The sequence below is a fragment of the Vipera berus genome (genome assembly GCF_964194415.1).
Source record: "Vipera berus genome assembly, chromosome: 5".
NCBI classification, from domain to species: Eukaryota; Metazoa; Chordata; class Lepidosauria; order Squamata; family Viperidae; genus Vipera; species Vipera berus.
Window position 1 is genome coordinate 1,694,605 of NC_138207.1, and position 142,239 is coordinate 1,836,843.

General features: G+C 47.9%; 2 protein-coding genes across 6 annotated transcripts in view; one reads left to right on the forward strand and one right to left on the reverse strand.

The window, feature by feature from the left end:
* Positions 1 to 24,623: 24,623 nt before the first annotated feature.
* P3H2 (prolyl 3-hydroxylase 2) lies at positions 24,624 to 91,171 on the forward strand (the record flags this gene model as incomplete). Its single annotated transcript, XM_081329451.1, has 15 exons — positions 24,624 to 25,019; positions 66,374 to 66,520; positions 67,963 to 68,152; positions 70,850 to 70,981; positions 74,184 to 74,326; positions 75,299 to 75,388; positions 76,444 to 76,484; positions 78,637 to 78,731; positions 80,682 to 80,809; positions 81,350 to 81,445; positions 83,571 to 83,721; positions 84,844 to 84,961; positions 87,051 to 87,126; positions 88,431 to 88,571; positions 90,268 to 91,171. 15 exons carry the CDS (start codon positions 24,624 to 24,626, stop codon positions 90,358 to 90,360), a joined length of 2,037 nt encoding a protein of 678 aa, XP_081185577.1. The 3' UTR covers positions 90,361 to 91,171.
* A 36,561-nt stretch (positions 91,172 to 127,732) lies between these two features.
* The window catches only part of TP63 (tumor protein p63), a gene marked incomplete at its 3' end in the record, with an annotated part of 142,229 nt that continues 127,722 nt past the window's right edge, over positions 127,733 to 142,239 (reverse strand). For 3 of the 5 annotated variants that reach the window (XM_081329459.1, XM_081329461.1, XM_081329456.1), the window contains 4 exons: positions 134,696 to 134,853; positions 133,097 to 133,241; positions 130,656 to 130,749; positions 127,733 to 128,140 (listed from right to left, as the gene is read on the reverse strand). In XM_081329459.1, coding sequence (XP_081185585.1) covers positions 127,844 to 128,140; positions 130,656 to 130,749; positions 133,097 to 133,241; positions 134,696 to 134,853 — 694 coding nt within the window. Of the gene's footprint in view, positions 128,141 to 130,655; positions 130,750 to 133,092; positions 133,242 to 134,695; positions 134,854 to 142,239 lie in introns of those variants that run through there. The other 2 variants (XM_081329457.1, XM_081329458.1) reach the window with 1 other exon arrangement.

Consider the following 142,239-nt stretch of genomic DNA (forward strand, 5'->3'; position numbering starts at 1 on the left):
TTGAAGTCCACAAGTCATAAAAAGGCCAAGTTTGAAGACCCCTGGTCTAAAGCCTAACTACAGAACGAGAGAATTGGCAAACTCTCCATGAGCCCACCCAAAGCCTGGGACCTTTATGGATATTTAGAATAGAATAGAGCTGGAAGGGATCTCGGAGTTCATCTAGTCCAACCCCCTGCTCATGCAGGAGATCCTATGCCATTTCAGACAAGGGGCTCTCCAGTCTGTTCTTGAGAACCCCCAGGGAGGGAGGGAGGGAGGGAGGGAGGGAGGGAGGGAGGGAGGAAGGAAGGAAGGAAGGAAGGAAGGAAGGAAGGAAGGAAGGAAGGAAGGAAGGAAGGAAGGAAGGAAGGAAGGAAGGATAACAGATAAAAATAATAGAATTAACCATTATACCGACTGTGCTTTTCAATATTTTCTCTGTCAGCTACAAATGCAATAGGAAATAATAAGGAACAGTCATAATAAGACAAATAGAATACAGTACACAATGAATGATATGTATTGTTTGGTAATAATAATCAGTGTTGCCAGGTAATAATATGTCCTGTGCATCATCAAGATTACTAAATTACAGTTTTCCTGTTTTGACTGTAGGTTACGGATAAGACCATCAGCCTGGTGTTCAAAGCATGTGCGTTTCTTGCCAGACTTTCATTAAAAGGTGAAGATATGTGGGTTTCAACTCCCAGAATTCCCCAGCCCACCGTGAATTCTGGGAGTTGAAGTCCACACAGCTTCAAGTTGTCAAGGCTGAGCTGGCTGGGGAATCCTGGGAGTTGAAGTTCATACATCTTAGCATTGACAAAGATTGAGCCCAAGGAATTCTGGGAGCTGAAGTTCATGCATCTCTAAGTTACCAAGGTTGATTTAGCTATGGAATCCTGGGAGTTGAAGTCCATAACAGTGCCAAAATTGACTAGCTATGGAATTCTGGGAGTCGAAGTCCATACATCTTTCAGTTGCCACACGTGAGCTGGCTGGGGGATCCTGGGAGTTTAAGTCCATATACCTTAACATTGCCAAGCTGGAGCTACCTGAGGAATTCTGGGAGTCCACACCTCTTCCAATGGCCAACGTGGAGACATGGGTGCATCATGGGTCCCACCCACCCAGGGAAGTCCAGAACCCATCTGCAGGCTGACCTCTGACTTCCACTGGGAGCATCACTGCCCACAATCAGAAGTCCCCAAATGCTTTTCCAAGTTAGGGCCAGAGATCCGGAACAGACGCGAATCCGGAGTTTTTCCAGAAAATCTGCTTCCCGCTTCACCAAAGGCCTTGGAGCCCAGAGGGCAAGTGAAGGAGAGTTGGTTAGGGGGGGGGGCGTTGGGGAAATTTGTGTGGTGTGTAACTCCGGCTGTTGGCTCGGCAAACGGGAGCAGGCAGGGCAGGGAACCCAAAAAGAAATGTGGGTCACCCCCAAACGTGCAACTTCTCCCAGGAAATTTAGCAGCGTGACACACAGCCGGATCTTTCAGCAATAATTTCAACTGGGGATTTCCTGAACACCGTTCTGGGGAACATGTGCAAGTGTGTGCATGTGGTTCTACGCTCTCTCGGCCCACACACACAAGCACACACACTTTGTGGAATCTGCGTCTCCTGGTTGGCTCGGCAAGCAGGGAGGCTTCAGTCCTTGGTTTTCAGGTGCGCCAGCTTGCAAAAGGCAGAAGAGGCCTCCCACATGCGCACGCACACACACACACACACACACACACACACAGAGAGAGAGAGAGAGAGAGAGAGAGAGAGAGAGAGGCAGCAGGTGGAAATATAAGGACGGGGGAGGCAGGGGGGGGTCATCAAAAGGGGCTTGACTGGGGATTTAAAGACCCACAATCTAAGCTCTTGTAAAAAGCCAAGCTGGCCGAGTGGACGTTTGCTGGGGTTCAAAGCCAGGGCTGGCAATATTAAGTGAGGTGAGAGTTTCAAATTCTATTCTATTCTATTCTTTTTTTCCTTTTTTTTTTGGTCATCAAGTTTTTGACACCTTGCTAGGCGACTGGTGGTACTCAGATGTTGCCATATCCTAAAAGTGGTACAATGGGTGAAAAAGATGAAAAGCCCTGGACTAGATGATCTCCAAGGGTCCCTTGTTATTCCATGATTCCGTAAGGTTCTCCTGCTTGAGCAGGGGGCTGGACTAGAAGACCTCCAAGGTCCCTTCCAGCTCTATTCTATTCTATTCTATTCTATTCTATTCTATTCTATTCTATTCTATTCTATTCTATTCTATTCTATTCTATTCTATTTTTGTTCTATTTTTATTCATTTTCTATTCTGTTCTATTCTGTTCTATTCTATTCTATATATTCAATATTCTATTCTATTCTATATTTATTCTATTCTATATTTATTCTATTCTATTCTATTCTATTCTATTCTATTCTATTCTATTCTATTCTATTCTATTCTATTCTATTCTATTCTATTCTCTATTCTATTCTATTCTCTATTCTATTCTATTCTATTCCATTCCATTCCATTCCATTCCATTCTCTATTCTATTCTATTCTATTCTATTCTATTCTATTCTATTCTATTCTATTCTATTCGTATTCGTATTCGTATTCTATTCTATTCTATTCTATTCTATTCTATTCTATTCTATTCTATTCTATTCTATTCTATTCTATTCTATTCTATATCCTACTGGTTATTCTCTTCTCTTCTCTTCTCTTCTCTTCTCTTCTCTTCTCTTCTCTTCTCTTCTCTTCTCTTCTCTTCTCTTCTCTTCTCTTCTCTTCTCTTCTCTTCTCTTCTCTTCTCTTCTCTTCCCTTCCCTTCCCTTCCCTTCCCTTCTCTCCTCTATTCCATTCCATTCTATCCTATCCCATCCCATCCCATTCCCAGCGTCCCCCTTCAGAGAGGGAATCCATCCTCCATTTCGGGTCAGTCCTCCTAAACAGGAAGAGAAAAGAGCTGGTGTCGGTCTTGGCTTCCTGCACGTTGCTGATCTGAAGTCCCCTCAGCTGCTCCTATCCCAGGACCCCCAGGAAGAAAAACGTAGCAGGTGATGATTACCTAAAATGGGGGGTTATGATTTGCAAGAGAGAGAGAGAGAGAGAGAGAGAGAGAGAGAGAGAGAGAGAGAGAGAGAGAGAGAGAGAGAGAGAGAGAGAGAGAGAGAGAGAGAGAGAGAGAGAGAGAGAGAGAGAGAGAGAGAGAGAGAGAGGAGAAGACATTCTTGGACCTCAAGTCTCCACTTCGTTGAAGGAACAGATTTGTGAAGTTAGAGAAAAGAGAGACGACCACAGCAGGGATGGAAAGGTGAGAAAGGGGGGGGGCAACACATCTCATTTTTCTTAAGGGGGGGCGTAGATCTTCAGGTTAAAGAAGTCAAGGTAGAAAACCGGATTGGGCTTCCACTACAACATCGTGGCTTCCTTCTTGAACTTTTGCTCCACACACAATAGCAGGTTTCCCAGCCGTGGCCTTTACGAGGTGAGGACTTCCACTCCCAGAATTCCCAAAACAGAATTTCTGCCAAGAATTCTGGGAGTGAAAATCCACCCTTCTCAAAGCAGGCTGGCTGGGGGATTCTGGGAGTGGAAGTCCACCCCTCTTAAAGCATGGAGGCTGGGGGATTCTGGGAGTGAAAATCCACCCCTCTCAAAGCAGGCTGGCTGGGGGATTCTGGGAGTGGAAGTCCACCCCTCTTAAAGCATGGAGGCTGGGGGATTCTGGGAGTGAAAATCCACCCCTCTCAAAGCTGGCTGGCTGGGGGATTCTGGGAGTGGAAGTCCACCCAACTTAAAGCATGCTGGCTGAGGGATTCTGGGAGTGGAAAGCTATGCGGAGTTGGGTAACCCTGCCTTACAGACACACACACACACACACACACACCTGATTCTTGGACATCCTATCTTGGATGGGTACAAAGGACCCTCGAATCCCACCCCCCTTTCCCCCTGCTGGAAACTGGGTGCCAGAATGGGACATTCTGCAGCAGCGCCTGAAAAGGTACCGCCTGGCAGGGGTTGATTGTGAGAGCATCTGGAGGGGACGCCTGCTTCCTCCATCGCTTCCACCTCGGCCAGGCTCTGCCCTGCTCTTCATTAAATTCCTCCTGCTCTGGGATCCACCCTCCGGGCCACAATTCAGGAAACATTAATAAACAGGATTATTATTTTTCCCCTTTTATAAAAGTAATTATCTCTGCAGCCGGCAGGGACTCAAATTGTAATACTGTGGGGTTAGGAAACTTCCCACGGTGAAAAGTGTGTCCTCTGTATTTCAGATAAAGGGTATGTAAAAGAGTTTGTGTGTGTGTGTGTGTGTGTTTGTGTGTGGGCCCAAAGACCGGGGTGTCGAATCTATCCTTACTACTTAAAATATTTCCAGTCACCTTTTTAATTAAGAGCAGGAGCCTTCCAAGAAAGCGGGGTGTGCCGGTGGGTGGGTGGGGGGGAACCTTGCATATACATAAAAAGGATGTCACAATTACTGCAAAATTTAATTTGCCTCTGCAAATCAATTTCTTTTGCAACGGGGCGGAGCGTGAAGACTCATTGGGGGGAAAGCCCGTGTGTTTTGCATCTTCATTTGCATAGATTTGCATGGCGTAGTCATTAGGGCACTGAAAACTCACTCCCTTCCCACCCGGGGCTGAAAGTCTGTGGATTTCGCAGCTGGTTTTCATCCTGCAGACAGAAGGGGAGGCGAGCACTTAAGTGAACATCTGTGTACAGATGTCAGGAGTCACCCTGAAAACTGCGTTAGACAGTTCGGTGCACAAGAATGGAACGAAGGGTGTGTGTGTGTGTGTTTGTGTGTGTGTGTGCGTGCGCAATTTGACTCCATTTGTACAGTGCTTCCCCGAAAATAAGACCGGGTGTCTCATATAAATTTTGCTCCAAAAAATCCATTAAGACTTATTTTCCAGTTAGGTCTTATTTTGGGAAAACAAGGTAATTGTTTTTCAGTGGTCAAGCAGAGTTGGAAGGGACGTTGGAGGTCTTCTAGTCTAACCCCCTGCCCAAGCAGGGGACCTTAGGCCATCCCAGGCAAATGGCTGTCCAGTTTCTTCTTAAAAGCCTCCAGTGTTGGAACACCCACAACTTCTGGTGGCAAGCTGTTCCAGTGGTTAATTGTCCTCACTGTTAGGAAATTCCTCCTTATTCTTAGGTTGGTTCGCTCCTCGACTGGACATTCAGATGAGAACAAAGACAATGTGTGTAGTTGTCCCAAAGATGCTTTTTTTTCAAAAGGCAACTGGACTTTGTTTTTTCTTGAAGACATTTCGCTTCTCATCCAAGAAGCTTCTTCAGTTCTGACGGAATGGTGGAGTGTGGAAGGATTTATACTCCTTGCAGTATAAATCCTTCCATCCTCCCCCATTCCGTCAGAACTGAAGAAGCTTCTTGGATGAGAAGAGTCTTCAAGGAAAAAACAACGGAAGTGTTGGAGAAGACTGCCAAGAATATGGTGGCCAATCAGGAAAACCCAACAAGACATCATTGCGCCAGCTGTTCAAAGACTCAAGAACAGATGTAGGTTCACAGAATATACTCAAGGGCGAGAAAGCTTCCTGACAGGGAGAACAATCAACCAGTGGAACAGAAGTTGCCTTCAGAAGTTGTGGGTGCTCCAACACTGGAGGTTTTCAAGAAGAGATTGGACAGCCATTTCTCTGAAATGATACAGGTTCTCCTGCTTGAGCAAGGGGTTGGACTGGATGACCTCCATGGTAGACAAGACTATAGATAGACAGATGACAGAAAGAGAGAGAGAGAGATACAGAGTAAGAAAGAGATGATACATGATTGATTAGATAGATAGATAGATAGATAGATAGATAGATAGATAGATAGATAGATAGATAGATAGATAGATAGATAGATAGATAGATAGATAGGTAGGTAGGTAGGTAGGTAGGTAGGTAGGTAGGTAGGTAGGTAGGTAGGTAGGTAGATAGATAGATAGATAGATAGATAGATAGATAGATAGATAGATAGATAGATAGATAGATAGATAGATAGATAGATATACACATACACATACACACATACACATACACATACACACACACACACACAAACATATATATATATATATATATATAATATACTGATAGATAGATGTAGCTATAAATAGATGAAAAGCTATGCTCTTACTGCCCTCTGCTGGCTAAGGGAGCATTTGGCAAGCAGCCTTAGAATCAGCTGGAAGGGACCATGGAGGTAGAATAGAATAGGATACAATAGAAGCTGGAAGGGACCATGGAGGTCTTCTAGTCCAGCCCCCTGCTCAAGCAGGAGACCCTATACTAATTTCAGACAACTAGCTGTCCAGTCTCTTCTTAAAAACCTCCAGGGGTGGAGCACCCACAACCTCTGAAGGCAACTTCTGTTCCACTGGTTAATTGTCCTCACTGTCAGGAAGTTTCTCCTTAGTTCCAGGTTGCTTCTCTCCTTGAATAGTTTCCATCCATTCTTTCTTCTTCTGCCTTCAGGCGCTTTGGAGAATAGCTTGACTGCCTCTTCTTTGGGGCAGCCCCTGAGATACTGGAAGGCTGCTATCATGTCCCCTCCTGGTGCTTCTTTTCTCTAGACTGGCCATACCCAATTCCTGCAACCGTTCTTGATAGGTTTTCATCTCCAGGCCTTGGATCATCTTAGTTGCTCTTCCCTGCACTTTTTCGAAAATCTCAACATCTTTTTTGTAACGTGGTGACCAAAACTGGATGCCGGATTCCAGGTGTGGCTTTACTAGGGCATTATAAAGCGGTACTAATACTTCACCTGATTTTGATTCTATACCTCTGCTTATGCAACCCAGGATAATAACAGAATATTATTAGGAAGGGACCTTGGAGGTCTTCTAGTCGAACCCCCTGCTCAGGCAGGAGACTCTATGCCGCTCTGGACAAACAGCTGTCCAGCTTCTTCTTAAAGACCTCCAGTGATGGATCAGCCATAACTTCAGGGTTAGGGTTAGGGTTAGGGAGATGTTTCAACAGGGCCTTTGCACAATCAGTTGGAACGATACCGTGGCTGCATCTGCATGATTCACTTAATGACTGCATGAATCGCTACATAACTGCAGGATTCGCTTAATGACTGCCTGATTCCTTAATGACTGCCTGATTCACTTAATGACTGCCTGATTTGCTTCATGACTGCCTGTTTCACTTAATGCCTGCATGATTAACTTAATGACTACACGATTCCTTAATGACTCTATAATTTGCTTAATGACTGCAAGATTTGCTTAATCTGCAAGATTTGCTTAATGACTGCATGATTCACTTAATGACTGCATGATTCCTTAATGACTATAATTCACTTAATGACTGCACGATTCTCTTAATGACTGCATGATTTGCTTAATCACTGCATGATTTGCTTAATGACTGCAGGATTCGCTTAATGACTGCAGGATTCGCTTAATGACTGCATGTCATTAAGCGAATCGTGCACTCATTAAGAGAATCATGCAGTCATTAAGCGAATCATGCAGTTAAGTAAATCATGCAATTATTAAACAAATCATGCCGTCATTAAGTGAATCTGGCTTTCCTTGTCGGAGGCCAGCGGGAAGCTCACATATGGCGATCATGTGATCCTAGGATGCTGCCACCATCCTAAATGCACGCCGGATGTCAATCACTGAAGTTTTCACCATGTGGCCCTGGGGATGCTGCAACCACCCGCGGTCCCTCGTTTTTTCAGTGCAGTGGTAACTTCAAATGGACACTAAACAAGTGGTGGTAAGTCAAGGATTAGTTTGCAAGTATTTCTCCCATTCGGCCGGCAAGCCACACCCAGATGCCTTTTGGGGGGGCATGTGGGGTCCCGTTGGGGGCCCCTGGGCTTTTCCTGGCTCTTTCCCGTCCCCTCTGCAGAGGAGCACCGGGCACAATCCGCTCTTTCCCAAAAGGCTGCAGCTGCAACACTACAAAGAATGTCCACCAGGTGTCAGCAGAGCCCCAGGATGAAAGCCGGAACTCTGCCTCTGTTTTATCTATCTCTGATCAAGCTGAGATCAAGATGGTCCTCGGCTTACAACTATGTGTTCAGTGACTGTTCGAAGTTACAACGGCACGGAAAAAAAGGGACTTAGGACCTTTTTTTCACTTATGACGGTTGTAGCACACACACAAACACACACACACACACTGTCAGGCGATCAAAATTAGGACGGTTGGCAACCGACTCATCTTTATGACGGTTGCCATGTCCCCGGGGGGAGGGGTCCTGTAATCGCCATGTGCCACCTTCCCAGCCGGCTTCTGAGAAACAAAGTCAATAGGGGAACATGGATTCACTTAACAACCACATGATCTACTTAACGACCAGGAGTGACCAGTGTTGCAACTGCAGCGAAAAGGGGGTTAAAATCAGGCCTTCTACTTCAATGTATCATACAGGTCATACTCAACTCACAATCGGGACCAGGTTTTCCGTTGCTAAGCAAGACGGTTGTTAAGTGAGTTTTTCCCCATTTTACAACCTTTCCTACCACAGCCGTTAAGTAAATCCAGCTTCCCCCCCCCGTTGACTTTGCTCATCAGAAGGTTGCAAAAGGGGATTGCGTGACCCCCCCCCCCCGCCCGGAGACGCTGCGACCGTCGTAACTATGAGTCGGTTGCCGAGGGGAGGCTGCGATGGTTGTGTGAGAAACGGCCCTTTTTTCAGCGCCCTTGTAACTTCGGTCACTCAGTGAACTGTTGTAAGTTGAGGACCACCTGTAAATAAGAATAACAGAATCAAATTGCTGGGTGGGACTTGGGAGGTCTTCTAGACCAACCCCCTTGCTCAGAAGAACAGCATAACTTTTTTTTCAATGCCGTTGCAACTTTGAACGCTCACTAAAAATGAACTGTTTTAAGTCAAGGACAACTGTACTACTATTATGGACACACACACACATACACACAAATCCAGTTTTTCTGTTCAGAATATTAGTTGAGATTTTAAAACGAGGCCACACGCTGCCCCCTTTTACAACGGGGGTGGGAGTCAGAAAGAATCCAGTAAGGTCAAAAAATTCCTCATCACCCCCCCCTACCTCCCCTCCCCCCCCAATTTCCAAGAGGGAGCACTTCCTGGCATCCTCCCCATCGCCCCCTCCCCCCCCTCAATGACTCCAGGGTGGGGGGAAGGGTTGGCTGCAGCAACTCCTGTCTCCCCCCACCCACCCCCCTCCTGGCCCAGGCGCAGCCCTGTAAGCTGATCCCCTCCTGCTCTCAGGGGTCACTGCAGAGCTTGACCTTTGGAGGGGAGGGGGCTTCCTGAACCTGAAAGGCATCTGCAGGCAGGAAAGGGGGAGGGAGCAATGGAGACCTCGGGAAATCCCATGAGGGGGGGGCTGCTGCGGTCACACCTGGGATGCGGAGGGAGGAGGGAAGTTTTGAGGAAGGGCAGAAGACGTGCTGAGGAGTGGGCAGGCACGATTCTTCTCCCCTCCCCCCCCCAAAGAAGGAAGGAAGGAGAGACAGAGGGAAGGGAAGGGAAGGAAAGGAAGAGGAAGAGGAGAAGGGGAATGGAAGAGGAAAGGAAATGGAGAGGGAGAATGGAAGAGGAAAGGAAAGGAAAAGGAAATGGAGAGGGAGAATGGAAGAGGAAAGGAAAGGAAAAGGAAATGGAGAGGGAGAATGGAAGAGGAAAGGAAAGGAAAAGGAAATGGAGAGGGAGAATGGAAGAGGAAAGGAAAGGAAAAGGAAATGGAGAGGGAGAATGGAAGAGGAAAGGAAAGGAAAAGGAAATGGAGAGGGAGAATGGAAGAGGAAAGGAAAGGAAAAGGAAATGGAGAGGGAGAATGGAAGAGGAAAGGAAAGGAAAAGGAAATGGAGAGGGAGAATGGAAGAGGAAAGGAAAGGAAAAGGAAATGGAGAGGGAGAATGGAAGAGGAAAGGAAAGGAAAAGGAAATGGAGAGGGAGAATGGAAGAGGAAAGGAAAGGAAAGGAAATGGAGAGGGAGAATGGAAGAGGAAAGGAAAGGAAAAGGAAATGGAGAGGGAGAATGGAAGAGGAAAGGAAAGGAAAAGGAAATGGAGAGGGAGAAGGGAAGAGGAAAGGAAAGGAAATGGAGAGGGAGAATGGAAGAGGAAAGGAAAGGAGAAAGGAAGGAGAAAGGGGAAGGGGGGGGAATGTCTCTGGAGATCCTCAGCCACCCAGGTCACGGTTGTCCCAAAGATGCTTTTTTTTTTTTCCCCACGAGGCAACTGGACTTTCTCGGTTTTTTTTCCTTTGAAGACGTTTCGCTTCTCACCCAAGAAGCTTCCTCAGCTCTGGTGGGATAGTCACCATCCACTCAGAACTGAAGAAGCTTCTTGGGTGAGAAGCGAAACGTCTTCAAAGGAGAAAAAAACGAGAAAGTCCAGTGGCCTCTTCCATCCGTTTATTTACTTTATTTTCATTTATTCATCAAATTTGGAGTCTCTCGGAACCATCTTGGGCAGCATAAAAATGAATAATAATAATAATAATAATAATAATAATAATGATGATGATGATGATGATGATGATGATGATGATGATGATGATGAAGAAGAAGAAGAAGAAGAAGAAGAAGAAGAAGAAGAAGAAGAAGAAGAAGAAGAAGAAGAAGAAGAAGAAGAAGAAGAAGAAGAAGAAGAAGAAGAAGAAGAAGTTGGAAGGTACCTTGGAGGTCATCTAGTCCAACCCCCTGCTCAGGCAGGAGACCCTATACCATTTCAGACAAATGGCTGTCCAGTCTCTTCTTAAAAACTTCCAGTGTTGGAGCATCCACAGCTTCTGGAGGCAGGTTGTTCCACTGGTTAATTGTTCTCACTGTTAGGAAATTCCTCCTTAGTTCCAGGTTGCTTCTCTCCTTGGTGAGTTTGCTTCTTGTCCTGTCTTAAACAAACGAATAATCTCCCTCGCAGAGCTACATCTACAAAACCAGATAACAAGCCATTCTACCTTAGGAAAAGACGGCTGTTAAAACCTGGATAGCCTATAATTCAAGTTTAAAAAGGCAGGCCGGGGGAAGGGACCCCCCCTCGCAGGATCAGCCAAGGGGGGGGAGGTCTTCAACCTCTCAAGGAGACCACCCAGCGGAGGGTCCCTGCAAGACGATGTATGGACTTGGGAGGAAAGATCTTCTCTTCTGGCGGGCAAAATCCTGAACATGTGGTCTGGGTGTGAAGCCCAGGGGAGGGGGCAGTGGGGGGGGGGTCTTTTGGGGTATTTTAAGACCCACCAGATTGAAAGCCTTCTTATCTTGCAGGGTCAGGAGTGGTTTAGGGGCTGGCTTGCCTTCGCCTTAGATGCAGGCCTTTCAAAAGCTTCTGTAGGTTTTTCCCACCGGCCCCCCGAGGACCCCCCCACCCACAATTCATTCCCCAAACAACCCCACCCCTCCCATTGGAGGCAGCCAGGCGTGGTGGGATTTTGGACTTTGTGGGGGGGGGGCTGAGAAAGAAGCAGAGGAGGCCCCTGCTAAATTCAAAGCCTGGCTAGCAAAAAAAAGAGTTGACATTCAACATTAACGCTTCGGCTAATCTGTAAAACTTAAAATGGAATTTTTTTTTCCATCCTGGTTTTCGCCGCCGAGATACCCCCAAATCGTCCTGGCTCTCTCTAACATTTGCAGCCGGCCCATTTTCCTCCCCAGTGGGGCAAGACAAGGAAATCTGTGTGGCCAGAGTCAAAGCAGCATGGAGCTATCCAAACATCACACACACACACACACGCACACACACACACACACACACACCCCGAATTGGTGGTCTTGCATATAATTTTTACAGCGAAAAATATTTAAAAGGCGTCAGGGATGATGTGGGCACTGAAGAATGTTTGAAGGCAGGTAAATGGGAGCAGCTTCAAATACTTGATTTGTGTGTGTGTGTGTGTGTGTGTGTGTGTGTGTGTGTGTGTGTGGTGTCCCCAGCCCAGAGACACCAGACCAAAGAAAGCGAGGTGCTGCAAGAGGAGAGAGGTTAGGGGACTTTCCTGATTCTGTGGGGTCCTTGGTGCTCTCCGAGTTTGGTTTTGTGCCTCCAGATGTTTCCTTACCCAACTAGGTAACGTCACCAGTGGGAGGAGGAGGAAGAGGAGGAGGAGGAAGAGGAGGAGGAGGAGGAGGAAGAGGGAGGAGGAGGAGGTAAGGACTGTGGGATCCTTGGTGCTCTCTGAGCTGGGTGGTTTTCTTGCAGACCTTTCATTACCCAACTAGGTAATGTCATCAGTGGGAAGAGGAGGAGGAGGAGGAGGAGAGTGGGGTCCTTGGCACTATTAGCTGGATTGTTTCCTTGCAGACGTTTCATGATCCAACTAGGGAACATCATCAGTAGTAGAAGGGAGTGGGGTTGCAGAGAGGAGGAGGAGGAGGAGGAGGAGGAGGAGGACTGTGGGATCCTTGGTGCTCTCTGAGTTGGGTGGTTTCCTTGCAGACATTTCATGACCCCACTAGGTAACGTCACCAGTACTAAATGTCTACGGAGATTCTCAGTCATGCAGGTCACGGTTGTGCTTTTTCAAAAGGCAACTGGACTTTGTTTGTTTTTTCCTTGAAGATGTTTCGCTTCTCATCCTTCAGTTCTGAAAGCCTTAAACGGACAGAAGAGAATGAAACAGCCCAGAGAGCTGGAAGGGACCTTGAAGGTCTTCTAGTCCAACCCCCTGCTCAAGGCCAGAGACCCCATACCATTCCAGACAGACAGTTGCCCAGTCTCTTCTTACAGACCTCCAGCGATGGAGCACACCCACAAGCTCTGGTGGCAAGCAGTTCCGCTGGTTAATTGTTCTCCCTGTTCAGAAATTCCTCCTTAGTTCCAGGTTGCTTCTCTCCTTGATGAGTTTCCATCCGTTGCTTCTTGTCCTGCCTTCGGGCGCTTTGGAGAATAATTGACACCACTACCCCTCTTCTTTGTGGCAGTCCCTCAGAACAACAGAATGACAAGAGTTGGAAGGGACCTTGGAGGTCCTCTAGTCCAACCCCTTGCTCAGGCAGAAAACCCTAGACCATTTCCGACAAATGGCTGTCCAGTCTCTTCTTAAAAACTCCCAGTGTTGTTGCACCCACAACTTCTGGAGGCGAGGAGTTCCACTGGTTAATTGTCCTCACTGTCAGGAAGTTTCTCCTTAATTCTAGGTTGCTTCTCTCCTTGATGAGTTTCCATCCGTTGCTTCTTGTCCGGCCTTCAGATGTTCCTCTTCCTGAAGCCTCTGAAGTCTTCTTGGTCACCCACAGCTGCCTCTTCGCTCACTTTGCAACCCACGGTGGAGGGCAGGGACACAGTCAAAAATAAAGTAAAATTCAGCCCTTGTTAGCAAATGACAACGCTTTTCCCTTCCAGACTGTTGCTCAGTGGCGGAATCGCCACTTGCAGATTGCTCATTCCTTGCGCACTCGTGTCTACTTACTCTCCCTCCTCCCCGCCCCCCCAACCAGCAGAAGCACACACACAAAAAATCCAGCTTTTGTGACACACCCCAGCAGTGATGGATCCGCACAGCTGCAAAGCTGTTTGCGGTGACTGACAATCGATGCCTCCTGAAGGCCCGCTGTCAGGGGTCTTCCAACTTGCCCCCTTTAAGACTGGTGGACTACAACTCCCAGAATTCCTCAGCCAGCCCTGCTGTTTGCGATATTGCCAAGCTCAGCAACCACACTCTAATGCTGAACAGCTGGGCACAAAAGCGCCCTTGTGTAAAGTTGGGTGTGTTTTTTTTACACACCCCCCCCCCCGCTTTCCCAAACTGAAGAGAGAAGGGGGGGGGGAAGGCATTCCAGACAGAGATGGTCCTTTTTTTCCCTATTTCGATACCAGAGATGACCGCCGAACGTTCATCCGTGGGACAGTTTCATCACTTCATCACTTTGGGGGGGGGGAGATAAGGAGGTGGGGTTCAGTTTTATTTTTCGGAGGGAGGTGGGGGGGGAATGAAAATGGCAGGATGAGGAGGGAGCCCAACACATTTGGGGTGGGGGTGGGGGAGGGAAGAAAGAAGATTTCGCCTAGGCTTCAGGAATCTTACTTACTCTTCTCCAGAACTTGCAAGCCGCAGGTTCCCCGGGCACATTTCAAAGAAAATGAGGCAAATTCTTGGAGAAGGTCAGGAGCTGTCTAGCCAGGAGGGTCATTTGGGGGGGGGGGGGTTGTCAATGAGAAAGGTGAGGGAGGGAGGGAAAGGAGAGGGGAAGGGAAGGGGGTGAAGAAAGGAAGGGAGGGAGGAAAAGGGAGGGAGGAAGAGAGGGAGGGAGGAGGGAAAAGAAAAGGGAAAAGGAAGAATGTGAGAGGGAGGGAAGGAGGGAGGAAGGAAAAAGAAGAGGGGAAGGGAAGGGAAAGGGAGGGAGGTTAAGAAAAAGGGGAGAAAAAAAGGAGGAAGGGAGGAGAGAAGGAGGATGGAAAAAGAAAAAGGGAGAATGTGAAAGGGAGGGAGGGAAGCCCATGTGAACTTCTTGGCTGCCTCTTGCAGGGCGCAGAAGGTGGGCCTGCTTTGACCCTCTCCAGGACCCTCTCAAACTCACACACACACACACACACACACACACACACACACACACACACACACACACACCTCATTTCCCTAGAGGATCCCTTGGCCTGGATCCCTCCTGGGAAATCCAAGCCTTGCCTGATCTGAAAGTGATGTCAGAAGAGGCTGCTAGTGTCGGGGCCCCCTTCCCTGCTACCACTGCTTAGAATGGGGGGGGGGGGTAAAGGGTCTCCAAGCTGGGGCACTTTAAGGCTGGTGGACTTCAACCCCCTCTCAATTCTGGGAGTTGAAATTGTTGAAGGAAACGTTTTCATCGTGGTCCAGTCCAAGCCGGGAAGAAACAACATGGAGACCGCTTTAAAAAGAAGGTTGCAGTTTATTGGAGAGGAGAGCCGGACAGGAAGATGGCTCTGGGGAAAAACTGACCACATGTAGTAGGGAGTGGTGGGTTTTTATCCCTCCTTGGGCTTTTGTTTGGAGTTGTTTCTGTGGCACGAACTTTGACCTGAGTCTGAGTATGGTATTCTGGTATTCTGATGGCAGTGGATTAATCCTATTATGTCCCAAAGGTCATATCCTGCTGCCCTGGGGCTGGGGCTGATGACGGTTGGATTGTTGGTGTTGATTCTCGGGATCTTTCTTCCTAATCCCAGTTTCCTGACTCCAGTCTTTCTGACAAGATTATCACATCTGCATTTCTGCAGACTTGTGTGTGCGTGGGGGGGGGGTTGGTTTCTGCTTTTAAAATCCTTTAGGGAAATATAATATTCTGCCTTTTAAATATTTCCAAAAATATTTCTTTCACTGGGTGGGGGTGTGTGTGACTTCCCACAAAGTCCACCAGTCTTAAAGCTGGACTCTCGCCAACTCAAAGAAACTCTTTGGATTCCCAACTGGGAGTATTTTTGCCACGGGGTAACCTGAGGACAAACCCCAGATGCCCAAAATGGCTTCCTTTCCCGCCCGAAAAGGTGTGTTTTGGGGGGGGAACGGAATTCAGCCCCCTCCCTTTGAGCTGCTCCAACGAAACCACAAATTCCTGGGGTTTTTTCCACGCACCAAATGACGGATAAAAGAGCCCTTTTCAGTCAAGAGCAGAACAGCTGGATTTGGAAGCGGGCGCAGCCTCTCCTTCCCAGAAAATGGAACGCGGGAAGTCCTCACCTTACGACCGCAGCCCAGCCCAAAATTTCCGCTGCTAAGTGAGACATTTGCTAAGCGAGTTTTGTCCCATTTGACGACCTTCCTGGCCACGGTTGTTCGGCGAATCGCTGCAGTTGTTAAGCGAGTCACAAGGCCGTTAAGTGAATCTGGCTTCCCCCGTTGACTGGGCTTGTCAGAAGGTTGCAAAAGGGGAATCACCTGACCCCAGGGAGACTGCGGCCGTCATAGGTACGAGTCAGCTGCCAAGCGTTTGAATTTTGATCACGTGACAAGGGGGAGGCTGCAACGGTCGTAAGTGTGAAAAACGGTTCTAAGTGACTTTTTTTCCAGTGACATTGTAAGTTTGAATGGTCAGAGAAGAGAAGAGAAGAGAAATACAAAATAGAATGGAATATAGAATATAGAATAGAATAGAATAGAATAGAATAGAATAGAATAGAATAGAATAGAATAGAATAGAATAGAATAGAATAGAATAGAATAGAATAGATAAGAATTAGGAATAGAATAGAATAGAATAGAATAGAATAGAATAGAATAGAATAGAATAGAATAGAATAGAATAGAATAGAATAGAATAGAATAGAATAGAATAGAATAGAATAGAATAGAATAGAATTAGGAATAGAATAGATAAGAATTAGGAATAGAATAGAATAGAATAGAATAGAATAGAATAGAATAGAATAGAATAGAATAGAATAGAATAGAATAGAATAGAATAGAATAGAATAGAATAGAATAGAATAGAATAGAATTAGGAATAGAATAGATAAGAATTAGGAATAGAATAGAATAGAATAGAATAGAATAGAATAGAATAGAATAGAATAGAATAGAATAGAATAGAATAGAATAGAATAGAATAGAATAGAATAGAATAGAATAGAATAGAATTAGGAATAGAATAGAATAGATAAGAATTAGGAATAGAATAGAATAGAATAGAATAGAATAGAATAGAATAGAATAGAATAGAATAGAATAGAATAGAATAGAATAGAATAGAATAGAATAGAATAGAATAGAATAGAATAGAATAGAATAGAATAGAACGAGACGAGATGGGATGGGACGGGATGGGATGGGAAATAGAATAGAATAGAATAGAATAGAATAGAATAGAATAGAATAGAATAGAATAGAATAGAATGGAATGGAATGGAATGGAATGGAATGGAATGGAATGGAATGGAATGGAATGGAATGGAATCGGATAGGATAGGATAGGATAGGATAGGATAGGATAGGATAGGATAGGATAGGATAGGATAGGATAGGATAGGATAGAACAGAGAATAGAATAGAATAGAATAGAATAGTTGGAAGAGACCTTGGAGGTCATCTAGTCCAACCCCCTGCTCAGGCAGGAAACTCTACACCATTTCAGACAATTGGCTGCCCAATCTCTTCTTAAAAACCTCCAGTGGTTGGAGCACCCATAACCTCTGGTGGCAAGCTGTTCCACTGGTTGACTCTTCCCCCTGTCAGGAAGTTTCTCTCTTTTTAGCTCTCTTATAAGTCGGGGACTCGCTCTAACAGCCCCTGGTTAAAAAAGGAAGGTGTGGATTCCGTACAAGCCATGAAACCTGCCCTCCACTTGAGCACATCCAACGCCGGGGACCTCACCCCAATTCCCCCTCGACTTACGACTGCTCATTTAAAGAGGTTACAATGCCACGGGGGGGGGGGGGGGAAAGGTGACTGGCAAAGGCTCTTACAACCTCCCCAGAGTCTCCGTGGTTGTCCAATCAAAATTTCTGCATTTGGCAACCGGCTTCTATTTAAGACGGTTGCAGCACCGGGGAGTCACGTGGCCAATTAAGCAAAATCAATGGCGGAAGCCTGGTTCACATGACGACTGCGGCGATCCGCTTAACGGCGACAGCAAAAACCGGTTGTCAAATCCGGCAGCACTCCCCTCAGCCATTGGGCCACTTAGCAACAGACATTTCGATCCCAATTGTGATCATAAATTGTGGAGTCCCTGTGTACACCTTTGAGTTCTTGGTCTCGCTGATCAATTTGCTCTTGTTCGGGGGATATTATCACTATTATTATTATTATTATTATTATTATTATTATTATTATTATTATTATTATTATATAAATCTTTTATTCATAAAACATGAAACTCAGTCAACTGAACACTCAAATTGCCTGGCACTCATGATTGACACGAGTTGCTGCCAGCATCCTAGGTATCAACCAGGTATCTCCTTAAAATGTAAGATGCTCCAAGTAGCGCAGTTTTTTGCAGCTTTGGTGGAGTTATTGCAGGAAGCTGCAGTTTCTTGAGGTATTTTGCCAAGTTTTTGGACATGGCTCCCAGTGCCCCGATGACAATGAGTATCACTGTTACGCATTTCATCCATAATCGCGCAGTTTCGATGGCCAGGTTTCGGTATTTCACTTAAAACTCTCTTGCTTAGCAGCAGAAAGGTTGGGCTCCATTGGTGTCGTAAACCGAGGACTGCCTGTAGGGGTCTTGCTCTCCTGAAGCTCCCTTTTCTGAAGGAGAAGTAACCTGTCTGGGACTTTGATTAAGTTTCATTAGGAAGAACTAGAATTTCCCGGGGCTGGAATGTGGAGAAGGTAAACGGGCCACTGTCTTCCAGAGATGACTCTGGAAACGTGGGTTGTGTTCCCCAGTTTTCCGCGGCAGATTTATGCACTGCTCAGAGTGCATAAATGAATTGGGTGGCTTCATAAATGTGGCAGGTAGACCCTGAACTTCACGTGAAATGATGGTATCGCTCTATACTGCACTGGTGGTGGTGGGGGGGCACGCTTGGACTTTTGCCTCCAGTTCTGGTCAGCACGATACAAAAAAGATGCGGAGACTCTGGAAAGAGTGCAGAGAAGAGCAACAAAGAGGATCAGGGGGGCTGGAGGCTCAAACAAACGGAGAACCGTTGTAGGAATTGGGTCTGTCTAGTTTAACGAAGAGAAGGACCAAGGGGTGACATGATAGCAGTCTTCCAATATCTCACGGGCTGCCCCAAAGAAGAAGGGGTGGATGCTGCAATGGTTGTAAGTGTGAAAAACGGTGAGTAGAGTAGAGTAGAGTAGAGTAGAGTAGAGTAGAGTAGAGTAGAGTAGAACAGAATAGAATATAGAATAAAAATAGAATAAAAATAGAAAAGAATAGATTAATAACAGAATTGAATAGAATAATAACAATAGAATAGAATAGAATAGAATAGAATAGAATAGAATAGAATAGAATAGAATAGAATAGAATAGAATAGAATAGAATAGAATAGAATAGAGAATTATGGGAATAGAATAGAATAGAGTAGAATAGAATAGAATAGAATAGAATAGAATAGAATAGAATAGAATAGAATAGAATAGAATAGAATAGAATAGAATAGAATAGAATAGAGCAGAGCAGAGCAGAGCAGAGCAGAGCAGAGCAGAGCAGAATAGAATAGAATAGAATAGAATAGAGCTGGAAGGGACCTCGGAGGTCTTCTAGTCCATCCCCCTGCAGGAGACCCCGTACCATAACAGACAAGTGGCTGCCCAGCCTCTTCTTGAAAGCCTCCAGTGATGGAGCACCCACGATTTCTGGTGGCAAGCTGTTCCACTGGTTAATTGTCCTCACTGTCAGGAAGTTTCTTCTTAATTCCAGGTTGCTTCTCTCCTTGGTGAGTTTCCGACCGTTGTAAGTCATACTGTAAGTCACTTCTTTTCAGTGCCGTTATAACTCCGAACGGTCGCTAAATGAACTGCTGTAAGTTTTGCTCTGCCTGTCCTGAAATCCAGTCCCCCAACTTAGTTTTTATCAGGACGGCTTCTTGTTCAAAGCTTTTCTAAATACTGTTGGGGCTGGCCGGTCCATCAGGTTTGATCAAAGCAGCCTGGGGGAGAATTAGGCTTCTGCGGAAGCTTGTGTGTAAAGTCATTTGCCCTTTGCAGCTGGCTTGGGTCAGCTCCGGCCTTCTCCTGGTCGTTTGAACAGGGAGCTGCCCTAGCAAAACTCCAGGCGCATCGTTGCCTTTGAGAGCAAACAAGGGCAGGTTGCAGCCTTTGCAGTTCAGGTAGCACGAATGGCTGTGGGCGCCTGGATTCTCTGTGCGCCCACTCTTGAACACGGCTCTCAGGTCTCGTCTGCCGTGGAGTTTTCCCCTGAAGTAGGGAAAGTGGTGGAGGGATTACTCCTTCCTTCCTTCCTTCCTTCCTTCCTTCCTTCCTTCCTTCCTTCCTTCCTTCCTTCCTTCCTTCCTTCCTTCCTTCCTTCTCATTCCCATATCATTCCTCCCTCCCTCCCTCCCCTCTCGTCTATCTTCCTTCCTCTTCTTTCCTTCCTTCGTTCCCTCCCTCCCTCCCTTCTTCTCATCCCATATCATTCCTTCCTCCTCTCTCTTCTATCTTCCTTCCTTTCTCTTCTTTCCTTGCTTCTTTCCTCCCTCCCTCTCTCCCTTTTACTTCTCTTCCTCTTTCCCCTTCCTCCCACCCTCCTTCTCTCCCTTCCTTCCTTCCTTCCTTCCTTCCTTGGCATTCCAATATCATTCCTTCCTCGCTCCCTCCCCTCTCTTCTATCTTCCTTCCTTCCTTCTTTCCTTCCTTCCTCCTCCCTCTCTCCCTTTTACTTTCCCTCCTCTTTCTCCTTCCTTCCTTCCACCCTCCTTCTCTCCTCTCTCCTTCCTTCCTTCCTTCCTTGGCATTCCAATATCATTCCTTCCTCCCTCCCTCCCCTCTCTTCTATCTTCCTTTCTTCTTTCCTTCTTTCCTTCCTTCCTCCCTCCCTCTCTCCCTTTTACTTTCCTTCCTCTTTCTCCTTCCTTCCTTCCACCCTCCTTCTCTCCTCTCTCCTTCCTTCCTTCCCACCCTCCTCCTCCTTCTCCTTTCCTTCTTTCCAAGGGCGGCCTCACCAAAGCCTTGCAAAGTGGGACAGAGCACTTCCCGTGACCTCGATGCTCTCCCTCTCTTGATGCAGCCTCCGACTGTCCAGCTTGGGGGGTGGGCTTGGAGGGGGCTCCAAAAAGCCAATGTTTCTAGCAGATGTTTCTCCAAACCAGCCCAAGTGGGAGGAGGTGGATCCTTCTCCTCTGCAACCTCCTCCGGTCCTGCCTTTCCAAGAGCTTGGAGCACGTTTTGCTTCTGGCATCGGCCTCTCCTGAGCAGAACCCAGGGTCTTCCACACCTCCCCCTCCCCAAAAACACAAATCATAAAAGTCTTGGACGGGAAAAAAGGGAGGCCTCTGAGAGACATCTGACTCCAGGCCTGCTCAGCCAGCCGCAGACACACTGACACTCACGTTGGACTTCTCCCTTTCAACCTCTGCGGAGTCCCAACTGCCAAGGAATGACCTAGAACGGGATCCAGCTGGCATTTTCCTGTCTTTTACAAACGTTTTTTTTCCTCTCTATTTTTCCAACTTGGAGGAATTAACCAAGAGGATCGTTCTGGCTTCTTTCTCTCCCTTCCTCGCCTCTCCCCTTTAAAAAGCGAGCCATGTCTGCTAGTAATTATTATTAATAATAATAATAATGATAATAATAAAGTTGGAAGGGATCTTGGAGGTCATCTAGTCCAACCCCCTGCTCAGGAAGGAAACCCTATACCGTTTCAGACATTATTGAGGATACCTATACAAGCAGCCCTTGACTTCGTTTAGTGACCGCTCACAAGTCACAACGGCGCTGAAAAGAGTGAATTGCGACCGTTCTTCACACTTAACGACCGTCACAGCATCCCCCGTGATCCCGTGATGCCAATTTGGACGCTTGGCAACTGACTCGTATTTATGACGGTCGCACAGTGTCCCGGGTGGGAGGTTCATGTGATCCCCTTTTGCAACCTTCAGACAAGCAAAGTCAGTGGGAAAGCCGGATTCACTTAGCGACCATGTGACTGAGTTAACCACTGCAGTGATGCACTTAACAACTGTAGCAAGGAAGGTTGTAAAATGGGGCAGAACTCACTTCACAGCTGTCTTGTTTAGCAATAGAAATGTTGGGCTCAGCTGTGGTCATGGGGACTGCCTGCAACTAACCCTTAAACCAGGGGTCTTCAAATTTGGCCCTTCTATGACTTGTGGACTTCAAGTCCCAGAATTCCTCAGCCAGGCACGTCAGCTGAGGAATTCTGGGAGTTGAAGTCCGCAAGTCATGAAGGGGCCATAGTTCCCCCACGTTGGCTGAGGAATTCTGGGAGTTGAAGTCTGCGAGTCATGAAGGGGCCATAGTTCCCCCACGCTGGCTGAGGAATTCTGGGAGTTGAAGTCCGCAAGTCATGAAGGGGCCATAGTTCCCCCACCCTGGCTGAGGAATTCTGGGAGTTGAAGTCCGCAAGTCATGAAGGGGCCATAGTTCCCTCACGTTGGCTGAGGAATTCTGGGAGTTGAAGTCTGCAAGTCATGAAGGGGCCATAGTTTCCCCACGCTGGCTGAGGAATTCTGGGAGTTGAAGTCTGCAAGTCATGAAGGGGCCATAGTTCCCCCACGCTGGCTGAGGAATTCTGGAAGTCTGCAAGTCATGAAGGGGCCATATTTCCCCCACGCTGGCTGAGGAATTCTGGGAGTTGAAGTCCACAAGTCATGAAGGGGCCATAGTTCCCCCACCCTGGCTGAGGAATTCTGGGAGTTGAAGTCCACGAGTCATGAAGGGGCCATAGTTCCCCCACGCTGGCTGAGGAATTCTGGGAGTTGAAGTCCGCGAGTCATGAAGGGGCCATAGTTCCCCCACGCTGGCTGAGGAATTCTGGGAGTTGAAGTCCGCGAGTCATGAAGGGGCCATAGTTCCCCCACGCTGGCTGAGGAATTCTGGGAGTTGAAGTTCGCAAGTCATGAAGGGGCCATAGTTCCCCCACCCTGGCTGAGGAATTCTGGGAGTTGAAGTCCGCAAGTCATGAAGGGGCCATAGTTCCCCCACGCTGGCTCAGGAATTCTGGGAGTTGAAGTCCACAAGTCATGAAGGGGCCATAGTTCCCCCACGCTGGCTCAGGAATTCTGGGAGTTGAAGTCCACAAGTCATGAAGGGGCCATAGTTCCCCCACGCTGGCTCAGGAATTCTGGGAGTTGAAGTCCGCGAGTCATGAAGGGGCCATAGTTCCCCCACGCTGGCTGAGGAATTCTGGGAGTTGAAGTCCCCAAGTCATAAAAGGGCCAAGCTTGAAGACCCCTGCCTTAAAACTAGCCAGGCTTCAGCTGTTGTATAAATGCAGCCTTCAGGTTGGTAATTAACTTGATTCGGAGGTTGTGTAAACACAGCTGGAGCGAACACTTCTGGAGATAGATGATGACAGAGATCTCCTCTCCTTAATGTTTCTTTCAATAACAGACTGATTTAAAACACAGAGAGTTCTCAACCACAAATTTCAGTTGCTAAACCAGACATTTGTCAAGGGAGCTTTGCCCCATTTACCGACCTTTCTTGTCAATCAAGCATACAGAACAGAGCTGGAAGGGACCTTCGGAGGTCCTCTAGTCGAACCCCCTGCTCAAGGAGGAGACCCTGGACCATTCTGCCTGTCTGTCTATCCCTCCGTCCGTCCGTCAGTCCGTCCGTCCGTCTGTCAATCAAGCAAGCAAGCATACAGAATAGAGCTGGAAGGGACCTTTGGAGGTCCTCTAGTCGAACCCCCTGCTCAAGGAGGAGACCCTGGACCATTCTGTCTGTCTGTCTATCCCTCCGTCCATCTGTCAGTCCCTGTTCTGTACCAGCCTGCTACCGGCCCTGCAGAAAAGGCAGGGACAACCCCTTTACAAACGGCAAGAGGCTGGAATACGCCTGCCAAATTTATAGCTACAAAAACAAACAAGACACAAACCAAGAAACAGGAGCTTTAAGAAACACGAACTATCCGAGCTTTAAGAAACACGAACTATCCAAGCAGTTGCCTTCAGCAAACCAGCCCTCCCCACACATTCCCCTTATATAGAGTTCAGGGCGTGGCTTCTCTCTGCCTCCTTCCGAGGTGCCCCATTGCCTTCCTCTGTTTACTCCTACTTGACTGCCTCCTGCGTCGGGCATCCTTGAACAGGGCCAGCTGTGGGTCATCTTCATCTACACTGTCAGGCTCACACAGCTGGGTCTGCGTCGTGACCAAGTGGGAGGGGCCTGGCTGAGGGCTCTCATCAGCAAGGTCTTCAACACCCCCCTCCTCCTCTGAGTCGTCCAACCCAACTGCCGAACCCACAGGCTGACCCTGAATCACAACAGTCCGTCCGTCCGTCCGTCTGTCAATCAATCAATCAAGCATACAGAACAGAGCTGGAAGGGACCTTTGGAGGTCCTCTAGTCTAACCCCCTGCTCAAGGAAGAGACCCTGGACCATTCTGTCTGTCTGTCTATCCCTCCGTCCATCTGTCAGTCCGTCCGTCCGTCCGTCCGTCTGTCAATCAATCAATCAATCAAGCATACAGAACAGAGCTGGAAGGGACCTTCGGAGGTCCTCTAGTCTAACCCTCTGCTCAAGGAGGAGACCCTGGACCATTCTGCCTGTCTGTCTATCCCTCCGTCCGTCAGTCTGTCCGTCCGTCCGTCTGTCAATCAATCAATCAAGCATACAGAACAGAGCTGGAAGGGACCTTCGGAGGTCCTCTAGTCGAACCCCCTGCTCAAGGAAGAGCCCCGCCCGGACCATTGGAGGCGAGCGGCTACCCAGCCTCTTCTTCCAACCCTCCAGGTCTCCGCGCGGGGATCCTTCCCTTCTTCGCCATCCAGCGCCCGAGAGCGCTTCTCTTCCCCGCCGGGCTCCGGGAGCGATTCCGCCCGCCGGCCGCCAAGCGCCATCCGGGGCGCGGGGTCCGCGATCCCTGCCGATCCCTGGGGATCCTTCCCGAGCGGGGCTCCGGGCTGAAGGGGCGGGCAAGGGGGAGGAGAGAAGCGACGCCCGGATCGCGCCATCCTCGGCCGGCCGCTAGTCCTCCGGCAGAGCCGAGCCGACCGGGCGAAGGAGCGGAGCGGCGGCGCTTCTTCTTCTTCCTCCGCTCCCCGGCCGCGGGCAGGCGGAGCGCCCGGGCAGCGGTGGCCAGAGCCGCCGGGGAAGCGCGCCCGGCTCGCCCCGCTCCCGCCCGGCACCTGCCCGGGATGGCGGCGGGGCTGCGGCTGCTGCTGCTGCTGCTGCTGCTGGCGGCGGGGCCCGAGGCGGCGGGCTTCGAGGCGCTCTACGCGGCCGGGCTGGCGGCGCACGGGCGCGGGGACTTCGCGGGCGCGGCGCGCGGGCTGGAGCGGGCGCTGAGCGCGGAGCGGCGGCTGCGGGAGCGGCGGGCGGGCTGCGGGCTGCGCTGCCGCCGCCAAGAGCCGCTGGAGCCCGGCGGCCGCGACCCGCTGCCCTCCGCCGGCGCCCTCCTCCGCCGCGCCCGCTGCCTCCGCGCCTGCCTCGGCCCCGACGCCGCCGCCGCCGCCGCCGCCGCCGGCCAGGAGGTGCGCGCCGACTTCCAGCGCCGCCTGCCCTACAGCTACCTGCAGCGCGCCTACGTCCAGGTGAGCCTCCGGGGCCGTTCAATGGCCCTGTCCCTTCGGTCCTTCCCGGGGGCGTTTCTTTAGCAGGCGGCTTTGGGGCCTCGGGGCACCTTTCTTTCTTTCTTTCGTTTCTTTAGCTTGAGCGGCGTGGGGGGGGGGCGGGGGTGGACTAGAAGATCTCCAAGGTCCCTTTCAATTCTTGTTCTGTTATTCTGAGCAGGGGGCTGGACTAGAAGACCTCTAAGGTCCCTTCCAACTCTTATTCTGAGCAAGGGGCTGGACTAGAAGACCTCTAAGGTCCCTTCCAACTCTTATTCTGAGCAAGGGGCTGGACTAGAAGACCTCTAAGGTCCCTTCCAACTCTGTTATTCTGAGCAAGGGGCTGGACTAGAAGACCTCCAAGGTCCCTTCCAACTCTTATTCTGAGCAAGGGGCTGGACTAGAAGACCTCCAAGGTCCCTTTCAATTCTTATTCTGTTATTCTGAGCAAGGGGCTGGACTAGAAGACCTCTAAGGTCCCTTCCAACTCTTATTCTGAGCAAGGGGCTGGACTAGAAGACCTCTAAGGTCCCTTCCAACTCTTATTCTGAGCAAGGGGCTGGACTAGAAGACCTCTAAGGTCCCTTCCAACTCTGTTATTCTGAGCAAGGGGCTGGACTAGAAGACCTCCAAGGTCCCTTTCAATTCTTATTCTGTTATTCTGAGCAAGGGGCTGGACTAGAAGACCTCTAAGGTCCCTTCCAACTCTTATTCTGAGCAGGGGGCTGGACTAGAAGACCTCTAAGGTCCCTTCCAACTCTTATTCTGAGCAAGGGGCTGGACTAGAAGACCTCTAAGGTCCCTTCCAACTCTGTTATTCTGAGCAAGGGGCTGGACTAGAAGACCTCTAAGGTCCCTTCCAACTCTTATTCTGAGCAAGGGGCTGGACTAGAAGACCTCTAAGGTCCCTTCCAACTCTGTTATTCTGAGCAAGGGGCTGGACTAGAAGACCTCCAAGGTCCTTTTCAATTCTTATTCTGTTATTCTGAGCAAGGGGCTGGACTAGAAGACCTCTAAGGTCCCTTCCAACTCTGTTATTCTGAGCAAGGGGCTGGACTAGAAGACCTCCAAGGTCCTTTTCAATTCTTATTCTGTTATTCTGAGCAAGGGGCTGGACTAGAAGACCTCTAAGGTCCCTTCCAACTCTTATTCTGAGCAAGGGGCTGGACTAGAAGACCTCTAAGGTCCCTTCCAACTCTTATTCTGAGCAAGGGGCTGGACTAGAAGACCTCTAAGGTCCCTTCCAACTCTGTTATTCTGAGCAAGGGGCTGGACTAGAAGACCTCCAAGGTCCTTTTCAATTCTTATTCTGTTATTCTGGGCAGGGGGCTCGTCTAGAAGACCTCTAAGGTCCCTTCCAACTCTTGTATTCTATTATTCTCAGCAAGGGGTTGGACTAGTAACAACCCTGTTACTAACTTAACAATTCTGGTGATTCACTTAACAACGGTGGCAAGAAAGGCCGTAAAACGGGGGGGGGGGAAAACTCGCCGAGGACTGCCTGTATTAATTTATTAATAACTTAAGGTCGTTATTATTATTTTTTATTTAGCCCATTTAGTCACTTATTTATCCATAATATTTGTTTATTTGTTGTTTAGGATATTTGTTTGCTTGTTTGGCGGATTTATTTAGCAAGTTCGCTTGCTTACTGACGTAGCCCATGTATTCATCTGCTATTTAGCACGTTTAATCATTTAGCGCCATTCGTTTGCTTAACAAATTTTATCCCTTTAGCAAATGCATTTGGCAAACTTCCTTATTTGTTTATCTAGCACATTGGTTTGTTTGTTTATGTAACTAATTTTTATGCCAGCCTCCCTGCTGTCCCAAAGAGGCAGCAGAGGTGCGTGTGTGTGTGGGGGGGGGGGCTTGTGAAGGAAGGGTCACAGGAATGCAGTGTGGGGGGGTGAGCTCAGCCAAGGTAGCCCATCCAGGGAGAAATCCCACCCACCCCAGGTCCCTTTGGGGATGGTCTAGCGATGGGGGAGACTGGATGGGGGGAAGATGTTATTTCCCTTGTTTCCCCATTTCCCCCCCCCCCCGGGCTCCTTTCAGTTGCTATGCGAGGGTCGCCTGGCCCCAGAGCTGTCTCCCTTCATTTTGACCCCAGGTGCCCCCAGGTTTTTGTCCAGCTGCCCTCTTCCTGGTTGGTGGGGCTCTTCGCTTCACCCGATCCTCTCCCCACCATTGGTGACATTTTGAGGCTGATTTCTTTAGTTGTTTCTTAGGTTTTTATCCCTTCACTTTATAAATAAGGCAGTACACATACTTAATACGTTCTTCCTGCGTGCATTTCCCCCACAACAACAACCCTGTGAGGTGGGTTGGGCTGACAGGGCAGGACTGGCCCAAAGTGCCTCAGCCAATTTCCGTGCCTAAGGTAGGACTAGAACTCACCGACACCTGGTGATAGGTCCAAAGTCACCCAGCTGGCTTTCATGGCTAAGGTGGGACTAGAACTCACCGTCTCCTAGTTTCAAGGCTGGCACCTTAATCACTACACCGAAATGGACTCTCTATTTTCTGTGTCTATGTTCCTTTGCACCTTCTCTGGTTGTTTCCTAGGCCTCCTTCAGCCCCACTGAGAAGCAGCCCTAGACACACCTTTGCGTAGAAAGAGAAAGAGAAAAGAAAGAATAGTTAAAATAAAGGAACAAAATATGTAAAGAAGTGACTTCCCACTTTATCAGTTGTAAACACTTTAGTAACTTTTCATCTTCTCTTAATAGCAATGACAACAGCACTCCACTCCACTCCATTTCATTCTATTCTATTCTATTCTTATTCTATTCCCATAATTCTCTATTCTATTCTATTCTATTCTATTCTATTCTATTCTATTCTATTCTATTCTATTCTATTCTATTCTATTCTATTCTATTCATTTTCTATTCTATTCTATTCTATTTTATTCATTTTCTGTTCTATTCTATTCTATTCTATTCTATTCTATTCTATTCTATTCTATTCTATTCTATTCTATTCTATTCTATTCTTTGTGAGAAGCAACTGTGTGGAGCACTTGATGGCAATCTCAAGTTTCCTCTTTGTCCAGAGAGGAATTACCAAAAAATTACCATTTTGTTCACCAGCTTTTCATATTGCTGAGGTTGTTTGATTTCCACTTTTCAAGGAGGTGTCTTTCAGCCTGCCATTTCTTCCCAGGAGTCTGTAGTTCCTAATTCTGCGTCTTGTCAATCAGAAGGTCGGCAGTTTGGCGGGTCGAATCCTGAGTGCCGTGTAACAGAGTAAGCGCCTGTTACTCGTCCCAGCTTCTGCCCACCTAGCAGTTCGAAAGCACGTCAAAATGCAAGTAGAAAAATAGGGACCACTCCGGTGGGAAGGTAACAGCGTTCCGTGCGCCTTTGGCGTCTAGTCATGCCGGCCACGTGACCACGGAGACGTCCTCGGACAAGCGCTGGCTCTTTGGCTTTGAAACGGAGATGAGCACCGGCCCCTAGAGTCGGAAACGACTGGCACGCATGTGCGGGGGAACCTTTACCTTTACCTTTATCGATGTATGTGCACAATTGAGCCCAAACTATATGTTGCAGTTGTTAAGTAGGTTTTGCCCCATTTTTACATCCCTTCTTGCCCCAGTTCTTAAGCGAATCACTACAGTTGTTAAGCTAGTAGGGAGGTTGTGAAATCAATTTGTCTCCCCTTATTGGCTTTGCTTGTCAGAAAATCGCAAAAGCGGAATCACGTGACCCCGGGACCCTGCAACTGTCATAAATATGAGTCAGTTGCCAAGCCTCTGAATTCGGATCCTGAGATCACAAGGATGCTGCAGCATTCGTAAGAGTGAAAAATGGTCTTCAATCACCTTTTAATAATAATAAAGTTGGAAGGGGCCTTGGAGCTCATCTAGTCCAACTTTGGAGGTCATCTAGTCGTAACTTTGAAGGGCCACCAAATGAATGGATGTAAGTCAAGGTCTATCTGTAATCAAATTAACCAAGGTTAGCTGTAGAGAAGGGGTCTTCAAACTTGGGCACTTGAAGACTTGTGGACTTCAACGCTGGGCTGGCTGAGGAATTCTGGGAGTTGAAGTTCACAAGTCTTCAAGTGGCCAAGTTTGAAGACCCCTGCTGTAGAGAGACAGGGGATGGGAATGCAACCCCTGCAGATACACAGAAGGTGATGTAAATCTTGTCTGGTTGGGGACTGGGTGAGTGGGACCCTAACTGAGTTCCTTAGACCTCTGGTGGGTGAGTGGGGGGGGGCGCTGTTTTCCCACCTTGCAAGGTTGTCTTTTAAGCGCGACGGGGCTAATGCATGTTTTCTTAGAGTTTGCTGGAGGTGCAGAAAATATATCGCGTCTGCGATTGCAAAAACAGCTCTTTTCGTGATGTCATCCTGGGTGTCTTTCCAAGCCAACGCCAACCGTTTGGCCCCCCAGGTGGAATTTCTTCTTTTAATACCGTCGCGCGCGTGTCAGATGAAAACACTGTTTCCCATGTAGACGGTTGTTTTCCCGAAAGGCAGCGATTCCAACTTAATGAGGTCTGGAAAACCTTCCCAGCCAGCCAAATTCCTTCACGCAGCCTTTTATTTTAATAGCTGTTGCTTTTGGGGTGGGCAAATTGGTCACATTGCATTTTGATGCGGTCCTGGTTTTGATTTGATTTTGTCTTTCCTCTTTTCAGCCCTGTCTTTCTTTCTTTCTTTCTTTCTTTCTTTCTTTCTTTCTTTCTTTCTTTCTTTCTTTCTTTCTTTCTTTCTTTCTTTCTTTCCTCTTCTCTTGCCTTATTAATTCCTCAATCTCCTGTCAATATTCGTCCTAGAGCTGAGCAGGGCTTGAATGCGAAGACTGCGTCTGCTGGGCTCTTGCAGTCCTGATAGAACAGAATAGTTGTAATTCAGGGTTGAACTGTGGGGTCCCTGGTGCATCTGTGAGCTGAGCGGTTTCCCTCCAGACGTTTCATGATCCAGATAGGGAGCATCTTCAGGGCTAGAAGAGAGGGGGATTTGTGGAGAGGAGGAGGAGGAGGGCTGATGCTTTCTGAACTTGGTTGTTTCCTTGCAGACATTTTGTGATTCAACTAGTAACATGACTGCACTGATGATGTTACCTAGTTTGGTAATGAAACGTCTGCAAGAAATGAGGCATCCTTGCAAGAAAACCACCAAGCTCAGAGAGCACCAAGGATCACATAGTTCCCTTGCTCCTCCTCCTCCTCCTCCTCCTCCTCCTCCTCCTCCTCCTTCATGCAAACACCTCTCCCTTGTAGCACTGATGATGTTGCCTAGTTGGGTTATGAAACGTTTGCAAGAAAACCACCCAGCTCAGAGAGCACCAAGGACCCCACAGTCCTTCCTTCCTTCCTTCCTTCCTTCCTTCCTTCCTTCCTTCCTTCCTTCCTTCCTTCCTTCCTTCCTTCCTTCCTTCATTCATTTATTTATTTATTTATTTATTTTTTCTTTCTTTCTTTCTCTCCTCCTCTTCCTCCTCCTCTCCTCAAGCCCCCCTCCCTTCTAGCACTGATGATTTTACCTAGTTGGGTCATGAAAAGTCTGCAAGAAAATGGTCAAGCTCAGAGAACACCAAGGACCCCACAATTCTTCTGCACCTCTTCCTCCTCCTCCTCCTCCTCCTCCTCCTCCCCCCTTCTAACACTGATGATGTTCCCTAGCTGGGTCACGAAAAGTCTGCATGAAAACCACCCAGCTCAGAGAGCACCAAGGACCCCACAGTTTTGCCGTCCTCACCCAACCGAAGTGCAGAGTCCGTTTAGGTGCTTCTAGTCACTTCCTGGAAGACAGGAAGTGGCTTTGCGTTCACTTCCTGTGGCCCAGTGGGCATTGCCCCTTCTGCCCACTCCAATGAGTGGGAGAATGCATCAAAGTACGGGGACACAGCAAAAATAGGGTGCCTTTGCAAATTAAAGGTCTGGGCAGAACAGTGCAAGGACATGGGTTCTGATCGGGACCAGAATTTGCTCCCGGCACCCTGTGCTCCAGGTGTGAAACTGGGTGGATCCCTCGGTATGTTCCAGAAAAGCAAAAGAGACTTCCTCTGGCACGTCAGATTCCCCCCCCCCAAGGTCTGATTAGGCAACAGGGATGGGGGACAACCCCCCCCTTCCCGCCAGGCGTTCGGTAGGCATTCGGCCAAGGACAGACAACAACTCTGGATTTGTCGTGGGAAAGTTGAAAGTTCTCTCCACAGCTGTCCTATTGGAGTTTCCTTGACTCAGTTCCTCCAGGCCTGGCCAGGAAGTTCCTCTTGATCCAAGCACTTCCCGACATTTTATAGAGAAAATGTTGAGACTTTGGGAAAAGTGCGAAGAAGAGCAACTGAGATGATTAAAGGCCTGGAGACAAGAATGGTTGCAGGATTGGTGTAGGGCTAGTCTGGAGAAAAGAAGGACCAGGGCTGACATGATGGCAGTCTTCCAGTATCTGAGGGGCGGCCACAAAGAAGAGGGGGGGGGGTTTCCAGCTGTTCTATTCCTTATTCTATTCTATTCTATTCTATTCTATTCTATTCTATTCTGTTCTGTTCTGTTCTGTTCTGTTCTGTTCTGTTCTATTCTATTCTATTTTTATTCTATTCTATTCTATTCTATTCATTTTCTATCCTATTCTATTCAATTTTTATTCATATTCTATTCTATTCTATTCTATTCTATTCTATTCTATTCTATTCTATTCTATTCTATTCTATTCTATTCTATTCTATTCTATTCTATTCTATTCCCATAATTCTCTATTCTATTCTATTCTATTCTGTTCTGTTCTGTTCTGTTCTGTTCTGTTCTGTTCTATTCTATTCTATTCTATTCTATTCTATTTTTATTCTATTCTATTCTATTCTATTCATTTTCTATCCTATTCTATTCAATTTTTATTCATATTCTATTCTATTCTATTCTATTCTATTCTATTCTATTCTATTCTATTCTATTCTATTCTATTCTATTCTATTCTATTCCCATAATTCTCTATTCTATTCTATTCTATTCTATTCTATTCTATTCTATTCTATTCTATTCTATTCTATTCTATTCTATTCTATTCTATTCTATTCTATTCTATTCTATTCTATTCTATTCTATTCTATTCATTTTCTATTCATTTTCTATCCTATTCTATTCTATTTTTATTCATATTCTATTCTATTCTATTCTATTCTATTCTATTCTATTCTATTCTATTCTATTCTATTCTATTCCCATAATTCTCTATTCTATTCTATTCTATTCTATTCTATTCTATTCTATTCTATTCTATTCTATTCTATTCTATTCTATTCTATTCTATTCTATTCTATTCTATTCTATTCTATTCTATTCTATTCCCATAATTCTCTATTCTATTCTATTCTATTCTATTCTATTCTATTCTATTCTATTCTATTCTATTCTATTCTATTCTATTCTATTCTATTCTATTCTATTCTATTCTATTCTAATCTAATCTAATCTAATCTAATCTATTCATTTTCTGTTCTATTCTGTTCTATTCTTGCAACAGCAGCAAAATTCAGTGAAATTTGCAAGTGGTCTACTAGATGGGACATTCATAACTGCAAAGTCTCCTTGCATTTCGTGAAAATTCAGCACTGGGCTTCCTTGAGGCTTTTTAAAATTACAGGTTAACATGAGTCCCCCCCCCCTTGGGTTCCTGACCTGTTCTTCCCCATTGAAGGCTGTGCTTTGACAGCTACGGAAAACAAGCAATTGTCTGTCTCTTACAGAATTTTTGTAATTCACTGGCAATTGTTCTTCAGTAATTATACTCAGGCTGTAGAAGAATGAAAGGGAGAGAATTTCTGGCTGTTCCCCAGCTTAGCCCAGGAGTTCTCAGCCTGGGATAATAAATAGCAGCGTGTTCTGGAAAGTTAAAATTAAATACGGGACAGAAATAAAACCAGGAGAATGTCACACCCTCGCTGGAGGCATCTGCTCAATTGCTATGTCAAAAATTCGGGGACCGAGCGTCCAAGTTTCTTCTTTCCAGCCCCAAATTGCCTCTAAAGTGAAATAAAGGGTCCTTTGCAAATAACCATATGTGAACTTTGCTTTCCAAATGCCCAGACATCTGGATTCCTAAAAGGCTGGGCTGGTCCAAGGGATTTTGGAAAATTCCTGCTCCCGTCTCTGCTTCTTTCCCTTCCATGGGAAAGTAAATGGGAGCCACTGCAAATTAGCCATAATGGCGCGCGCACACACACACACACACACCAATTACGGTGCCTGGGGCAGCTGTCTGGAGTGAATGGAACCCGGAGCCTTTGCGAGTGTTTCATTTATTAAACCCAGCATTCTTTCTTTCTCTTTCTCTCTCTTTTTTGGCAGTCCTGCTGAGAGATGGGTGTTGAGTGGACAGAGAAGTAAGTCTCTGCCTCCTTTTTAGGACCTGAGTCTGTTTTTCATCTCCCTGCCAAGTTAATAAGAGGGGGTGGTGGGTGGGATGGATGGATGGATGGATGGACAGATAGACAGAAGGGATGGATACGATGGAGAGAAAGAGTGGATGGATGGATGGATGGATGGATAGATAGATGGATGGATGTAGAGTCAGATAAATTGACCTATTGAGATGATAGATAGATAGATAGATGAAAGAAAGAGAAAGAAAGAAAGAAAGAGAGAGAGAGAGAGAGAGAGAGAGAAAGAAAGAAAGAAAAAGAAAGATGGACAGACAGAAAAAGAAAGATGGACAGACAGAAACAATGGATAGATATGATTGAGAGAGTGGATAGATGGATGGATGGATGGATGGATGGATAGATAGATGGGCAGCATAGAAATTAGGTAGATAGATGCTTGAAAGAAAGAAAAAGAAAGAAGGAAAAGAAGAAAGAAAGAAAGAAAGAAAGAAAGAAAGAAAGAAAGAAAGAAAGAAAGAAAAAGAAAGAAAGACGGACAGAAACAATGGATAGATATGATGGAGAGGATGGATGGATAGATGGGCAGCATATAAATTAGATAGATAGATGGTAGAAAGGAAGAGAGAGAGAGAAGGAAGGAAGGAAGGAAGGAAGGAAGGATGGAAGGAAGGAAGGAAGGAAGGAAGGAAGGAAGGAAGGAAGGACAGGCAGAAATAATGGATGGATATGATGGAGAGAGAGAGAGGGAGAGTCCGTGTGGAAGCGAAGCTCCGGCCTGAGGCCAAATGAAAGAGGCAAGAAGGGAAAGAGGCCTGCATCTGCCAATACATCTGCCAATCCTCACTTTACGATCCTTCACTTAGTGACGGCTCGAAGTCACAATGGCACTGGAAAAAAGTGACTTATGATCGTTTTCCACACTTAGGACCACCGTAGCTTCCCTGAGGTCATGTGATCAAAATTCGGACGCTGGGCAACTGGCTCGTATTTACGACGGTCGCTGTGTCCCCGGGGGGGGAGGTCATGTGATCCCCTTTTTGCGACCCTCTGATGAGCAAAGTCAATGGGAGGGAGCCAGATTCACTTAACGACCGTGTAACTCACTTAACACCTGCAGCAATTCATTTAACAACTGTGGCAAGAAAGGTCGTAATATGGGTCAAAGCTCACTTAACGACCATCTCACTTATCAACTCAAATTTTGGGCTCAGTTGTGGTTGTTAAGACAAGGATTGCCTCCATATTGTGGTAATGTGTTGATTGGCAAACTAGTGTCTATTGTTAGGTGTAATACAGGTAGTCCTTGAGTTACGACTATGACGGTCATAAAATGGGTCGGTCATGTGACAGGGCCTGATCCTTACAACATTTTTTGTGGTGGTTGTTAAGGGCACTTCATTAAAGCGGTTGTAAAACAAACCGCTTGCGGTCGTGGTTGTTAATTAAAACCAACTTGTTTTATGACCGCCACTTTCGTTTTATGCCCTTAAAAATCCAAAGTAAGTTCTGGGTTTTTTGGCAAAATCGTATTAAAACGAGGTCATGTGACTCTGCAAATAGCCACCAAGGCAGCCATGTTGGTCGAAGCACGGTCACGTGATCACCAGGGGGAGGAGCAACCATCAGAGCTTGGGATCCAGGTCCTAAGCTTGAACGGTCACTGAATTATTATTATTATTATTAATTTTATTTGTATACCGCCCTTCTCCCGAAGGACTCAGGGCGGTGAACAGGGCAGTACTTGTTAAAAGACAAAATACAAAATACAAAAATACAAAAATTAAAAGAGAATTAAACAGAATGCCCACAATTCTTACAATTAGTTAAAACACATTAAAATAGGTTAAAACACATTAATAAAACCCAACCCCATCCCATCAGGCCAGGCCAGCTTGTTCGAATGATGTGTCATAAGTCGAGGACCACCTGTACATCACCTTGTTTTCTCTTTTCCGTTTTAGTTTGGAGTCGTTTCTGATTTTTCTTCTGTTTTTGGTGGAGTTTCCATTATTATTATTATTTTCCTTTTAAGTTTAAAGATGGTTTTGCTAACGGCCTCCGTAAAAAGGCAAAACGGCAACAAGCCTCTTTTGCACAGTAGGAAAAAAAGACTCAAGAAATCTGATAATTATACATTGCCTTGGATACTCGGCTGTTGTTGACATTCTTTCCTCCCGACTTTTGGGTTTTGCTTTAATTTTTTTTTGGTTTTGTTTAAACAAGGCATGGTTATCAGACGTTGCTGGCTTCTATATGTTCGAGATTCAGGCGCCTTCCCAGAGGAGAGCCTGGGTGATAAGATTTATATATTTTTCTTTTTGGATAGGAGATGAAAAGGCCAAGGAAAGTTTCAGCTCCTTCATTCTGCTTTGTGTCAATAAAAGGGCAAAACTCCCGTTTCAAGTGGCTTGGCCTCGGTTCAGACGAAAGCTAGCTTCCCAGTTGCCAAACAGAAGTTAAAAAGGCTTCACCGACCTTGGAAGCACCTCGGCCCTGAGTTTCGTTCTAAGTCAGGAGTGCCCGACCTTGGCCACTTTAAGACCCGCGGCCTTCAGCTCCCAGAATTCCCCAGCCAGCTTCATTAAATTACATTTATATGCTGCTCATCCATCCATCTATCCATCTATCTCTATCTATCCATCCATCCATCATTTCTCTCCCCATCGTATCCATTCATCGTTTCCGTCTGTCTGTCTGTCTGTCTGTCTGTCTGTCTGTCTGTCTGTCTGTCTCTCTCTCTCTCTCTCTCTCTCTCTCTATCTATCTATCTATCTATCTATCTAATCTATCTATTTATCCATCCATCCATCCATCCATCCATTTCTCTCCCCATCGTATCCATCCATTGTTTCCGTCTGTCTGTCTATCTGTCTTATCTATTTTTCGTCTGTCTGTCTGTCTATCTATCTATTTCTGTCTATTTATCCATCATTCATCTATCGTCTGTCATCTATCTCTGTCTATTTATCTTTCATCTATCATCTCTCTATCTATCTATCCATCTATCTATCATGTATATATTTGTATCTATCCCCTGTCATCTTTATCCATCCATCCATCCATCCCACATTTACTCCAATGTGAATCTTTCCTACAATTATATTGTTAATCTCTTTGCCTCCTGTTTGATTTTGTTTGCTGGTCACCGGACAATCTTTGTGTCAAAAGGCCTGGCGTAAAAACCAGGAAAGTGCTGATCCTGCCCACTTCCGGCCAGGGAGAGGCTGGGAATAAGAGATCTGCAGACTGGATTTCTTTGCAATTGGCAAACGAACGCTGGGTCTCCAGGGACAATCTTTTCCTACAAGCTTTGATTCCTCTGCAAAACATAACCTTGGAAAAATGACTTGTCCCAGAGAGTGAATTGATATGTGGACTTGTTTTCAAAACTCTGGACCCCTGCTATTTTAATCAAGGCACTTTGTTTTCCACGGCTGTTTCCAAAACTCTTCTGTCTTGGGTGAGTTTCAAAAACGCTGTGCAAAGGTCTTTGAAGGCTTCTGGCTTTTGAAAAAGCTGACACAAAAACTGCATCCCAGAGATGATTTCAGCTGGCTCCTGGTTCATAAGTGCAGAGGTTTATTCCCAGGCTACTCCAGAGGTGCTTAAGTTACATCAGTGTTTCTAAAGCTTGGCCACTTGAAGGCATGTGGACTCCAATTCCCAGAATTCCTTTTGACGTGTATCCCCATTGTGGTCTGCTTAGTCTCTTGTAATCCCTTCCTCTGCAATCTCTCCGCTCTGGGGGGGGGGGCGGGGTTAGGGAGAAACAGGCTTGGTTGGCTGGGGAATTCTGGGAGTTGAAGCCTGTCTCCCTTCCTTCCTTCCTTCCTTCCTTCCTTCCTTCCTTCCTTCCTTCCTTCCTTCCTTCCTTCCTTCCTTCCTTCCTTCCTTCCTTCTTACCTCCCTCACTCCCTTTCTTTCTTCTTCCTTCTTCCTTCTTTCCCTCCCTCTCCTTCCTTTTTCTTTCCTTCTTTCCTTCTTTCCTTCCCTCCCTCCCTCCCTCCTTCTTGTATCTTTTCTTCCTTTCCCTTCATTTTTATTCCCATCTCTCTCCCTCCTTCTCCTTCCTTCCTTCCTTCCTTCCTTCCTTCCTTCCTCCCTTCCTCCCTTCCCTCCCTCCCTCCTTGTATCTTTTCTTCCTTTCCCTTCATTTTTATTCCCATCTCTCTCCCTCCTTCTCCTTCCTTCCTTCCTTCCTTCCTTCCTTCCTTCCTTCCTTCCTACCTACCTTCCTTCCTCCCTCCCTTCCTTTCCTCCCTCCCTCCTTGTATCTTTTCTTCCTTTCCCTTCATTTTCATTCCCATCTCCCTCCCTCCTTCCTTCTCCTTCCTTCCTTTTTTCTTTCTTTCTTTTTTTCTTTCTTTTTCTTTCTTCCTTTCTTCCTTCCTCTCTTCAGGCAGGACCGTAACAGAACTTGACTGCTGCTGTCAGGAACAGATCGCTGGGGGTGCATAATGCAAGGGCAGCGGGGGCGGGGGCGGGCTTTTGCAAGGGATGTGCAAAGCCTGAAATAAAAATAAAACAAAGCATTAGCCACGACTGTTTCCGACTTAGAAAGAGAATCCAGATTCTGGCAGACACTGAAGGGGGGGGAGGAAGTGGCCTTGGCAGAGGAAGCGTGTGGGGAAGTGCTGAACGGTTGCGGTTTGGGCTTTCTAGAGACACGGGGAGCCGGCCAAGCCAGTGTGTCCCCTGCATCTTAGAGCAGGGTTTTTCAGCTTGGACAACTTGGAGATGGATGGACTTCCCATCTCCCAGAATTCCCCTGCGTGCATTAAAATCAAAGATCTAGGTTTCTCCCGTCCCCAGAAAGTTGCAGCTCAATTTTTTGGGACTTTTCCTGACTTACAACTGAGAAGGAGAGCCAGCCTGGTGGGATTCAACCAACCCCATAGGCAGGGAATAAGCATCCCTCTGCAAAGGAACTCGGCATGGATTAAGGGGTTACTCTGGAATCCAGCCCACCTAGGAGAAGATAACTAGGGACCTTCTTTCTACCTGGTTCTGTTCACCTACTCCAAACCCCATCACTGGCTCATCTCCTCGGTTGGCTGAGTGTACTGACGCTTCTGTGCTCTCTGAAATGGGTGGTTTGCCTGCAGATGTTTCACGACCCAATTGAGTATTGTCATCAGTGTGATGGAGGGTGGGGTTCCCTGGCAGGCAAAACTGCTGTTAAGCTGTTTGTGAACACAGCAGCTCAGAAAGAGACAAGTCCTTTAAAAAGGTATAATAGGGTTTGAAATGGTACAGGGTTTCCTGCCTGAGCAGGGGGTTGGACTAGATGACCTCCAAGGTCCCTTCCAACTCTGCTATTCTGTTCTGTTCTGTTCTGTTCTGTTCCGTGTGTTGTGTGTGACCATCTTTTGGCATCTGAGGGTGTTGCCCTTGCCACTCTGAGTAGGGAGCAGCAGCCCAGCTGGATGCAAGCAATCACCTCTGGATTTTGATTGTGCAAAATTTCCCACACCGTGTTGTTGTTGGATTTGTGAGGAAAAATCCTGTCTGGATTTGCATCAACACAAGACAGGACTTCCACTGAAAAACTCCTGCCAGAAAACCCTGGCCATGCTTTCCTTCCCTTTTCCCCTAACCTCCCCCCCTGCCCCCCCTGCAAGGTTTGCTAAAACCTTCCTCCAGGCCCCTTTGTCCTCCAGATGTGTTGGCTTGGCTGTTTCCCCCAATTCCAGCCAGTTGTAGCTGTGAGTCGGGATGCCAAAACCTGTCCAACTAGTTAAATGGGTGTGGGCGTATCTGTGTAATGGTATGTGCGGATGGCCTTGGGAGGTGGGGAGGAAGAGGTGCTGCCTAGAAAACAGTCAGATACGGGACAGCTTAGCCCTCAGCTGCACAACGGGCAGAGAAAAGAGGATCAGAAGGGACCTTCCTTAGTTTCTTGGGCTGTAGGAGACAGCGGGAGATTCGTACTTTCAACCCTACAAGATTCTATTAATGTAGCTTTAGGGAACAAGGGACGCGGTGGCTCAGTGGGTTAGGATGCTGAGCTTGTCAATCAGAAGGTCGGCAGTTTGGCGGGTCGAATCCCGAGTGCCGCATAACAGAGTGAGCGCCTGTTACTCGTCCCAGCTTCTGCCAACCTAGCAGTTCGAAAGCAAGTAGAAAAATAGGGACCACTCCGGTGGGAAGGTAACAGCGTTCCGTGCGCCTTTGGCATCTAGTCGTGCCGGCCACATGACCACGGAGACATCCTCGGACAAGCGCTGGCTCTTCGGCTTTGAAACGCAGATGAGCAACGGCCCCTAGATTTGGAAATGACTAGCACGCATGTGCGGGGGAACCTTTACCTTTAGGGAACAGTCAGATAAGGGACAGCTTAGCCCAAGCTTGGCAACTTTAAGACTTCAACTCCCAGAATTCCTCAGCCAGCAAAGCCCACGGCCGCAACGGTCATAAGTGGAAAAAACAGCCCTAAGTATTTTTTTCCAGTGGCGTCGTAACTTTGAACAGTCACTAAATGAACGGTTGCAAGTCAAGCCGTCAAGGTTGTGACTAACGAACCCAACCGAGTATAAGCACCGACGAGACGATCCAATCCCTTTATGCAAAATTTTATGGAGTACACCCATTTTGGCACGACTGAAAGCAAAACCAGCTCTGGTTATCTCCCGCGAGAACCACTATAATTAAAAGATACGATTCTCTCTTCCCCAGTTAGTGCGTGTCCAACCAAGCGTTAAAAGTTTGTTATGAGAAAGTGTCTCTGTGGGTTGGTAAACATCTGCCGAAACGTCCTTGGTCCCCACAGTTGGATTTCTTGTTGTCTGGAGTCTGCATTGCACTTTTTCCTTCTTTTTTTTTTGCAAGCTAAGAAGCAGTAAGGGTGGCAACATTGTGTGTGCACTTGAGACTTGACACAAAGGCTGCCAGTGCAAACGGGCCTGGACATGGTGTTCCAGCCTAGGCTACTGCTGTGGAGTGGCTGGGGGTCCTCCATCCAAGATCTAACCAGGTTTGGCTTTGCTTAGCTTCCAAGGTGCTCAGAAGAGAGTCTTATAAAGGTTTGAAGATCCTCCTTGGAGTTCAGAGGACACCCCCCAAATGGATTCCTTTTCAGATTGAGTTCACTTCAACATGGATGAGTGGTCAATGCCATACATGTGGGCGACTTTAATATGGGTGGACTTCACTTCCCAGAATTCCCCAGCCAGCCACAAGCATTGCCAATAGGACCAGCCATGGCTGACAGTGAATTCTGGCAGTTGAAGTCCATGCATTTTAAAGCAGGCTGGCTGGGGAATTCTGGGAGTTGACGTCCACCCCTCTTAAAGCATGGCTGGCTGGGGAATTCTGGGAGTGGAAGTCCACCCCTCTTAAAGCAGGCTGGATGGGGAATTCTGGGAGTGGAAGTCCACCCATCTCAAAGCCAGCTGGATGGGGAATTCTGGGAGTTGAAGTCCACTCCTCTTAAAGCAGGCTGGATGGGGAATTCTGGGAGTGGAAGTCCACCCATCTCAAAGCCAGCTGGTTGGGGAATTCTGGGAGTTGAAGTCCACCCCTCTTAAAGCAGGCTGGATGGGGAATTCTGGGAGTGGAAGTCCACCCATCTCAAAGCCAGCTGGTTGGGGAATTCTGGGAGTTGAAGTCCACCCCTCTTAAAGCAGGCTGGATGGAGAATTCCTGGGAGTGGAAGTCCACCCCTCTTAAAGCAGGCTGGATGGGGAATTCTGGGAGTCCACGCATTTTAAAGTATGCTGGCTGGGGAATTCTGGGAGGGGAAGTCCACCCATCTCAAAGTTGCCCAGGTTGAGAAGCACCGTCATAGAAGCCTCCGAACGTAGTTGTGGAGTTTGTGTTCCCCTGGCTGTGTTTGTTATCCGACTGAACCAGCTCCTCTCCAATTGCTCCCCGCCACCGAGTCCTCCCCAGCAAATGTTTTGCATTCCTTCCACTTTAGAGCAGGGAGGGATTCCTTGCTGCTGGGTCTTCGTTGGTCACTCACCCGGGAAAGATGGCTTGAGATCAGCAGAGGTTTCCCCCCCCAAAAAAAAAGGTCTGCCTGCCCACCCTGATGGGGTCCACACAGAGGCATTAGGAGGAATCTGAGGTTAACAGAGAAATTTGGCCGCTGGAGGAATCCCAGTTCCGTTTTGACTAAACATTTCAAAAATACGATCAGCTGAAAAGGGAAAGTTGGTTTTTTCTTAACTCGGGGTGGACCAAAGAAGGAAAGGGTTGCTTGGGGGAGTGGGGGGGGGCTGTGAAAAGCCAGGGGATTGCTGGCAACAACAATGAACTATTCATATCCTGCTGCAATCTCGGTGTTAAAATGTGGGATCCTTGATGGTTTTTCTGAGCTGGGTGGTTTTCTTGCTGACTTTTCATTATCAAAGTAGGGAACATCATCAGTGTGAGAAGTGAGTGGGATTTGAGGAGAGGAGGAGGAGGACTGTGGGGTCCTTGGTTCTCTCTGAGCTGGGTGATCTTCTTGCAGACGTTTCATGACCCAACTAGGCAACATCATCAGTGCTAGAAGGGAGGAGGAGGAGGAGGAGGAAGAAGAAGAAGAAGAAGAAGAAGAAGAAGAAGAAGAAGAAGAAGAAGAAGAAGAAGAAGAAGAAGAAGAAGAAGAAGAAGAAGAAGAGGAAGATGATGATGATGATGATGATGATGAGGAGGAGGAGGAGGAGGAGGAGGAGGAGGAGGAGGAGGACTGTGGGGCCCTTGGTGCTCTCTGATCTGGGTGATCTTGCAGACATTTCATGACCCAAATTGGTAACTTCATCAGTGATAGAAGGGAGGAGGAGGAGGAGGAGGAGGAGGAGGAGGAGGAAGAAGAAGAAGAAGAAGAAGAAGAAGAAGAAGAAGAAGAAGAAGAAGAAGAAGAAGAAGAAGAAGAAGAGGAGGAGGAGGAGGAGGAGGAGGAGGAGGAGGAGGAGGAGGAGGAGGAGGAAGAAGAAGAGGAGGAGGAGGAGGAGGAGGTGGAGGAGGAGGAGGAGGAGAACTGAGGGGTCCTTGACGCTCTCTGATCTTGGTGGTTTTCTTGTGGACATTTCATGACCCAACTAGGGAACATCATCAGTGCTAGAAGGGAGGAGGAGGAGGAGGAGAAGGAAGAAGAAGAAGAAGAAGAAGAAGAAGAAGAAGAAGAAGAAGAAGAAGAAGAAGAAGAAGAAGAAGAAGAAGAAGAAGAAGAAGAAGAGGAAGATGAGGAGGAGGAGGAGGAGGAGGAGGAGGACTGTGGGGCCCTTGGTGCTCTCTGATCTGGGTGATCTTGCAGACATTTCATGACCCAAATTGGTAACTTCATCAGTGATAGAAGGGAGGAGGAGGAGGAGGAGGAGGAAGAAGAAGAAGAAGAGGAGGAGGAGGAGGAGAAGGAGGAGGAGGAGGAGGAGGAGGAGGAGGAGGAGGAGGAGGAGGAGAACTGAGGGGTCCTTGACGCTCTCTGATCTTGGTGGTTTTCTTGTGGACATTTCATGACCCAACTAGGGAACATCATCAGTGCTAGAAGGGAGAGGAGGAGGAGGAAGAAGAAAAAGAAGAAGAGGGAGGAGGAGGAGGAGGAGGAGGAGGAGGAGGAGGAGGAGGAGGAGGAGGAGGACTGTGGGGTTCTTGGTGCTCTCTGAGCTTGGTTGTTTTCTTGCAGACATTTTATGACCCAACTAGCTAATGTCATGAGTGCTCGTGGTGCTAAAAATGTCTCCTGCTGGAGGTTTGTCTCTGCGGCTGACCTCAAAACGACGCTGTGCGTGTGTTTCACAACCTGCATTGTGTCCTTCAAGAATGGAACAGGGCAGGTGACGTCATTGAGTTCAGGGCCCCCTTTTAGAAAATGTAAAGCACGACAGTGAAAAAAAACTCATTCCTTCAGCACACTGTTTTCACTCCCCGAGTGTTAATGCAATCCAGATGCACCTTTAAAAAAGGGGGTGGGTGGGGGAGGGGAGGCAGAACTGAGACCCAGTTGTCAAAGTTGTCAAAATTGCTGAGCTCTTGTTTTTTGCCTTCCGTCCTGGCCGCTTGCACGATTGATGGAGCATCTTAACAAACTGCATGGCTGTCAGGTCTGGTGGTAGCAGAGCCTCAGACGGAAGGTCCACACCGAGAGTGGTGAGGACAGTTGTGAAGATTATGGGAAGCTTATTACAGAATCATTATTCAGGAGACTGTTCACAAGTGCCTTATATGTGCTCAGAGCTCGGAGCATCATTAGACACACACACACACACACACACACACACACCACTTCACGGTCTGTTTCTGTGGCTCCCCTCTGGGAGGAGGGTTTGAAGCGTGGCTCGCAGGACTACTAGTGCACGTGATGTTCAGGGGGATGGAAGGCCCGCTTGGCCACCACTGTGTCTCCGTTGAGTAAACCAAGCTGGGACGATTTCCTTGGGAAAAGCCAAGAGAATATGAGTTGGGAATGACTCTGTCATCCCGCGGCAGATGTTGGGAAATCCCGAGTGAAGGTTAAACTGACGTTTTTGTTGAGTTGCGTCCTAGGCTTGGGTCTCATCCAGTTCGCAGCCTGCTGTTCATCTCTTTCGTGCCGCTTGGACAAAGTCATGAGATCATAGATTGCTAGGGCCGGAAGGGACCTTGGAGGTCTTCTAGTCCAACCTTGCTCAAGCAGGAGATCCTGTACCTTTTCAGACAAATGGTTTCCCGATCTCTTCTTGAAAACTTCCGGTCATGGAGAACCTACAACTTCTGGAGGCAACTTCTGTTCCACAGGTTAATTGTCCTCACTGTCAGGAAATTCCTCCTTAGTTCCAGGTTGCTTCTCTCCTTGATTAGTTTCCATCCATGGCTTCTTGTCCTGCCTTCAGGCGCTTTGGAGAATAGCTTGACTGCCTCTTCTTTGGGGCAGCCCCTGAGATATTGGAAGGCTGCTATCATCTACCCCCTCATCCTTCTCTTCATTAAACTAGACATACCCAATTCCAGCAGCCGTTCCTTATATGTTTTAGTCTCCAGTCTCCTAATCATCTTTGCTGCTATTCTCTGCACTCTTTCCAGAGTCTCAGCATCTTTTTTACATCGTGGTGACCAAAACTGGACGCCGTATTCCAAGTGTGGCCTTACCAAGGCCTTGTAAAGTGGTAGTAACACTTCACGTGATCTTGATTCTATCCCTCTGTTAATGCAGCCTAGAACTGGGTTGGCTTTTGTGGCAGCTGCAGCACACGGCTGGCTCCTATTGAAGGGATCATCCACTGGGACTCCGAGATCCCTCTCACAGTCGCTACTATTCTATATCTGGGCATTTAGTTTTTCTTGCTTAAGTATAAAACTTTACTTTTCTCACCACTAAACTGTATTTTGTTGGATAGGGCCCAGTACTCAAATCTCTCCTGCTCCCTCTGTATTAAATCAAATCAGCTCTTGGTGACTCACACCTCATAAAGCTGTAAGAAACAGCCTGAAAAAACTTCTTCTTTTTTTTTTCTTGCTGAGAGTGGGGATGATTAGTTAATCCCCATTAAATCCAGTTCCAAGATTTGGGATAAAACGAATCAGGAGGAACCTGATAGCGACGGTCTTCAATTTTATCCCAAGATTCGTGATGCTGATATTTTTTGCCGCCGTAAACCGACATTGCTCCCCTTCTGCAGTGGAAGACAAGGACAAATGTCTCGATAATCCCAGGTTGATTGCAAATTGTAGTTCATGTAGCGGCAAATATGGCATTCATCCCAGATCTCCCCCACCCCCCAAGCTTGGAACTTACGTGAGTTGAGCCTCTCTTTTTTTGCAAACATTTCCTTTTCTTGCTGCATGAATCCTGGCCAAGCTCCCACAGTCGATTAATAAGCAAGCCCCATTGACTCAAGATCATTGATCGGCTTGAGAATTTGGAAGTGGAAACGGCTCTTCCTCCCGTCCCCCTCCCCTCAACCCTTCCCCATCATTCCTCTCCTGAGCTTATAATTCACGTTTGCACGCCATGTTTTCCTAAGTCGATGTGGAAGAGCTTTCCGAACCAATCAGGTTGCCGGCTGGGATAAGAAACAGCACCTGGAGCTTGCAGAATTCTTTCCACATTTTTGTTACCTAAATGGTGCCATGGGGAGGCCTGGTGGAAATCAGAATTGAAGGGGGAGGGAATGTGCGCAAGGAGGTCCTTTGGGGAAAATGGAGCAGGCCAGCAGCAAGCCAGGCTGTTTTTCATCTGTGGGGTCCTTGGTGCTCTCTGAGCTTGGCTGTTTCCTGACCCAACTAGATGATCTCACCAGGGCTGGAAGGGAGGGGAGTGGGGGGGGAGGAGGAGGAGGACTGTGCGGTCCTTGTGCTATCTGAGCTTGATGGTTTTCTTGCAGATGTTTCATGACCCAACTAGTGAACATCATCATTGCCAAAAGGGAGGGAAGTCTGCAGGGAGGAGGAGGAGGAGGAGGAGGAGAAGGGGAGGAGGAGGAGGAGGAGGAGGAGGAGGAGGAGGAGGAGGAGGAGGAGGAGGAGAAAAGGACTGTGGGGTCCTTGGTGCTCTCTGAGCTGGGTGGGTTTCTTGTAGATGTTTCATGACCCAACTAGGGAACATCATCATTGCCAAAAGGGAGGGAAGTTTGCAAGGAGGAGGGGGAGGAGGAGGAGGAGGAGGAGGAGGAATAGGAGGAGGAGGAGGAGGAGGAGGGAAGAAGAAGAAGAAGAAGAAGAAGAAGAAGAAGAAGAAGAAGAAGAAGAAGAAGAAGAAGAAGAAGAAGAAGAAGAAGAAGAAGAAGAAGAAGAAGAAGAAGAAGAAGAAGAAGAAGAAGAAGACTGTGGGGTCCTTGGTGCTCTCTCACCTGGGTGGGTTTCTTGTAGATGTTTCATGACCCAACTAGGGAACATCATCAGTGATAGAAGGGAGAGGAGTTTGCAGAGAGCAAGAAGAGGAGGAGGAGGAGTGCAAAAAAACAAAGGTTCAATCAATCAGTTCCAACTTCTCACAAAGTTGGAATTGATTGATTGAACTTTTTAGTCCCACCCAGTATGCCGTTACCACCAAAGCCACGCCCACCCAACGGGCCACGCCCACCCGGCACCCGACGATACATAAGTGGGTTTTGGGTTGCAGTTTGGGCACTCGATCTCTAAAAGGTTCGCCATCACTGGCATAGGGTCTCCTGCTTGAGCAGGGGGTTGGACTAGAAGACCTCTAGGGTCCCGTCCAGCTCTATTCCGATTGCTCGATCTTCCCTGGAAAACCTTCAGCGACGGCGTAAGATCAGTAGGATCCCTTTGCAAGATCCCTTCCTGGTTATGACATTTCCCCCATCAGAAATAGCCATCCTCCTTTGCCTGATTCCGCTTTGAGTGGGGGGGGGGGGCAGCCTCAGCAGTGAGGTTTCAGCCCTGGGGCGTTTGGCCCTGAACAAGCCTGTTTATACGTTTAATTGCTTTGTTAGAGAAGAATCTATCTGGGGCTTTCAGCCAATGCACGAGGTTGACACAGAGCAGATGTCCAGAGACTTTTTTTTTGCACAGAATTCATTACCGTGTTTGCATTGCTTAATTAAAGGACGTTTCGGGCCAATTCCCTTCCTTCCCTTGACCCCCAGCATTGCTCCGGATGGGGGAGCTGAGATGGAAAAAAACGGTTTGCTTTGAATTTCTCTGGAGAAATTGGGAATTCCTTACGTTGGAGGAGAATCCTGTCCCGCCTGCAGTGTGAGATAGCTGCATCACAAAAAGACCGTTGTATTCCGCAGGGTTGGTCCCTGGAAAATTTGTGTCAGGAAAACTACTCGAAAGAAGCCAGACGTCCAGACCTCCTTGGAACAAAATTGCAATGGATTCTATTTTGGAAGGGGGAATTGCATTGACCTAAACCAGGGGTAGGCAACCTTGGTTGGCTCTTTTATGACTCGTGGACTTCAACTCTCAGAATTCCTCATCCAGCCATGCCTGGGTTGTTGTTTTTTCCCCTCCTACTAAAGCGGAGAGATTGCAGAGGAAGGGATTACAAGAGAGTAAACTAATGCTTGCTGGAGAATTCTGGGAGTTGAAGTCCACGAGTCATAAAAGAGCCAAGGTTGCCTACCTCTGGCCTAAATCAAGGCTGGTGAGTTCAGTCCTTCCAATACTGACATTGCATTCAATCAGATGGTTGCAATAAAGGTATTTATGAACTGGCAAATCCTCCAAGAATAGGGGTAGTCCTTGACTTATGACTGCAATTGAGCACAACATTTCCATCGGTAAAGCAAGCCAGTTGATAAAACAGAACTTTGCGCCGTTTTGCGACTTTTCTTGCCCTGGTTAAGTGAACGGCTGCAATGTGTTGTTAAGTTAGTAACACAATTGTTAAGTGAGTTTTGCCCCATTTTTAGGACCTTTCTTGCCACAGTCATTAAATCAGGGGGCCTTCAAACTTGGCCCTTTGATGACTTGTGGACTTCAACTCCCAGAATTCCTCAGCCAGCCACGCCTGGGTTGTTGTTGTTTTTTTTCCTCCTACTAAAGTGGAGAGATTGCAGAGGAAGGGATTAAAAGAGAGTAAACTAATGCTTGCTGGAGCAGTCTGGGAGTTGAAGTCCACAAGTCATCAAAGGGCCAAGTTTGGAGACCCCTGGGTTAAATGAGTCACAGCAATCGTGAGTGAGTCACACGGTTGTAAAATGGATCTGGCTTCCCCATTGGCTTTGCTTGCCAGAAGGTCGCAAAAGCGGTTCATGTGAATCTGAAACACGGCAACCGTCCTGACTACATGCCAGTTGCCAAGCGTTTTAATTTGGATCATGTGACCACGGGGACGCTGAGTCACTTTTTTTTTTTAAAATCCCATTTATATCCCACCCTTCTCCGAAGACTCAGGGCGGCTTACAATCTAAAGCACAAATCAAATGTGCTTAGCAATAGCCTTCATTCTATGTATATGCCTGCTTATTAGGGCTTTCACACACACCCCAAGCGGCATTTTTACAAAGTCAGCTTAATTGCCCCCCAACAATCTGGGTCCTCATTTTACCTACCTCGGAAGGATGGAAGGCTGAGACAACCATGAGCCTGGTGGGACGCGAACCTGCACTAACTGCAGGCAGCTGGTGTTACTTAAGGAGGTGCCGTTGTAAATCTGAACAGTCACTAAATGGATTGAGGACTTGTATCCACTAAATATGAAGAGGGGGGTAATACCTGTAAGAAATGTATCTCTATTCTTCTCAGAATAGAATAGAGCTGGAAGGGACCTTCTAGTCCAGCCCCCTGCTCAAGCAGGAGAACCTATACCATCTCAGACAAATGACTGTCCAGTCTCTTCTTAAAAACCTCCAGGGATGCAGCACCCACGATTTCTGGTGGCAAGGAGTTCCACTGGTCGATTGTCCTCACTATCAGGAAGTTTCTCTTTAATTCCAGGTTGCTTCTTTCTTTGATCAGTTTCCATCTATTTTTTTCTTGTCCTGCTCTCTGGTGCTTTGGAGAATAATTTGACCCCCTCTTCTTTGGGGCAGCCCCTCAGATACTGGAATAACTGCTGTTGTGTCACCCCTATTTCTCTTCTTCTTTAGATTAGCCCAACCCAAGTCCCGCAGCCGTTCTTTGTATGTTTTGGTCTCCAGGCCTTGGATCATCTTAGTTGCTCTTCTCTGAATTTCTTCCAAACTCTCAACATCTTTTTTGTGATATGGTGACCAAAATGGGCTGCAGTATTCCAGCTGTGCTCTCACTGGGGTTTTATAAAGCGGTAATAATTACTTCGCGTGATCTTGATTCTCTGCCTTTGTTTATACAACCCAGGATTGTATTAGCTTTTTTTTTGGTTGCTACTGCACACTGCTGGCTCCCGGTCAAGTGATCCTCCACCATGTACAACAAACTTGGTGATGTTAAGAACAGCGGAAATAAATCCAAGATTTGCTAACACACAAATGAGAATTTTTTAAAAAAAAATTCAGATGACTGGGACAGCCTGGAAATTAATTTAGTGTAGAACAAAAAAAATGGGGGAAAAAATAATTTGCTTGCCTTATCTTCCCCACTTCTTAAGATGAATTAATTAATGGTGAAAAGTGCATGGATCCATTGAATGAAAAAAACCAAAGGATGGGGAAAATGTAGTAAAAAATGCTTTAACCCAGTGTTCCTCAACCAGGGCAGCTTGAAGATGCATGGACTTCGACTTCCACAGCTGGGGTGGGCAATTCTGGGAGTGGATGTCCACCCATCTTCAATCTGCCCTGGTTGAGGAACACTGCTTTAACCGCTGCTGTTCGGCCGATCTGTTATTACTGAAATAAAATGCAGTAAAACACAGGGATTTGCTTCCCAGGTGTGCAGGTTGAGGATGAATGAAACCCACAACTTTTAAAAGCTATTTGTTTGCGAGACTTCCTATCCATTCCTGTAACTCTAGTCATCTTGGGGATTTTTCTGGCTTATCCTTCCAGCGTTGTGAGAGCCTTCAACGGTGTCAGGGGGTTAACTGGGAACACTAAAATAATTTTTTTTTTTAAAAAAAAAAAGTGGTTTCAGAGTTTTATGTGTTCCGTAAGAGGCTCACACCTCATCAATCTTCGGAGGAATTTGGGAAGTGCTGTTTCTGTTTCTGTCAAGCTGCCTCTTGACTCTGTGTATGTCAAGACAAGTCCAGAAATTTGTTCCACAGGAAGGTTGGGAGAGAATCCAGGCATGTCAACAGCCTCTCTCTCCCCTTTGACCTTTCCGGTCACTGCCATCCCGCTGCAGCTATAAGACACTTCTGCTTCCTTTAAATTCCCCCCCTCTCTTCTTTTTCTGTCTTTCTTTTATCTCATAGTGCCTTGCAGATTCTGGACTATGCACCAAGTGGGATCTTCCATCTGTAGTAGTCCTATTTCCTAATTATCTATCTGTCTGTCTGTCTATTATATTTGTATTTCTATCATCTATTTATATCTATATATATCAGTATATTATCTATCTATCTATCTATCTATCTATCTATTTATCTTATCAGTATATTATATATCTGTATCTCTATCATCTATTTATATCTATCTATCTATCTATCTATCTATCTATCTATCTATCTATCTATCTATATATCTATCTATCTATCTATCTATCACAAAATAGCTGAGTTGGACCTTGGAGGTCTTCTAGTCCAACCCCCTGCTCAGGCAGGAAACCCTATTCCTCCTTCCTTCCTTCCTTCCTTCCTTCCTTCCTTCCTTCCTTCCTTCCTTCCTTCCTTCCTTCCTTCCTTCCTTCCTTCCTTCCATCATCTATCTATCTATCTATCTATCTATCTATCTATCTATCTATCTATCTATCTATCTACCTACCTATCTACCTATCTATCTATCCGTCATGAATCTAGCATAAAAAACTAGCTATGGTGAGGAAATGGGCTTATGAAAATCCATGCCAATGTGTCCCACGTTTTGGGCAAACTTTAAAAGCTCTCCACTGAGTTTAGAAAAAAAAGGTTGGGGAGAACGAAAAGCGGAAATAGGATCAAACTCAACATATTTACACATCTTTGATAAAAAAAACTACCAAGCAGAGCAATGTTTCTCAAGCTTGGCTGAAAAGCACTGGCTGGGGAATTCTGGGAGTTGAAGACCCAGGCAAGACCAGCCTAGAACGCAGCCCCTGAATTGGGGGGGGGGCGTGGGGGGCGCAAAGAAAAAACAGAAAAGAAGATTTTCTTTTTCTACAAACTTCCAAAGGCGGATGGACAGAGCCCCCCTTCTATTGGCACCAAACTCCAAGCCCCATGGTTCCCAGCCCGTGCTGCCCTTCGGGGTCCCACCCAGCCTTGCCAGTCCAGCCTGGCGAAAGAGCTGGACTGGCCCAAACCGGTCCAACCGATCGGAGGAAGGCAAGGCAAGAAGGCTCTGGGCAGGAGCAGATCCCGGAGACGGAGTGTGGAGCCCAGGCAGAAAATGCCTCTTCCTTGGAGGGACCAGACGGAAGCCAGGCTGGACCGCAGGGGGGGCGGGGGGGGGCTGTGTGTGTGTGTGTGTGTGTGTGTGTGTGTGTGTGTGTGTAGGAGGTCTGTGGCTATTTTTGGAAGCATCAGCTCATTCAGGACCCCAAGTCTCCTCCTCCTCCTCCTGCCTCTTGCCAGCTGGCAGGATTTAGGGATGATGTGACTTGAAATTCCCCTTTGACCTCTTTGCAGAATGGAAACTCGAACCCAGGGGAGGGGGAAGAGGGAAGGGGGAAGGGTAGACCCTCTCCTCTCTCTTCTCTTTTTCCTTCCTTCCTTCCTTCCTTCCTTCCTTCCTTCCTTCCTTCCTTCCTTCCTTCCTTCCTTCCTTTCCTCTTCTTCTCTCTTCTTCTCTCTTCTCTTTTTCCTTCCTTCCTTCCCTCTTCTTCTCTCTTCTTTCTTCTCTCTTTCCTTCCTTCCTTCTCTTGTTTTTCCTTCCTTCCTTTTCTATCTTCTTCTCTCTCCTCTTTTCCTTTTTTCCTTCCTCCCTTCTTTCTCTCTTCTTGTCTCTTCTCTTCTCTTTTTCCTTCCTTCCTTCTCTTTTCTCTTGTCTTTTTCCTTCCTCCCTTCCTTCTCTCTCTTCTTCTCTCTTCTCTTTTTCCTTCTTTCCCTTCCCTTTTCTTCTCTCCTCTTTTTCCTTCCTTCCTTCTCTCTTCTTGTTCCTTCCTTCCTTCCTTTCTCTTTCTTTTCTTTCTTTCTTTCTTTCTTTCTTTCTTTCTTTCTTTCTTTCTTTCTTTCTTTCTTTCTTTCTCTCTCTCTCTCTCTCTCTCTCTTTTTCTTTCTTTCTGCTTTAGCTCATCATTTCATAACCATGGCAGCCTGACGGAAGCGCGGACTGTAAGATCCTTTCCACCTGGGGAACCCTGGGACTTGAAGCACCCCTATCCTAAAGCTGTGGGCTTTCAGAGACAGACCCGCTGGCCACGCAACCAGGGGTCCAAAAAGTTGGAGAAATTCCCTGCAGATCCAACGTGGGAATTTCCACCTCCAGGTGTGGGGCCGGGAGCAGCGTTGGGGCTTCCCCCCAGGCCCTGAGATTTCCCTCCCTCCCCCCCCCCAGTTTTTCCCTAATTGAAGCCTTCCTTCTTCCCAGATCCAGCATTACCACTTTGGCAGCTGGGGACGTGAGTCACGGCTGGCTCCCTTGCGGGCTGCTCGCCGCCCACCCATTGCGGCTCCCCAGAGGGGGCGGAACAGGGGAGCCTTTCAAGGACGCACACACGGGCCCGTGTAGGCCGAGGGCTCCCTCCGCCCTGGGCAAAGAGGAGGAAGTCTCCCAAACCTGGCACGGGGCATTGCGGGGGGTGGGGGGTCCAGAGTGTGGAGAGAGGCAAAAGCCCTCTCAGCGTATCCAGGCACTCAGTGAAGCAGTGGGCATTGTGGTGCAGTACGTAGAAGCGCAGGGGGTGGAAGGGACCTTGGAGGTCTTCTAGTCCAACCCCTCAAGGCGACTGAGGTTAGAACAATTAACCAGCAGAACAACCTGCCTCCAGAAATTGTGAAGGCTCCAAAACTGGAAGTTTTTTTAAGAAGAGATTGGACAACCACTTGTCTGAAATGGGATAGGGTTTCCTGCCTGAGCAGGGGGCTGGACTAGATGACCTCCAGGGTCCCTTCCAACTTTATTCTATTCTATTCTATACTATTCTATTCTATTCTTTGTAATTCTGTTATTTTTCTATCCTCTCCTCTCCTATTCTATATGTTTGTTGTTCTGTTCTGTTCTACTCCACTCCACTCCACTCCACTCCACTCCACTCCACTCCATTCCATTCCATTCCATTCTATTCTATTCTATTCTATTCTATTCTATTCTATTCTATTCTATTCTATTCTATTCTATTCTATTCTATTCTATTCTATTCTATTCTATTCTATTCTATTCTATTCTATTCTATTCTATTCTTTGTAATTCTATTATTTTTCTATCCTATCCTATCCTATCCTATATTTCTGTTGTTCTGTTCTGTTCTACTCCACTCCACTCCACTCCACTCCACTCCACTCCACTCCACTCCATTCCATTCCATTCCATTCCATTCCATTCCATTCCATTCCATTCTATTCTATTCTATTCTATTCTATTCTATTCTATTCTATTCTATTCTATTCTATTCTATTCTATTCTATTCTATTCTATTCTATTCTATTCTATTCTATTCTTTGTAATTCTATTATTTTTCTATCCTATCCTATCCTATCCTATATTTCTGTTGTTCTGTTCTGTTCTACTCCACTCCACTCCACTCCACTCCACTCCACTCCACTCCATTCCATTCCATTCCATTCCATTCCATTCCATTCCATTCCATTCCATTCCATTCCATTCCATTCTATTCTATTCTATTCTATTCTATTCTATTCTATTCTATTCTATTCTATTCTATTCTATTCTATTCTATTCTTTGTAATTCTATTATTTTTCTATCCTATCCTATCCTATCCTATATTTCTGTTGTTCTGTTCTGTTCTACTCCACTCCACTCCACTCCACTCCACTCCACTCCACTCCACTCCATTCCATTCCATTCCATTCCATTCCATTCCATTCCATTCTATTCTATTCTATTCTATTCTATTCTATTCTATTCTATTCTATTCTATTCTATTCTATTCTATTCTATTCTATTCTATTCTATTCCAAAGCTGGCGTGGGGCATTTGGGCGTCCAGCGTGTGGAGAGGCGGGCTGGAGAGAATCAAAAAGCCCAGTCCTGCTTGGGACATGTATCCATCAACTCAGTGGGACACTGGGCATTGTGGTGCAGTACATAGAATAGGGGTGGGAGGGACCTCAGAGGTCGTCTATTCCAACCTCTTGAGTCATTGCACCCTCTGGCTGAGCCAGGAGGGTCTCCAAAGGCCGTGGATTTACAGCCATGAGCTGACCAGCTCCGCTTCTCCAGGATGTCTGTGGAGGTTCTCCGTCATCCTGGTCAGGGTTGTCCCAAAGGTGCTTTTTTCCAGGAGGCAACTGGACTTCCCTTTGTTTTTCCTTTGAAGACGTTTTGCTTCTCCTCCAAGAAGCTTCTTCAGCTCTGACTGGAGGGTGGGGAATGGGAGGATTTATACTCCTTGCAGAAGGCTGGTCATTTGCCTTCTTTTAGAGAGTCGTTGAGGCCGCTTGGAGGTTTTATCTGTGTCCTCAAATGGGAGCCTTACTGGCTGCAGGACATTTTCTCAGCCCCCACGGCCTGCGAGGCCGTCTCCAACCGTGAAGGGACCCAGGGCAGAAAAACATTCGGCACCCACACCCATTTGCCCCGCTCAGGTGACCCCGGAGGACACAGGTAAAACCTCCAGGTGGCCTCAAGGACCCTCTAAAAGAAGGCCAACGACCACGCAAGCCCCAGGTTCAAGCCTCAGGGGCTTGAATTCAGATTCCCGCCCTGAGTAAGGGGTTGGACTGGATGACCACAAGGTGCACCCCGTGTTAAGATCCTAGGTGAGTGGCTGTTAAAGATAATTTGGGGATTAAAACTCCGGGTAGAGCCTCAGATGTTCCATCCAGGCGACCGACAAGCTTGTTTGTTCCCCTTCTTGAGCCTGCCAGGCATTATTGAGAACACGGTGATTGATGGAATAGGGTTTCCTGCCTGAGCAGGGGGTTGGACTAGATGACCTCCAAGGTCCCTTCCAAATTATTTAATATTAGTGCTGTTGTTGTTGTTATCTTTCTTTATCTTTATCTTTATTAGACTTATATACCGCCCTTCTCCCGTAGGACTCAGGGCGGTTCACAAGGTTGTTAAAATAACAATACAACAATTACAAAAATTAAGAACAGTTAATATGATTACATTTAGACCTTGAATAAATATAAAACCCCAATTAAAATCCAATTAAAACCCCAATTAATACTCTCAGTCCAGTTATATAATTAATGTCTTTTTTTTCTTCTCCTGATCCCCAAAAGAACAGCATGACACTATACCTTTAGGATTGGTGTGTGTATGTGTTCAATTACTGGCTCAATTCTCTCTCTCTCTCTCTCTCTCTCTCTCTCTCACACACACACACACACACACACACACACACACACACAGAGACACAGATACACACAAACTTCTTTATTTCCCTGGGAAAGGATTAACGGCTTTTTGTTCTCAGAAACTGGAGTGGGGCATGGTTCGTATTAATCTCTGCAAAGAGCACAACATGTTGTTCAAATGCTCGGCAGCGGCTGCAGAATTAAGTCATGGATTAATTAAAGTGACCGCAAAAGGCTTGGTCAGCGACTCGTCCTTCGCCTGGGGTCACGGGAGGACTCAGGAGGCAGCCATTCCTGCACCATAAGCGTGGGAAACGGGGACCTTGCAGATTTTAAGTTCAGTTAATAACAGTAAAACCCAAGTGGAACCAGTGGAACAACCTGCCTCCAGAAGCGGTGAATGCTCCAACACCGGAGGCTTTTAAGAAGAGACTGGGCAGCCATTTGTCTGAAATGGTCTAGGGTTTCCTGCCTGAGCAAGGGGTTGGACTAGATGACCTCCAAGATCCCTTCCAACTTTTTTTTTGTTGTTGTTGTAGTTGTTATTATTTGCAACTCGACTTACCACCATCCATTTAATGACAGTTCAGAATTACAACAGCACTGAAAAAAGTGATTTATGACCGTTTTTCACAGTTAACGGCCGTTGCAGCATCTCTGTGGCCACATGATTAAAATTCAGATGCTTGGCAGCTGACTCGTACTTATGACGGTTGCAGCGTCTGCCGGGGGGGTCACGTGATCCCCTTTTGCGACCTCCTGACAAGCAAAGTCAACAGGGAAGCCGGATTCGCTGAAGGAGCACGTTCCTAACTTATCAAACGTAGTGATTTGCTTAACAGCGGTGACATGGAAGGTCATAAAACGCGACAAAACTCACTTTACAACTGTCTCTGCTTAGCCACAGAAATTTGGGGCTCGATCGTGGTTGTAAATCAAGGACTATCGGTATTCCTTGTTCACCATCCAGGAACTGAATTCTGCAATAATGGAATTTCTGCACCGTATTCAAGGGCACCTCCAGGGATAGCCAAGGTAGCAGTCAAGCACGAGGGCATGAAGATCCTCTGGCAAATTTTCTCCATCCAGCCTTTGCAGTTTCTGAAATTAGAATTCAAATTAGGCTAGTGTTCCTCAATCTTGGCAACTTGAAGATGGATGGACTTCAACTACCAGAATTCCCCATGCTGGCTGGGGACTTCTGGGAGTGGAAGTCCACCATCTTGTAATCGGTAAGGTTGGCTGGCTGAGGACGTCTGGGAGTGGAAGTCCACTGTCTTGTAGTTGGTAAGATTGGCTGGCTGGGGACTTCTGGGACTGGAGGTCCACCATCTTGTAGTCGGTAAGATTGGCTGGCTGAGGAATTCTGGGAGTCGAAGTCAACCATCTTGTAGTCGGTAAGATTGGCTGGGGTCACATGACTGCCATTTGCGATCTTCCCAGCTTACTCCCAAAAGCAAAGCCAGATTTACTTAATGACTGCCTGATTCATTTAACAACTGCAGTGATTCCCTTAACCAATGCAAAAAAGTTAAAACTTGGTGTCTTGCTTAGCAATGAAAATTCTGGTCGAGGATTAACTGTATGGTGATTGTGGTACAGAATAAATGTTCAAAAAATCAAATCTCAGAAGCCAATCTGAAAGGTTGGCTGCATTCACACGACATGATTAACCTGGGTACCGAATTAACCCATTTTCTAGCTTGCAACAATACCTGAAAACATAAACTAACACCTCCCCCCCTCAAAAAAAAAAAATAAAGGCCTGGTTTGCACACTAAAACCAAATTGAGTAATAGTAGTAACTGTGAGAGAGATCTCGGAGTCCTAGTGGACGATCCCTTAAATAGGAGCCAGCCGTGTGCTGCAGCTGCCAAAAAAGCCAACACAGCGCTAGGCTGCATCAACAGAGGGAGAGAATCAAGATCAAGTGAAGTACTAATACCACTTTACAAGGCCTTGGTAAGGCCACACCTGGAATACAGCATCCAGTTTTCGTCACCACAGTGTAAAAAAGATGTTGAGACTGTAGAAAGAGTACAGAGAAGCGCAACAAAGATGATTGGGGGACTGGAGGTTGAAACATATAGGGAACGGTTGCTGGAATTGGGTATGTGTAGTTTAACGAAGAGAAGGACAAGGGGGGACAGGATAGCAGCCTTCCAGTATCTCAGGGGCTGCCCCAAAGAAGAGGCAGTCAAGCTATTCTCCAAAACGCCTGAAGGCAGGAGAAGAAGCAACGGATGGAAACCAGTCAAGGTGAGAAGCAGCCTAGAACTAAGGAGAAACTTCCTGACAGTTAAAACAATTAACCAGTGGAACAACCTGCCTCCAGAAGCTGTGAATGCTCCGACACTGGAAATTTTTAAGAAGAGACTGGCCAGCCATTTGTCTGAAATGGTATAGGGTTTCCTGCCTGAGCAGGGGGTTGGACTAGATGACCTCCAAGGTCCCTTCCAACAACAACTACTACTACTACTACTACTTCTTCTTCTTCTCCTTCTTCTCCTCCTCCTCCTCCTCCTCCTCCTCCTCCTCCTCCTCATTATTATTATTATTATTATTATTATTATTATTATTATTATTATTATTATTATTACTGTTATTATTCTTATTATTAAATAACCACGCAAACGTGGGAATAAAGCCCCTTAGGTTTGATCTCAAGAGGGTTGGTGAGGCTAGTATCCTAAAGGGAGACCCTGAAAAATGAGGATTTTATGGAGGATCCAAATTTTGCAAAAGAAACCAGCATTCCTTGAAGTTGGAGCCCGTCCTTGTCTGGCACATGAAAAGCCTCTCGACATATTGACAAAAACAAGTCTATCTCCAATCTCGTTCCTGGCATTCGGCTGGCGTTTTGCAGGGACTCTCCTAGAATGCAGCTCTACCTCTTTGCCTGGGAATGTCTGGGGATTTGCAGGCCAGGTCTGCAGAACAGAATAACAGAGTTGCAAGGGACCTCAGAGGTCTTCTAGTCCAACCCCCTGCTCAAGCAAGAAACCCACCTAGACCATTCTGGACCAAAGGTTATCCAATCTCCTCTTCAAAACCTCCAGTGTCGGAGCATTCACAACTTCTGGAGGCTTCACTGATTAATTGTCCTCACCGTTAGGAAATTCCTCCTTAATTCCAGAGTGCTTCTCTCCTGGATTAGCTTCCATCCGTGGCTTCTTGTCCTGCCCTCTGGTGCTTTGGAGAATAGCTTGACTGCCTCTTCTTTGGGGCAGCCCCTCAAATATTGGAAGACCGCTATCGTGTCACCCTCTAGTTCTTTTCCTAAAGAAGAAGGGGGGAAAAAAAGACTACAGGGAAATGTAGGTTATCCAGGGCATCCTTCAGAATCTGGACTGGTTCACCAGGACCAATTAAACGGTAGCATTCTCCTTGGGGAATTTTTTTTTTTTTTAAAAAAATCTTTTCTGAAAATAGCTTTTTTTCCTAGACTGTTTCTAATTTTTTTTTTCCTCTGATCCGGAAGCCCAGAAATTACTGCAGCTTATTATTCCCCTCTATAACATGAGGAAAAGTCTCAAGATTCTGCAGCGTTTTAATCAGCAACATGAAACAAGGGAGCCCTGTGCCGTGGACCCAAGTCGTCTGCAGAAAACAGGAAACAAAAGTTGTTTTGTGTAATTGTTTCCCCATGGCTGCCTGGCTAATGAAAGAAAGCTGGGTCTGGCTTGGCCTGGAGATACGGTCCCCGCATCACGGGCATTTTATTCTTCCTCATCACCACAACCGTTGCTGATCAAGACATTTGTTAAGTTTTGTCCCATTTTACCAACTGTCTTGCCACAGCTGTTAAGTCAGGGGGGGTCTTCAAACTTGGCCCTTTTATGACTTGTGGACTTCAACTCCCAGAATTCCTCTGCCAGGCATGCTGGCTGAGGACTTCTGGGAGTTGAAGTCCGCAAGTCATGAAGGGGCCATAGTTCCCCCGCGCTGGCTGAGGAATTCTGGGAGTTGAAGTCTACAAGTCATGAAGGGGCCATAGTTCCCCCACGCTGGCTGAGGAATTCTGGGAGTTGAAGTCTGCCAGTCATGAAGGGGCCATAGTTCCCCCACGCTGGCTGAGGAATTCTGGGAGTTGAAGTCCGCAAGTCATAATAGGGCCAAGTTTGAAGACCCCTGTGTGAAGTGAATCACTGCAGTTGGATAAGTTAGTAATCCAGTTGTTAAGCCTTCCCTCGTTGGCTTTACTCATCCGAAGGTCGCAAAAGGGGATCACGTGACCCTGAGACATTGCAACTGACATAAGTACATGCCAGTTGCCAAGTGTCTGGACTTTGATCACGTGACCATGGGGATGCTGCAACGGTTGTAAGTGTGAAAACAGGTCATAAATCACTTTTCCGGTGCCATTGTAACTTTGAATGGTCACTAAGTGGATGGATGGGAAACTGAGGATTGACTGTATTTGGAATCTCTCTTACATCCCAGAACATACAGGTGAGGACATCATCATCATCATCACAAAATAATAATAATAATAATAATAATAATAATAATAATAATAATAATAATAATAATAATGATGATGATGATGATGATGATGATAATAATAATAATAATAATAATAATAATAATAATAATAATAATAATAATAATAGTGAGGAAATAACAACAACAACAATAAAGTTGGAAGGGACCTTGGAGGTCATCTAATCCAACCCCCTGCTCAGGCAGAACCCTATACCATTTCAGGCAAGTGGCTGTCCAGTCTCTCCTTAAAAACCTCCAGTGTTGGAGCATTCACCACCTCTGGAGGCAGGTTGTTCCACTGGTTAATTGTTCTAACTGTCAGGAAGTTTCTCCTTAGTTCCAGGTTGCTTCTCTCCTTGATGAGTTTCCATCCGTTGCTTCTTCTTCAGCCTTCAGGCGCTTTGGAGAATAGCTTGACTGCCTCTTCTTTGGGGCAGCCCCTGAGATATTGGAGGACTGCTATCATGTCCCCCCTCGTCCTTCTCTTCGTTAAACTAGACATACCCAATTCCAGCAACCGTTCCCAATATGTTTTAGCCTCCAGTCCCCTGATCATCTTTGTTGCTCTTATTGGAGATAGAATAGAATAGAGCCGGAAGGGACCTTGGGGGTCTTCTAGCCCAGCCCCCCGCTCAAGCAGGAGGACCTACACCATCTCAGACAAGTGACTGTCCAGCCTCTTCTTAAAAACCTCCAGGGATGCAGCACCCACAATTTCTGGTGGCAAGCTGTTCCACTGGTTGATTATCCTCACTGCCAGGACGTTTCTCCTAAATTCTAGGTTGATGTGTAGTTCTCAACGTTACCCATAATGCTGTGTAGTATTTGCACATTTTTTATATTCTATGCAGCCACCCCACCTTACAAAAGCATGCATACCTTATGCGCCGTTGAAACTAATATTTCATATCTATGCATCTCGTGTTACGAAAGTAAATTAACCTTTTGTCATTTTGCTCTCCAGTAGAGTGGGGAAGGAAAGGAAGTATACAAAATAATCTTTGCAGTCCAAACATCCAAACAATCCCTCAGGCTAGAAAAGCTTTCCAAAATATAACACCAGACCTACGTTCTATATACAAAAGGTCCTCAACTTACAACGGTTCAATGATCGTTCCAAGTTACAGCGGCATTGAAAAAAGTGACTTACGGACGTTTTTCACACTTACGACCGTTGCAGCATTCCTCAGGGTCATGGGATCAAAATTCAGAGGTTTGGTAACTGTCTCACATTTATGACAGCCGCAGTGTCCCGTGATCCCCTTTTGTGACCTTCTGATAAGCAGACTCAATGGGGGAAGCCATGTCCACTCAACAACCATGTAGCTAACTGAACAACTGCAGTGATTCGCTTAACAGCGGTTCTCAAATGGGGCAAAAGCCATTGAACAACTGACTTGCTTAGCCACGGAAAGTTGGATCTCAGTTGCAGTCGTACGTTGAGGACTTGCTGTACGTACACCCCACAGCACGGCTACACATGTTTTTTTGCATTTTGCTTGAGTCTAGGCTTGTAACACACACAGCTTTAGAGGGGGCCTAAGCCGTAAAGCAGGGGTCTTCAAACTTGGCCCTTTGATGACTTGTGGACTTCAACTCCCAGAATTCCTCAGCCAGCCATGCCTGGGTTGTTGTTGTTTTTCCTCTTACTAAAGCAGAGAGATTGCAGAGGAAGGGATTACAAGAGACTAAACTAATGCTTGCTGGAGAATTCTGATGTAATGACGGACATTGTCATGACCAGTGTGAGGAGCACAATGTTTGGGTTGAGTGTGAGCATGTAGCAAGACAGAAGCGTAGAAGGAATGTGTGTTTGAATGGGGCAACCTTCAAGTCTCCGTTCTCAGGGGCTTCGTCAAATCTGCTATGGGGACGTGGGTGGACATGTTCCTTTTACATTAAGCCACAACTCTTCTTTGAAGAGAGCAACTGTGGAACTGTAGGGAAATAACTTGAGCTTAACTTCATATTTGCGTCATCTATTACGTATGCATAAGTGTGACTCCTCCTTTCCTGAAATGTATCAATATGAGTGCATCACTTCGTCCCCTCCCCTTCCTCTTCCCCTTCCTCCTCCTCCTCCTCCTCCTCCTCCTCCTCTCCCTTCTAGCACTGATGATGTTACCTAGTTTGGTCATGAAATGTCTGCAAGAAAACCCCCAAGCTCAGAGAGCACCAAGGACCCCACAGTCCTCTTCCTCCTCTTCCTCCTCCTCCTCCCCCTCCTCCTCCTCCTCCTTTCTAGCACTGATGATGTTACCTAGTTTGGTCATGAAACGTCTGCAAGAAAACCACCCAGCTCAGAGGGTACCCAGTTCCCCAACATTCAACCCTGGGCTACAATGACTGTTTACAGCAGAGAGCCCTGATTATAGGTTTTGGAGTCTTGCATTTAATACCACGCTGGGGGTGGGAGATTGAACAGGGAGGAGAAAGAATGGATGAGTTTGTGTCTTCACCTTGGCAGCAGAACTGAAAAGGCCACCAAAGGATCTCTAATCTCCCCAGATGTTGAGTCGAACCTTCTCAGCAAACATTGATATTTTTTTTTACACTCCAAGCCTTTCTCCTCTCCGTTTCCCTAAACACATGGAGCAATGAATAATGGAGGGTTTGAGAATTGTCCTAATGTCACCGTCTCCTGCTGGCACAGGACCATCTGTGGTAGCTAAACCAAAACTTGGGATGAGCAGGGAATGGGATGAGTCAGACCACTTTGGAAGCAGGAGCTCTTCCTGTCCTTCAGACTTGGGGGCAGGGAGAAGGTCCAAGGACGGGCTAAGACCTGATGGATTAACCAGATCCCCGAAAGTTTTCATTTCTATATTTCCTTCCTCGGTGTGGGTTTAACATTTCAGATCTGTTTCCTCTGAAAGAAAAATCAACGAGGTGGTGCAATGGCATAAGAGGACACGTGCGCTGGGTCAGGATGAGAAGCTCAAGATATGCAGTCTCCTCCTTGTCTTCAAGGATGGACTTCCACGCCCAGAATTCCTCAGCCAGCCTGCTTTAAGATGGGTGGATTTTGATTCCCAGAATTCCCCAGCCAGCCTGCTTTAAGACACATGGACTTCCACTCCCAGAATTGCCCAGCCAGCCTGCTTTAAGACACGTGGTCTTCAATTCCCAGAATTTCAGTTCCTCCCATGCTGTTGGCTGGGGCATTCTGAAAGTTGAAGTCCATCCGTCTTAAAGTGACTGAGATTGAAAAAACTCTGATTTACAACAGTGTTCCCCTATGTCCCAGAGGAGCACCCTAACCCTACCCGCAAATTCTGAGTTTCAAAGGCTGCTTCACCCCGAACCTGGCACAATTTGGCCCCTCACCACCTCAGCACCATTATCTGGGGTGCTGAGGCTTCACCCCTAGGCCGCAGGATCAACAGGGGTGGGGTGAGAGATTGGGGGAAGCACCCCGAACGGGTCTTGCCTCTTGCAATGTGTTGTGAATGGGTTTGGTCCCCCCTCTTCTCCGCTTCCTTGTAGGGTCAACCAAGCATCTCCCCGAAATTAGCTCCCCAATTCCTCTGGGCTCCTTCCCCGGGGTTGCCAGTCTGATTCCCTTTACCCAGAAGGAGGGGGGGAGGAGGAGGGGGATGGGGATGGGGCAGAATAAATATCTCCTTTCCTTCAGCAGCATCCATCTTTGCTGCAGAGGCTTGGCAGGGCAACCGTGAAGATGGCCTGGAGCCTTCCAGCTGCAGACTTGTCTCCTTCAAGGGCACGGCCTCCTTCCCCCAAGTTGTGCCAAGGAGGCAGGTCCCAGCAAGGACTGCCAGGGGAGGAAGCCCTGCCCCATGCCAAGCCCTGCCCCACCTTGTGCATTCCAGGACACGCAGGAGGCCGTGTCCTCCTCCTCCTCCTTCCTTCTTCTTCTCCTCTTTCTTCCTTCTCCTCCTCCTCCTCCTCCTCCTCCTCCTCCACCACACAACCAGCGTTTCTCCTTCTCCTCCTCCTCTGTTTCTCTACCACCCTCACCAGCGTGTCTTCTCCTCCTCCTTCACTACATTGCTACCTCTGCCTCCTCTTCTCCCTCTCCTCTTTCTCCTCCATCACCGCAATCCCTCCTCCATTGCTACCTCCACCTCCTCGTTCTCCCTCTCCTCTTTCTTCAGCCCCACCATCCCTACTTCTCTTCCACCACCACCACCATCATTTCTCCTTACTCTTCTTATCCTCCTCCTCCACCACCACCACCACTACTACTTCTTCTCTTCCTCCTCCTTCCCCACTATAGCTTCCTTCACCCTTCCTCTCCTCCTCCTCCACTACCACACGACCAGCGTTTCTCTTCCTCCTCTGTTTCTCTACCACCCTCACCAGCGCGTCTTCTCCTCCTCCTTCACTACCATTGCTACCTCTGCCTCCTCATTCTCCCTCTCCTCTTTCTTCATCACCACCATCCCTCCCTCTCTTCTACCTCCTCCTCCATCACCACGACCACCATCCCCATTGCTACATCCACCTCCTTTGTTCTCCCTCTCCTCTTTCTTCAGCCCCACCATCCCTACTTCTCCTCTTCCACCACCACCATCATTTCTCCTTACTCTTCTTACCCTCCTCCTCCTCCTCCACCACCACCACCACTACTTCTTCTCTTCCACCTCCTCCACCACCGTTGCTACCTTCACACACACACCCTCTCCTCCTCCTCCTCTTTTTGAAGTCCATCCATCTTGCGAAAGAGTTCTACATGAATGCATGGAATGGATCCAAAGACGGGTCTGATTAATTTAGCAGATAAAGCATTTGGCTTCCACGCAGCCAAATTGCTGAGCCTCTGGGGAGCCTTGAAATCCTTATATAATGTTTTGCCATCTCTGCTTCAAGGGAAGTCGCTGGGACAGCTTCTTTGCGGGGGCTCTTGGAAGTCCTTCAAAGATGTGGACCCATGAAAACAGACGCTGGATAAATCTTGGGATGGTTGGGTAGAAACATTTTGAGTAAATATGTTTTCCTATTTAACAGAATGACATAGCTGGAAGGGACCTTGGAGGTCTTCTAGTCCAGGCAGGAAACTCTCTGCCCTTTCAGACAAAGGATTGTTCAATCTCTTTTCGAAAACCTCCAGGGTTGGAGCAGTCACAACTCCTGGAGGCTTCACTGATCATCATCATCATAATAATAAAGTTGGAAGGGACTTTGGAGGTCATCTAGTCCAACCCCCTGCTCAGGCAGGAAACCCTAGACCACAGGTCTGCAACCCGCGGCTCCGGAGCCGCATGCGGCTCTTTCAGCCATCTTCTGCGGCTCCCAGTCCTCTGCCATGTGCAGTCCCCCCCCCAAAAAAGTGGGAGTAAAAAAGTTCAACCAATCAATTCAAATATGCAGGGTAGGTGCATATCTCGCCTTGGCTCAACTCTTCAGTCAAACCCTGTTCTGCGCATGCACGCATGTACGCGCATGCGCACACATTTTTTGCGGCTCCCAGTTTTTCCTTTTGTGAGGGAACCGGTTCCGAGTGGCTCTTTCACTGTTTCAGGTTGCTGACCCCTGGTCTAGCCTCTTCCTAAAAACCTCCAGTGATGGAGCATTCACCACTTCTGGAGGCAGGTGGTTCCACTGCTTAATTGTCCTCACTGTCAGGAAATTCCTCCTTAGTTCCAGGTTGCTTCTCTCCTTGACGAGTTTCCATCCGTTGCTTCTTGTCCTGCCTTCATGCGCTTTGGAGAATAGGTTGACCACCACCCTTCTTCTTTGGGGCAGCCCCTAAGATACTGGAGCACTGCTTGGAGGTCATCTAGTCCAACCCCCTGCTCAGGCAGGAAATCCTACAGTACCATTTCAGACAAATGGCCGTCCAGTCTCTTCTTAAAACCTTCCAGTGTTGGAGCATTCACCACTTCTGGAGGCAGGTTGTTCCACTGGTGAATTGTTCTCACTGTCAGGAAATTTCTCCTTAGTTCTAGATTGCTTCTCTCCTTGATGAGTTTCCATCCGTTGCTTCTTGTCCTGCCTTCGGGTGCTTTGGAGAATAGCTTGACTCCCTCTTCTTTGGGGCAGCCCCTGAGATACTGGAAGGCTGCTATCCTGTCCCCCCTCGTCCTTCTCTTCATTAAACCGGACATCCCCAATTCCTGCAACCGTTCCTTGTATGTTTTAGCCTCCAGTCCCCTGATCCTCTTTGTTGCTCTTCTCTGCACTCGCCTCTGTCCCTTTTTACGCCAGCCTTCCCCAACCTGGCTAAAAAAGCCCAGCACGTTTGAAGGATGGACGCGGAGAGCCGAACAAGCTGGTTTAGTCCACACCCAATCCTCTCTGACCGTCTGTCGCCCAGCTCAGGGCTGTCCTGAAGGTGCTTTTTCCAAAGGCAACTGGACTTTCTTGGTTTTCTTTGAAGACGTTTCGCTTCTTGAAAAAGCACCTTTGGGACAATCCTCCCTGACAAGATTCCCCTTGCACGCTTGTGTGAACATCCGTCTCCCCGTGTTTGTTTACTCAACGGAGTAAATAAACTAATGATGTGCTTGCGGCAAAAGACTGGATCCTCTTCCCTTGCCTGAGAGCCCCAACTAGCCTCTCCGCTTTGTAGGTCTCCGTCCACTCCGCCCTGAACCCTTTTGTGGCATTTTGGGCTGTTTTATGATGATTTTTTTTAAAAAAGGATTGTGGGTATGTAAGTAACTGCCCCCCCTTTCTTTCCTTCCTCTCTCCCAGCTGAACGAGTTGGACAAGGCGGCCGATGCTGCCCACACCTTCTTTGTGGCCAACCCAGAACACAGGGAGGTCCAGCCAGAGCTGGACAATTACAGGACCGTGTCCGGGAAGACGGCCGCGGTGGACCGAGAGGCTCAGCCACACCTGGTAAAGGAGGGGTGTCTGTGTGAAGGAGGGAGGGAGGAAATGTAGGAAGGAAGGGAGGAGAGAGGGAAGGAAGGAAGGAAGGAAAAGGGAGGAGGGAAGGAGGGAGGGAAGGAAGAAAGGAAAGGAGGAAGGGAGGAAGGAAAGGGAGGGAGGGAGGAAAAGAGGAAGGACAGAAGGAAGGAGGGAGGGAGCAAGGAAAGAGGGTGGGATGGAGGAAAAAAGGGAGGACAGAAGGAAGGAGGGAGGGAGGAAGAAAGGGAGGAGGAAGAAAAGGGAGGGAGGGAGGGAGGGAGGGAGGGAGGGAGGGAGGAAAGGAAGGAAGGAAGGAAGGAAGGAAGGAAGGAAGGAAGGAAGGAAGGAAGGAAAGAGGGTGGGATGGAGGAAGGAAAAAGAGGACAGAAGGAAGGAGGGAGGGAGGGAGGGAGGGAGGGAGGGAGGAAGGAAGGAAGGAAGGAAGGAAGGAAGGAAGGAAGGAAGGAAGGAAGGAAGGAAGGAAGGAGTAGTCAGAGAGGGAAGAATGATCCTCGCACAGCATCCCCATGGTTATACGATCAAAACTCAGGCACTTGGCAACCAGAATGTCTTTACAATAGTTGCAACATCCTGGGAGGACCACATGATCCCCATTTGTGACTTTCCCGGCCGGGTTTTTTGGCTGTATTAGCATTTTTGTCTGCCGCTCGTAGTCAAGCGATCGTCCACTTAGGACTCCAAGGCCCATCTCACAGTTACTGTTTTTGAGCCAAGTCTTGCCCAGTCTCTACTTACGCCTTTGGCTTTTCCTGCCTAGGTGTAAAACTTTGCTTTTCTCCGCACTGAAACTCATTTTGTTGGACAGGGGCCCGTTGTTCAAGTGGGTCAAGATCTTTTTGGATCCTGAGTTTGTCTTCTGGGGTGTTGGCTACTCCTGCCAGTTTGCTGTCATCTGCAAATTTGATGAGTTCCCCTTTTACTCCCTCCTCTAAGTCATTGATGAAGAGATTGAAGAGTTTACTGGGCCTAAGACGGAGCCTCGTGGTGCCCCACTGCTTACTTCCCTCCGTGTGGACGTAGCACCATTAAGGGCTACTCGATGAGTACGGTTTGTCTCCCAGTTACAAATCCATCTGGTGGTGATGCTGTCTATCCCACATTTTTTCTAGCCTACCAAGGAGCAGGTGGTGGTCTACTTTGTCAAATGCCTCGCTGAAGTCTAAGTATTTCGCTGGTCTACTAACGGGTCACTTTGTCAAAGAATAAAGTTCTGGTTCCCAACTGTGGTGGTAAATCAAGGACTACCTGTACAACGATGGTGTTCCTTCCCACAATTTGCATTGAGTCCTAGGGTTCCTGGGTTGGAAGGGCTCCTTGAGGTCATCAAGCCCACCCACTACATAGTGAAGGTACTCAGGCAGATGTTTCCTCCTCAAGCTTGACTTCAAATGTCTTCTTCTCTCTTCCAGGAGAACTATCTGTCTGGAATCCAGCATTATGACCGAGAGGAATATGATTTGGCCATTGATTTCCTAGAACAGGCCCTGGAGGACTACGAGGTTGCGGACACCGAATGTCGGATCTTGTGTGAAGGTCCGCAGAGATTTGAGGAATACGAATACCTGGATTATAAGGCCACTTTCTACGAGGCCATTGCAGGTAAGCCCCACAGCTCTGCTCCAAGATGGGTCTGGAGGCTAAAACATATGAAGAACGGTTGCTGGAATTGGGTATGTCTAGACTCTAGATTAACAAAGAGAAGGACCAGGGGGGACATGATAGCAGTCTTCCAATCTCTCAGGGGCTGCCCCAAAGAAGAGGGAGTCAAGCTCTTCTCCAAAGCGCCTGAAGGCAGAAGCAATGGATGGAAACTAACCAAGGAGAGAAGCAACCTGGAATTAAGGAATTTCCTGACAGTGAGAACAATCCACCAGTGGAACTCCTTGCCTCCAGACGTTGTGGGTGTTCCAACACTGGAGGTTTTTAAGAAGAGACTGGACAGCCATTTGTCTGAAATGGTATAGGGTTTCCTGCCTGAGCAGGGGGTTGGACTAGATGACCTCCAGGGTCTCTTCCAGCTCTATTATTTTATGTTCTAGTGAAAAGGAGGACTAGGGGGGGTGATATCACTCTTCCAATATCTAAGGGGCTGCCACAAAGGAAAAAAAAGGGGGGGTTCCACTTATTCTCCAAAGCATCTCAAGGCCAAATAAGAAGCAATGGATGATAAACAACCAAAGAGAGATCCCACCTAGAACTAAGGAGGAATTCCTTGACAGTGAGAACAACTAACCAGTGGATCAGAAGTTGCCTTCAGACGGTTGTGGGTGCTCCATCACTGGAGGCTTTTAAGAAGAGACTGGACAGCCGTCTGTCTGGAATTGTATAGGGCAAGGGTCTTCAAACGTGGCCCTTTGATGACGTGTGGACGTCAACTCCCAGAATTCCTCAGCCAGCCATGCCTGGGTTGTGTTTTTTTCCCTCCTACTAAAGCGGAGAGATTGCAGAGGAAGGGATTACAAGAGAGTAGACTAATGCTTGCTGGAGAATTCCGGGAGTTGAAGTCCACAAGTCATCAAAGGGCCAAGTTTGAAGGCCCCTGCTATAGGGCCTCCTGCTTGAGCAGGGGCTGGACTAGAAGACCTCCAAGGTCCCTTCCAAATCTGTTGTTCTGTTATTCTCTGGTCCACCTGGATACACCTTAACTGGTGTGGGAGGTTTACCCAATGCAATACAGGTAGTTCTTGACTTACAACGGTATGTTTAGTGACCGTGGGAAGTCACAACGGCCCTGGGAAAAAATGTGACTCACAGCCGTTTTTCACACTTACAACTGTCGCAGCATCCCCCGCGGTCATGTGATCAAAACTCCGACGCTTGGCAACCGTCTCGTACTTATGACGGTCGGGCTGCCCCAGAGGGTCATGTGATCCCCTTCTGCGACCTTCCAGCAAGCGGAGTCCACAGGGAAGAGCCAGATTGACTTCACAACCATGTGACTTGCTTAATGACTGCAGTGTCTCACTTAACAACCGTGTCAAGGAAAGATGTGTAAAATGGGGCAAAACCTACTTAGCTGCTGTCTCACTTAGCGACAGAAATGTTGGGCTCAGTTGTGGTCGAAAAGCAAGGATGCTTCTCAACCTTGTGCCGCTGGCCTCTATTCATGATGATCGTAGCCTCTCTGGTGTGTGTGTGTGTGTGTGTGTGTGTGTGTGTGTGACGTGATCGCCATATGCGAACTTCCCTGCCAGCTTCCGATGAGCAATGTCAATGGGAAAAGCAGTTTTCACACCCCGTGATTCGTGATTCGGTGAACAATTGCAGCGATTCACTTAATCACTGTGATAGACAAGGGTGTGTACTTGGGTGTGATTCATTGAACAATCCTTTCGCTTACAAGGGGAGATTCTAGCCCCAGTTTGTTCATAAATCAAGGGTGATCTGATTCATCTGCTTTCTGACTCCCACGTGGGCAGGCCAGCGTGTCTTATTGCTTGCACCAGCAAGCAGGGCCCTGGGGACTGGATGTTCCCAGTGCCTGGCCTTGCGTCATTCGACACAATAGAATGTGCTGACACAGGGCACTCAGTTACACAACAGCCCCTGAGCCTCTATGACGATGGCGGCAGCAGCAGCCTCCTTACAAAAGCTGCGCGCAAGAACTCACAGGATCCCTAAATTATTGTTCCGATTTGGTTCTATGTTGTCCCGTCGAAGGAGGTCTCACAGCTGTAAGGCCACAGCTGGAACCCTGCACCCAGTTTTGGTCACCACGATATAAAAAAGATGTTGAGGCTCTGGAAAGAGGGCAGAGAAGAGCAACAAAGATGATCAGGGGACTGGAGGCTAAAGCATACGAAAAACCATTGCAGGATTTGGGGATGTCCAGTTTAATGAAGAGAAGGACCCAGGGGTGACATGACAGCAGTCTTCCAGTATCTCAGGGGCTGCCCCAAAGAAGAGGGAGTCAAGCTATTCTCCAAAGCGCCTGAAGGCAGGACAAAAAGCAACGGATGGAAATTAATCAAGGAAACAAGCAACCTAGAACTAAGGAGAAACTTCCTGACAATGAGAACAATTAACCAGTGGAACTCCTTGCCTCCAGAAGCTGTAAATGCTCCAACACTGGAAGTCTTTAAGAAGAGACTGGACAGCAATTTGATCAGGATGGTATAAGGTCTTCTGTCTTGAGTAGGGGGTTGGACTAGAAGACCTCCGAGGTCCCTTCCAACTCTGCTATTCTGTAATTCTGTTGGGGGGGGTCATATGAAAAACTCTGTTGTGTCAAGTGAAATGAATTGGTGTTTTTTCTGCTGCAAAATTTGTGTTTTCTCCTTTCCTGTTTGCTTACAGAGCACTGCATGCAAGTCCTGCTGTGTCAGCATGAGTGTGTGCGGCAACTCGCCACCAGGCCTGGGCGACTCTCACCCATCGACAATTTCCTGCCCTTGCATTACGACTTCTTGCAGTTTGCCTACTACAGAGGTAGGTCTAGCTCTTTCGGACTCCACGGCTGCACAGAGATCAGTGTTGTGTTGTCACTCAAAAGCTAAACTGTGCACAGGTCTACAAACACAAGAACAGTCCTTCTGGGTCAGGCCAAACCCACTGTAGGCCAATATTGTGTTTCTCCTAGTGGACAACCAAGAAGCAGGTGACCCCCAACCTGGAGGTAATATGGAGTCTCCAGGACCAGGAGACCTCAAAAGACCTTTCTTCCATCAATTTACCCAGTTGCCTTAAAAACCAGACCGTGTTTAGTGTCCCAATGCATCTTGTGAAGATGTTATATTCCTTGACTAGTGGGATTGGAGGCAGGTGACCGCCAACCTGGAGGTAATATGGAGCCTCCAGGACCAGGAGACCTCAAAAGACCTTTCATCCATCAATTTACCCAGTTGTCTTAAAAGCCAGACCGTTTAGTGTCCCAATGCATCTTGTGAAGATGTTATATTCCTTGACAAGTGGGATTGGAGGCAGGTGACCCCCAACCTGGAGGTAATATGGAGCCTCCAGGACTAGGAGACCTCAAAAGACCTTTCATCCATCAATTTACCCAGTTGTCTTAAAAGCCAGACCGTTTAGTGTCCCAATACATCTTGTGAAGATGTTATATTCCTTGACTAGTGGGATTGGAGGCAGGTGACCCCCAACGTGGAGGTAATATGGAGCCTCCAGGACCAGGAGACCTCAAAAGACTTTTCATCCATCAATTTACCCAGTTGCCTTAAAAACCAGACCATGCCCTGATGCGTCTTGTGAAGATGTGTCATATGCTACCCTAAGTCATTTGGTGCTCCTGTCCCAAAGAAGCACCCACTTCACTGAGGTTACTTCAGAGTAGACCAGGATCAACGTTCTTATGTTGTGAGGCCCACTAAAAAAGAGGTAGGCCTTCAATCACACAGCTGGACTTGACCTTTTTTTAAAAAACCATTCGTTTTCTACCCATTTGGCTAAAAACCACCCACAAAATGCCCGTTTAAGGGAAACCTTGAAACCGTGTAGAAGAGAAACATCTGAACAGTTCACGAAGAGAGAGAGAGCAGGTGTTGTGTTAGCAAACCCACGTCCCTCAAGTGTTAGGTTGGGGGTTTCTTTAGGTGAGGTTCAGGATTCAGGAACAGCTAATTTTACTGCCCGGAGTCCTCAATGTGCAGCCATCCATTTAGTGACTATTCAAAGTCACAACAGCACTAGAAAGGGACTTACGACCAGTTCCCAGCTGTTGCAGCATCCCTGTGGGTCACGTGATCAACATTCCCACGTTTGGCAACTGGCATTCACTTAAGATGGCTGCCATCTGCCGAGGTCACGTGATCCCCTTTTGCGACCTTCCGACAAGCAGAGTCCATGGGGAAAACCGGATTCGCTTAACAACCTTCTGGTTCATTTATCAACTGCAGGGATTACCTTCATTGTAGCTAAAAAAGGTTTGCAAAACCTGGTCCACCCTTACCTAGCCTCCATCTTGCTTAGTCACAGAAACTCCTGCATCCAATTGCAGTCATAAGTCAAGGACGGCCTGTGTCAGGTTCAGGGAGAATAGTGAAGGTCCTGGGTTCAAGATCCTTCACCCAGGGCCAGAGTTAGGCAGTCTCACCTACCCGTCCTACACAGCTGTCTTTTCGGCTTGTCTGCCAGAAACAGCTGGTTTTCCAAAACAGCCGTTCGGCTTTGCAATTCTAGCCCTCGCAGAAGGAGCTGGGGGTTGGGTTTTTTTGGCAAGGGGAAATATCTAGGGGCTGCACTCCACAACATCTCCACAACATCACACTCAAGGTTGTGTGAATAGAATAGAATAGAATTACAGGATAGAAATACAGAATAGAAGGGAAGGGAAGGGAAGGGAAGGGAAATACAGAATAGAATAGAGAATAGAATAGAATAGAATAGAATAGAATAGAATAGAATAGAATAGAATAGAATAGAATAGAATAGAATAGAATAGAATAGAATAGAATAGAATAGAATAGAATAGAATAGAATGGAATGGAATGGAATGGAATGGAATGGAATGGAATGGAATGGAATAGAATTGGAATAGAATAGAATAGAATAGAATAGAATAGAATAGAATAGAATAGAATAGAATAGAATAGAATAGAATAGAATAGAATAGAATAGAATAGAATAGAATAGAATAGAATAGAATAGAATAGAATAGGAGCTGGAAGGGACCTTGGAGGTCTTCTAGCCCAACCCCCTGCTCAGGCAGGAAACCCTATACCATTTCAGACAAATGGCTGTCCAGTCTCTTCTTAAAAGCCTCCAGTGCTGGAGCGCCCACGATTTCTGGAGGCAGGTTGTTCCACTGCTTAATCGTTCTAACTGTCAGGAAGTTTCTCCTTAATTCCAGGTTGCTTCTCCCCTTGGTCAGTTTCCATCCGTTGCTTCTTGTCCTTCTGACAAACAAAGCCAATGTGGTGGCCAGATTCACTTAACGGCCGTGTTATTCACTTAACGGCAGAGATTGACTTACCTTCCTGTTTACTGCCCTATAATCCCTTAATTCTGGGTACAGTCAGGGCGACATAATCACTCTGGCAAGAAAGGTTGTAAAATGGGGCAAAGCTCACTCAACAACTATCTCGCTTAGCAACAGAAATGTTCGACTCGATTTTGGTCGTAAGTTGAGGATTACCTGCATAGGACATAAATGCAAGTGGCAGTGAGTGGCTGGAAGGGAACTGGCACAGTTCAAGGGTGTAATTGAGCATGCTGGGAAACGTATGCAGTGGAAGGTGATCCTCAACTTACAACAATTCATTTAGCGACCGTTCAAGCTGAAAAAGGTGATTTAGGGCCATTTGTCATGCTGAGCGACCGTCGCGGCATCTTCGTAGTCACGTGATCAAAATTTGACCGCTTGGCAGCTGGCATGTACTTACTTGAACAACGGTGGCCAGAAAGGTGGTAAAACGGGGCGAAACTCACTTTTAAAATGTCTCACTTAACAACAGAAATGTTGGGCCCTGTCGTGGTCGTAAGTCGAGGACAACCTGTACTTAATAGGCTAGGGTGATTGCAACCACTCGGTGCTTTTGGCTGCCGTGTCTGTCCGATCTAGAATGTGCTCAGCCGAACCGGTGGCCATTTCTTACTTGCTTCCGTTGTGACTTGACTGGCCAGCATGTAGCCAGACTGAAAAGAAACCCTGAATTGTGGTTATCCCTCCTCCTTGCAGAGGGGGATTATGTCCAAGCCCTGGAGTGCACCAGGACGTATCTCCTCTTCCATCCAGACGATGAAGATGTCCTGGAGAACGAGGAGTATTACAGGAGCCTCCTAGAAGGATCTGTTGACCTGGAGGCCATCAAACCCAGAGAGGTAAGAGGCCTAGATGTAACTTGGATGGTCCTCGGCCTCGGTGAGGAGCAAGCCACCTTCTGCAGGGTCCAGATCGAGGCAGTGCTAGTAGAAGAGAGGGTCTGTAGATCGGGGTTCAACCCTGGGGTCCTTGGGGCTCTCTGAGCTGGGTGGTTTTCCTGCAGACGTTTCATGGTCCAAATAGATAACATCATCATGTATTCTTACTTTATTGCTCTGTACACCGCCCTGAGTCCTCCGGGAGAAGGGCGGTATATAAAACAAATAAATAAATAAATAAATAAATCAGTGCTAGAAGGGAGGGGGGCTTGTAGACAGGAGGAGGAGGAGGAGGAGGAGGAGGAGGAGGAGGAGGAGGAGGAGGAGGAGGAGGAGGAAAATGGCTGTGGATTCCTTAGTGCTCTTTCAGACATTTGTCTTGCAGACATTTTATGACTGGGTAACATAATCAGTGGGGAAGGGAAAGATTTATACTCCTTGCAGACTGCTGGTCTTCTAGAGAGTCCTTGAGGCCACCTGGAGGTTTATCTGTGTCCTCAGGGTCACCTGAGCGGTGCCAATGGGTGGTCTGTCTATCTCTACCCTACCACACAGTCCTTTCTGCAGTCCCAAGAAGGCTCCACACCCATTTGCATGGATGGTGAAGAACGGAAGGATTTATATTTGTATTCCCAAAGGACCGGCTGTCTGCAAGGAGTATAAATCCTTCCCTTCCCCACCATCCAGTCAAAACCTGAAGAAGCTTCTGGAATGAGAAGCAAAAGGTCTTCAAAGGAGAAAAAAAAGCAAGAAAGTCCAGTTGCCTCCTGCAATGATGGAGGATCTGCGTAGACATTGTCAACTTCACATTTGTACAGGGACTCCTCGACTTACTCCCACAGCGCTCTCTCTCTCGCTCTCTCTCTCTCTCTCTCTCTCTCTCTCTCTCTCTCCTCTCTCTCTGTCTGTCTCCTTTATTTTTATTTTTTCTAGGAAGCTGTGATGTTCCTGCGGAGGCATCAGCTGGAAGCGGATTTGCTAGAGGCTGCAGCCGGCATCCTGGGTTTCTTGTACACGGAACCGGTGAGAACGCGCTACTGGAGTCACAGAGGGCAGGTGGAGCCGAGGATCGTGGCTTAGGGCTGGCCAAATGCAGTCCTGCTTTGGGGACCATCTCAGGGTGGTGGAGACAATCTAAATCTAGGCTTAGCAAAGACGTGTGGACGTCAACAAGTCTGGCGAACTTAGGATCTGCGGAGGTGCCATTCGCAAAACCTGGTCAGCTCAGCCAGGACGGGGTTGGCGGCCTTCTGGCTTCATGACCAGAGGCCGTGTCTTCCGAGGTTGTACAGGCTGGGGCTTTGCACGAACATGGCGCGTGGTTTAAGCACGGCGGGTTGTGTGTCTGTAGCAACTGCGCGTTTTTTTAAGGTGAATTAAAAAGGGGTTTAGTGAGAATTCAGTGCATGAATTTTGCAACGGGCTCTTTAGATACAGTCACAAAGAGAGGTTTCTGGGACAGGTGTTTGGAGGGGATGTGCAGATCCTCCCTCCCTCTCTTCCTTCCTTCCTTCTTTCCTTCCTTCCTTCTGCCCTCCCTTCCTCTCTTCGGTCTTCCCTCCAATTCTCTTTCTTTCCTTCCTTCCTTCCATCCTTCCTTCCTTCTTCTCTCCTTTCCTCCCATTCCTCCAATTCTCCTTCTTTCCTTCCTTTCTTCCTCTTTCCCTTCTTCCCTCTCCTCCAATTCTTTTTCCTTCCTTCCATCCTTCCTCCTTCCCTTGACTTCAGCTTCCTTCTTCCTCTCCAAACCACTCCCTCCCTCCCCCCTTTCCTTGCCCTCTTCCTTCCTTCCCCTACAAATCCCCCTTTCTTTCTTTCTTTCTTTCTTTCTTTCTTTCTTTCTTTCTTTCTTTCTTTCTTTATTTCTTTCTTTCTTTCCTCCTTTCTTTCTTTCTCTTTCTCCTTCCTTCCTTCCTTCCTTCCTTCCTTCCTTCCTTCCTTCGTTCCTCCTTTCCTTCCTTCCTTCCTTCCTTCCTTCCTTCCTTCCTTCCTTCCTTCCTTCCTTCCTTCCTTCCTTCCTTCCTTCCTTCCTTCCTTCCGTCTCACCCATCATAATCAACCAGCCTTCCTTGTTTCAGAACTACTGGAGCCCCCCTGGGTCTCGTCAGGACAGCCAAAGGTAAGAAGGCAAAGCTGATGTCAGGCTGAAAAAACGATCCTTCGGGGTCTCACGTTGTGTGTATGTGTGTGTGTGCGCGCGCGTGCGTGCGTGTGTGTGGAAATCTCAATGCAGTTTGTGAATATTTGAAAGGGATTTACATTGGCATTGGGCGCATCTGCAGAAAAGAGAAGATGGAGGTGGCGACCCCACCATGGAAGCCCCTCCCCCTTTTTAGATGGGTGCAAAAGGGGGGGGCGTCAACCTTGACCACAGATGCCCTTAATTCGTGGGACAAAAGCGACCCTGAAAACGCCTTGGCGGTCTTTCTTTCTCCCCCCCCCTTCCTTTCATCTCATGGAAAGAAAAATGTTCCTTACAGACCCACCCTGGGCTGGGCAAGGGCGCCCCCCCTCCCTGAGGACCACCCCCACTTTGATGTGCCCCCAAAGCTTTTCAGACCCTTCTTGGAGCAATGACTGGCTGTTTCGAAGCCTCCAAAAGGGGCGTCCTTCTCTCTCCCAGCGACGGTCAGATCTGGCCAGTGCTTGGAGGGCTGGCAGCTGGATGGGGGAAAATGCCACTTAAAGACACCCCCCCCAATGTCTATGGAGACTCTCCATCCTCCAGGTTGTCAGGGCTGTCCCCAAGGTGCCTTTTTTCCAGGAGGCAACTGGACTTTCTGGTTTTTTCTTGGAAGACGTTTCGCTTCCCATCCCAGGAGCTTCTTCGTTTCTACCTGGATGGTGGGGAAGGGAAGGATTTATACTCCTTGCAGACCGCCGGTCCTTTGCCTTCTTTTAGAGGGTCGTTGAGGCCACCTGGACTGACCCTGAGGATGCAGGTAACCCTCTAAATAGCCTCAAGGATTCTCTAAAAGAAGGCAAAAGGACCAGCGGTCTGCAAGGAGTATAAATCCTTCCCTTCCCCACCACCCAGTCTAGAGCGGAAGAAGCTTCTGGGATGAGAAGTGAAACGTCTTCAAAGAGAGAAAAAAAGAAAGTCCAGTTACTTCTTGAAAAAAAGCAACTTTAGAAGAAGGATAAAAAGGGAAAGAGGAAGAGGAGGAAGAAGATGGGAGGGAAAGAAGGAGAAGGAGAGGAGAGAGAGACAGAGAGAAAGAAAAAGAAAGAAAAGGAGGAGAAGGAGGAGGAGGGGAAAAGAAAAAGGAAGAGGTGAAGGATAAGAGAAAGGGAAAGGAAGAGGAAGAGGAAGAAGAAGAAGGAAGAGGAGGAGGCTTTTTCAAATGGCCTCAGCGACTCTCTAAAAGAAGGCAAAGGACCGGCTTTTCTGCGAGGAGTATAAATCCTTCCCTTCTCCACCATTCAGTCAGAACCTGAAGAAGCTTCTGGGATGAGAAGTGAAACTTCCTCAAAGGAAAAACAAGAAAGTCCAGTTGCCTCCTGAAAAAGTGCCTTTGGGGGGGACCCCAGGTCTAGCCCAGTATCTCAGGGGCTGCCCGAAAGAAGAGGCAGTCAAGCCATTCTCCTAAGCGCCGGAAGGCAGGACAAGAAGCAACGGATGGAAACTAACCAAAGAGAGAAGCAACCTAAGGAGAAACTTCCTAACAGTGAGGACAATTAACCAGTGGAACAGCTTGCCCCCAGAGGTTGTGGGTGCATCATCTTTTTAGGAAAAGACCGGACCGTCACCTATCTGAAAGGGTATAGGGTCTCCTGCTTGAGCGGGGAGTTGGACTAGAAGACCTCCGAGGTCCCTTCCAGCTCAATTCTTATTGGTTGATTGATTGATTGATTGATTGATTGATTGATTGATTGATTGATAGCTGTATTGCGGTCTGCACCTCTTTCCTGAACCAAAAGACAGGCAGTCCTCGGCTTACAACAGTTCGTTTAGGGACCGTTCAAAGTTACAACGGCACTGAAAAAAAGTTACTTAGGACCATTTTTCCCATTTACGACCATGACCATGACGTGGCAAGGAAAGTCTTAAAATGGGGCAAAACTCACTTAATAACTGTCTCGCTTAGCAACGTGAAGTTTGGGCTCCGTTGTGGCCGTACAGCGAGGACCGCCTGCAAGACTCCGTCTCAAATTGATTGATTGACTTTTGGCTTGTTCAGTCAACATTCAGTTGGGCTTCAGGAATCTTAATTTGGGGGTTCAGCCTATGGTGGGAACCCAACCAGCAGCTCGTGGCTTGTCTTCCACAGGGATCCTTCTAGGCTGCAGGACTACCAAGCCAATGGGCCTGGCAACACCCCTGCAGAGCAGGATTTGTCCCATGTGGGGCACCCGCTGAGGGAAGGTAAGTCTCCCTGCACATAAGGGCTATGGGGGCTCAATCGTATCAGGAACGGTTGCAGGAATTGGGCATGTCTAGTCCAGGGGTCTCCAAACTTGACCACTTTAAGATTTGGGGACATCAACTCCCAGAATTCCCCAGCTGGCTAGGGAATTCTGGGAGTTGAAGTCCGTAAGTCTTAAAATGGCCAAGTGTCAAGGCAATGATTTAACAGCTAAACAGCTTATGTAATGATGTGATGTAATATAAGGTGGACGATGCAATGATGGGATTGACTCAGCAGGGTCTGTATCCCTTTAAGAGCCTGAGTATAAAAAGGAAGGCTTTTGCTGCAGTTTCTCTCGTCCGTTTCCTGCTGTAGCTGTTTGTTGGATTCTGCTGTATGTATGTTGTTCCTGGTGGATGATATTGTAAATAGTGTAAGATAAACCACCATTTAATATAGACCACTGTTTACTGTGTTTACTCCTGGGTTATCTCAGCGCAATAAGGCTGCACACGCTCTGACACCAAGTTTGGAGACCCCTGTTTTAGGGGGCTCTCCTTGCTTAGGCTTGGCCCCCCCCACAACTTCTCGGAGAGCATGTAGGGCAGGGGTGAAAGGCTAGCATTGGCCTCTGATTCTCTGGAGGAAACGAAACGGGCCCAGCTCCATCCTCACTCAGTGCTTGAGAGCTCTGTGAAAAAATATTTATTCTAATGGAAGCTGCAGACCGTAAACTTTGGAGACACGTTTTGGACCCAACAGAAGCCACGGAAAGGAGCCTTCGGTTGGCTTCCGTGGGAAAGGCAGAAGGTTTGTTTTTTTCCTCCCCCAGATCCATTTTGTGGAAGCTCTAAGTGGGTGGATGATGGACAAAGGAAGGAAAGGAGTAAAGGAGGAAGGAAGGAAGGAAGGAAGGAAGGAAGGAAGGAAGGAAGGAAGGAAGGAAGGAAGGAAGGAAGGAAAGGAGGAAGGAAGGAAGGAAGGAAGGAAGGAAGGAAGGAAGGAAGGAAGGAAGGAAGGAAAGAAAGGAAGAAGGGGAAGGAGACCTGGGCATTTCCAGAGGTCCAGCTCTTGTCTTCCTTCCTCAGATGGATGGATCCCCTTCCCCTTCTGCAGGCTGCTGGCCCTCAGAATGTGGGGGGGGGAAGGAGGGGAGGGTCTTTCTGGGAAAGCGGAAAAGCCACCAAGTTAGCCAGAGCCAAGCCTGAGGTTCCCAGCAGGTCCAGCTGGTCGCTCTTGGACCCCCCCCCCACCCAGGGGGCAAAGAGGGGCTGGGCCAAGCCAGGTTTCCCCCAGGGCTGCTTCTTCCCTTGAGCCAACCCCAGGATGACCTGCGGCAGATGGAAGCTTAGCCAACACCCTGCTTTGCTCCACAATCCGCCTCCGTCCAAGGTCTAGGCCAGTAAAATAGGTTGGCGGTTTTTCCTCCCTTCTTTCTTTCCTTCCTTCCTCCATCCTCCACTCTCCCTCTCTCCTTCCCCTTGCTCCCTTCTTTCTTATTTCCTTCCTCCCTCCATCATCCTCCCTCCCTCTCTCCTTCCTCTTCCTCCTTCCCTTTCCTCCCTTTTTTCCTTCCTTCCTCCATCATCCTCCCTCTCTCCTTCCCTTCCCCTTCCTTTCTTTCCTCCTTCATTCCTTCCTTCCTTCCTCCATCCTCCTCCTTCCTCTCCTTCCCCTTCCTCTCTCCTTCCCTTCCCTTTCCTTCCTTCCTGCATCCTCCTCCCTCCCTCTCCTTCCCCTTCCTCTCCTTTCCTTCCTTCCTCCATCATCCTCCCTCTCTCCTTCCCTTCCCCTTCCTCTTCCTTTCTCCTTCCCCTTCCTCTCTCCTTTCCTTCTTTCCTTCCTTCCTCCATCCTCCTCCATCCTTCTTTCCTTCCCCTCCCTCTCTCCTTTCCCCCTTTCTTTTCCTTCCTTCCTTCATCCTCCTCCCTCCTCCCCTCTCTCCTTCCTCTTCCTTCTCTCCCTAGGAGGCCCCCTTCTCTTCAACGAGGTGCAGTTTGTCTACAACTCCCAGCAGCTGAACGGGACCCAGCGAGTCCTCCTGGACAACGTCATCTCGCCCAGCGAGTGTCAGGAGCTGGAGCACATTGCCAACGTGAGTATCTGCCCATTTTGGGGGTACCAAAGCAGACAGTCATTATGGGGGGGGGTTCCTTCACTTCTCAATAAACAGCTCTTGCAATGACCTTGGTTCTCACGGCTTAGCAGTTTGAGGGCTGAAGTCTGCATTCCATTCTCACACACACACACACACACACACACACACACCCTCTGTAGGCAAGCTAAAACACAGCCTGAGAGATGACAGCAGCACAAGCCCTCTTTGCAGCTTGACCATTAGCCCTAAAACCTTTCTGTGACAAGCGTGGAGGGGCCGAATATGTTCAGGGCTCCGTTTCCTGACACGACAGCTTTACTGGCCACGTCTCTTGGCTGCTGAGCATAGGGAAGTCCTCGACTTATGTTGGTTCATTTACTGACCATTTGAAGTTGCCACTGCGCCGAAGAAAAAGACTGCTATCATTTCCCCCCCGGGGTCCTTCTCTTCATTAGATTAGCCACGCCCGGGTCCTGCAACCATTCTTCCTACATTTCAGCCTCCATTCCCCTGGTCTCTTTTTGTCTTCTCCGGCAGAACATCCTCCTGGCTGGTGACGGCTACAGAGGGAAGACCTCACCTCACACGCCTAATGAGAAGTTTGAAGGAGCCACCATCCTCAATGCTCTGAAGGTAAGCAGGTCTTGTGCCAAGCTGGATCTTCTTCTCTTGGGGAGGGTGAGGACATCTGGAGACCTCCAAAGCTAGGTTAGATCAAGTCCATCAGCAGGTCACGAGGGGAGAGCCTCCAGCTCTTCCTCCAGCTTCTGCTGGCTTGTTGTCCCGGAAAAACCCAAGGGAAAAAGACAAGAGACAGCAACACAAAACAATAATTCTGACTTTAAGATCCAGGGGTTTATTTTGCGAATAATTCGGACCGTAGTGTTCTGTACCAGCCTGCTACCGGCCCTGCAGAAAAGGCAGGGACAACCCCTTTTACAAGAAGGAAAGAGGCTGGAATTACGCCTGCCAAATTTATGGACACAAAAACAAACGGAACAAGACACGAACCAAGAAACAGGAGCTTTTCAAGCGGTTGCCTTCAGCAAACTAGCCCTCCCACGCATTCCCCTTTTATACAGTTCAGGGCGTGGCTTCTCTCTGCCTCCTTCCGAGGTGCCCCATTGCCTTCCTCTGTTTACTCCTGATTGACTGCCTCCTGCGTCGGGCGTCCTTGAACAGGGCCAGCTGTGGGTCATCTTCATCCACGCTGTCAGGCTCACACAGCTAGGTCTCCGTCGTGACCAGGTGGGAGGGGCCTGGCTGAGGGCTCTCATCAGCAAGATCTTCAACCCCCTCAGCAAGCTCTTCAACACCCCCTTCCTCCTCCTCTGAGTCGTCCGACCCAACTGCCGAACCCACATGCTGACCCTGAATCACAACACGTAGCAAGCATAATAACCCAACATCACTTACATTAACCACCCACTGCAATGAGGACCGTATGGCACAGCAGATTCCAAATGAACAGCTATAGGCCAATGGCAACTCAGTCGGGTCCAAACCCGACTCTTTATATACCCTTTCCCGTTCTAGGACTGTAGTCAGATGATCTGCTGACTTTTGCTGACTTTCTGCCGACTTCCGGCTGACCTTCTGCTGAACGTAACTTTCCACATATACCCTTCTAGCGTGGGAACCCGCATCCATCAGCTACTTTCAGTTCCCTGTTTCTTACTGCTCCGGTCCTTATGTTCTAAATATATTTGAAACAAGCAAGCTTAGCAAAATCACTTAAGAAAAGTAGAACCGCAAACTGCAAAATTAAGTACCAACTTTGGTTCAATAAAGGGACGCGGTGGCTCAGTGGGTTAGGACGCTGAGCTTGTCGATCAGAAGGTCGGCAGTTTGGCGGGTCGAATCCCGAGTGCCGCGTAACGGAGTGAGTGCCTGTTACTCGTCCCAGCTTCTGCCAACCTAGCAGTTCGAAAGCACGAAAAAATGCAAGTAGAAAAATAGGGACCACTCCGGTGGGAAGGTAACAGCGTTCCGTGCGCCTTTGGCGTCTAGTCATGCCGGCCACATGACCACGGAGGCGTCCTCGGACAAGCGCTCCCATTTAAAAGCCTAGCAGCCCACGGATAAAAGCTATTTTTCAGCCTGTTGGTACGGCTGGCTATATTCCTATATCTCCTACCGGATGGTAGGAGAGTAAAGAGATACCGTCCAGGGTGTGAGTCGTCCCTGAGAATCTTCCTCACTATTCCAAGGCAAGGAGCCCTGGCGAGGTCATCCAGTGGTGTCAGGGAACAGCCCACAATGTCTTGTGCTGTGCTCACCACACTCTGTAATGCTTTCCTATCCGCGGCTGTCAGACCAGCATACCAAACCACAATACCGTACGAGAGGACGCTCTCTATGGTAGACCGGTAAAAGAGGGTCATTAGCCGTTGTTCTACCCTGTTCTTCTGCAAGATCCTAAGAAAGTGAAGCCTCTGTTGGGCCTTTCTAGCCACCTGGGTTACGTTAACTTTCCAGGTCAGATCTTCGCAGAGGTAGACTCCCAGAAATTTAAAGGAGGAAACTCTCTCTACACAGTCCTCCCCGATGTAAAGTGGGGCAGGTTCCTCCTTTGTGTAAGGAGTCAAGGGTCATAAGGCACTATAACTTGGAATGGTCACTAAATGAAGGGGTGTAAGTAGAAGGTGATGCAGAGAGAGAGCGAGGGAGGGAGGGAGAAAGGGAGGGAGAGAGAGGGAGGGAGGGAGAGAGAGGGAGGGAGAGAGAGAACTTACTTTATCATTTGATTGGCCTGCAGTTTGGCTACGAGGGGCGGATCCCTTTGAGAAGTGCCCGCCTCTTCTATGATGTCAGCGAGAAAGCCCGGAAGATCGTGGAATCCTACTTCATGCTGAATTCCACCCTCTATTTCTCTTACACACACCTGGTGTGCCGCACGGCCCTGTCAGGTAAGGCTGGGGAGAGGGCAAGGCTGAGCATCGCTGGCGTAGTGTGAGGGTCTCCAACGCTTGAAGACCTGTGGACTTCAATTCCCAGATTTCCCCAGCCAGCCATGCCTATTACTTTTCTTCTGCCCCCACTAGAGCGGTGAGATTGCAAAGAAAGGGATTACAAGAGAGTCAGCAGGCCACAGTTTGGGATAGACGTCAACAAGAATGCATTAGTGTCAGGGAATTCTGGGACTTGAAGTCCACAAGTCTTACAGTGGCCAACGTTGGAGACCCCTGGTGTAGGGCAGGGCTTTTCAACCAGTGGTACGGGTACCACGTGTGGTACATTGGCACCTGGCAGGTGGTACGCGACCATCCTAGGAAAGTGGTAGCGGGGGAGGGGAATGAGCTGAACCGGTGGCAGCACCGCACAAGCCTGAGCGAGAGACGGCTGGAGCTGCAGGGCCGTCGGGGCTCAGCGGAAGCGCCAGGATCAGCGCCAGGATGCAGTTGGAGCTCAGCGCTAATCCTGGCGCTCCTGAGCCCAGAAGAAGCGCCGATCAGCTGGAATGTTGCAGCATCTCCAGACTCTTGTGATTTACATCCAGGTGCTTGGCAACTGATTCATATTTATGACGGTCACAGTGTCCCCGGGTCATGTGACGGGACCAAAACCTGCTGCAACCACCCAGCAGGGGGGGGAATAAAAACCAAACACCCCCCACCCCAACCCCACTGCCAATCCTGAACAGAAATGCTCACAACAATGAAAACCTCGGACGGGAGGAAGAGCACCGCCGGGCAGGCAGGCAGGTGTCTTGTTCGGCTGTAGCTTGGGGGGCCCTTTTTTCAGGACCCTTGTAACTTCGAACAGTCACTAAGCGAACTGTTGTAAGTCGAGGACTACCTGTACTTCATCACTTTTTTCCTTTTTTTTTTGGTCACCATGGTTTTGACCCCTCGCTAGGCGACTGGTGGTCCTCCGATGTCGCCGTATCCTAAAAGGGGTGCGGTGGGTGAAAAGGTTGGAGAGCCCTGGGGTAGGGAATGGAAGAACTTTGGAGTCAGCGGGAGACGAAGAGAGGAGGAAGGTGCGCCAAGTGGGGCCGCCTTGAAGGGCTCCATTCTCGGCCTTTTCAGGTCAGCAAGAACGGAGGGACGATCTCAGCCACCCGATCCACGCGGACAATTGTCTCCTGGACCCGGAAGCCCAGGAGTGCTGGAAGGAGCCCCCGGCCTACACCTTCCGGGATTACAGGTGGGCGGGCCGCCTGGGAGCTTGGAGAGGAGGAGGAGGGGATTCAGGGGCTCCAGCAGCCTTCGCAACAGCCAACGCTTGAGCAGACGGGTTGGATTAGATGACCTCCAAGGTCCCTTCCTCCTTCATTATTCTGTCCTTCCTTCCTTGTATTCCTCCCTTCCTCCTTCCTTCCTTCCTTCCGTTTCCCTTTCTCTTTCTTCTGTCCTTCCTTGTTTTTCCTTCCTTTTCTTCTTTCTTTCTTTTTTCTTTCTCTTTAATCTTTCCTTCCTTCCTTGTTTTGTCTTTCTTTCTTTCCTTCCTTCCTTCCTTGTTTTCTTTTTTCCTTTCTTTCTCTTTCCTTCCTTCCTTCCTTCCATTTTGTCTTTCTTTTGTTCTCTCATTCTTTCTTTCTTTCCTTCCTTCTTCTTTTCTTCCTTCCTTTTTTCTTTCTTTGTTTTGTCTTCTTTTTCTTTCTTTCCTTCCTTCCATTTCCTTGTTTTGTCTTTCTTTTTTGTTTCTTTGTGCTTCCTTCCTTCCTTCTTTCTTTCTTTCTCTTTCTTTCTTTCTTTCTCTTTCTTTCCTTCCTTCCTTCTGTTTTCTTTTTTTCTCTCTTTTTCCTTTCTCTTTCCTTCCTTCCTTCCTTCCTTCCATTTTGTCTTTCTTTCGTTCTCTCATTCTTTCTTTCTTTCCTTCCTTCTTCTTTTCTTCCTTCCTTTTTTCTTTCTTTGTTTTGTCTTCTTTTTCTTTCTTTCCTTCCTTCCATTTCCTTGTTTTGTCTTTCTTTTTTGTTTCTTTGTGCTTCCTTTGTGCTTCCTTCTTTCTTTCTTTCTCTTTCTTTCTTTCTTTCTCTTTCTTTCCTTCCTTCCTTCTGTTTTCTTTTTTTCTCTCTTTTTCCTTTCTCTTTCCTTCCTTCCTTCCTTCCTTCCATTTTGTCTTTCTTTCGTTCTCTCATTCTTTCTTTCTTTCCTTCCTTCTTCTTTTCTTCCTTCCTTTTTTCTTTCCTTCTGTTTTGTCTTTTCTTTTTTTCTCTTTCTTTCTTTCTTTCTTTCTTTCCTTTCTTTCTTTCTTTCCTTCCTTTCTTTCTTTCTTTCTCTTTCTTTCTCTTCTTTCTTTCTTTCTTTCTTTCTTTCTTTCTTTCTTTCTTTCTTTCTCTTTCCTTCCTTCCTTCCTTCTGTTTTCTTTTTTTCTCTCTTTTTCCTTTCTCTTTCCTTCCTTCCTTCCTTCCATTTTGTCTTTCTTTCGTTCTCTCATTCTTTCTTTCTTTCCTTCCTTCTTCTTTTCTTCCTTCCTTTTTTCTTTCCTTCTGTTTTGTCTTTTCTTTTTTTCTCTTTCTTTCTTTCTTTCTTTCTTTCTTTCTTTCCTTTCTTTCTTTCTTTCCTTTCTTTCTTTCTTTCTCTTTCTTTCTCTTCTTTCTTTCTTTCTTTCTTTCTTTCTTTCTTTCTCTTTCCTTCCTTCCTTCCTTCTGTTTTCTTTTTTTCTCTCTTTTTCCTTTCTCTTTCCTTCCTTCCTTCCTTCCATTTTGTCTTTCTTTCGTTCTCTCATTCTTTCTTTCTTTCCTTCCTTCTTCTTTTCTTCCTTCCTTTTTTCTTTCCTTCTGTTTTGTCTTTTCTTTTTTTCTCTTCTTTCTTTCTTTCTTTCTTTCTTTCTTTCTTTCTTTCTTTCTTTCCTTTCTTTCTTTCTTTCTCTTTCTTTCTCTTCTTTCTTTCTTTCTTTCTTTCTTTTTTTCTTTCTTTCTTTTTCTTTCTTTTACAAAGAAAGTTCTTAGAACAGATGGCCATTTGCCTGGAATGGTCTAGGGCAGTGATGGCGAACCTTTGAGAGACCTCCAGCCCAGCCTGCAGTGCAGACCCCTTTGCACGAGTCTCACCCGTGTTTATACGGTGGGGCAGAAGCCCCTCGGCTGCCCCTTTTGAGTGACCCCCCCACCTCCCCTTTGCAGCAGTGAGTCTGTCCTCCAGCCCCACTCAACGTCTTGTTCAGCCGTATCTGCTGAGGTTGGTCGCCCCTCTTGGAAGGAGAGGCCCACCAGTTGGTCCTCAGCTTGACCTGTTGGATGGACGCTCTGCCTGGCCTCCCCTTGCTCAGCCCTCCTGCTCTTCCTTTGCAGTGCTCTCCTCTACATGAACGGCGATTTTGAAGGCGGAGAGTTTATTTTCACGGAAATGGATGCCAAGACGGTCACGGTGAGCAGGTTAAACCTACAATCGTCCACAGGAGTAGCAAGACCTGTTGCGTCATGCACGTAGTCCTTCACTTACGACCACAATCAGGGCCGGAATTTCTGCCGCTAAGGAAAGGCAGGTCCTTCCGAGAGTTGCATAAGGGAGTCACGGCTTTTTCCCCCCACATTTGTTAAGCGGATCAGCCGTCGTTAACTGAACCACGAGGTCATTAAGCAAATCCAGCTTTTCTCCTGTCAACTTTCCTCATTGGAAACCCAGCTTGGAAGGCCCCGAATGGCGAGCGAGTCACGCCTGGTTTTACGACGTTTTTTGCCACCATTGTTAAGCAAATCGCTGAAGTAGTTTAGTGACTCCTGTGGGCGTAAAGCGAATCCAGCTTTTCCCCACTGGCTTTGTTGATCAGGGGCCAGGTGGGAAGGTCACAAATGGGTATCACGTCTCACACACACACACACACACACACACGCCGGGATGCTGCAAACATCACAAATAGACTGTTGTCCAAGCGCCCACATTTTGCTCACAAGGCTGTCGAAATGGTGCAACGGTTATAAGTGCGAGGACTGGTGTTTTTTTCCCTGGGCTGTTATCACTTCAGATGGTCGCTAAATGAACGGCCGTAACCTGAGGACCCACCTGTATACCGATGATAAGACAGCACAGGTTTTGGGGCAGGCTAGGGAATTCTGGGAGTTGAAGTCCACCAGTCTTAAAGGGGCCCAGATGGGAGACAGACAGACACACACACACACACACACACACAAAACGTTTTAATGGAAAGGAGATCTGCAGGTTCTATCCATCCGTCCATCACTGATAGTCCCTGACTTAGGACACCGGTTGCTTAGCAACCGTTCAAAGTTCCCCTGGACCTCTCAGAAGGTACTTTTGACCCTCCCCTCCCCCCACAGTCATGTGACCACATTTTGTTCAATTGCAAAACCTTCCCCCCCCCACACACACACACACTTACAGTTGTTTGCAGGGTGCCCTTGCAGTCCCGGGACTCCAATTCACGTTTTTGCTGGGGGGGAAACAAAACAAATTTATTTCCAATTCTGTGCAAAAATGCCCCCCCACCACTGAACAAGGGGTTTGCTTGACGGCCGTGGGTTCATTTAACAACCATTTCCCTGGGGGCAAAAAAGAGTTCATAAAACGAGGCCAGTCACCTGCTGGGTGGCTTTATGGGCAGGGGGCATTACGGTCGTAAATCGAGGACTGCCTGTATCCGATAGGCCAGGGAAGAGGGAGGGGGGGCTGCTGCGTTGGGCCCTGATCCGAGCCTTCCCTCCTTGTCCCAGGCCTCCATCAGGCCCAAATGCGGTCGGATGGTCAGCTTCTCCTCCGGCGGGGAGAACCCCCACGGGGTGAAGGCCGTCACCCGGGGCCAGCGCTGCGCCGTGGCTCTCTGGTTCACCCTTGACCCCCTCCACCGGGAAGCGGTGAGTTTGGCCCCGCTCTGGGACCAAGGAGGGAGGGGGGAGAGGGAGGAGAAGAAGGGGGGGGCAGAGGAAAGGAGGAAGCAAGGAAGGAAGTACAGAAGAGGAGGAGGGAGGAAGGAAGGAAGGAAGGAAGGAAGGAAGGAAGGAAGGAAGGAAGGAAGGAAGGAAGGAAGGAAGGAAGGAAGGAAGGAAGGAAGGAGCCTTGGTGGAGCAGTGGGCTAATGCCTCCTTAAGTAACACCAGCTGCCTGCAATTAGTGCAGGTTCGAGTCCCACCAGGCTCAAGGTTGACTCAGCCTTCCATCCTTCCGAGGTAGGTAAAATGAGGACCCAGATTGTTGGGGGCAATTAAGCTGACTTTGTAATAATGCCGCTTGGGGTGTGTGTGAAAGCCCTAACAAGCAGGCATATACACAGAATGAAGGCTACTGCTAAGCTTGTAAGCCGCCCTGAGTCTTCGGAGAAGGGCGGGATATAAATGGAATTTTTTAAAAAAAGGAAGGAAGCAAGGAAGGAAGGGGAGGAGGGAGGGAGGAAGGAAGGAAGTAGGGAGGGAGGGAGGGAGGAAGGAACAGAGGAAAGGAGGAAAAAGGAAGGAGGTGGGGAGAAATGGCCCAAGGAAGGAAACAGGGAAGAGGGAGGTAAGGAAGGAGGGAAGGAAGGAAGGGAGGGAGGGAGGGAGGGAGGGGAGGCAGAGGAAAGGAGGAAGCAAGGAAGGAGGTGGGGAGGAATGGAGCCAAGAAGGAAGCAGGAAAGAGAGGGAAGGAAGGAAGAGGGGGGAGGGAGGGAGGGAGGGAGGAAAGAAAGAAAGAAAAGAAGGAAGGGGAGGGGGAGAGCGGAGTTGCTCAGCGTCGGCCCAAATCAGGAGCCCCTTCACACCTTTGCAGGCCAACCTCTTTGAGGCCAGGTGTGCGGGGGGGGGCGCGGCTGTGCCTCTAGCGAGGGGGGCACCTGGGCTGCCTCAGTGGCCTCTCCTGGCCGGAAAAGGGGCTCCCCAAACTCCTCCTGAGGGTCACTGCCGGCGTCGCCTGATTTTTTTTTTTAATTCCCGACTCGGATCCGGGACGATGAGTTGTGCAAGGGCGCCCCCTGGTGGCTGGAAAGGCAGGGCGGGCGGTGGGGAAGCGCTGTGCCCTCCCGGGGAGCGCCCGACTCCTTCCTTCCTTCCTTCCTTCCTTCCTTCCTTCCTTCCTTCCTTCCTTCCTTCCTTCCTTCCTTCCTTGGCTCTCACTTTCTCTTTTTCTCGTCTTTCTCTCGTTCCTTTTCTTTGTCTCTCTCGCTCTCTTTTTCTCTATTCCCTCCTTCTTCTCGTTCCCATCTCCTTCCTTCCTTCTCATTTTCTCATTTTCTTGTCTTTTTTTCTCTCTTCTCTCATTCTTTTTCTTTCTCTGTCTCTCCCTCTCTCTCCCTCTTTTCTCTTTCTTTCTTTCCTTCCTTCCTTCCTTGGCTCTCACTTTCTCTTTTTCTCGCTTTTCTCTCGTTCTTTTTCCTTCTCTCTCTCGCTCTCTTTTTCTCTATTCCTTCCTTCCTTCCTTCCCATTTTCTCTTCCCCAGAGAGATGGGCGGCAAATAAATTTCACAGATAATAAAATTCTCCTCCAGAGCAGACCAGGCCTTTGGAGAACCGTGAGGCTCTCCTTCCTTCCACCTTGGCTGATCCTTCACCTCTTGTCCTCCCTTCCTTTTTTTTCCTCCAGGAGCGGATCCAGGCTGACGAGATCATCGCCTTGTTAGGCCACCATCCCTTCGGCCCCACCGAGCTGGGCATCAACCCCAAGGAGGAGCTATAGAGCCGGGCCGAGGACCCTCTACCCGAATATTTATTTAATAATACTGGTTGTAAATCTTACGAGAAGCCTTTTTATTTTTGTACAGAGCTTTGGTATAATTTAAAGACGGGGTGAGACGGGAAGGGCAGCGAGGCCCTTCCGTCTAACCTGCTCCATCTCCTCCTCCTCCTCCTCCTCCGTGAGGTTCTCCAGAACTTTTTAGAGCCTTCTAAGCAGTAGCTCCATTTCTCTCCGCCGTCAGAAGTTGTGGGTGCTTTGTCGCTGGAGGCTTTTGAGAAGAGACTGGATAGTCCCTGGTCTGAAATGATATACGGTCTCTTGCCTTGAGCAGGGGGGTTGGACTAGAAGACCTCCAAGGTCCCTTTCCAGCTCTGTTCTGATGCACTGATTGAATGCACAGAGCAAAGGATTCGTTGGCCCGACTCCAAAAACTGCTTCAGTTTTCCAGAAATCCTCATTGTTAGAATCCGTTCCAGCAGTTGTTGGATGGTGTGGTTGTCCCGCTCCGGAGCTGGAAGGAAATTGCCAGGTTGGGAAGTGCTGCTGTAGAATGAAAAGGGTTAATAATGGAATAGAATAGAATAGAATAGAATAGAATAGAATAGAATAGAATAGAATAGAATAGAATAGAATAGAATAGAATAGAATAGAATAGAATAGAATAGAATAGAATAGAATAGAATAGAATAGAATAGAATAGAAATATGGAATAGAATAGAATAGAATAGAATAGAATAGAATAGAATAGAATAGAATAGAATAGAATAGAATAGAATAGAATAGAATAGAATAGAATAGAATAGAATAGAATAGAATAGAATAGAATAGAATGAGGGAGGGAAGGAAGGAAGGAAGGAAGGAAGGAAGGAAGGAAGGAAGGAAGGAAGGAAGGAAGGAAGGAAGGAAGGAAGGAAGGAAGGAAAGATTGTGGGGTCGTTGATGCTCTCTGAGCTTGACAATTTTGTTGCAGACTTTTCATGACCCAACTAGGGACCTCAGAGGTCATCTAGTCCAGCCCTCTGCTCAAGCAGGAGAACCTATACCATCTCAGACAAGGGACTGCCCAGTCTCTTCCTAAAAACCTCCAGGGAAGGAGCACCCACGATTTCTGGTGGCAAGCAGTTCCGCTGGTTGATCGTCCTCACTGTCAGGAAGTTTCTCCTTAATTCCAGGTTGCTTCTCTCCTTGGTCAGTTTCCAACCATTGGTTCACGTTCTGGTGCTTTGGAGAACAGGTGGACCCCCCCCCTCTTCTTTGTGGCAGCCCCTCAAATACTGGAATATTTGGAGGGTTGGCTAGCCGCCTCCAAGCCTAACACAGAGAAATGTAATTTTGGATTTAGCATATTTCCCAGTGAGGGAGAACGGGCTTCCCTCTGGAAGAAAAGCAAGAACGTTGTTGATGCTCTTATATCGTAGGCCCATCATTCTGTGCGCAATGTAACTAGGCCGCCCATGCACATAACTGCTAATTTTCTAAGGGCTTCCCAACCTTGGCCACTTTTAAGAGGTATGGACTTCAAGTCCCAGAATTCCCCAGCCAGCCATGGGGGGGAGGCAGTTCTGGGAGTTGAAGTCCATACATCTAAAAAACGCCAGCATCCATCCATGCCAGGGTCCATGCATGCCAAAAGTCCGTACATCTTAAAGAGGCCATGGAGGAGGAGGAGGAGGAGGAGGAGGACTGTGGGGTCCTTGGTGGTTTCTGGGCTTGGTGGGGGTTTTTTTTGCAGACATGTCATGACCTAACAAGGTAACATCATCAGTGTTAAAAGGGAATGGGGTGTGTGAAGAGAGGGGGAGGGGGAGGGGGAGGAAAAGCACAGTGGGATCCTTGGTGCCTTCTGATCTGGGTCATTTTCTTGCAGATGTTTCATGACCCAAGTAGGTAACATCATCTGTGCTAGATGGGAGTGGGGTTAAGTTGTATATAAACAGTCAGCAAATTCCTCTTCCCTTTTAGCACTGATGATGATATCTAGTTGGGTCAGGAAACGTCTGCAAGAAAACCACCACGCTCCTTCTCCTTCTCCTTCTCCTTCTCCACAAACCCCATTCCATTCAAGCACTGATGATGCTAGCTAGTTGGGTCATGAAACGTCTGCAAGAAAACCACCAAGCTCCTTCTCCTGCTTCTGCTTCTTCTCCTTCTCCTTCTCCTTCTCCTTCTCCTTCTCCTTCTCCTTCTCCTTCTCCTTCTCCTTTTCATTTCTCCTTCTCCCTCTTCTTCTCCACAAACCCCATTCCATTCAAGCACTGATGATGCTAGCTAGTTGGGTCAGGAAACATCTGCAAGAAAACCACCACGCTCCTTCTCCTTCTCCTTCTCCTTCTCCTTCTCCTTCTCCTTCTCCTTCTCCTTCTCCTTCTCCTTCTCCTTCTCCTTCTCCTTCTCCTTCTCCTTCTCCTTCTCCCTCTTCTTCTCCACAAACCCCAATCCATTCAAGCACTGATGATGCTATCTAGTTGGGTCAGGAAACGTCTGCAAGAAAACCACCACGCTCCTTCTCCTTCTGCTTCTGCTTCTGCTTCTCCTTCTCCTTCTCCCTCTTCTTCTCCACAAACCCCATTCCATTCAAGCACTGATGATGCTAGCTAGTTGGGTCAGGAAAGGTCTACAAGGAAACAACCCGGTTCAGAGAGCACTCAGGATCCCACCATTTCTGTCTTCTTGATGAAGGCTACAGCGAACCGGTCTCGGGTGCAAAGTTGCTGGAAATCTACATTCTGGATTCCCAGCCTTTGAAAAGAGCGAAACCTTTGAACTTTCAGCAGGGCGGGGTGAAAGATGGGTGGCTCTGTAAATGTTTCAAATAAATAAAATAAACCGGATTTGGGCCCCAAAGAGAAACCCTCCCTTCTTCCCACTGGAATAACGGGTTTTGCCTAGAAAGGAAAGCGAGGGGAATTGGATGGTAACCCCCGAACTTTGTCTGAGCCCGGGAGGAATAAACTTAAACTCAGAAAACTAAGCTGCCTCTGTGTTTTACTTCTTCTCCATTATGTCCTCCTCTTACCACTTCTCCAATGAGTACAAGTAGTCCTCAAGTTACGACGATTCATTGGGTGTCTGTTCAAATGTACAACAGCACTGGAAAAAATGACTTATGACCGTTTTTCACACTTAACGACCGTGGCAGTGTCTGTTGTGATTCAGGGTCAGCCTGTGGGTTCGGCAGTTGGGTCGGACGACTCAGAGGAGGAGGAGGAGGGGGGTGTTGAAGAGCTTGCTGATGAGAGCCCTCAGCCAGGCCCCTCCCACCTGGTCACGACGCAGACCCAGCTGTGTGAGCCTGACAGCGTGGATGAAGATGACCCACAGCTGGCCCTGTTCAAGGACGCCCGACGCAGGAGGCAGTCAATCAGGAGTAAACAGAGGAAGGCAATGGGGCTCCTCGGAAGGAGGCAGAGAGAAGCCACGCCCTGAACTGTATTTAAGGGGGAATGCGTGGGAGGGCTGGTTTGCTGAAGGCAACCGCTTGAAAAGCTCCTGTTTCTTGGTTCGTGTCTTGTTCTATTTGTTTTTGTAGCAATAAATTTGGCAGGCGTAATTCCAGCCTCTTGCCTTCTTGTAAAAGGGGTTGTCCCTGCCTTTTCTGCAGGGCCGGTAGCAGGCTGGTACAGAACAGTGTCCCCCGTGGTCATGGGATCAAAACTCAGACGCTTGGGCAACTGACTTGTATTTCCGTCCATTGCTTCTTGTCCTGCCTTCGGGCGCTTTGGAGAGTAGCTTGACTCCCTCTTCTTTGGGGCAGCCCCTGAGATACTGGAAGGCTGCTATCATGTCTCCTCTTGTCCTTTTCTCTAGCCACATCCAAATCTTGCAACTGTTCTCCAGTCCCCTGATCATCTTTGTTGCTCTTCTCTGTACTCTTTCTAGAGTCTCAACATCTTTTTTACATCGTGGTGACCAAAACTGGATGCAGTATTCCAGGTGTGGCCTTACCAAGGCATTGTAAAGTGGTATTAGTACTTCACGTGATCTTGATTCTATCCCTCTGTTAATGCAGCCTAGCACTGTGTTGGCTTTTTTGGCAGCTGCAGCACACTGCTGGCTCATATTGAAGTGATTGTCTACTAGGACTCCAAGATCCCTCTCACAGTTACTACTATCGAGCAAGGTACCACCTATACTATACCTGTGCATTTGATTTTTCCTGCCTAAATGTAGAGCCTTACTTTTTTCACAATTGAATTTCATTTTGTTAGATAGTGCCCAGTGTTCGGGTCTGTCCAGATCCTCCTGTATCTTAAGCCTGTCTTATGGAGTATTGGCTATTCCTGCCAGCTTGGTGTCGTCTGCAAATTTGATGAGTTCCCCATCTATCCCCTCATCCAAATCGTTGATGAAGATGTTGAAGAGCACTGGGCCCAGAACAGAGCCCTGGGGCACCCCACTACACACTTCCTTCCATGTAGATGCGGTTCCATTGAGGACCACACGCTGAGGTCATGAGGTGGGGCAAAACTCACAGCATAAATTTTGGGCTCTGTCGTTGTCGTAAATGGAGGACTACATCTGGTCCTCCACTTATGACATAACTGGAAAGAAAAAGGGATGCACGTTCTATTCTATTCTATTCTATTCTATTCTATTCTATTCTATTCTATTCTATTCTATTCTATTCTATTCTATTCTATTCTACAATCTGTCTATTCTATTCTATTCTATTCTATTCTATTCTATTCTATTCTGTTCTGTTCTGTTCTGTTCTATTCTATTCCCATAATTCTCTATTCTATTCTATTCTATTCTATTCTATTCTATTCTATTCTATTCTATTCTATTCTATATTTCCATTCCATTCTATTCCATTCCATATTTTCTATTCTATTCTATTCTATTCTATTCTATTCTATTCTATTCTATTCTATTCTATTCTATTCTATTCTATTCTATTCTATTCTATTCTATTCTATTCTATTCTATTCTATATTTCCATTCCATTCTATTCCATTCCATATTTTCTATTCTATTCTATTCTATTCTATTCTATTCTATTCTATTCTATTCTATTCTATTCTATTCTATTCTATTCTATTCTATTCTATTCTATTCTATTCTATATTTCCATTCCATTCTATTCCATTCCATATTTTCTATTCTATTCTATTCTATTCTATTCTATTCTATTCTATTCTATTCTATTCTATTCTATTCTATTCTATTCTATTCTATTCTATTCTATTCTATTCTATTCTATTCTATTCTATTCCATATTCTCTTCTCTTCTCTTCTCTTCTATTCTATTCTATTCTATTCTATTCTATTCTATTCTATTCTATTCTATTCTATTCTATTCTATTCTATTCTATTCTATTCTATTCTGTTCTATTCTGTTCTGTTCTTATGTTCTGTTCCGTTCTAGTTAACTAAATTAACCTTTAGTTAACTGAAGCACCAGGAAGAGTCCTTCCGAGTTTGGAGTGCATTTCTCCCCAGATGCCAGCAGGGGGCGCTCTTGTGACAGTTTCCCATGCCTGCTGATGGCAGCCAGGGCAGGTTCCTCGGATAGGCGCGGGTTGTCTGTGTGTATGTGTGTGTGTGTATGTTTGCTAAATCTGAGATGGCATCAGAGGCATCTGGGTCTGCCTGGCGAAGGGAGCCCCCCCCCCGGGGCTGTGTGTGTGTGTGTGTGTGTGTGTGTGTGTGTGTGTATGTTTGCTAAATCTGAGATGGCATCAGAGGCATCTGGGTCTGCCTGGCAAAGGGAGCCCCCCCCCGGGGCTGTGTGTGTGTGTGTGTGTGTGTGTGTGTGTGTGTGTGTGTGTGTGTGTGTGTTGATGTTTGCTAAATCTGAGATGGCATCAGAGGCCTCTGGGTCTGCCTGGCAAAGGGAGCCCCCCCCCCCCGGGGCTGTGTGTGTGTGTATGTGTGTGTGTGTGTGTGTGTGTGTGTGTGTGTTGATGTTTGCTAAATCCGAGATGGCATCAGAGGCCTCTGGGTCTGCCTGGCGAAGGGAGCCCCCCCTCCCCCCCCCGGGGCTGAGCGGCCCCTCCCTGCGCCCTGCAGCATCGGGATGAGGAAAGCAGCCTTCGCCGCGGCGGGGTTGGGAAACCTGCGAAACGTTCCACCACGCCTCGCCAGGATGAAAGATTTATTTACAATGAGGAGCTTTGCGATGGAAGGCAACGGATTATTAAATCTATCCCTGGGAGGTAGACTCCCCAGCGCTGCAGGAATCCAGTTTATCCCACGCGCTGCCCCACCCTGGGCTGGAAAAAAAAATAAACAGGAAAAAATTAAAAAATTAAAAAATAAAATAAACCCCAAAAAGAACGGGGCAGGGTGGGACCCAGAGGAATTGGGCAATGGGCAGGCTGGAGAAAGGCAAAGGGAGACGGGGGCGGGGGAGGATCCGAGGAGCAAAGCAGCTCCCCTCCCCCTCTTCTAGGGGGTCCCCTTTGGGTTAGGGTCCCCAGAGGTTGACCCGTCCCGATTTGCCAGGCCTGGAGAAGTTCAGGCCTGTTGCCAGAGGCAGCCAGCTTCTCTTGCACCCTTGCATGTCCCAGGTCCTCAGCCACAGCTCGGATCTGGGGACTGCCCCTGTCCCTGAGCAGGTCTTTGGAGGCCTTTGCGAAGTTTAGTAGCTCAGGGTTGGACTGTGGGGGTGCTGGGTGCTCTATGAGCTGGGTGGTTTTCTGGCAGACGCTTCATGGCCCAACCAGGGAACACCATCAGTGCTAGAAGGGAGAGGAAGAGGAGGAGGAGGAGGAGGAGGAGGAGGAGGAGGAGAAGAAGAAGAAGAGGAGGAGGAGGAGGATTGTGGGGTCCTTGGTGCTCTCTGAGCTGGGTGGTTTTCTGGCAGACATTTCATGACCCAACCAGGTAACCTCTTCATTGAAGAAGCAGGGAATGACACCAGACAAACAAGCAGAAAACAATACCCTAATCAAGGAACTACCAAGGGGGAAGCTGTATCCTCACCAACATGGACAGGTAAAACTGTTGTTTATAAACAAAGAGCAACCCCCCCTCACTTCTAGACTGAAGACGCTACCCAATTGGGTGATGAAACATCTGGAAGAAAGCACCAAAGACTCCACAGTCCTCCTCCTCCTCCTCCTCCTCCTCCTCCTCCTCCTCCTCCTCCTCCTCCTCCTCCTGTCCACAAACCACTGTTGATATTATCTAGTTTGGTAATGAACATCTGCATGAGAGAGCACCAAAGGACCCCCCCACAGACACAAAGACGGTTTGCTTGAGCCATTCAGAGGGCGGCAGGAACCTGCCCCCCCACCTCCCCTCTTTCCTGGACCTTTGCAGACCCCCCCCCCCCCCCGGCAACAGGTTTGCAAACCTTCCTTTACATATAGAATCAAAATCACACAAAGTGTTAGTAAGTACCGCTTAACAAAGCCTTGGTAAGGCCACACCTGGAATACAGCAACCAGTTTTGGTCCCCGCATTACAAAAAAAGATGTTGAGACTCTGGGAAAAGTGCCGAGAAGGGCAGCTAAGAGGATCCGAGGCCTGGAGATGAAAACCTATCGAGAAGGGTGGCAGGATTTGGGTTTGGCCAGTCTAGAGAAAAGGACTAAGGGGGAAAGGATAGCAGTCTTCCAATATTTGAGGGGCTGCCCCAAAGCGGAGGGGGTTAATTTATTCTCCAAAACCCCCGAAGGCAGGACAAGAAACAGCGGATGGAAACTCATCGAGGAGAGAAGCAACCTGGAACTAAGGAGAAACTTCCTGACAGTGAGGACAATTAACCGGTGGAACTGCTTGCCTCCAGAAGTTGCAAATGCTCCAACACTGGAGGTTTTTAAGAAGAGACTGGACAGCCATTTGTCTGAAAAGCTGTTGTCAGAATCCATTTATATCACATTCATAAATGTATGTTTAAAACATTATTCCCCCCCTATGGATTCTGCCATCTCCAGAGGAAGGAGGAGCGGATGTGGATTCAGCCTGCCTTAGGTTATTTCAAAGGCCAAGGGAACCTTTTGAACTGGGGGGGAACAAAGGGGAGGGTTAGAGAAGAGGGCATCTGGCTTGTGTCTTCTTTTAATTCTGGAGAGGAAGAAGGCAATAACCATAAAGATTCGAAGTTCCTTTTTTTTCCCCCACGAAAGGGATGACACGAAGTAGAAGGATGGGAGGCTGACCAAATGGGGTTGAGGGAAGGGGGGGTTGAACCGGGTACCCGTTATAAAATTTCAATTTGTAAAACAATACCAAGTCCTGTCTTGTATTCCCACAACCAAGCATGTCCCTAGTAAAGATTCCTTTTGGACTAGAACTGACTTCAAGAGTTTTTGTTTTCCTAAGACGTGGATTGGAGTGGGTCCTGACAGCTGTAGGGTTTCCTGCCTGAGTTGGGGGTTGGACTAGATGACCTCCATGGTACCCCCTCCATTTCTGTTATTCTGTTATTCAGTGGAATGACTTGCCTCCAGAACTTGTGAATGCTCCATCACTGGAGGCCTTCAAGAAGAGACTGGACAGCCACTTGTCTGGAACGGTATAGGCTCTCCTGCTCGAGCAGGGGGCTGGACTAGATGACCTTCGGTGGGTCCCTTCCAGCTCTAATCTGCTTGAAAGCCTAAACCTCAGTCCTTCCTTCCCTGTCTCTGTTTGGTGGCAGCAGCCGGCAGATGCGAGAGGATTCTTGACTGAAGGAAACTGGCTCCGAAAGGGTGGGTGGATCAGATCCTGACTTGTTGCCAAGGGAAACCAGTCTGTTCACTTCCCCAGGAGAGTCGCAATCTCCTTGCTAACATTTCCAGCTTGGTGAGAAAAATGTTTTCTCCTGGGAAGGGCCTTCTCCAGCAGGCTGACTCCTCACACAACTTGAATGTCGAGATGGATCTGTCGGGTTCTCAAGGTCTCGTGTTGAAATGCAACTTTCCTCCCTCCCCATCTTTTGTCCCAGAATTGCAAGGGACCTTGGAGGTCTTCTAGTCCAACCCGCTGCTTGAGTAGGAGACCCTAGACGAGGGGTCTTCAAACTTGGCCCTTTTTTGACTTGTGGACTTCAACTCCCAGAATTCCTCAACTAGCATGCATGGTTGAGGAATTCTGGGAGTTGAAGTCCACAAGTCATAAAAGGGCCAAGTTTGAAGACCTCTGCTAGACCATTCTGGACAAATGGCTGTCCATTTGTCTTCTTAAAAGCCTCCAGTGTTGGAGCACCCACCAACTTCTGATCACAAGCCGTTCCCCTGGCTAATTGTTCTATCAGGAAATTTCTCCTTAATTCCAGGTTGCTCCTTTCAGTGATTAGAATCAGAATGGAGCTGGAAGGGGCCTTGGAGGTCAACTAGTCCAGCCCCCTGCTCAAGCAGGAGGCCCTAGACCACGGGTCTTCAAACCTGGCCCGTTTATGACTTGTGGACTTCAGCTCCCAGAATATCTCAGCCAGTGTGCCTGGCTGAGGAATTCTGGGAGTTGAACTCCACAACCAGGGGCCTTCAAACTTGGCCCTTTGAGGACTTGTGGACCTCAACTCCCAGAATTCCTCAGCCAGGCACACTGGCTGAGGAATTCTGGGAGTTGAAGTCCACAAGTCCTCAAAGGGCCAGGTTTGAAGACCCCTGCCCTAGACCCTTTCAGACAAATGGCTGTCCAGTCTCTTCTTAAGAACCTCCAGAGATGGAATATCTGAAAGAAGCTGTTAGTTTCCATCCGTTGCTTCTTCTTCTGCCTTCAGGTGCTTTGGAGAAGAGGTGGAACCCCCCCTCTTCTTTGGGGCAGCCCCTCAAATATTGGAAGACCGCTATCGTGTCCCCCCCACCCCCCGGTTGTTCTCTTTGTTAGATTCCCAGTTCCTGCAACCGTTCCTTGTATCTTTTAGCCTCCAGTCCCCTGATCATCTTTGTTGCTCTTCTCTGCACTCTTTCCAGAGTCTCGACATCTGGTTGATATCGTGGTGACCAAAACTGGATGCCGTATTCCAAGTGTGGACTCACCAAGGCCTTATAAAGTGGCAGCAAAAGGGCAGATGTGCTCCTACATCTACTGCTTGCGATCCATGTTGTGCACATACTTCTCTGGGCTGCAGAAGTAGCTCGCTTCCTCAGCGCACAGACTCCAGTTAGCCGTAAACTAGTCTAACAGGTCAAGTTCACAGGGACCTTGAACCAGGAACTGGGCTGAGCAAAGTTGCATCTCTTTATTTGGACAAATTCTGCCATTGGTCAGAATTGGACCAGTTTAAGTGAACTTAAACTGGGAACGCAACTGACGGGCACAAAGTTTCTGACCTGAGCCTTGATCAATGCGAGGGATCAGCTGGTTGTAATGGCCCACTTTTTAACCCTAAAAAATCTGCCGTCAAAATACAAGTCAACCTTGACTTATGACCTCAGTTGGGGGCCAGAATTTCCGTGGCTAAGCAAGGTGGTCCTTAAGTGAAACATGCCAGATTGTATGGCCTTTGTGCAACTCACCAGAGGAAAGGACGAGAAACGATGGTTGAAAACTGACCAAAGAGAGAAGCAACCTGGAATGACAGGGAGGACCATCAACCCAAGGAACTGCTTGCTTCCAGAAATCGTGGGCGCTCCATCATTGGATGTTTTTAAGAAGAGATTGGACAGTCACTGGTCTGAAATAGTATAGGGTCTTCTGCTTGAGTGGGGGGCTGGACTAGAAGACCTCCAAGGTCCCTTCCAGCTTCTCTTCTCTTCTCTTCTCTTCTCTTCTCTTCTCTTCTCTTCTCTTCTCTTCTCTTCTCTTCTCTTCTCTTCTCTTCCCTACCCTACCCTACCCTACCCTACCCTACCCTACCCTATTCTATTCTATTCCTCCAATTTCTATTCTATTCTATTCTATTCTATTCTATTCTATTCTATTCTATTCTATTCTATTCTATTCTATTCTATTCTATTCTATTCTATTCTATTCTATTCTATTCTATTCTATTCTATTCTATTCTATTCTATTCTGTTCCTCCAATATCTATTCTATACCGTCGGAGAAACTAAGGGGTGGGGTTTCTTCTGAAGCTCTTTCTCCATCCATTACGCAGCTCTGGGTCACGGAGTCTCTTATCTGACTGTTCTCTAAAGTTAGGAGTGTCCGCCTTGTGAACTCTCCAGCTCTCTCTTTCCGCTATGTATTCAAGATGGGCAGTGATAATACGTTTATATGTATTTATATGTAAGGGTGTAGGTATACACATAGGTATGTCTATAGCAGGCTTATATGTGTGTTATGTATGTGTATCCTTTTGAGAGCAGGCAACAGAAGTTCATTTTTTAGTGTGTGCCAGTGTGCCCACAGTAAAAAAAAAAGACAATAAAGGTCACTTTATCTTATCTTACATTAATAGAATCTTGTAAGTTGGAAAGTACAATTCCTTTTACAATCTCTTTTAGGGCCGGAGAAACTAGGGAGGGGATCCTTTTTTTTTTTGGCCCATTATGCAGCTGAGGGCTAAGCCGTCTCTTATCTGACTGTTCCCTAAAGCTACATTAACACAATCTTGCAAGTCTGGAAGTCTAAAACTCCCACCATCTCTTTTACAGCCTGAAAAAGTAGGGAGGGTCCCTTCTGGGCCTTTTTTCTCCACCCGTTATGCAGCTGAGGGCTAAGCTGCCTCTTATCTGACTGTTCCCTAAAGCTACATTAATAAGATCTTGTATGTCTGAAAGTACAAATCTCCCACTGTCTCTTTTAGAGCCAGAGAAACTAAGGAGGGTCCCTCCTAAGCCTCTTGTCCCACCCATTATGCAGCTGAGGGCTCAGCTGCCTCTTATCTGACTGTTCCCTAAAGCTACATGAACACAATCTTGTAAGTCTGAGAGTACAAATCTCCCACCGTCTCTTTTACAGCCTGAAAAAGTAGGGAAGAGTTTCTTTTGGGTCTTTTTTTCTCCACCCGTTATGCAGCTGAGGGCTAAGCTGCCTCTTATCTGACTGTTCTCTAAAGCTACATTAACACAATCTTGCGTGTCTGAAGCTCTAAATCTCCCACCGTCTCTTTTACAGCCTGAAAAGGCAGGGAAGAGTCTCTTTTGGGTCTTTTTTCTCCACCCGTTATGCAGCTGAGGGCTAAGCCGCCTCTTATCTGACGGTTCTAGTCTAGAGCTACACGAACGCCATCTTGCAAGTCTGAAAGTGGAAACCTCCCACCGTCTCCTTTGCAGCTGGAGAAAGCAGGGGAGGGGTTTCTTCTGAAGCTGATTCTCCATCTCCTCTTTGTTGCTCTTCTCTGCACTCTTTCCAGGATCTCAACATCTTCTCTCTTTTTTTTTTTTTTACATCGTGGCCACCAAAACTGGAGGCCGTATTCCAAACGGCCTTATAAAGCGGGACTTCATGCTATCTCGATTCTACCCCTCTGGCATTTGGCACCCCTTAAGATTTCCCCAGAAGATTGCTGAATCTAATCTTGATTCCGGAGAACTCGGAGGAGGAGGAGGAGGAGGAGAAGGAGGAACAAGTTGCCATTCCTGATGGTGGAGCTGTGAATTTAGGCAAACGTTCTCCCCCCCACCTCCCACTTCCTCCCTTCTGCCCTTGGCACAGCAAGAGGGGAGGAGAGCGGCCCTGGCAAAGGGTTGCCTCCTCGGTGCCAACTCTGGGCTTTCCCTTTGTCCTGATTCACAGATTAAACTGGGTGCTGGCTGGGCGGAGGCCACGCTTCCCCCTTCTCTTCTTCTTGAAGCCCTGGTGGAGTTGGCCCCGGCTGAGGTTCTCAGAAGAAGGAGCCTTTGCCTTGGGTGTGAAGGAGGGCAGGGCAGGGCGGGGTGTGTGTGTGTGTGTGTGTGCTTCGCCCGTCTGTCTTGCTCCTCTGGGATCGTTCCAGAGCTGGCAAGCAGTTTGGGGCAGGGGGAGGCAATGGTGCCAAGCTGAGTTTGGGGGTCTGCACTGGCTGAGGGTGCCTGGCTGGTGTTTGCTTTGTTGTGCCCAAAGAGAGATTTTTGGAGTAGATAATAATTTCTCTTTCTTTCCTTCTCATCTGTCTGTCTGTCTGTCTATCTGTCTATCTATATCCGTCTATCTATCCATCTGTCTGCCTGCCTGCCTGCCTATCTATCTGTCTATCATCTATCTATCTATCTGTCTGTCTGTCTGTCTGTCTGTCTGTCTGTCTATCTCCATCTATCTATCCATCTGTCTGCCTGCCTATCTGTCTGTCTGTCTATCTATCTATCTATCTATCTATCTATCTATCTATCTATCTATCTATCTATCTATCTATCCATCCATCCTCTATCTATCTATCTATCTATCTATCTATCTATCTATCTATCTATCTATCTATCTATCTATCTATCTATCTATCTATCTATCTATCTTGAAAACCTCCAGTGTTGGAGCCTTCACAGCTTCTGGAGGCAAGGAGTTCCACTGGTTAATTGTTCTAACGGTCAAGGAATTTCTCCTTAGTTACGAGTTGCTTCTCTCCTTGATTAGTTTCCATCCGTTGCTTCTTGTCCTGCTTTCAGGTGCTTTGGAGAAGAGCTTGACTCCCTCTTCTTTGGGGCAGCCCTTGAGATATTGGAACACTGTTATCATGTCACCCCTCACCCTTCTCTTCGTTAAACTACACATACCCAATTCCAGCAACAGTTCCCTATATGTTTTAGCCTCCAGTCCCCCAATCATCTTTGTTGCTCTTCTCTGTACCCTTTCTAGAGTCTTGACATCTTTTTTACATCGTGGTGACCAAAACTGGATGCAGTATTCCAGGTGTGGCCTTACCAAAGCATTGTAGATATAGATCTATCACAATCTCTCTCATCATCTATCTTGGTAAGGCCACACTTGGAATACGGCATCCAGTTTTGGTCACCATGATGTGAAAAAGATGCTGGGACTCTGGAAAGTGTGCAGAGAAGAGCAGCAAAGATGATCAGGGGACTGGACGCTAAAACATATCGGGAACGGTTGCTGGAATTGGGTGTGTCTAGTTTAATGAAGAGAAGGACGAGGGGGGACAGGATAGCAGTCTTCCAGTATCTCAGGGGCTGCCCCAAAGAAGAGCCTTTGCCACAGTCTTTCTATTTCTATTTGTGGGTCTTTGTATTTTGTTATCTTCTCCAGTTCTTTCTCGTCTATTCTGCTGCCTCCAGGCACTGCCACGTCCACTATCCAGACTTTTTTGTCTTTCTTATCGACAATTGTTAAGTCCGGGGCGTTATGTTGCAGGTGCTTGTATTATTATTATTATATAACTTTTATTCATAAAACATGAAACTCAGTCAACTGAACACTCAAATTGACTGGCGCTGATGGTTGACACGGGTTGCTGCCAGCATCCTAGGTATCAACCAGGTACCTCCTTAAAATGTAAGATGTTCCGAGTAGCGCAGATTTTTGTAGCTTTGCTGGAGTTATTGCAGGAAGCTGCAATTTGTTGATGTGTTTTGCAAAGTTTTTGGACATGGTTCCCAGTACCCCGATGACAATGGGTGTCACTGTTACGCATTTCATCCATAATCGTGCAGTTACGATGGCCAGGTCGTGGTATTTTGTATTTTATCTATTATTATTATTATTATTATTATTATTATTATTATTATTATTATTATTATTATTATTATTAATATCTATCTTCTATCATCTACCTATCTATCGTCTATCTCGATCTATCACAATCTCTCTCTCTGTAGCTATCATCTCTCTATCTCTCTATCTCTATCTCTATCTATCTATCTATCTATCTATCTATCTATCTATCTATCATCTATCTATCTGTCTCTGCTTTTAGCTGGCTAGGGAATTCTGGGAGTTGAACTCCATCCATCTTCAAGTTGACAAGTTTGAAAAACTCTGCTTTAAACCATCAGAGTCTCAGCTCCAGGCTGCACCCTGCCTGGACTTAGGATCATTCAGCTAGAAATGTGACTGTAAAAGACTGAAGTGTCTAGTTTGTATTTTGGATAACCGCTGTGAAGTCCGAGGCTGGCAGGATTGTTTTAGTTGCAATGGGAAGGTCTTTCTTTGCAAGCTGCTTCCAGACAGACAGAGGCACAATGCTGCCTCTTCAATAACTGCATTAGAGTTGGCCTCTTTGTGACAAATTGGTGGAAAAGAAACACATTCTGAAAAGCCACATGGGCTTGCAAGACGTGCAGAAAAGCATCACAATGATGTGAAAACAGACACAATGCAATGCAAGCAGGGGGAATTCTGGGAGTTGAAGTCCAGGCATCTTCAACTTGCTAAGTTTTGGGGGGGAAATCGCTTTAAAGCAGGGCTGGAGAACCATGGCTCTTTTATGACTTGCGGGGGGGGGGGGGCGTTCACTAACCATGGTTGGCTGAGGAATTCTGGGAGTTGAAGTCCACAAGTCATAAAAGGGCCATCGTTACCCAACCCCTTCTTTAAAGTAGGACTTTCATTGCCCTGTAGTCTGCTGTCCGTCTAGATTTTGTTTATTTTTTTACAATCAAATTCTGAAGCACGGTGGGAAAACATATATATATATATATATATATATATATATATATATATCCCAGCGTAGGACGCGGTGGCTCAGTGGGTTAGGACGCTGAGCTTGTCGATCAGAAGGTCGGCAGTTTGGCGGGTCAAATCCCGAGTGCCGCATAGCAGAGTGAGCGCCTGTTACTCGTCCCAGCTTCTGCCAACCTAGCAGTTCGAAAGCACGTAAAAATGCAAGTGGAAAAATAGGGACCACTCCGGTGGGAAGGTAACAGCGTTCCGTGCGCCTTTGACGTCTAGTCATGCCGGCCACATGACCACGGAGACGTCCTCGGATAAGCGCTGGCTCTTCGGCTTTGAAACGGAGATGAGCACCGGCCCCTAGAGTCGGAAACGACTAGCACACATATGCAGGGGAGCCTTTACCTTTACCTATATCCCAGCGTTCCTTCCAAAACAGAATAACAGAATTGGAAGGGACTTTGGAGGTCATCTAGTCCAGTGTTTTTCAACCACTGTTCCGCGGCACACTAGTGTGCCGCGAGATGTTGCCTGGTGTGCCGTGGGAAAAATTGAAAAATAATTATAAAATACTTTCTTTGTGTTTATTTGATTCCTATTCAAGAGAATTACTTTATATATAGTCAATATTGGCACAGAGTTAACTTTTTTAACATTTTCTAATGGTGGAGTGCCTCGTGATTTTTTTCATGAAACAAGTGTGCCTTTGCCCAAAAAAGGTTGAAAAACACTGATCTAGTCCAACCGCCTGCTCAAGCCGGAGACCCCATACCATTTCAGACAAGTGACTACCCAGTCTCTTCTTGAAAACCTCCAGTGATGGAGCACCCACTATTTCTGGAGGCAAGCTGTTCCACAGGTTAATTGCTCTCCCTGACAGAAAGTTTCTGCTTAGTTCCAGGTTGGATCCTCCTCTGACTTAACCCCTAGAATTCCCCAGCCAGCTTTAAGATGGCTGAATACAGAATCCTATGGGCTAGAAGGGACCTTGGAGGTCTTCTAGTCCAACCCTTTACTCAAGCAAGAGTCCCTATGTCATTCCGGACAAATGGCTGTCCAGTCTCTTGTTTGAAACCTCCAGCGTTGGAGCATTCACTGCTTCTGGTGGCAAGCTGTTCCACTGGTTCATTGTCCTCACTGCCAGGAAATTCCTCCTTAGTTCCAGGTTGCTTCTCTCCTTGATGAGTTTCCATCCGTTGCTTCTTGTCCTGCCTTCGGGGGCTTTGGAGAAGAGCTTGTCCTCCCAATTCTTCTTTGTGAGGATCCTAGGATCCCAACCCCGTGGGAGACCAACCTACCCCAAGCTCTCCACGCAAAGGACTGATGGCAGACCGACCACGCCTGACTGATCAGCGGGCACAACTTGGCAACTCTGGGCAACCAAGGCCTATTCCGGCAGCGGTGCCAGCATTGGCACATCAGCCACCTCGGAGCTGTGCAAGGCCTTGGAAGCTGCTCATCGGGCAGAATTACCAGGGATGGAGAAACGGAGGTGGGGGGTGGGGGGGGGGAAGGGCTGTTTCGTTTTTTGAGCCGGAATTAGGTCACTGGTGACTCCAAGGGATGAGTGAGTCCTCGTGTGTCAGGCCTGGCAGAGCACCCGGTTGAGGATTGGCATCTGCCAACTGCAGCTTGCTTGGGGGAGACGATCCCAACAGACGGGGGGGGGGGATGTTTTTCAGGCTGCTTTTAATTACTCTGCTTTTTTTCCCCCCTCCAGCAAAACCGCTGTGCCTTAATCGGCCCCCTCTGGAGGTGGGAGGGGACGAGGTCAGATCAGTTTGCGATACCAGCCTTTGTGGGTCTGTGTCACCCCCTCCCCCCAGCAAAGGAAGGGGGCCGGGGCCCCCTCCTGCACGTAATTCACATGTGCAGGCTTCAGCACAATCCTAGGGTGTTGAGTCACAATTGCTATAGGGGACAGGAGTCCTTGGCATCCCGTCCCGTTGCCACGTTGTCTTCCCCGAGTCGGATAAGGGGGATCTTTCAAGGGCGGAAGCTTCTTCCGGGCTCTGGGAAGTGTGGGTTGAGGTCCACGCATCTCAAAGGGGTCAAGGTTGAGGAGACGGAGAGTGGATGTGTCCACTATCCATCCACTTCTCCACGGTGGCAGTTCACCAGTGGAACTCCTTCCCTCCAGAGGTTGCGGCTGCTCCATCACTGGAGGTTTTTAAGAAGAGATTGGACAAGATTTGTCTAGAATGGGATAGGGTCTCCTGCCTGAGCAGGGGGCTGGACTAGATGACCTTGGAGGTCCCTTCCAGCTCTGTTACTCTCTTATCTGTTATCTGTCTGCCCATCCACCCTTTCAAGGAAGAATATGAAAGACTGTGGCTTGATGGTTCCAAAAGAAAATCAATCAATCAATCAATCAATCAATCAATCAAAATAGAGCTGGAAGGGACCTTGGAGGTCTTCTAGTCCAACCCCCTCCTCAAGCAGGAATCCCTACACTACTCTGGACAAAGTCTCTTCTTAAAAACCTCCAGTGATAATACATTAGGAGAAGGAAAGGTTGTATAAACTTGGTTTTAGTATGTTAAAGTTTAGTTGGATAGAAGAATAGTTTTATAAAACTGATATAAATTGTTTTATGTGTGATTGAAATTAATTTGTTATACTTTTATGGGCAATATTGGAGTAGGTAATAGAATATAAGAATATAAGAATGATGTGATTATATAAAAAAAATTTTAAGTTTGGAAGTAATCTATGGTATTTTAATTTGTATAATATATCAGGATAATATGAATTTAAAGCTTAGTTGGGAAGAAGAACAGCGTTAGACAATTGATATAAATTGTTTTATTTGTGATTGTTTTTATTGGGTAGATTGAAAAGTATTATCTTGTTTTTGAATAATTATTGATATGATGTATATATATATATATATGTTTGGAGTTTACCTATATGAGTTAAAGTTCGATAGTCTATATAGTTCAGGATTGTTTGCGTAAGCTAGATTATGATTGTTTGTATTTTTATACCCTGTATTCTGCTCTGGGAAGTGGGGGGGGGAGGAGAAAGGGAGGGTGGGGTTGGGGAGGGTTGGGGAGGGTGGGAGGGAAGGGGGCTGGGGGGGTTTCTTTTTCTTTTTTTGTTGTTTGTTAAAGATAAAATGTATTCTAAAACTTTTTAATTTAAAAAAAAAACCTCCAGTGATGGAGCGCCCACAACTTCTGGTGGCCAGCTGTTCCACTGGTTGATTGTCCTCACTGTCAGGAAGTTTCTCCTTAATTCAATATTGCTTCTCTCGTTGATCGATTCGTGACCCATTTTTAACGACCTTCGTAAGCCTCCCCAATGCCAATTTCAGATGCTTGGCAACGGGCTCACACTTACGACCGTCGCTGTGTCCGAAGGTCATATGTGGGAAGCCGCGTTCACGTCACAACCGGGTTACTAACTCACTAACCGTGGTGATTCACTTAACAACGGGTGGCGAGAAAGGTCGTAAAAACGGGGCAAAGCTCCCTTAGCAGACGTCTCACTTAACGATGGAAATTTTTGGCTCAGCTGTGGTTGTATTGTGTACTTCCGTCTGTTCAGCCTTCTTCGCCCTCTTGAGGCCCATCAGAAGAATCCTTCGGCTGCATTTCGTCGTTCTTTTAGAAGCTCAAAGATGTCTCGTTTGCTCGGGCATCCTTTTTCCCACAAACATTTTTTTTTTTTTTTTGAAAAAAAAAACCCTTTTTCTATCCTCCACTTTTTTTTTTTCGTTTTTGCAGCAATCGTTCCCGCCTTGCGATTTATTTATTTATTTATTGTCCTTTTCGTTTCAACACTCCACCCAATTTTCTTCCCATCGCTGTAACCCTTTGGGGTGTATCCGTTCGTTTGTGCAAGCGGGCCTCCATGCCTTTCCGCCCATCCTGCTTGGCAGAAAAATCTGTCTTCCGGGTCTTCTTTCACGGGAGATGCCTGCTTTGTGAAAATGGCTCAACTTTCTCTGGCTTTTCTTTCACTTTCCCTTTCTTCCTGTGTAGAAATTGTGGGAGGAGGGCAGTCGGTTACAGGAAAACATTGCTTTAAAGCAGAGGACTCCCAGCTTGGCAGCTTTGAGACTTTGGACTTCAACTCCCAGAGTTCCCCAGCCAGCTCTCCTTGACCCAGATGGAGGACCTTCTCCGAGACTCTAGAAAAGAACAAGAGCGTGGAGGCCCACCAAGAGAAGATCTTGGCCAACTGGAGGGCCCATCAGGAAAGAGGAACTCAACTTGACCCAGATGGAGGACCTTCTCCAAGACTCTAGAAAAGAACAAGAGCATGGAGGCCCACCAAGAGAAGATCTTGGCCAACTGAAGAGTCCATCAGGAAAGAGGAACTCATTTGACCCAGATGGAGGACCCTCTCCAAGACTCTAGAAAACAACAAGAGCATGGAGGCCCACCAGGAGAAGATCTTGGCCAACTGGAGGGCCCATCAGGAAAGAGGAACTCATCTTGACCCAGATGGAGGACCTTCTCCAAGACTCTAGAAAAGAACAAGAGCATGGAGGCCCACCAAGAGAAGATCTTGGCCAACTGGAGGGCCCATCAGGAAAGAGGAACTCAACTTGACCCAGATAGAGGACCTTCTCCGAGACTCTAGAAAAGAACAAGAGCATGGAGGCCCACCAAGAGGAGATCTTGGCCAACTGGAGGGCCCATCAGGAAAGAGGAACTCAACTTGACCCAGATGGAGGACCTTCTCCAAGACTCAAGAAAAGAACAAGAGCATGGAGGCCCACCAAGAGAAGATCTTGGCCAACTGGAGGGCCCATCAGGAAAGAGGAACTCATTTGACCCAGATGGAGTCAAGACCCAAGATGCTTCAGGCTTCTCTAAAGCACCAGATTCCAGCTGGAGAAACTTACGGAGACAATTTCTGGCAACAAAGGGACAACCCACCAGGACTTGGCAGATTGGTGGCTTGGTCCAACTTCCTCGCCATTGCCCACATGGATTCCAGGCCCTCCTCAGAGATCAACTCCCAGCAAAGTGAAAGTAAAACTGTTCCACCTGGTTGCCAATGTTGGCTGCCACCAGATCACAGGTTTCCAAACTTGGCCACTTTTAAGAATTTTGGGCTTCAGCTCCCAGAATTCCCCAACCAGCCAGGCCTGGTTCCCCCCCCCTATCCTCTGGAGTGGTGAAAATGCAGAGAAAGGGATTTGCAAGAGAATAAGCTGGGTTTTTTCCCCTATCCTCTGGAGTGGAGAGATTGCAGAGAAAGGGATTTGCAAGAGAATAAGCTGGGTTTTTTCCCCTATCCTCTGGAGTGGAGAGATTGCAGAGAAAGGGATTTGCAAGAAAATAAGCTGGTTTTTCCCCCCTATCCTCTGGAGTGGTGAAAATGCAGAGAAAGGGATTTGCAAGAGAATAAGCTGGGTTTTTTCCCCTATCCTCTGGAGTGGAGAGATTGCAGAGAAAGGGATTTGCAAGAGAATAAGCAGGCCACAATAGGGATACACATCAAAAGGTATGCATAGCTGGTTGGGGAATTCTGGGAGTTGAAGTCCACAGCTCTTAAAAGGTTGGAGACCCCTGCTTTAAAGTACGACTTCCAAGCTTCCTTGCCTTGTACAAGTCGCCAACCCATCAGAATAGGGTTGGAAGGGACCTTGGAGGTCTTCTAGTCCAACCTCCTGCAAGTTAAGTCCTCGATTTATGACCACAAGGGAGCCCAAAATTTCTGTAACTGAGCCTGAGTTTTGCCCCATTTCACAACCTTTCTTGCCACGGTGGTTAAGCAGATCGTTGCAGTTGTCAAGTTAGCAACACGATTGTTAAGTGAATCTGGCTTTCCCCCGCTTGGTTTTGCTTGTGTGACCCGGGGACACGGTGACCGTCATAAAAGTGAGCCAGTTTCCAAGTGTCTGAATTCTGATCACGTGACCCTGGGGATGCTGCAACGGTCGTAAGTGTGAAAAGCGGTCGTAAGTTCCTTTCTTCAGTGCCACTATAAATTCAAACGGTCACTAAACAGTTGTAATTTGAGGACTATCTGTGGTCTATGGGGCAGCAAAATCAGGAGGGCTCTGGCGACACCATTCTCAGCTGACCCCCTTTATTCAAGGAGTAACATTTTCCCGAGCCAAACTCTTACGCATCTCATCAATCTGATGGAAGTTTTTTTCCTTTGAATTAAAAAGGTTGGTTGGAACCCTCCATTTCCCCTTTCTGAGGGCGGCCCAGGGCTTAGAGTGCAGGATGGCAGGCGAATCCTCTGCCCACCGCCGGGAGTTCGATCCTGACCGGCTCAGGGTTGACTCAGCCTTCCGTCCTTCTCAGGGCGGTAAAATGAGGACCCAGATTTTTTTTGGGGGGGCGGGAAATGCTGACTCTGCAAACTGCTTAGAGAGAGCTGGAAAGAGTGTGAAGCAGTCTATAAGTCTAAGGGGGGCTTTCGCTCAGGTTCGCCTGGTGCGTCAGTTGCGGCCCTATCTGGACCGGGATGCCCTGTGTATGGTCACTCATGCGCTCGTGACCTCTCGTCTTGACTATTGCAATGCTCTTTACATGGGGCTTCCCTTGAAGACCACTCGGAGGCTCCAACTGGTACAGAATGCGGCCGCGAGAGTTGTCTTGGGAGTTTCCCGGTACTCCCATGTTACACCTTTGCTCCGCGAGCTGCATTGGTTACCAGTTGTCTTCCGGGTGAGGTTCAAGGTCTTTTTGTTGTTAGCTGCGAAGTCGTGTCCGACCCATCGCGACCCTATGGACAATGTTCCTCCAGGCCTTCCTGTCCTCTACCATCTTCTGGAGTCCATTTAAGCTCACGCCTACAGCTTCAGTGACTCCATCCAGCCACCTCATTCTCTGTCGTCCCCTTCTTCTATTGCCCTCGATCTTTCCCAGCATTAGGCTCTTCTCCAGTGAGTCCTTCCTTCTCATTAGGTGGCCAAAGTATTTGAGTTTTAGCTTCAGGATCTGGCCTTCTAAAGAGCAGTCAGGGTTTATCTCCTCTAGGACTGACCGGTTTGATCGCCTTGCAGTCCAAGGGACTCGCAGGAGTCTTCTCCAGCACCAGAGTTCAAAGGCCTCAATTCTTTGGCGCTCAGCCTTTCTTATGGTCCAACTTTCACTGCCATACATTGCAACTGGGAAGACCATAGCCTTGACTATACGCACTTTTGTTGACAGGGTGATGTCTCTGCTTTTTAGTGTGCTGTCTAGATTTGCCATGGCTTTCCTCCCCAGGAGCAAGCGTCTTTTAATTTCTTGGCTACAGTCCCCGTCTGCAGTGATCTTGGAGCCCAGGAAAATAAAATCTGTCACTACCTCCATTTCTTCCCCATCTATTTGCCAGGAATTGAGAGGGCCAGATGCCATGATCTTGGTTTTCTTAATGTTAAGTTTCAACCCAAGTTTTGCACTCTCCTTCTTCACCCGCAACAAGAGGCTCTTTAGTTCTTCTTCACTTTCTGCCATTAGAGTGGTATCATCTGCGTATCTTAGGTTGTTGATATTTCTTCCGGCAATCTTAATTCCAACTTTTGATTCATCTAGCCCTGCCTTTCTCATGATGTGCTCTGCATATAAGTTAAATAGGCAGGGTGACAGTATACAGCCTTGCCGGACTCCTTTCCCAATTTTGAACCAATCAGTGGTTCCGTGTCCAGTTCTCACTGTTGCTTCTTGACCCGCATATAGGTTTCTCAAGAGACAAATAAGATGGTCTGGTACTCCCATCTCTTTAAGAACTTGCCACAGTTTGTTATGATCCACACAATCAAAGGCTTTAGCATAGTCAATGAAGCAGAAGTAGATGTTTTTCTGGAACTCCCTAGCTTTCTCCATGATCCAGCGTATGTTGGCAATTTGATCTCTAGTTCCTCTGCCTCTTCGAAATCCTGCCTGTACTTCTGGTAGTTCTCGATCCACATACTGCTGAAGTCTAGCTTGTAGGATTTTAAGCATGACTTTACTAGCATGAGAAATGAGTGCAATGGTGCGATAGTTTGAACATTCTTTGGCACTGCCTTTCTTTGGAATTGGAATGTAAACTGATCTTTTCCAATCCTGTGGCCACTGTTGAGTTTTCCAAATTTGCTGGCAAATTGAGTGTAGCACTTTTACTGCACTGTCTTTTAAGATTTTGAATAGCTCAGCTGGAATACTGTCACCTCCACTAGCTTTGTTGTTGCTCAGCTTTTCTAAGGCCCACTTCACTTCACATTCTAGGATGTCTGGCTCGAGGTCAGTGACCAACTCATTGTGATTATCTGGGACATTAAGCTCATTCTTGTATAGTTCTTCTGTGTAATTTTGCCACCTCTTCTTAATCTCTTCTGCCTCTGTTAGGTCCCTGCCATTTTGGTCCTTTATCATGCCCATTTTTGCATTAAACGTTCCCTTCATCTCTCCAATTTTCTTGAAAAGATCTCTGGTCCTCCCTATTCTATTGTTTTCTTCTATTTCTTTGCACTGTTCATTTAAGAAGGCATTCTTATCTCTTCTAGCTATTCTCTGGAATTCTGCATTCAATTGGGCATATCTATGTTTTTCTCCCTTGCCTTTTGCTTCCCTCCTTTCCTCAGCTATTTGCAAAGCTTCCTCAGACAGCCATTTTGCTTTCTTGCATTTCTTTTTCTTTGGGATGGTTTTGGTTGCTACCTGTTGTACAATGTCGCGAACCTCTGTCCATAGTTCTTCAGGCACTCTGTCTATCAGATCTAATTCCTTAAATCTATTTGTCACCTCAACTGTATATTCAACAGGGATATGATTTAATTCATACCTGAGTGGCCTAGTGCTTTTCCCTACTTTCTTCAGTTTAAGCTTAAACTTTGCAAGGAGAAGCTCATGATCTGAGCCACAGTCAGCTCCTGGTCTTGTTTTTACTGACTGTATAGAGCTTCTCCATCTTTGGCTGCAGAGCATATAGTCAATCTGATTTCTGTGTTGACCGTCTGGTGATGTCCATGTGTAGAGCCGTCTCTTGGGTTGTTGGAAAAGAGTGTTTGCTATGACCATCGTATTCTCTTGACAAAATTCTATCAGCCTGTGCCCTGCTTCATTTTGTACTCCAAGGCCAAACTTGCCTGTTATTCCAGTTATCTTTTGGCTTCCTACTTTAGCATTCCAATCCCCCATGATGATAAGGACATCATTTTTTGGTGTTAGTTCTATAAGGTGCTGTAGGGCTTCATAGAACTGGTCAATTTCATCCTCTTCAGCACTGGTGGTTGGGGCATAGACTTGGACTACTGTGATATTGAATGGTTTGCCTTGGATTCGAACTGAGATCATTCTGTCATTTTGAGGATTGTATCCCAGTATTGCTTTTCCTACTCTTTTATTGACTATGAAGGCTACTCCATTTCTTCTGAGGGATTCTTGCCCGCAGTAGTATACCTGATGGTCATCTGAATTAAATTCACCCATTCCTGTCCATTTTAGTTCGCTGATACCTAAGATGTCGATGTTCAGTCTTGTCATCTCTTGTTTGACCACGTCCAGCTTTCCTTGATTCATGGATCTTACATTCCAGGTTCCTATGGAGAAAAAATCTTTACAGCATCGGACTTTCCTTTCACCACCAGACATATCCACAGCTGAGCGTCCTTTCGGCTTTGGCCCAGTCGCTTCATTCTTTCTGGCGCTACTAGTACTAGCCCTCTGCTCTTCCCCAGTAGCATATTGGACGCCTTCCGACCTGAGGGGCTCATCTTCCAGCGTCATATCGTTTTGCCTTTTGGTACTGTCCATAGGGTTTTCATGGCAAAGATACTGGAGTGGGTTGCCATTTCCTTCTCCAGTGGATCACGTTTTGTCAGAACTCTCTGCTATGACCTGTCCGTCTTGGGTGGCCCTGCACGGCATAGCTCATAGCTTCATTGAATTACGCAAGCCCCTTCGCCACGACAAGGCAGTAATCCATGAAGGGGTCAAGGTCTTAGTGATGGTTTTTAAGTCCTTACATGGCATGGGTCCGGAATACCTCGGGGATCACCTGCTGCCGGCGTCAACTCCCCTCCGCCCTGTGCGTTCCCACAGAGAGGGCCTCCTCAGGGTGCCTCCGGTCAGGGAATGCCGACTGGCGGCCCCCAGGGGGAGGGCCTTCTCTGTGGGCGCTCTGGCTTTATGGAACCAACTGCCGGTTGAGCTCCGGATGGCACCGGATCTTCGCTCCTTCCGGCGCGGGTTAAAGACCCATCTATTCGAACAAGCTGGCCTGGCCTGATGGGGGAATGTCAGGGTTTTAATGTTTTTATACTTTGATTGTTTTAATTTGGGCAATGATTTAATTCTTTTTTAACTTTTGTATTTCTATTTATATGCCCTGTTCACCGCCCTGAGTCCTTCAGGAGAAGGGCGGTATAAAAATTTAATAAAACTAAACTAAACTAAACTAAGGGCTATTGCCCTTCCTTCCTTTCTCTCATTCCCATCTCCTTCCTCCTTTCCTCCCTCCACCCTTCCTTCCTTCCTTCCTTCCTTCCTTCCTCCCTCCACCCTTCCTTCCTTCTTTCCTTCCTCTCATTCCCATCTCCTTCCTCCCTCCCTCCCTTTCTTCCTTCCTTCTTTCCTCTCATTCCCATCTCCTTCCTTCCTTCCTTCCTTCCTTCCTTCCTTCCTTCCTTCCTCCCTCCCTCTCATTCCCCAACTCTTTCCTTCTTTCCTCATTCCCCATCTCCTTCCTTCCTTCCTTCCTTCCTTCCTTCCTTCCTTCCTTCCTTCCTTCCTTCCTTCCTTCCTTCCTTCCTTCCTTCCTTCCTTCCTTCCTCCCTCCCTCTCATTCCCCAACTCTTTCCTTCTTTCCTCATTCCCCATCTCCTTCCTTCCTTCCTTCCTTCCTTCCTTCCTTCCTTCCTTCCTTCCTTCCTTCCTTCCTCTCATTCCCACCTCCTCCCTCCTTCTCTTCCATGGTGGCGCACTGGTTAGAATGCAGGATTGCAGGCTAGTTCTCTGCCCAGTGCCGGGAGTTCGATCCTGACCAGCTCGAGGTTGACTCAGCCTTCTGCCCTTCTGATTGTCGGTGAGTCTGTAAAAACCGCTCAGAGAGGGCCGGGAAGCCGTGGGAAGCGGCACAGACGTCCCAGCGCTGGTGCTGTTTCTTCTGCAGCCACCTTTTTCTAAAGTTGCCGCCGTGGTTCCTTGCGACGTCTCGTCAGCTTCGAATTCTTCGCTGACTCCCTCCGCCTCTCACCATAACCAACCAAACCAGAATCCGGAATGCTTCTGGGTTGCCCTGATTCCTTTGTGGCCTTCGCATACCAGGAGGTTTAGGCCTAAGCCCTGTGTTGGAAGCCAAGACGCCTTTCCCTCACCCGACAGTCTTCAAGAAGTTCCAATTCGGCTGAGATCGCCGCGTTTTCTGCACGGCTGCATTTTATTCCTCTCCACCCATGCAGCGGGATAACCTTCCCCTGCAACGCAGGCGCTCGGAAGATGCTCAGTAAATCCTCTTGTTTATCTAAGTTTGTGTCAGGCACAAAAGACCAGGCCCACAAGCGGAGGTCCAGTTAGGCTGATGTATTGCTTGAAAGCCTGTGCGTTTCCTAGGAGTAAGGTGCGGGTGAGCAGAACTCAAGGCAGTTTGGACTTGATTTTGCTTGTGGCTATGTAGGGATTCTAGGCTGGCACCTCTTTTGACTCCACCGCCAAAATTCTGCCATCTCTTCTCCTACACATCTCCTTCCTCTCCTTCGTCTTCTCTCTCCTTCCTTCCTTCCCTCCTTCCCATTCCCCAACTCTTTCCTTCCTTCCTTCCTTCCTCTCATTCCCCAACTCTTTCCTTTTTTCCTCATTCCTCATCACCTTATTTCCTTCCTTCCTTCCTTCCTTCCTTCCTTCCTTCCTTCCTTCCTTCCTTCCTTCCTCCTTCCCTCCTCCCTCCCTCCCTCATTCCTTTTTCCTTCCTCTTCAGGTGCAAAAGTGTCAGGTCCACCTCAGAAGGTACAATTAAAAGCTTTTGCACATGAATCTTCTCAGCCCCTGCTGAGATGAGGGTCAAGGGAGGCTGGACTTTGTCCACTTGTGGCTAGGTGGAAATTCTAGGCTGATTCCTCTTTTAACCCCACCCGCAGGGTTCTGCCACTCCTTCCCCTACAGTTTGCATGGACAGTGACCGTATTGGTATCTGGTCTGCATGGTGGGACCCAGCCCGGGCAGCCAGTTTGTAGCTGAGCGCCACACCTGCCCCCCCCCACACTGAATTTAGTCTAAAAACCACGGCTGAAGGAATTAAGGCACGGCTGCATCATGTGGGCACCGCCTGGGGCAAGCAGGCATGACAAGGCGCATGTCATCGAGCGCATGAGCCCCATTGTTATCCGCACCTCTGAAGTTTTGGCAGCGGCGATGTTGCCCATCAGCTCTTCTCAACCCTGTGCTGAAAGCCAAATCTTGTGCCTGGCACACCCTGGGCGTTGCCAACCAAACGCAAGCTTTCCAGGAGCGTTTATTACATGGATGTACACTGCCCGGGGCATGGGTAACTCCCTCCCCGTCTTTATTGAGTTCCCACCACTTCGCAGGTCCCTTGAGGGCATTGCTTGCTCCACACTAGGGTGGGTGGTGGGCGGGCGGCTTTCCACGAGAGGCCAGCCTGAAGACCAAACATGGAACTGAAGCGATGGTTGGCTGCGGGACAAAGAAGCTCCAAAATAGGTTTTGCCCACAGGGCGGCCAAAACAGGCAGTCCTTTGGGGACACGGGCGTGCCGGCGCTTCAGTTAGAGGAGCTGGTTCTGGAAGGACAAGGAATCCCAGGCAGCTAAAGAGGGTGAACGGCCAACCTGCAAATGTTGTTCATCGATAACTTGGATGCTGGGGTTTTAAGCAGGGGGTTGGACTAGAAGACCTCCAAGGTCCCTTCCAGGCCTAGGATTCCACGATCTAGGGCAGGGGGCCGGACTAGAAGACCTCCGAGGTCCCTTCCAGGCCTAGGATTCCATGATCAAGGGCAGGGGGCCGGACTAGAAGACCTCCGAGGTCCCTTCCAGGCCTAGGATTCCATGATCTAGGGCAGGGGGCCGGACTAGAAGACCTCCAAGGTCCCTTCCAGGCCTAGGATTCCATGATCTAGGGCAGGGGGCTGGACTAGAAGACCTCCGAGGTCCCTTCCAGGCCTAGGATTCCATGATCTAGGGCAGGGGGCTGGACTAGAAGACCTCCAAGGTCCCTTCCAGGCCTAGGATTCCATGATCTAGGGCAGGGGGCTGGACTAGAAGACCTCCAAGGTCCCTTCCAGGCCTAGGATTCCATGATCTAGGGCAGGGGGCTGGACTAGAAGACCTCCAAGGTCCCTTCCAGGCCTAGGATTCCATGATCTAGGGCAGGGGGCTGGACTAGAAGACCTCCGAGGTCCCTTCCAGGCCTAGGATTCCATGATCTAGGGCAGGGGGCTGGACTAGAAGATCTCCGAGGTCCCTTCCAGGCCTAGGATTCCATGATCTAGGGCAGGGGGCCGGACTAGAAGACCTCTGAGGTCCCTTCCAGGCCTAGCATTCCATGATCTAGGGCAGGGGGCCGGACTAGAAGACCTCCGAGGTCCCTTCCAGGCCTAGGATTCCATGATCTAGGGCAGGGGGCTGGACTAGAAGATCTCCGAGGTCCCTTCCAGGCCTAGGATTCCATGATCTAGGGCAGGGGGCTGGACTAGAAGACCTCTGAGGTCCCTTCCAGGCCTAGCATTCCATGATCAAGGGCAGGGGGCTGGACTAGAAGACCTCCGAGGTCCCTTCCAGGCCTAGCATTCCATGATCTAGGGCAGGGGGCTGGACTAGAAGACCTCCGAGGTCCCTTCCAGGCCTAGGATTCCATGATCTAGGGCAGGGGGCTGGACTACAAGACCTCCGAGGTCCCTTCCAGGCCTAGGATTCCATGATCTAGGGCAGGGGGCTGGACTAGAAGACCTCCGAGGTCCCTTCCAGGCCTAGGATTCCATGATCTAGGGCAGGGGGCCGGACTAGAAGACCTCCAAGGTCCCTTCCAGCCCTAGGATTCCATGAGGATTTGGGTTTGCGGAAAGGAGGAGGAGGAGGAGGAGGAGGAGGAGGAGAAGGAGGAGGAGGAAGAGGAGGAGAAGCAGAAGGAGGAGGAGGAGGACTGTGGGGCCCTTGGTGCTCTCTGAAGGGTTTGGTTTACTTGCAGATGTTTCATGACCCAACTAGGTGACATCATCACTGCAATAAAAGAGTGGGGTTGGCGAGAGGAGGAGGAGGAGGAGGAGGAGGAGGAGGAGGAGGTTTTGCACTGATGATGTTGCCTAGTTCGGTAACAAAAGGTCTGTAAGAAAACTGCCAAGCTTAGACAGCATCAAAGAGCCACACATCCATCCATCCTCCTCCTCCTCCTCCTCTTCCCTGCAACCCCCCCCCCTTCGTTCTAGCACTGATGGTGTTACCTAGTTTGGTCATGAAACATCTGTAAGGAAACCTCCCAGCTCAGAGAGCACGGAGGACCCCACAGCTTGCAATGTGTCTGTGGGGTTTGCATGACCCCAAGTCAACCCCAGGAAACGACACCTCCGTTCAAGGCTGGTGTGTTGGAAACCAAACGTCAATCAGATACGCAGCTCTGTTGCTCTATGGTTTAATTTCTCACCCATCCTTCCGCGGCCGGCCGAGGGTGGGGCGTGTAGCAGTCCTTCCCTCCCTCCCTCCCAAGGGTTCAGCGAATCGGGCTGGGCACAGAGCTTCCCATCCAGGACCTTAACCGCTACTCTCTCCTTGCAATACGCTTCTAGACTTCATAACATACGTAAATGAGTCTCCATGTCAACCGTGCTCCAGGGCGATTTTTAACCACTTTGATGTTTAATCTCCAGTTCATCCCTCGATGCAAATTATGGCTCTGGGAAAATTCTTGGGCAGCATGATCCAAAGGGGATGTGCTCCGCAGAGCTGGGAACGGAACACCCAGATGGTTCAATGAAGGCTTGTCTTAATAGAAGTCGCAGAGTGACAGTGCTGGAAGGGACCTTGGAGGTCTTCTAGACCAACCCCTCGCTCAAGCAGAATCACAGAAGACCAAGAGTTGGAAGGGACCTCTGGCTGATGATGTCCAATCAGAATAGAATAGAATAGAATAGAATAGAATAGAATAGAATAGAATAGAATAGAATAGAATAGAATAGAATAGAATAGAATAGAATAGAATAGAATAGAATAGAGAATGGAATGGAATGGAATGGAATAGAATAGAATAGAATAGAATAGAATAGAATAGAATAGAATAGAATAGAATAGAATAGAATAGAATAGAATAGAGAATAGAATAGAATAGAATAGAATAGAATAGAATAGAATAGAATAGAATAGAATAGAATAGAATAGAATAGAATAGAATAGAATAGAATAGAATAGAACAGAATAGAATATTGGAGGAATAGAATAGAATAGAGTAGAGTAGAGTAGAGTAGAGTAGAGTAGAGTAGAGTAGAGTAGAGTAGAGTAGAGTAGAGTAAAATAGAGTAGAGTAGAATAGAATAGAATAGAATAGAATAGAATAGAATAGAATAGAATAGAATAGAATAGAATAGAATAGAATAGAATAGAATTACGGAATGGAATAGACTAGACTAGACTAGACTAGACTAGACTAGACTAGACTAGACTAGACTAGACTAGACTAGAATAGAATAGAATAGAATAGAATAGAATAGAATAGAATAGAATAGAATAGAATAGAATAGAATAGAATAGTTGTTCTCACTCTCAGGTAGGATTTGAGGATGGGGTCTTAGAAGCATGGAACCTCTGTGTAGGATTTCACTCAAATCTACCCCAAACAAAATTACAAAATGGCTCTTTTGTGGATCATGCAAGAAAGCAGATGATCGTCACTGGAACTGTTCTTCCAAGCTGACGCCAACTTGATGGCATATAATTAATTGTTGGTCACTCTTCCGAGAGTCCAGAACCTCCTAGAGCTTACAGAATTGATGGTGGGAGATCTGTCCCCCCATGTAACCAGGCCCAGCTCTCACCAAGCTCTTTCAGGTCCGGCAGGACAATGGGGTCACCTAAGATCAAGGAAGATAAGGAGACATTTCCCGACAGTGAGAACAATCAACCGATGGAACAGGAGTTGCCTTCAGAAGTTTTATGGGAGTTTCATCACTGGAAGCTTTTAAGAAGAGACTGGACTGCCATCTGCCAGACACCGTGTAAGGTCTCCTGCTTGGGCGGTGGGGAGGGTTGGACTAGATGACCTCCAGGGTCCCTTCCAACTCTTGTTATTCTGTGTTGTTTTCTGTAAGATGAGCAAGATCGGTTGTGTGAATTCCACTGACTTCTTCAAGAACTGCAGTTGCAGGTAAATTCATGGGGTCTCTGTGAGTCAGACACACAGGGGTCTGGTCTTAAGCTGAAGGGGGCTGTGGTCTTGACAAGGGGACGGAAGAGAAGACAATCCTTGCAAGATACATAACCAAGATGAAAGGGGAAGGCCAAGCACCCAGGTCTGCTTAGTAGAATTCCAGTAGGAAGTTGGCTAATGTTGGTCCTTCAAAATGACCAGGGACTAGAGAGAGACATGGCTAAAAGATAGGAAGAACGGTGGCAGGAATGGGTTAAATCTAGTTTAACAAAAAGGACTAGAGTGACATGAGGAGCAGACTTCCAACATTTGAGGGGCTGCCACAAAGAAGAGGGGGGGTCAAGAAAAAACAGATGGAAACTAATCAAGGAGAGGAGCAAGTAGAACTAAGGAGAAATTCCCTGACAGTGAGAACAGAATAAGAGTTGGAAGGGACCTTGGAGGTCTTCTAGTCCAACCCCCTGCTCAGGCAGGAAACCCTAGACCATTTCAGACAAACGGCTGTCTAGTTTCTTCTTTAAAACTTCCAGTGTTGGAGCATTCACAGCTTCTGGTGGCAGGCAGTTCCACTGGTTAATTGTTCTCACTGTCAGGAAGTTTCTCCTTAGTTCTAGGTTGCTTCTCTCCTTGATGAGTTTCCATCCGTTGCTTCTTGTCCTGCCTTCTGGTGCTTTGGAGAATAGCTTGACTCCCTCTTCTTTCGGGCAGGCCCTGAGATATTGGAAGGCTGCTATCCTGTCACCCCTCGTCCTTATTCTCATTAAATTAGATGTCAACGCTGCTAACATCGGATGTTCTTGCTTTGACAACAGATGGAAATGTAGCCACCTTTTCTCTATTGCTTTTAGAGTTCGTTGATGCTGGGAGGGGGGGAATGTGGATGAGAGTCCAGCTAGACATAACAACACTAAACCTAGCGTGAGAATCAAGGTTACTGAGTCCAGAGTTGATAAAAGATTTGGCGGGCTGGAGAGAAAGCCTGTGCTTCAAGCTAATTGGGGAATGTGATTTATGACCATTAATTGGAGGAGGGAATTGTACTTTGTTACTTTGCATCCAGGGGAGGGGAATTCACTTTTTGACTTTAACTATGTAGTGCCGATACTTTGTTTCTCAAATAAAAATTCTTTAAGATAAACAATGCCTCGAAGTTCTTTTGAAGAGTTTCCTCTGTCGGAGCCATCACACTAGACCAGGGCTAGGCAACCATGGCTCTTTTATGACTCGTGGACTTCAACTCCCGGAATTGACTTCTTTGCAGCTTCTGGGAAAAGCCCTCAGCTGAAGGAGAGCTGGCGATGGTCAAGTAGAGATGGGTAGAGATGGACAGGCTCTTTCGGTCCTCCAGATCAGGGGTCTCCAACCTTGATCACTTGGAAGACTTGCGGACTTCAACTCCCAGAATTCCCCAGTCAAGCCATGCCTATGACTTTTCTCCTGACCCCTAGAGCGGAGCGACTACAGAGAAAGGGATTAGAAGAGAGCAAAGCAGGCTGGGGAATTCTGGGGGTTGAAGTCCACGAGTCATAAAAGAGCCAAGGTTGCCTGCCCCTGCACTAGACCTACCCAATTCCTGCAACCGTTCTTCTTATGTTTTGGCCTCCGGTCCCCTAATCATCCTCGTTGCTCTTCGTAAACGGGGAGGGTATCCGGGGGGGGGAAGTATTTGTGCTTTAATCTAGAAAGAACAAAGCAGGGACTGCAGGCAGGAAGGAGCAGGGACACCAGGAGAATGCAGATGTCTTAGATCTTCCGGGAAAAGCTTCACTGGCAGACAAAAGAGCGGGATCTGCTTGCCAACGAAGAGGGGGGGAAAGGAGATTAAAGCCTCCAGGCACGCCTTACTTTAAGAGCTGTATTTTTAGACGCAAGAGGAATGAATCTCACACTGCATGGAATAAAGCTTTGCAAATGGACTTCTATCCAGAAAACCACACGGAAGAGAAACGACACGTAGTCAACTCAAAAGATGCTGAGACTCTGGAAAGAGTGCAGAGAAGAGCAACAAAGAGGATCAGGGGACTGGAGGCTAAAACATATCAGGAACGGTTGCTGGAATTGGGTATGTGTAGTTTAATGAAGAGAAGGGTGAGGGGTGACATGAGAGCAGCCTTCCAATATCTCAGGGGCTGCCCCAAAGAAGAGGGAGTCAAGCTATTCTCCAAAGCGCCTGAAGGCAGGACAAGAATCAATGGATGGAAACTCATCAAGGAGAGAAGCAACCTGGAACTAAGGAGAAACTTCCTGACAGTGAGAACAATTAACCAGTGGAACTCCTTGCCTCCAGAAGCTGTGAGTGCTCCAACACTGGAAGTTTTTAAGAAGAGACTGGACAGCCATTTGTCTGAAATGCTATAGGGTTTCCTGCCTGAGCAGGGGGTTGGACTAGATGACCTCCAAGGTCCCTTCCAACTTTATTATTGTTGTTGTTCTTGAAAAATAGACCAAAGGCATGGAATTTTTCACTAGGCCTTGACCGTAATTCAGCCCAAAGTTCAGAGTGGTGTTAAGTGAATTTTGCCCCGTTTTAGGACCCACCTTGTCACGGTTGTTAGGGCAGATCGCTGCCATTGTTAAGTGAGTCACATGGTTGTTAAGGGAATCTGGTTTCCCCCATTGGCTTTGCTGGTCGGAAGGCCGCAAAAGGGGATGGATCATCATTGCAACCGTCACAAGTACACGCCAGTTGCCAAGCATCTGAGTTTTGATCACGTGACCCATGGGGATGCTGCGACGGTCGTACGTGCGAAACACAGTCCTAAGTCGTTTATTTCCGGGGCCTTCACTGTGCGAGTGGTGTTAAGTCGAGGACCAGAGAGCATTTCCCCCCCCAAAAAAATCCCCAATCTGCCCTCCCTCTGCAAATAAAACGACTGTGCGTGAAGAACGTTTAATGTGGCTTTTATTTACACTGGCATTGAGAACAGAGTGGTTATTTTTTTTTGTCCAATTAATACTTCTTACAAGTCATGAACAACCTGTAGATACAGTGGTTGAAGTGAGACAAATAAAATTACTTTGAAATCTAGGACTCTTGAAGTCAAGTCAACCCCTCTGGTTCCTTTCTCTCCCCTTCCCTTATGGGGTGGGGGGTGGGGTCTGCATCCGATCCCCCCCCCCTTTCTGCTCGTGTCTTCAGTGGGGCAGAAAACTGTGTGAAGATGTTTCCCCCATCCATAGCAGTTTGCAATCAAGCTTTTCACCGTAAAAACAATTGAATTAAAAAAAATATGCAAACAAAACTGTGGTTCTCAGGCACCCGATTTCCCAAAGAAAGACAATAAACAATTTTAAAAAAGGAACCAATGTAAAAAGGTTCTAGGACGTTACCAAAAAAAACACACAAAAAACCAAAAATACATACAAATCTCTACTTACAAAACTTTTGTTTAATCTTCCTGACGATGCGCGAAGGCAAAAAAAAATTGGAAAGAGACTGAATCTGCAGAGGATTTGAGATTTTAGGCAACGGGAGTGGCGGAAGAGAGGCCAGCACTGCAAGTCTGGCGGCTCCAGGAAGACGGAGGAAGAAGGCCGAGGAACTCGAATTCAGCCCCAGACTGGAGCCCGGAGGAGCGGAAGGCAAAGAGTGAAGAAGGCTGGGCAGGAAGGCTGTCGCCACGTTTTTTCAAAGCCAATAAAAGAGATTTTCTTTCACAAAGTCCCTTGAGGTTTGCAACCCGCCTGCGGTGGAGAATTCGCCTTCCCAAAGGTGGAATGGAGGTGGAGAAAGGGAAAGAAAGAAAGGGAAAGAGAAGGAAGGAAGGGAGGAAATGGTTGAGGGAGGGAAGGAAGGAGGGAAGAAAGGAAAAAATGAAGGTATGAAATGAGGGAGGGAAGGAGGGAGGAAGCACAGAAGGGAGAGATAGAGGGAGGAAAAAGACAGGAGGAAGAGAAGGAGGAAGAAAGGAGGGAGGGAAACAGAGAGGAAGAGAAGGGAGAAAGAAAGAAAGAAAGAAAGAAAGAAAGAAAGAAAGAAAGAAAGAAAGAAAGAAAGAAAGAAAGAAAGAAAGAAAGGAGGAAGGAGAGAGGGAGGGACAGAAGGAAGGGAGGTATAGAGAGAAAAGAAGGGACAGTAGGAGGAAGGAATGGAAATAGGGAAGAGAAAAGGAGGGAGAGAGGAAGGAAAAAGGGAAAGGAGGGACAGGGGGGTGGGAGGAAGAAAGGAAGGAAGGAAGGAAGGATGGATCTGAAAGAACAGCTGGTGCAGGACTGATAAAGCAGCCTCAAAGTTCCCCTACATTGAAATGTTCAAGAGAAGCCTTGTGTGTGTGTGTGTGTGTGAGAGAGAGAGAGAGAGAGTTGCTAAGGGCTCTCCTGGCTTCAAAGAAAGATTGGGGGGGGGGCTGCGGATCAGGGCCATTCAGACACCCCCTCCCCTTCTCCAGTCCTAGGCCACCTTCCTGGTGGGCCACTGCTCACATTCCACCCCACCCCAGGAAATACAACACAACCTTGAAACTCTGAAGATACAAGAGGGCCTTAGAAAGGGCTTGAGCGGCAGAGCTGAACGCTGTGGCTCTGCCAGCCAGAAGTGACTCTGCACTCGCGTGAACAAAGAAGTCACAACTGTAGGAACACAACAGTGTTTTTCCTCCGGACAGCCTGGGGGATTCTGGGACATCGGAAGAAGCACCTCTCAACCGGTGCGACCAACTTAAGCGATTCCAACTACCCTCGGATTAGCCTCAAACTTCCCAGCACTATGTGCCTATTGCTACTAGGGGCTGTTGCTACTACACGGTGCTGCTACTAAACCTATGTGGGTATTGCAACTGGCGGTGGGGGGGGGAAAGCAGTGTGTCCATTTTTCTGCTGCAAAGCAACAATCCGTAAGGATTGCGAGAACTGAACACAAAGCCATGCGCACTTCACGCTGGTGCCACTGGCTTGTGAACAAACTGGCTTCTTGTAAATTCAGCAGTTGCCTCCTTTGTACATGGAAGGGGACTATCCGACCCATGTGGCTACAACCAAAGGGACCAGGGAGCTGCTGAATCACCGACCGCACATCCCATCTGTCTTAGCTGGAAAGTTCTCATCTTCTGATTTGAAAACTCAAAAGCAAAACGTGGTCAACCGAAGCTGACTTTAAACTGACAACTTTTAAGATTTGTGGACGTCGACTCCCAGAATTCCCTGACCCTAATGCCTTCTTTTAGACGCGTATCCCCATTGTGGCCTGCTTGCTCTCTTATAATCCCTTTCTCTGTAGTCTCTCCGCTCTAGGAGGCAGGAGGGAAGTCATAGGCATGGCTGGCTGAGGAATTCTGGGAGTTGAAGTCCACCAGTCTTGCTCTAAAGTGAGGCTGCGAAAGCACCGGGAACTGGTTAATTCAGCAAGAGATCCGTGCAAAGACCTGGCCACAACTACAGCACACGTTGTGTGTGCAAACAACAAAAACCGGTCAGTGTGTGTGTGTGTGTGTGTGTGTGTGTGCGCGTGTGTATCTCCCACAAAAGACGCACTCAGGTCAGCCAAAGAGCAGTTAGCTCCCACACATGTGGAAAACCGTAACTTGCCAGACAAATCATCCATTTTTTGGTTTGTGGTGGTGGTGGTCTTCCTTACTCTTAACCGTAAAAGGCCCTCACACCCGCACACACACACACACACACACAAACACCCCCCTAGCTGTGAGTTATTATTTTTTTAAAAAAACACACAAACACAACCAAAGCCAAAGCCAAAAAAACCACAACCGCTCGAAAGTAAAAAAGCTACAGGTCGCGAGTGAGTTCGTGGCGCGCGGAGCTCGGCTTCCCTCCCGCCGTTTCGGGGAAGGGGTGTCAGAACAGAAATCAGGGGAGTGGTGGTGGGGAGACCCTCGAGGCGGGGAGGGTCTTCGGGCCGGGCCGGAGAAGGGGGCGCGGCCCTCACTCCCCTTCCTCCTTGATGCGCTGCTGCTTGTTCCGGCGGGCGTCCAGGTCGAAGTTGAAGTCGTTCCAGTCGTCGCGTGGCGGGAAGGAGATGGTCTGGCGGAGGGTGAAGCGCACGGCGTCGATCACCCGCTCGCCCCGGGCCTCGCTGGAGCCCACGCTGACCGTGGAGGCCCCGCTGGGCGTGCGGAGGAGGTGGGGCGGGGAGGAGAAGTCGTGCAGCTGCCGGTAATCCAGGAGGCCCTTCCAGATGGCGTGGCGGAATTGCTCCGGGATCTTCAGGCTCACCAGATCCTGGAAGGAAGAGCGAGAGAGCGAGAGAGCGAGAGAGCGATTTTCAGCACCGGGAGAGATGGATCACTTCCTCCCTCCCTCCCTTCCTCTCCTTCCTTCCTCTTCTCATCTCCTCCCGTCTCCTTTATTCTTCATCTTCTTCCATCTCCTTCCTTCCTTCTCATTCCCTTCCTTCCTTCTTTCTTACTTCCTTTGTTCCTTCCTTCCTCTTTCTTTCAACCTTCCTCTCCTTCCTTCCTTCTTTCCCTTATTCCTCACACTCCTTCTTTCCTCTTCTCATCTCCTGTCTCCTTTATCATCTTCTTCCAACTCCTTCCTTTTTTCCTTCTCTTCCTTCCTTCTCATTCCCTTCCTTCCTTCCACCATCTCCTTCCTTCCTTCCATTATTCCTCACACTCCTTCCTTCCTCTTCTCATCTCCTCCCCTCCTTTATTCTTCATCTTCTACCATCTCCTTCCTTCCTTCCTTCCTTCCTTCCTTCCTTCCTTCCTTCCTTCCTCCATCCCTCCCTCCCTTCCTTCCTTCCTTCCTCTCACACTCCTCCTTTCTCTTCTCATCTCCTCCCGTCTCCTTTATTCTTCGTCTTCTTCCATCTCCTTCCTTCCTCCCTCTCTTCCTTCTTCCCTTCTTTTCTCCTTCCCTCCCTCCCCCCCCCCCGTGTTGCTTTTGGCAACAGCTCGATCTTAACAGAATAAGAGAATACAGGTAGTCCTCAGTTTACAGCAGTTCACTTAATGACCATTCGAAGTTACAACAGCACTCTAAAAAAAAGGGACTCCTGACCGTTTTTCACACACAGGAGCCTTGCAGCATCCCGTCGGTCAGGGCATCAACATTCGGTTGCTTGGCAACCGACTCACAATTATGATGGTCGCAGCCTCCCCGGGGAATCACCTGATCCCCGGGAAATCACCTGATCCCCGGGGAATCACATGATCACTGAAAGCCTCCAGTGTTGGAGCACCCACAACTTCTGGAGGCAAGGAGTTCCACTGGCTAATTGTCCTCACTGTCAGGAAGTTTCCCCTTAGCTCTAAGTTGCTTCTCTCCTTGATTGCTTTCCATCTGCTGCTTCTTCTCCTGCCTTCAGGGGCTTTGGAGGATAGGTGGACCCCCCCTTCTTTGTGGGAGCCCCTCAAATATTGGATTGTCTTGGACTATCAACCTTTGAGCTGTGCCCAACTGAGCAGGCGGGAGAAGCCAGTTCAGAGCCACTGAATCCACTGCCCGTTCAGAAAGCCGGTTGAGCTCAATGGGATACCTTCCCAACTTTTTAACTGATTGATATCAATCTGCGGAAGTTGCCTCCAGAAGTTGTGGGAGCTCCATCCCTGGAGGCTTTTGAGATGAGTCCGGAGACCCACTGGTCTGGAACGGTGTGTGGGGTCTTCTGCTCGATGCTTCTCAAGGGGCCGGACTAGAGGACCTCTGTGGTCCCTTTCAAGCCTATCGTTCTATGTTCTAAGGTCAGCAGGAATTTGAGGCACGCTCTTAGAATCACAGACTCCAAGGGCTGGGGGGGACCTCAGAGGTGATGATGATGATGATGATGATGATAACAACAACAACTCCAGCAAAGCTACAAAAAACTGTGCTACTCGGAACATCTTACATCTTAAGGAGATACCTGGTTGATACCTAGGATGCTGGCAGCAACCCGTGTCAACCGTTAGTGCCAGTCAATTTGAGTGTTCAGTTGACTGAGTTTCATGCTTTATGAATAAAAGTTTTATAGAATAATAATGTTGGAAGGGACCTCAGAGGTCTTCTAGTCTAACCCCCTGCTCAGGCAGGAGACTTCACACCATCTCAATCAAACGGTTATGCGGTCCCGTTGTTGAAAACCACCCACAATTCCACAATTAACAATTCCACCATTAACCTCCTGGGGGCAGAAGTGGACACCCCCCCCAAAAAAAACCCTCCATCCTGACAGCTCTGGAGTCTGCCTGGCACACGGTCAAGACTTCCCTCCCGCTGATGGCCGGTCACAAGCAAGAGACGGTCAGCCGGAGGCAGCGAGGAAGCGCGGAGACCGCCAGCCTGAGAGCAGGGTGGGGGGAGAGGAGAGGGGGTGGCCAGGCTGAACCCCAAAAGGGCCCCGGAGCACCCCAGCCAAGCAAGCAATTTCAAGGGGACAGTTGCAGAGGGACAAAAGGCGGGTGGGGTGGGGTGCGCAGGAAGGGCTGCCTGGCCGCCTGCAGTCGCTGCATTGTTTGCAAAGAGCACCGGGCACGTCCCGTGACCGGCTCAACTCCGCGTTCAGACCCACATCTTCCCAAACACCCTACAAGTACAGGCAGTGAGTGGCTCAGGAGGAGAAGCGAGGGGCTTGTGTTGCTCTTGTCCACCACACACACACACCCGCTCTCCCCTCCGGAGGATGTCTGCGGTGCTAGCAGGGCCCAGCCACCCCAGCTTGTCGTCCTCCCATTTCAGAGGCTCGGGGGCTGCCCCCCATCCCACCCCACCCCACCCCCAGCCGGGGGAACGAAAGGGAGAGTCAGTTACTTACATCCATGGAGTAGTGCTCAATCTGATAGATGGTGGTCAGCCCTTGCGCCGTGAAATAATCCAGACATGAGGAGCAGCCCAGCCTGGCTAAGAAACTGCAGGGGGACGACGAGAGGGGACGAGAGAGGAAGAGGAGGAGGAGGAGGAGGAGGAGGAGGGAAAGAGAGAAGGAGAAATTGAGATGAGGAGGTCACCCAGACCGCAGAGCCCCAACATGGCAAGATCCGCACCAGGCACTCTATCAAGGAGAATCTTTGGAGCTCAGGGTTGAAATGGTCCCGGGTGCTCTCTGAGCCCCTGGGTGGGTTTCTCGCAAACGTTTCATGACCCAAACTAGGGAACATCATCAGGGCTGGAAGGGTTTGTGGAAAGGAGGAGGAGGAGGAGGAGGAGGGGAGGGGGAGGAAGAGGGGGAGGGAAAAGGAGGAGGTGGAGAAGAATAGGAGGAGAAGAGGGGGAGGAGGAGAAGAGGGGAGCAAGAAGGAGGAGGAGGGGAGGGGGGAGGAGGAGGAGGAGGAGGGGGAAGAAGAGGAGGAGGAGGAGGAGGAAAAAGGAGGAGGTGGAGAGGAGGAGGAGGAGGGGGAGGGGGGAGGAGGAAGGAGGAGAAGAAGAAAAAGAACTGTGGGGTCCTGGGTGCTCTCTGAGCTGGGTGGTTTCCTTGCAGACCTTTCTTGACCCAACTAGGGTACATCATCAGGGCGAATGATATTAAATGCCCTGATGATGTTGCCTAGTTGGGTCATGAAAGGTCTGCAAGGAAACCACCCAGCTCAGAGAGCAACAAGCACCCCACAGTCCTCCTCCTCCTCCTCCTTTCCGCAACCCCTTCCCCCCCCCTTCTAGCACTGATGCTGTCACCTAGTTGGGTCGTGAAACGTCCGCCAGGGAACCACCCAGCGCAGAGAGCTGGGGGAGGGACAGGAGTGGGGTGCTTCCCGTTGGCAGGAAAACCGGAGGGGACCCAGCCAGGGCCTGTCTTGGGAGGGGACAGAGGCCCCCCCCAGGAAAAAAACCCCTGCAGAGACGGTGGAATCAACAGACCAAATGGGGGCTTGGGGGGACTGGAGACCCTCTCCACGGCTCTAGCCGGTCGGCCACGTGGAAGGGGACACTCGCTGCCGAAAGCAGTGGCTGGATGGAACACCTCAATGCTGCTAAGCGGGTGGGTGGGGGGGTGATTCCCTTGGACCCCCCCTCCAGGACGAGTCGTTCTGCCGGACTCTCCCCCCCCCCAAGGCTGCTTTCCCCAAGAGCCCAAGCAGCAGCGAAGCGAGGCCAGAACGGGGAACAGCCCAAGCGCAACCCCCCCACCCCCCCCTCGTTCCAAGAAGAGGCGCCAGGGCAGAAAGTTGAAGACAGAGACCCCAACCACCCAGAGGAAGGGGAGGGGGGGCGAGCGTGAGAGGGTCTAGGGTAACTCGCCACGGCCACTTCGCCGCGGGACAATTCAGCGCCACCTGAACCATTTCATTCAGCTGCTTTTAGGGTTTGGCGACCCCCCCCGTTTTCCTCGAAAGAATTCCAACTCGCGTCCTGCTGGATGAATTTTGATCCGATGACCGTCGGCCGCGGTCCCGTCAAAATTAATTTCACTTTCGCCATGGGCTGAATTGTCCTGCAGTTGAGTTGTGCTGTGGGGAGTTGGCCACGGGGAGGGGGTCCCATTCCGAGGGGGGAGAATGGCCAGCCCTGGCAGCCTCCCCCCCCCTCGGCCACAGAGGTCCTGCCCTTGGCAAGCGGGCACAGCCCTTGCACCTAGAGGAGGCCCGCGGAAGCGAGTGCGAGAAAGCGATCCGTGTCTGGAGTCTTGCGGGACGAGTCCCACCGCCGAGGTCTCAAACCCGAGCCGGGTCGAGGAGGAGACCGACTTCCTTAAACGGGGGGCACTGAAGTTAATTATGTGCAAGTGGGACCCGGGGGCTTCCGAGGGCCCAGCAGCCCTTTGGGAGGCTAAGGTGCTGTCTCCAAGGGCAGCCCCACAGACGGGGAATCGCAGCAGTCAATCCGAGAGTTCAACAGCCCGGCTCAGCCAAGCCAAGATCCTTTTCCCCTCTTGGAAGCAGCTCCCAAATCGCTGCTGAGCACAGGAGAGTCAGAAAAGTCAAGATGGCGGCCACACCTAAACACCGGGCCAAGTTCGGATGTCACCTTTGTGACTTTATTGTTCACTTCTCTGTGTGTGTGTCCCTAGCACCAGGTGAGCAGGCCCCTTCCGTTCCCTTGGATGCCTATTGTGCACCCCCACGCTTACAGAGGAGATGCACGGGCAGATAGCTCGTCTCTGCAAAAGTGATGGAAACAGGCAGGTTGCTAAGCCAGCGCAAGACGTTGCTTCCGCAAAGGGCGCAGAACCGGCCTCGGGGCTAACCACGATCGAACAGAGACCCCTTCCCCCGTTACAAGCGCCCGGTGGCGGCCCACCCTCCCGCTCCCCTCACTCACCTGACGATGCTGCAGTCTGTGGGGTAGGGCGGAGGGGGGGTGCAGTGGGAGGTGGATGGCATGGAGAGGGGAGGAGCCAGCGTCTGGGTGGGGCTCAGCCCGTTCATGTCGCCCGCCATCGTCATGTGGCCCCCCATCATTGGAACTGGGCGGAAGGAGGGAAGGAACGGCAGGTCAAAGACAAGCTGGTGGATTCTGGGAGTTGAAGTCCAGCCATCTTCAACCTTGCTCCCAATTGTGGTGGGAGGACGACTTTGCGAAACTGGAATCTCCATCCATAATTTGCAAACCAGCCATAGACATGAAAGCCAGCTGGGGGACTTTGGGCCAATCACCAGAAGACGGTGAGTTCTAGTCCCGCCTCAGGCATGAAAGCCGGCTGGGTGACCTTGGGCCAATCACCAGGAGACGGAGAGTTCTAGTCCCGCCTCAGGCATGAATGCCAGCTGGGGGACTTTGGGCCAATCACCAGAAGACGGTGAGTTCTAGTCCAGCCTTAGGCATGAAAGCCGGCTGGGTGAATTTGGGCCAATCACCAGGAGACAGAGAGTTCTAGTCCCGCCTTAGGCCTGAAAGCCAGCTGGGGGACTTTGGGCCAATCACCAGGAGACGGAGAGTTCTAGTCCCGCCTCAGGCATGAATGCCAGCTGGGGGACTTTGGGCCAATCACCAGAAGACGGTGAGTTCTAGTCCAGCCTTAGGCATGAAAGCCGGCTGGGTGACTTTGGGCCAATCACCAGGAGACAGAGAGTTCTAGTCCCGCCTTAGGCCTGAAAGCCAGCTGGGGGACTTTGGGCCAATCACCAGGAGACGGTGAGTTCTAGTCCAGCCTTAGGCATGAAAGCCGACTGGGTGACTTTGGGCCAATCACCAGGAGACAGAGAGTTCTAGTCCAGCCTTAGGCATGAATGCCAGCTGGGTGACTTTGGGCGAATCACCAGGAGACGGGGAGTTCTAGTCCCGCCTTAGGCCTGAAAGCCGGCTGGGTGACTTTGGGCCAATCACCAGGAGACAGAGAGTTCTAGTCCAGCCTTAGGCATGAAAGCCGGTTGGGTGACTTTGGGCCAATCACCAGGAGACAGAGAGTTCTAGTCCAGCCTTAGGCACGAAAGCCGACTGGGTGACTTTGGGCCAATCGCCAGGAGACGGGGAGTTCTAGTCCAGCCTTAGGCATGAATGCCAGCTGGGTGACTTTGGGCCAATCACCAGGAGACGGGGAGTTCTAGTCCAGCCTTGAGCATGCAAACCAGCTGGGTGACTTTGGGCCAATCACCAGGAGACGGAGAGTTCTAGTCCCGCCTTAGGCATGAAAGCCGGCTGGGTGACTCTGGGCCAATCACCAGGAGACGGAGAGTTCTAGTCCCGCCTTAGGCATGAAAGCTGGCTGGGTGACTTTGGGCCAATCCCCAGGAGACGGTGAGTTCTAGTCCCGCCTTAGGCCTGAAAGCCGGCTGGGTGACTTTGGTTTAGTCCCTCTTTCTCTCAGCCCAACCCACCTGGCAGGGTTGTTGTGTGGGATATGTTCATTCCCTTGAGTTGCTTACGAAGAAAGTAAAAGGTGGAACAAAATTAAAAACCAGGCGTAAAACTATGCCTTACTGTTGGCTCCCATGCTGTCGGGAATGCTGGTGGGGGTTAAGGTGTTGCGCTGCTGAGGGTTGATGAGCTGACTGACGGAAGGCAGCTTGTTCAGGCCGCTGATCTTCCCAAGCGGAGGAGAACTGGATCCGTAGGAAGGCTGAGCCTGGAGGGAGTTCCTGGGAAGAGATGAAGAAGAAGGGAAGTCCAGGGGAGGCAGATGAATTGGCGGCGATGGTGCCCGAGAACCAGGGTTGGAAGGAACAGAACAGAATACAGCTGGAAGGGACCTTGGAGGTCGTCTAGTCCAGCCCCCTGCTCAAGCAGGAGAACCTATACCATCTCAGACAAGTGACTGTCCAGTCTCTTCTTAAAAACCTCCAGGGATGGAGCCCCCACGATTTCTGGTGGCAAGCTGTTCCACTGGTTGATTATCCTCACTGTCAGGAAGTTTCTCCTGGTTGCTTCTCCCTTTGATCAGCTTCCAACCGTTGTTTCTCGTCCTGCCCTCTGGTGCTTTGGAGAATAACGTGACCCCCCCTCTTCTTCTTTGTGGCAGCCCCTCAAATACTGGAAAACTGCTATTGTGTCACCCCTATTTCTCTTCTTCTTTAGACTAGCCAAACCCAAATACCGCAGCCGTTCTTCGTATGTTTTGGTCTCCAGGCCTTGGATCATCTTAGTTGCTCTTCTCTGAACTATTTCCAAGGTCTTAACATCTTTTTTGTGGTACGGTGACGAAAATTGGCTGAAGCATTCAGGTGTGGCCTCACTGGGGTTTTATAAAGCAGTAATAATACTTCATGTGATCTTGATTCTGTGCCTCTGTTTATGCACCCCAGGATTGTGTTAGCTTCTTTGGCAGCGGCTGCACACAGCTGGGCATTCCCCGCCCCCCAGGGTGGTTAGTGTTAAATTGATGCTTGATCCAGGAAGCTCCAGCGCACACATAACCTAGCACTGATGATGTTACTTAGTCAGACAATGAAACGTCTGCAAGAAAACAACTAAGCTCAGAGACCACCAAGGACCCCACAGTTCTCCTCCTCCTCTGCACAACTCCCCTCTCTTTTATAATAATAATAATAATAATAAAGTTGGAAGGGACCTTGGAGGTCATCTAGTCCAACCCCCTGCTCAGGCAGGAAACCTTATACCATTTCAGGCAAATGGCTGTCCAGTCTCTTCTTAAAAACCTCCAGTGTTGGAGCATTCACCACCTCTGGAGGCAGGTTGTTCCACTGGTTAATTGTTCTAACTGTCAGGAAGTTTCTCCTTAGTTCCAGGTTGCTTCTCTCCTTGATTAGTTTCCATCCATTGCTTCTTGTCCTGCTTTCAGGTGCTTTGGAGAATAGCTTGACTCCCTCTTCTTTGTGGTAGCCCCTGAGATATTGGAACACTGCTATCATGTCCCCCCTGGTCCTTCTCTTCATTAAACTAGACATACCCAATTCCAGCAACCGTTCCCTATATGTTTTAGCCACCAGCCCCCTAATCATCTTTGTTGCTCTTCTCTGTACCCTTTCTAGAGTCTCAACATCTTTTTTACATCGTGGTGACCAAAACTGGATGCAGTATTCCAGGTGTGGCCTTACCAAAGCATTGTAAAGTGGTATTAGTACATCTCTTGATCTTGATTCTATCCCTCTGTTAATGCAGCCTAGCACTGTGTTGGCTTTTTTGGCAGCTGCAGCACACTGCTGGCTCATATTGAAGTGATTGTCTACTAGGACTCCGAGATCCCTCTCACAGTTACTACTATTGAGCAAGGTACCACCTATACTATACCTGTGCATTTGATTTTTCCTGCCTAAATGTAGAACCTTACTTTTAGCACTGATGATGTTACCTAGTTGGATAATGAAATGTCTGCAAGGAAACAACCCAGGTCAGAGAACCCCAAGGACCCCACAGCTCTCCTTCTCCTCCTCTCTCCAAACTCACCTCCCTTCTAGCACTATATGAGGTTACCTAGTTGGGTCATGAAACGTCTACAAGAAAACAACCAAGCTCAGAGGACCAAGGACCCCATACTCCTCTTCTTCCTTGCAAACCCCTCTCTCTTCTAGCACTGATGACGTTACCTAGTTCGGGTAATGAAACGTCTGCAGGTAAACAAGCAAGCTTGTTTTGGATAAAGATATACAACAAGCCTTTGATCCAATTCCAGAGCAAAGCTATATTCTCCCAGCTGGAGAACTAATAGAGTGGATTTCATCTGTTTTTGCAAAGTTTAAGTCCGCATATCCCTAAAATAATCAGGACTGTGGCTGAAAAGGGGAAGTCACAAGTTCTTTTTTCCTGCGCAGACTGAGGGAGGGCTGATTAAAACCTAATTGGAAGCCACTTACTTCTATTTGGACTTTGATGGGAAGATTAGACTAATTTTGGAGACTGAATCTATTATATCTAATTAGACAACAAAGCGAGAAGAGGTGGCATTAAGAAGCAAATGGTGATATGGGATCCAGGGTGAACTGTTTTTGTTTTTTTAAAACTTTTGGAATGATTTGGGAATAGAGAAAATGCTGCGGTAAAATTTCTACCAGGGGATTATAATCATGGTTGGTTAACAGGGAGATTTGAAAGTTTAATTTTGTTTTCTTTTAGCATTACTATTCTTCCGGTCACTAGTATAGTACACAGAAGACAGTCGATCGTTTGAAAATAGATTTACTGGTTTAAAATTTTTAGGGGGGGGGCGTTTCGTAAGGGGTGGGGAACCCATATTGTAGTAATGTATTAATCAGTATTCAGTTGGAGGGGGTGATAATATGCATATATGTATGATGCACCTTTTGATCCTTTTGTGTGTGTTTTTGGGGGGGGTCCTTCCTTTGGATTTTTTTCTGGCAGGGGTGTATTTTGTACTTTGCCTTAAATAAAATTACACACACAGACACACACACAGGCATGCACGTAAAGAAGAGCAAACTAAGATGATTAAAAGCCTGGAGACTAAAACACGAAGAATGTTTGCAGGATTCGGGTTTGGCTACAGGGGTGACATGAGGGCAGCCTTCCAGTATCTCAGGGGCTGCCCCAAAGAAGAGGGAGTCAAGCTCTTCTCCAAAAGCGCCCGAAGGCAGGACAAGAAGCAATGGGTGGAAACTAAACAAGGAGAGACGCAACCTGGAACTGAAGGAGAAATTTCCCGACAGTGAGGAGAATAAACCAGTGGGAGTTGCCTTCAGAAGTTGTGGGTGCTCCATCACTGGAGGTTTTTTATTTATTTATTTATTTATTTTTATTTTATTTTATTTATTTATTTATTTTAATCCCATTTATATCCCGCCCTTCTCCGAAGACTCAGGGCGGCTTACAATCTAAGCACAAATCAAATTTTAATTCCATTTATATCCCGCCCTTCTCCGAAGACTAAGGGCGGCTTACAAGCTTAGCAGTAAGATAAGAAGATACTGCAGAGAAATGGTATAGGGCAGGGGTCTTCCAATTTGGCCCTTTTACGACTTATGGACTTCAAGTCCCAGAATTCCTCAGCCAGGCACGTGTGCCTGGCTGAGGAATTCTGGGAGTTGAAGTCCACAAGTCCTAAAAGGGGCAAGTTTGAAGACCCCTGGTCTAGGGTCTCCTGCCTATGAAGGGGGTAGGACTAGAAGACCTCCAAGGTCCCTTCCAGCTCTGTTCTGATTGATTGAAACACACACACACACACACACACACACACACACACACACACACAGGACCTGGATGATTGAGAATCTCCATAGACATAAATATACTAAGCCGGTTTGGTATATCATGTATATAGTCAATGCAAACTTTTACAGTCACTGGGATGTTTTTGCTGGCGTGCGTGCGTGCATGTGTGTGTGTGTGCATGTGTGTGTGTGTGTGTGTGTGTGTGTGTGTGTGTATGTGTCCTGTGGCCTTTCCAACTCAGCCAGACTCAAGAGAGTTCAGATGCATTTCAGTAGTCTTAGTTGTATATAGTATGTTTAAATGTGTGTTGTGTATGTGTACACTTTGAGAGCAAGGAACTGAATTTCATTTTCAATGTGTGCCGTTGTGCCCACAGTAAAAAATGACAATAAAGGTCGGTCTGTCTGTCTGTCTGTCTGTCTGTCTGTCTGTCTGTCTGTCTGTCTGTCTGTCTATCTATCTATCTATCTATCTATCTATCTATCTATCTATCTATCTATCTCTATCTATCTCTATCTCTGTATCATCTATCTATCTATCTATCTATCTATCTATCTATCTATCTATCTATCTATCTGTCATCTATCTATCATATCTCTCTCTCTCTCTCTCTCTCTGACATCTATCTATCTATCTGTCATCTATCTATCTGACATCTATCTATCATCTCTGTCTCTCTCTCTCTCCATCTGACATCTCTCTATCTATCTGTCATCTATCTATCATCTCTCTATATATATATGTATATATATATATATATCTGACATCTATCTATCTATCTATCTATCTATCTATCTATCTATCTGACATCTATCATCTCTCTCTCTCTCTCTCTCTCTCTCTCTCTCTCTCTATCTGTCATCTATCATCTCTCTCTCTCTATCTGACATCTATCTATCTATCTATCTATCTATCTATCTATCTATCTATCTATCTATCTATCTATCTATCTATCTATCTAATCTATCTCTATCTCTGTATCATCTATCTATATCTATCTATCTATCTATCTATCTATCTATCTATCTATCTATCTATCTATCTATCTATCTATCTATCTATCTATCTCTATCTCTGTATCATCTCTCTATCTCTCTCTCTATCTATGACCATTTGCTTAATGATCACTAAAGGTTATGATAGACTTGAAGAAAGTTACTGTATTTAGGAGCCATCCTCAAAGTTACAACTGTTGCACACACACACACACACACACACACACACACGGTTAGATGGGATATTCTGGATGTTTGGCAACTGGCTCCCACCACAACCGGCTGCAGCACTTGACATCCACGTGTTTTGCATTTTGTGACACTTTTTGCTGAGTTCCAGCAAAAAAAGAAAAAGAGAAACACTGACAAACTGGACTGAGGTTTATGACAACGCGATTCGCTTAACAACCACCTGTTTCACTAAACAGGCGTCATAAAAAGAGTTGTAATATTGAGTCCAGTCATGTGGAGGCAGGACTTCAGACTGCAATGCCTTAGAACCCAAATTCCTGGCTGAAAGCTTGAGCAAGTGGGCTGGACTAGAAGACCTCCAAGGTCCCTTCTAGCTCTATCCTATCCTATCCTATCCTATCCTATCCTATCCTATCCTATCCTATCCTATCCTATCCTATCCCTATCCCTATCCCTATCCCTATCCCTATCCCTATCCCTATCCCTATTCCTATTCCTATTCTATTCATTGTGCTTGTAAGTTGTGGACTACTCGTAAAGTGACTGGCTTGAGCCAATTCAGGAAACGAGGCAAAATTGCAGGTGGGAGATTGAAAGGCATATGGGGGGGGGGGTCTGCAGTGGAAATCCCAAGTGATTCCGAGGACAGAAAGAGGAAATTTTGACAAGGGGAAAAGAAAAAGACACGGAGAGCAAAGCTAAGACGTAAAACCTTTATTGCAGAACTGGCACCACACACTGGGACAGGGAGACTGAAGGGGGAAAGGACTTTTGGCCCCGGTCGGAGAAGGAGAAGGCGCGGCGGAAGCGGAGGCTGGAGTGAAAAGAGGGATCAGCCTAGAATCCCTACGCGGCCACAAGCGAGCCGAGCCCATCCCCCCTTGTGCAAGGCTGACTCTTCTCTAATTCCCAGCAGATACTGTGCACCGGCTCTTGAGCAACGGAAAGGTTTAATTGGACCTTTACATGTAGATCTGGTCCTTCTAGCCTGACAAGATGGGGGAGGGAGGGAGGGAGGGAGGAAGGAAGGAAGGGAGGGAGGAAGAAAGGAGATGGGATTGAAATGGAGGGAGGGAAGGAAGAAAGGAAGGAGACAGGAAGGAGAGGGAAGGAGAGAGGGAGGGAGGGAGGAAGTTGATGGGAATGGGAGGGAGGGAGGGAGGGAAGAAGGAAGGGAGGAAGAAAGGAGATGGGATTGAAATGGAGGGAAGGAAGAAAGGAAGGAGACAGGAAGGAGAGGGAAGGAAGGAAGGGAGGGAGGGAGGAAGGAAGGAGATGGGAATGGGAGGGAGGGAGAAAGAAAGGTAGAGATGGGATTGCAATGGAGGGAGGGAGAGAAGAAGGAAGGAAGGAAGGAAGATAGGAACGAGAGGGAGAGAGGAAGGAAGGAGATGGGATTGAAATGGAGGGAGGGAGGGAAGGAAGGAAGGAAGGAAGGAAGGAAGGAAGGAAGGAAGGAAGAAGATAGGAAGGAGAGGGAGGGTGGGAGGGAGGAAGGAAGGAGATGGGACTGAGTGAGGGATGAAGGGGATGGGAATGACAGAGAGGGAAGGGGGAAGAGAGGAAGAAAGGAGATGAAATGGGAGGGAGGGAGGGAGGAAATGGGAATGAGAAGAAGGGAAGGGGGAAGGGAGTGAGGAAAAGAGAAAGGAAAGAAGGAAGGAAGGAGGGACAGAGGGAGACAAGAGTGAGGAAGAAGAAGATAAGTAGAAGGAAAGGCAGAACTTGGGGATGGAGTAAAAAGAGGGATCAGCCTAGAATCCCTACGTGGCCACAAACTGACTAAGTCCACAACCCACCCACCCCACAAATACCGTGGACCTTTATCTATCTCCACGCAGGTGCCAACCCTTCGTTGAGAAGATTTTTGCGCTCCGACTTTTAGCAACAAAATGGTGGAACAATACCTTAGATGCTACGTCTCTGACCAACAAACAAACTGGACCGACCTCCTCCCTTTCGCAGAGGTGGCTTACAATAATTCAGTACATAGCAGCACCGGCTACACTCTTTTCCGTGTAGCCACAGGGAAAGAATTCAACCCCATCCCGGAATACCCTTAAAGTTGCCCTCCGCTTCCCAGACTCTTGATCAGTGGCTGAGGGGTCGGGAAGAAGTTTGGAAAAATACAAAGGTGGCCTTAAAAAATATCTTTGAGACCTACAAAAAGCAAGCTGACAAAAAGAGAGCTCCCCAAAGGACATTCCAAGTTGGGGAAAAGGTCTATTTGTCGACCAAATACTTACTCCTGAAACTACCCGATAAGAAATTGGGACCGAAATTCTTGGGGCCTTTCCCCATTGTGAGAATCATCAACCCGGTCACAGTGAAATTGAAACTCCCCAGACTTTTGGGGAAAATTCACCCGGTGTTCCATTGCAGCTTGCCGAAACCTTTTCGAACCTCCGCTTTAAGACCTCCCCCTAAGAAGGCACCCGGACCCCTCGTGGTAGCGGTTCAGACCCGTTACGAAGTGAAACATATCCTTGACTCTAGAATCTTTTAAGGGAAAATTGCAGTACCTAGTACAGTGGAAGGGTTACCCATTGTCTGAAGCCACTTGGGTGAAATCTACTGATGTGAAAGCTGACAGGTTTTATGAGAAACACCCCAACAAACCAAAAGCCAGTTCCTAACTTGTCTTTTGTTTGCATTACAGGATCTGTCCTTTTTCTAAAGGGGGGCCGGATGTCAATGCTGCTAACATCGAATGTT